General features: G+C 37.8%; 9 protein-coding genes across 20 annotated transcripts; 3 read left to right on the top strand and 6 right to left on the bottom strand.

The window, feature by feature from the left end:
* Positions 1 to 384: 384 nt before the first annotated feature.
* Positions 385 to 24923, bottom strand: rgl3a (ral guanine nucleotide dissociation stimulator-like 3a). 3 transcript variants are annotated; one of them, XM_084425469.1, is made up of 19 exons: positions 24879 to 24923; positions 24152 to 24281; positions 23801 to 24007; positions 18658 to 18947; positions 17331 to 17375; positions 16420 to 16589; positions 16181 to 16335; positions 15852 to 16100; positions 14460 to 14563; positions 14257 to 14341; positions 13040 to 13117; positions 11934 to 12020; positions 11789 to 11821; positions 11557 to 11678; positions 11295 to 11390; positions 10556 to 10685; positions 3767 to 4039; positions 3466 to 3580; positions 385 to 1838 (listed from the first exon to the last, which is right to left on the bottom strand). In XM_084425469.1, the coding sequence occupies exons 3-19, from the start codon at positions 23969 to 23971 to the stop codon at positions 1690 to 1692; spliced, it is 2352 nt and encodes a 783-aa protein (XP_084281595.1). In that variant the 5' UTR covers positions 23972 to 24007; positions 24152 to 24281; positions 24879 to 24923; the 3' UTR covers positions 385 to 1689. The 3 variants fall into 3 exon arrangements, with proteins under 3 accessions (XP_084281595.1, XP_084281596.1, XP_084281597.1); XM_084425470.1 differs by lacking the exon at positions 24879 to 24923 and having other exon boundaries at positions 14460 to 14506; positions 24152 to 24261; XM_084425471.1 differs by lacking the exons at positions 23801 to 24007; positions 24152 to 24281; positions 24879 to 24923 and adding an exon at positions 21606 to 22072.
* Positions 24924 to 28104: 3181 nt separating this feature from the next.
* On the bottom strand, positions 28105 to 36693 carry odad3 (outer dynein arm docking complex subunit 3). Of its 2 annotated transcripts, none has more exons than XM_084427097.1 (13): positions 36529 to 36693; positions 36188 to 36300; positions 36002 to 36079; positions 35683 to 35883; positions 35085 to 35186; positions 33892 to 34017; positions 33359 to 33481; positions 31884 to 32027; positions 31609 to 31769; positions 31307 to 31463; positions 30045 to 30194; positions 29779 to 29863; positions 28105 to 28364 (listed from the first exon to the last, which is right to left on the bottom strand). In XM_084427097.1, the coding sequence occupies exons 1-13, from the start codon at positions 36611 to 36613 to the stop codon at positions 28234 to 28236; spliced, it is 1656 nt and encodes a 551-aa protein (XP_084283223.1). In that variant the 5' UTR covers positions 36614 to 36693; the 3' UTR covers positions 28105 to 28233. The 2 variants fall into 2 exon arrangements, with proteins under 2 accessions (XP_084283223.1, XP_084283224.1); XM_084427098.1 differs by having other exon boundaries at positions 28138 to 28364; positions 31307 to 31460; positions 36529 to 36670.
* A 6333-nt stretch (positions 36694 to 43026) lies between these two features.
* slc44a2 (solute carrier family 44 member 2 (CTL2 blood group)) lies at positions 43027 to 63828 on the bottom strand. Of its 3 annotated transcripts, none has more exons than XM_084426679.1 (22): positions 63608 to 63828; positions 55119 to 55167; positions 54890 to 54963; positions 54666 to 54750; positions 53088 to 53172; positions 52883 to 52996; positions 51956 to 52016; positions 51686 to 51812; positions 51428 to 51511; positions 51177 to 51289; positions 50655 to 50786; positions 49912 to 50011; positions 49596 to 49688; positions 49336 to 49420; positions 48450 to 48712; positions 48243 to 48337; positions 47012 to 47115; positions 46814 to 46887; positions 46643 to 46713; positions 46431 to 46519; positions 46244 to 46328; positions 43027 to 43655 (listed from the first exon to the last, which is right to left on the bottom strand). In XM_084426679.1, exons 1-22 carry the CDS (start codon positions 63642 to 63644, stop codon positions 43546 to 43548), a joined length of 2130 nt encoding a protein of 709 aa, XP_084282805.1. In that variant the 5' UTR covers positions 63645 to 63828; the 3' UTR covers positions 43027 to 43545. The 3 variants fall into 3 exon arrangements, with proteins under 3 accessions (XP_084282805.1, XP_084282806.1, XP_084282804.1); XM_084426680.1 differs by lacking the exon at positions 63608 to 63828 and adding an exon at positions 60243 to 60385; XM_084426678.1 differs by lacking the exon at positions 43027 to 43655 and adding an exon at positions 43776 to 45164 and having other exon boundaries at positions 63608 to 63788.
* A 1737-nt stretch (positions 63829 to 65565) lies between these two features.
* gcdha (glutaryl-CoA dehydrogenase a) lies at positions 65566 to 72355 on the top strand. The gene is made up of 12 exons (XM_084426871.1): positions 65566 to 65707; positions 66124 to 66242; positions 66564 to 66599; positions 66696 to 66836; positions 67581 to 67643; positions 67797 to 67967; positions 68261 to 68390; positions 69587 to 69803; positions 69962 to 70065; positions 70469 to 70594; positions 70738 to 70898; positions 71715 to 72355. The coding sequence occupies exons 2-12, from the start codon at positions 66137 to 66139 to the stop codon at positions 71786 to 71788; spliced, it is 1329 nt and encodes a 442-aa protein (XP_084282997.1). The 5' UTR covers positions 65566 to 65707; positions 66124 to 66136; the 3' UTR covers positions 71789 to 72355.
* Positions 72356 to 73309: 954 nt separating this feature from the next.
* On the top strand, positions 73310 to 76944 carry LOC311301428 (uncharacterized protein). Its single transcript, XM_084426536.1, has 2 exons — positions 73310 to 73796; positions 74769 to 76944. The coding sequence occupies exons 1-2, from the start codon at positions 73568 to 73570 to the stop codon at positions 75083 to 75085; spliced, it is 546 nt and encodes a 181-aa protein (XP_084282662.1). The 5' UTR covers positions 73310 to 73567; the 3' UTR covers positions 75086 to 76944.
* A 1341-nt stretch (positions 76945 to 78285) lies between these two features.
* acp5a (acid phosphatase 5a, tartrate resistant) lies at positions 78286 to 81662 on the bottom strand. 2 transcript variants are annotated; one of them, XM_084424996.1, is made up of 6 exons: positions 81541 to 81662; positions 80075 to 80165; positions 79759 to 79958; positions 79437 to 79561; positions 78920 to 79265; positions 78286 to 78841 (listed from the first exon to the last, which is right to left on the bottom strand). In XM_084424996.1, exons 2-6 carry the CDS (start codon positions 80163 to 80165, stop codon positions 78587 to 78589), a joined length of 1017 nt encoding a protein of 338 aa, XP_084281122.1. In that variant the 5' UTR covers positions 81541 to 81662; the 3' UTR covers positions 78286 to 78586. The 2 variants fall into 2 exon arrangements, with proteins under 2 accessions (XP_084281122.1, XP_084281121.1); XM_084424995.1 differs by lacking the exon at positions 81541 to 81662 and adding an exon at positions 80263 to 80323.
* A 1222-nt stretch (positions 81663 to 82884) lies between these two features.
* Positions 82885 to 93887, bottom strand: ilf3a (interleukin enhancer binding factor 3a). 4 transcript variants are annotated; one of them, XM_084425305.1, is made up of 19 exons: positions 93834 to 93887; positions 93233 to 93404; positions 92791 to 92908; positions 92422 to 92621; positions 91538 to 91706; positions 90643 to 90790; positions 89685 to 89776; positions 89243 to 89338; positions 89007 to 89118; positions 88831 to 88928; positions 88072 to 88171; positions 87581 to 87661; positions 87268 to 87455; positions 86589 to 86723; positions 86367 to 86492; positions 84574 to 84717; positions 84380 to 84476; positions 83697 to 84032; positions 82885 to 83621 (listed from the first exon to the last, which is right to left on the bottom strand). In XM_084425305.1, exons 2-19 carry the CDS (start codon positions 93391 to 93393, stop codon positions 83482 to 83484), a joined length of 2541 nt encoding a protein of 846 aa, XP_084281431.1. In that variant the 5' UTR covers positions 93394 to 93404; positions 93834 to 93887; the 3' UTR covers positions 82885 to 83481. The 4 variants fall into 4 exon arrangements, with proteins under 4 accessions (XP_084281431.1, XP_084281433.1, XP_084281430.1 ...); XM_084425307.1 differs by having other exon boundaries at positions 91538 to 91703; positions 93720 to 93887; XM_084425304.1 differs by having other exon boundaries at positions 91538 to 91703; positions 93834 to 93882.
* A 247-nt stretch (positions 93888 to 94134) lies between these two features.
* ptger1a (prostaglandin E receptor 1a (subtype EP1)) lies at positions 94135 to 100246 on the bottom strand. Its single transcript, XM_084424963.1, has 4 exons — positions 100121 to 100246; positions 99793 to 99858; positions 96906 to 97810; positions 94135 to 95603 (listed from the first exon to the last, which is right to left on the bottom strand). The coding sequence occupies exons 3-4, from the start codon at positions 97758 to 97760 to the stop codon at positions 95334 to 95336; spliced, it is 1125 nt and encodes a 374-aa protein (XP_084281089.1). The 5' UTR covers positions 97761 to 97810; positions 99793 to 99858; positions 100121 to 100246; the 3' UTR covers positions 94135 to 95333.
* A 25663-nt stretch (positions 100247 to 125909) lies between these two features.
* On the top strand, positions 125910 to 135346 carry LOC311301068 (coiled-coil domain-containing protein 14-like). 3 transcript variants are annotated; one of them, XM_084425917.1, is made up of 12 exons: positions 125910 to 126192; positions 126299 to 126354; positions 126460 to 126529; positions 126620 to 126692; positions 126774 to 126920; positions 127481 to 127699; positions 128485 to 129018; positions 129888 to 130026; positions 131290 to 131372; positions 131562 to 131738; positions 132738 to 132870; positions 134327 to 135346. In XM_084425917.1, exons 1-12 carry the CDS (start codon positions 126163 to 126165, stop codon positions 135231 to 135233), a joined length of 2568 nt encoding a protein of 855 aa, XP_084282043.1. In that variant the 5' UTR covers positions 125910 to 126162; the 3' UTR covers positions 135234 to 135346. The 3 variants fall into 3 exon arrangements, with proteins under 3 accessions (XP_084282043.1, XP_084282045.1, XP_084282044.1); XM_084425918.1 differs by having other exon boundaries at positions 125936 to 126192; positions 126783 to 126920; XM_084425919.1 differs by lacking the exon at positions 129888 to 130026 and having other exon boundaries at positions 131507 to 131738.
* Positions 135347 to 143807: the final 8461 nt, after the last annotated feature.

Consider the following 143807-nt stretch of genomic DNA (forward strand, 5'->3'; position numbering starts at 1 on the left):
GACTGTCACGACAGGTTTATATTTTTATAATTCGATTAATAATTAATATATTTCCATTCAGAATTTCAAGTTTCTTTAGTCAGAGAATTCTTAAAAAGTTAAATTTCACATTTAAACAGTGTAAAGATAGAATTAGATATAAGCCTGTTAGTTGTAAGATAGTTATAAGACCTAAATTCTATTTGAAATTCTATTTAAAAAATAAAACATGATATAAAAGATATTGACTGGAACTTATGGATTTTTAATTTATTTATCAATTTTGTAACTCCAATGACCATTAATAGAAGCAAAACAGAATAATTTTTTAAACAATCAAAAATGAAAGTATTATTTTAAATAATAAAATACTAAATGCATAACAATAACAAAACACACAACACTAAGTGCCCAAATTAATGTTTTAATTACACATAGACAAAGACAGACACATATTTCAGTTAGGAATTGTGGCTTTCTGTGCAAACAGCAAATGTGTGCTTTTAATGCTGATTCAGACCCTCTTCCATTTGGCAAAACAACACTTATAGTTTTCCAAGAGACACAACAGCTGCACCACTATTTAGCAGCGAACTATTCCACACAGACCAAGCACTTACTTTTCACAGCAACTAACTTACTTTTAACTTTCACAAAACACACACAAAGTCAATGAGATTCATCTAGTGCACCCAGTGCTCTTCAGTTCTCCAAAATGCATTTGCTCAGAAAGTCACGAGATATCCAATATGGACGAGTAACTTCATTTGACACTACTATAAAAACAACTTTAAAAAAAGAAAGAAAAAAGAAATGTTTTTCTAAAAGTGACAATGCATCCTTCATTAGGATAAAGATTAGGCACAAATGCCACAAATCAACAAACATCTTCTATTATTACAAGTCTGAAATAAAGTTAAAAATAAAGTTTTAGAAGAGAAACAGCTGATGGGTTTGAGATTATTGCACATCAAAAACATAAAAATTAAAAACAAGTGCAGAAAGGAAACAAAAAGAACAAACAAAAATAGATTAACGTGCACATATAAAAGTTAAAATTAAACACTCTAAAACTGAAATGCATTAAAACATTTAAATATTGCAATTAAAATAATGTGATCTTTATTAAAATTATATTAAAATATATTATCTTAACATTGTCACTTAGGAAATGACTATGTATCACTTTATGCATCTTTCTATTCAGTTTTAACCTACCACTGAATATTAGCTACATAAAAGCTTGTCTTTATAGGTCATATTTAAAACAAATGTGTTCATCCACCTACATATAGATGTTCCTCAGTAAAACTGAGATATCACCTGTGTGACCTCCCATTTCAAAGCAAAAATCTTTGAATAAACTGGCAGTAGATGTGGCTTTTTATTGCAACTTCCCTGGGTCGGATCATCTGATCTTTCTTCCTCCAGTTTTAACGGGTCAGAAATGTTGTAGCAGCAGTAGAATTTGTTATCAGTCAATGACACATTATTGAGTGAGATGCTATCATAACTTGAGACTCCAGAGTGCTTCAGGACATCAGTCTGTTTTACAATTCATCCGAGCTTTATTCAGCAGTTGTCCACATCAGCTCTTTGTTTGCTATTTTGTGAGCGTTTGTTCTATGCAGTAGTCCATGTGGTTATAGTCTCTGTTCACCGTTCACATTTTCATGTATTACACCACCATGTTGTGTGTTGTCATTCACGTTACTTGCGTCCCTTCGGTACAGCTCCAGGACTCCAGGATGAACCAGGCACTCTGCTGACATTTTTGTAAAGCTGACGAATCACAAAGTCATAGTTGGCAGTGGTGCACATGGCATAGAACACGTTGGCTTTGTCTGGGATCAGCAACTCTAATATAAAAAAAAAAAAAAACATATATATAAAACATTGATTTATTGAGTGCTAAATAACAATAAAATTGCTAACATTTAAACAAAAATTAAAGGGATAGTTCACCCAAAAATGTATATTCTCTCATTAATTACTCACCCTCATGTCATTCCAAACCCGTAAGACTTTTTCATTCAATATTTTTGATGAAATCTGAGAGATTTCTCTCCCTCCATTGACAGCTATGCAACTATCACTTTGACGCTTCAAAAGGTTCATAAAGAGATCGTAAAACTAATCCATATGAATCGAGCAGTTTAGCCAAAAGTTTCTGAAGAGACTTGATCACTTTATATGATGAAAAGATTGAATTTAGGCTTTTATTCACATTTAAACATCGTAGGGCTGTAATCTCCCAGTCGATTACAGTAGTTATTATAATACATATGACAAAAACAATTGTCTAAATTATGTTGCATATTCCTCAAAAGTTCTTGTGATGATATCACTTGTTGACAACATAGGTACTATTTTCGGAAATCATAGGCTATGATATTGCGCAGGTGCACGTGATGCAACGCTGTCAGAGCCGACAGACTCGTGTGTCAGACTCATTTCAGTGCAAAATAATTAAGTCAAAACCGATTTAATATACTGCAAATAGCCTACTAGTTTTTTATGTTTATTTATAATTCATTTAGGCGGACAACAAGCCTAACTAGTTTTTTATGTTTATTTATAATTCATTTAGGCGGACAACAAGCCTACCAAGTACTGCGCACAGTGCGCAGCTAATTCCTTTAACGTTTTTTTTTGTCTATTTTTTGTCTATTTTGTCCAAAAATTCCTGGACTTCAGTCGACCAAGATTTTCTTGGGTTGATTACAGCCCTAAAACATTGATCAGCAAACAAACAGAAGCTCAACTGAACCTGCTTGACGCACGACAACAAAGCTCTTGCAGAAGCTCAAATGTGCTGCGTAACATGAGAATGAACCTCATTGGTTCTCGCTGAAGCTCAAGCGTGCTGCGTAACATGAGAATGAACCTCATTGGTTCTCGCTGAAGCTCAAACGTGCTGCGTAACATGAGTATGAACCTCATTGGTTCTCGCTGAAGCTCAAACGTGCTGCGTAACATGAGTATGAACCTCATTGGTTCTCGCTGAAGCTCAAACGTGCTGCGTAACACGAGAATGAACCTCATTGGTTCTCGCACATCAAACGAACATGCTTGAGCTTCCGTTTACCACAACTGATGTGTGAGCTGATGAATGTTTATATGAGAATAAAAGCCTAAATTCAATCTGTTCATCATATAAAGTGATCGAGTCTCTTCAGAAAATTTGGACTAAACCGCTCAATTCATATGAATTAGTTTTACGATCTCTTCACTAACTTTTTGAAGCGTTAAAGTGGTAGTTGCGTAGCTGGCAATCAAGGGACAGAAAGCTCTAAGATTTCATTAAAAAGATTTGGACATTTGTGTTTTAGTGAGTAATTAATGACAGAATTTTACTTTTTGGGTGAACTAACCCTTTAAAATAAAAGCTAATTCAAAATATGAATAGATACTATAATGATATATAAATAATACTAAAACACATGAGTCTTCTTTCAAGGTCATACATAGAATCAAGCAGCTCACCTTTGTCATTAGAAAGCACTTGTGTGAGACTAAAATCCTGGCAGTTCATCTCCTCCAAGTTGTGTTTCTCCAGAGCTCTCTGAATCACCTGAGCTGTCTTGTCCTGACTGGTTATCTAAAGATAAAGAGATGATACAGTTTCAAGACTTTAAAATCACCGGCCCTGACAAATGAGTAAAAAGACCATTAACAGACATCTTGCCTACCAGACTGCTAAAAAGAACTGTAAAATAAAAAAAGACCAAAAGAACACAGCAGAAATCTAGGACCCATGAGCCACCAACTGTTAAAGTCAACTTACCAAAATACTTTTATAAATGTTTCCGCTGTTGCCAAATTCCACGCTGACTCTGATAATGCAAGTATCGTCAACTTGCTTGTTGTACATTGGATGAAGGGCAGCGTGCAGCTGGAGAGAAGGAGAGGATGACGAGGATGATGAAGATGCTGCAGATGAAGAAGGGGAGGGGCTGTCAGACAGATCTGCCTGTAGGGATCTTCGAAAGGAGGTGGGCGGAGTCAGAGAGGTGGTGGGTGTGTCTACTGAGATGTCCTGACAGGATACAGACTGTGACTGTGAATGAAGGGATGGAGAAAGACTATTTACCCCAACACATCTAATTATCAATAAGAACAGGTCTGTTAAGACCACAGCACAGGGTTTTCGGATAGTAACAGTTCACCACAAAATGAAAATGATCCCATAATTTACTAACCCTCAAGCCATCCTAGGTGTATATGACCTAGGGTTGGGTATTGTTTGGGTTTTTCCGATACCGGTGCCTAAACGGTGCCTGAACCGACACTTTAAAAAAAGAGCTTCAAAACGAAGATTTTTTTTTTTTTTTTATATTGAAAAAAATTCTTAAAATTGAATATATTAAAATGTTAAAGTATATATAAATATAAGTAGTCTAAATACAAAACAACAAAATTACATCATAAATTCACAATAAAACCTAAGCCATCTAACCCAACTACAATAATTTAACACTAAAAAAACACTACAGTACTAATAACAGCAAAGTCTGTATTCTTGGTATGCTACAAACCAGCTTTAAATTTCCCTGAATTTGCCTTCCCTGGCAAAATACGACACCTCTCCTGACTTACTGCATGTCCTGCAAAAGGTGAGGGTTATTTTAGAACGCATCACCTTAAATGCCGTGACGCGAAACCCCTCGTGGAAGAGGAATGAGCTCTTATCAGGATTAACTGAATGCTGGATTTCAAAAGTATGTGAAGTTCGCGGCTCTATTGTTGCAGTAAACTTGCACAACATTCTATTATGATTAATTCATTAGATGTATACGCCGGTCTGATATTTGTATTCTTAAATACATAAAGTGAATGTGGTTTGTCATTTAAGAATCCTTTATAATGATCATTCATGTTAGTTGATCTATAACACACACTGGGCGCCATGTTAGTGGGCTATAAGAACCGCAGTTCAGAGAATTGTATCTGTCAACACGTCAATTCATCCACTTCTCCCAAAATACTTTAAAGTGGCTGGTGAAGTGTGAGAAGAAGAGAGTAAACCTACTTAAGTGTATCTAAACACGTCATCAATTTATAATTAAAAGGGTTGTTATTGCCGCTTCCATAGCCATCAGTGTGTATTTTACAAACTATAAATGTTGTTTTGATAATAATTATGTGTATTTGAATGTCTGAAACCTAAAATAATATCCACAGGAGTAAATCACGCACATCTTATTTTCACTACGGGTGCTGGACCACCAGTACAATCCATGCAGTAGTAAGCAACAGATCCGCACACCGAATAAGCTCCCATTCAAAAAACTTTTATTAGTGACGTTTCGGGCCTCACATGGCCCTTCCTCAGACTAACAGGAACCTAAATAATAAACCTTATGTGGTTGAAAACCCAGAATAGTTGTGATAGGCTATATAACAGCGCTTAGCGCGTCTGTCTCTGCAGCGCCAGCCAACGTGCGAACGCAGATTTGAATTTAGAAGTTGATGATCACGCGATCTGAATGTCCTAATCACACCGGTGTGAGCGATCGTACGCGTCAAAGGGTTAACTAGCGATCACACGTGGTGATGATGCTTGCGTCCGTTTCGGAGAACCAGAGTGCAAATATTTCAACCGACAGCTGAGGCATTTAAGTGGCACGAAATCTGCGTTTTGATTCGGTCCGGTTACATGGGTACCGGTATTCAGTGCCATTATAAAAGCTTGGAAGAGACAGGATATTATTTAATAGAACTCTGATTGTGTTCGGCTGAAAGAAGGAAGTCATATCCACCTAGGATGGATAGAGGGTGAGTAAATTATGAGATATTTTAAATTTTTTTAAACTATCCCTTTAAAGCTGTCAATGGAGGGTCAGAAAGCTCTCAGATTTAACTCTTCGGAGTCTTGGGCTATTTTGGCCGTTTTTGAGTACTTTTTATTTTTTTTATTTTGCGACATAAACAAATGTTTACCATACCAATGTTTGGTATTGTTTTTTTCAGCACAACATCACCTATATGAACAGACAATTATTTTTTCACTTTTATGTGGACCCAAAATCACACAAAAAACACAAAATCCGAATAGAAAAATTATAGTTTTTTTACTACAAAAAACACAAACATGCTCAATGAAGCATTTTAAAAGGTTTAAAATGTAAACACAAGTTGTAAATGTCAACATATACAGGTAAAATTCAGATATAATCAAGCTATATACAAAAAAAATATGATTTACAAAAAAAAAGCGAGTGTAGCCATAGGCTTTTTTTTCTCTTTTTAGCTTTGCCACTTTTTAAAAGTTTATGCACACAATTATTCAGAGAGCTATATTTAAGGCCTTGCATTCCCAGAGTATGAGGGTTCCCACTTAGTGCAAATACAACATAAAAAAGGTAAAATTGAGATAAAATCTAACTATATACAGCAAAAAGCAGGTGTGGCAATAGGCGTTTTTTTCTTTTCTTTTTTGCTTAGAAACTCTACAAAACACTTCATGTACAATTACACAGGCAGCTACATTACAGGGCTTTCCTTCCTTGAGTAAGAGGGGTTCCTAAAAAGTGCAAATATACTATACAAAAGGTAAAATGAACACAAAATCAAACTATATATACAACTATTTACAACGAATATCAGGTGAGTTTTTTTGCCACTCCTCAAAACAGTTTCTGTCAACAATGAGACCAAAGACATTCGCTTCATTTTCCTTCCACAAAAAACTACCTAAACTACCTAAACTATCTACACTACTCCTAAACTACTCTCAAAATCTATTCAAACTTTTCCAAAAACTAGCAATAATATCTCTCTCTCTCTCTTTCTATATATATATGTCTCTCTGTCTACTCCGTCAATCTCCTGACTCCCGCGGGCGCCTTTCAATTTCACTTCTTTGCTCAGTTGGCTCCTCCTCCACTCCCTAAAATGTGCAGCCTGAAGATCTGAGTCAGCAGATTCACACATTTTTCTCCGTTTTGTTTTATGACAAAAACCGACGAAGTTATGAGAATAAATGCCCTGTCACATCCCATCTTGCGTTCCTTTACGAACGCGTCAATATTTAAAAAAAAAATGTATATAAAGTTTAAATTATCATATCTCCGTTTTTACTTGGTCTATCAACACAAAACAAAAAGTAAAATAGAGTTTCAAGCCAGCACTTTCGACAGAAGTGGACAGCAGCGCTCAACGTGACTTTGTTTTTATGCTTCGACGTCTTAAACTGGTCATGTGATTTGATCACGCCGGCGTGATCGGCGACTCGGAAGAGTTAATAAAAAATATCTTCATTTGTGTTTCGAAGATGAACAATAATCTTACGGGTTTGTAAAGACATGAGGGTGAGTAAATGATGACAGAATTTTCATTTTTGGGTGAACTATCCCTTTAAGTGGCACAAGTGACAATATGAGGTGCATCAGAAAGCTTAATCATTCAGATAAATCTGACTTTTTATCTGGGTGTTTAGCAACACAGATTGCAAGTGATAAATATTTCAGTAATTTATGTAAAACGTCACAGGCTGGCTGTGTTATTATCTAATACACTGTGTTCTGTCACCTTCACTACAGCCCTTTGTTGATATTGCAAACATGAACTATATGACTGCAAGGTTAAGGTGAAACAAATCAGTCACAAACACCTTAATGGATTTTCTAACCCAAAGGCTACAGTATAAACAAATGGTCAAATAGGTTTTGCGTTTATATTAGGCCTGTCAGATTCAGGACTATTGATTTAGTTGAATTAATTATAAATAAATAATGCAATAAAAAAAGAAAACACGTAATTATATCCCCTGACCCACACACACCGAAAGACACTGAAAACACAACAAGATGTCATGCAACAGCTAAAGACATCCGTCTGACGCATGTGTACATCAGTGTTATTTTAGTTTTATTAATATAATATTGTAGATCTTATTTTATATCAGCTTTTCATTTTTATATTTTCATTTTTCTTTTGGCAATCCTGTTTTGTATGGAAGCTTGTATCTGCCACAGTATAAAAAAAATAAAAAAAGGTAATTGCGAAGTTTATAACTCACAATTTGGACTTATTTTCCGCTTCATTATTAGTTTTATTAATTTTATTACTTCAACTTAAAGCTACAGTGTGTAGGATTTTCTCCCATCTAGCGGTGAAATTGTATATGACTACCAACTGAATATTACTTTCTAGCCCCTCCCATTCCGAGGGCGTTTTAACTCCTACGGTGGCCGTATTATTATTTCAAATCTGCCAGCAGTCGCGAGTAATCTCCCCCTCGCATTCGTCACGATGCCACTGAGAGTAAAGACACGAAAAGCAAAGCTTGAATTTCCAAGTATGTCCCTCTTTGGCTAATGTATTTTCAAGATGGAGGCACAACATGGTTTCCGCCATTCGAGCGACTCACTTATTCTAAATGGCAGATTCTACGCTTACGAGAATACTTGATTAGTTGGTGGAAGTAATTCCACATTAATGAGCACATATCATTTTGAAAGAAGTGTTTTTTTTGCTACGAATGAACTTAAAAAAAATTACACAGTGTAGCTTTAAATTATTTTGTTCTTTTATATTTTCTTTTACATTTTACATTTAATTTACATAGTTTTTCGTCAAATATTTATATTTTATTTTAGCTTCATTTCAATGACCCAAACCAATTTTTTATAGTTTTAGTTAACTCTGGCGTATAAACACGTACACAAAAATAGTCATCTACAAAAGCATCAATATACAGCCACATTTATGGAGCGAAATATGTGCCATAATTTAACAAACAAATCCAGCATTTTGCAAACAAACTCAATCTACTTTGCAAAGGAAAACTAGACTCGCAAACAAACTCAATCTACTTCGCAAAGGAAAACTCGACTCGCAAACAAAATCGATCCGCTTTGCAAAGGAAATCATCGCAAACATACAGAAAGCAATGTGCAAGCACAAAGGTCACAAATGCGTGCAGGCAGATTTTCTCACAAATGCGTGCAGGCAGATTTTCTCACAAATGCGTCCTGGCAGATTTTCTCACAAATGCGTCCAGGCAGATTTTCTCACAAATGCAGTTGAGCAACTTCCTCCTCTAAAACAGTAGATGGCGCTAAACTATAGGCTAATTTAGTGCTAGTCTCCCAGGAGAAGCACTGATTTGAAACTTGCCTTTGCCTACAGCTGAGGAAAATGACCGGTGAACGGGTGTGTTTCTGTCTTATTTGATCTATAATTAACCTTTTTGAGGTTTTCTCTTGCCAAACGTTTATTGCATATCTAGACAGAAATCCACATTAGCACCATAAATTAGTGATTATGTCTACACTTGAACGAATCTATTTCTTTCGTTCTCCATAAATGAATGAGAACATTTCATTTAATTGAGCGGCGGGTTTCATTTGTGTGTCCAAAATAATAATTTGGGCACTGCATAGGCTACGTCACAGGCAAGATAAGAAACAATTGTATATTTTTTTTTTTTTTTTTTTTTTTTTGCATTAATTATTTTATTACATTAATTGTTAAGCTGACTGAATTCCAACTAGGCTAAATAAATAAATAAGTGGGAGCCTCCTTTCAATTAAATTAAATGTTCTCATTAATTTATGGAGAACGAAAGAAATAGATTCATTCAAGTGTAGACATAATCACTAATTTAGTAATTTCGCATGAGTCCGATGCAGAAAAAAATGACAAAAAGCAACAAGATGGCAGAGCTTTCAGCTTATAGATTCCCCGATCCTAGAGTGAAGTGCTACTAAGTGCTAATGTGGATTTCTGTCTAGATATGCAATAAACGTTTGGCAAGAGAAAACCTCAAAAAGGTTAATTATAGATCAAATAAGACAGAAACACACCCGTTCACCGGTCATTTTCCTCAGCTGTAGGCAAAGGCAAGTTTCAAATCAGTGCTTCTCCTGGGAGACTAGCACTAAATTAGCCTATAGTTTAGCGCCATCTACTGTTTTAGAAGAGGAAGTTGCTCAACTGCATTTGTGAGAAAATCTGCCTGGACGCATTTGTGAGAAAATCTGCCAGGACACATTTGTGAGAAAATCTGCCTGGACGCATTTGTGAGAAAATCTGCCTGGACGCATTTGTGAGAAAATCTGCCAGGACACATTTGTGAGAAAATCTGCCTGCACGCATTTGTGAGAAAATCTGCCTGGACGCATTTGTGACCTTTGTGCTTGCACATTGGTTTCTTTTTGTTTGCGAGTCGAGATTTCCTTTGCAAAGCGGATCGAGTTTGTTTGCGAGTCGAGTTTTCCTTTGCGAAGTAGATTGAGTTTGTTTGCGAGTCGAGTTTTCCTTTGCGAAGAAGATTGAGTTTGTTTGCAAAATGCTGGATTTGTTTGTTAAATTATGGCACATAATTCGCTCCATACACATTTGGTCAATTCAGTGCTTTTATCAGCCACAATAACGTAATTTCTCAGCAAATATATGCCATTGTGTGCTACTGATTAATTCAAAATATCATAATTATTTTGATGAAACCTTTTTAATCGATCGAAAGCCTAAGCTTATATTAAAGGAATAAAATATTGTAGCAACCATAGTACGAAACGTCCGTGGATCTAGTCGGCAGGTTTTTTTTATGCTGAGTTGTTACCCGTACTTTGTATCCAAGAGGTGAGAGGTTGGGGCTGCTGAGATCATCCATCTCTGAGCCACTGGAGCCAGAGGATGATACACTGATCTGATCAGCAAGGGTTTTCTTTGAGAAGTTCTCACTGCCAGACAGCAATCTGCAGTGAGCAGAAGAGAAACACATCACGGAAAAACAAGCAAGTTAGCAAAATGTCTTATTACTTTGAGTCTGAGTCTAAAGGCTCCTATATACTTCATGCGAAATCGAAGAACGAACTGGTGTGATATTTCTTCTGTTTACAGTACAAATTGAAGTTATAATTCCAATTGAAAGTGACACTTGACATTGTTTTTTTTATTTTTAATGCTGTAAAGCTGCTTGCTTTAAAGCAATCTACTGTATAAAATGCTATACAAATAAACGTGAGATGACTGAATGGAGTGCAATATTGCAGAGCTGGTGCAAACATATCCACATCCTTATGATCAGATGCTTTCTTAACTGCCGTTTTCTCACTGCTGTCATTTTCGTAACGTTTATTTTGTTATTTAGAACAGCACATATTTATATATTCATCTTAATTGTTGCAGTCAACAGTGTGGGTGGCATCGGGATGTTCGCTTACAGTATCTTGCTGCAAAGGTACTTCAAACTTCCTTTTACCCCTGGGCGAAAAACTAAAAAAAAACTTTGCCGTGAGTATATTGGAGCCTTGAGTCAATAAAATGTAAACCTGTGCTTTGAAACTATGAATAACAACACTCACGAGGTCAGTTTCTTGGAGATGAGTCGGTGGCTCCAGTGGTTGGGAGAGCCTGGACAGGGGTCAACTGGTGGCTCCAGCTCTCTTGACAACTCATAACTGATGAGAAAGAAAGATTGACTGTTAGTATCTAAATATCTGAGATGCTTAGATGAAGTACCACTGCCTTGAATTCAAAGTCATTTCTTTTAATCCAAACCAACATTCTTAGCAAGGAAATGATCACACTGAGAATGATCATCAGAATGTGCAAGAGACGTCTCACCTCTTCTGGTCAGTAAGGGGCATGCTGCTGTTGATCCAGGAAATGATACGAGGATGTGATTGTAGAGTGTACTGAGCACATGATGCCTGCAGCTGCCGGATCTGAGACAGAATCTCAAACTCCTGAATACAGAAAGGAATGGAGACAGAGAAAGCCATGCGTTAACACTAGCTCTGGACCAAAACCTAGTGAGCTAAAACACTAAAACAATATTTAAGACAATTGTGCTTACTTTTCTACGCTTCTCAAAGTTGATGAGACCTCCCTGTGAGCACAAAGAAGAGAGTTATCTTTTAAACAAAAAAACTTCAGAGTGGGAACTGAAATTGAAAACACTATGTCTGTGACATACATTAAGGTCAAAAAACAATTCTCACCTGTACATTATCACTTAGTGCTGTGTCCAACATGGTGAGAACTGTCAGATAAGTACCCAGGTACGGCACCTCACCATTGGAGGGGTTCTGACAGAAAAACAAAGTTGTCAGACAAAAATACACTATTGTTCAAAAGATCAAAAGGGGTTGGTAAGATTTTTAAATATTTTTGAATATAGTCTCTTATGCTCACCAAGGCTGCATTTATTTGATCAAAAACAGTACAGTAATACTGTGAAATATTATTACAATTTAAAATAACTTTTCTATTTTAATATTTAATTCCTGTGATGACAAGCTGACTTTTCAGCATCATTACTGCAGTCTTCAGCGTCACATGATCCTTCAGAAATCATTCTAATAAGCTGATTTTGTGCAAGAAACATTTCTTCAAACATTGTATGTTGTAAACCGTTGTGGTAATCAGTGCAAATTAATACTTTTGTGGAAACGTGATACCGTTTTTTCCCCCAGAATTCTGTAAGGAAGAAAACATTTACTTGAAATACAATTTTTGTAACAATTTAAAAGTCTTTTACTGTCACTTTTGGTCAATTTAATGCATCCTTGCTGAATAAAAGTATTAACTTCTTAAAAAAAAGAAAATCTTACTGACCCCACACTTTTGAACGGTATACTATAATTAAACATGAATCCACAGACAGGTTTCAATTAAAATGTCCTCTTTTAAGCACACACATCTTTTCCCAACAGCTAAAATTGATTTACACCAAGAATAAATATCTTAGTTAGGGGAACACACTGTTGATGAACCTTTACTAATGATAAATCTTACTCCGTCATACTGTGTCGGCTGGCATTATGGTAATACCCTTTTGAGTGTTTTAATTAATGAGCTGGCAGATTCACGTTTAGACCATAGACTGTAAAAAATAGGTTTAGACACATTTTCGTTTTGGAGATGAAATTACTTGAGTCAAATTAGCTGGTGCAGATGCATACATCCCAAACAGTAGTAGTTGTTTCCCAGAAACAACAGCTTAATAATATTTTAAAAACAAGTTGTGCCAGTGACCTTAAATGAGACAAATGCACAACATTCAGCATGGCCCTGTTATTATAAAAGCGACTCTAGTGAATCTTACCGTGTGCTTAGATGTAGGACTAAGTCTGGGAGACTTCGGTGCAGAGTGAGTGTCTACCTCTGCTGACTGGTTTTCTTCCTAAATCACAAATAAATAGATAAGAGGACATTTGGCATACTGAAATGCAAACAGCCTGAAACTCTGATTTAAATAAGCATAACCGAACATAAGATGCACTGAAACAACTGGCCTGGAGAAACACTTACGTAAATCACTTTAGAAGGCATTCAAAGCCAATATCCCACACCCGAAGAAATGCCACAATTCAAGATGAAGTACAATTACAGAACATGATAAAGATTAAGGTTATAGGGAAGTGGGATAGACTACTACGAGCCACCATAGTTAACAACAATGAATGTTTTGCATACATTGAACACTAAACACTGCAGAACATTGTGGGATGTTTTGCCTCCTTAATGGTGTCTTTGCCAACAGAATGATTCTGCATTTTTTTTTTTTTACCTCATCTTCCTCCAGCCCCTATTGATTTACTCTTTGCATGCGAGCTAGAGTGAAAGGGGCTGTGGAAAATATTAAATGTTGCTAGGTAGCATCTTTTAAGATAGTGAAAAGGGCATAAAAACAGCCATGGGATGAGATCACCTCATAATCTTATCAGAGATTCAACAGTGCTATCAGCTCCTACACATAATGTTAAATCATTAGAGGCACCTGTTTGCACAATGTAGTCCAAAGTGTTAGATTTTGATGGAAGTTTAAGGTCAGTAAGTTTTTTTGGACAGATATTAATATTTTTATTCACTAAGGACATAGTAAATGAATCAAAAGTGGCAGTAAACACATTAATAATTTTATACAAGATTTCTATATCAAATAAATGCTGTTCTTTTGAACTTTCTATTAATCACAACAAAAACAAATCATGGTTTCCACAAAAATATTAAGCAGGACAACCATTTTCAACAATGATAATAGTGAGAAATGTTTCTTGAGCACCAAATCAGCATATTAGAATGATTTCTGAGGGGATAATGTGACATTGTGGTCTGGAGTAATGATGCTGAAAATTCAGCTTTGCTTCACAGGAATAAATTACATTATAAAATAGCAAAATTAGCATAAATATCTATATTTTTTAAACATAAAAAAAAAAATCATACTGACCCCAAATGTTTTAATGGAAGTGTGCGTCAAACTTTTTAGAAGATTAGGGTAGACAACAGATTTAAAACAGGCAAACCTGTGAAACTTACCTCTACAAGGATCTCTCGATTGATCAGCACACAGTTCTCGTCGGGAAAGGTGTCGCACAGCTGATCAAAGGCAGTCATACTGTCCCTGAAATTGCACATTTTATGGATTTACATTTACTACTATGTATTATGCAAACTGTGTGCTTAACATTTTACTGCAGGTTTAATGGCTGTTTCAGGATGTCAGGATCAGAAAGCACTACCTGCTGATTGTCGCCCAGGTTTTCTTTAGCCGGTAGACAGCATTAGACTGAAGAGCAGATAAGATGGCTCTTAGAGAGGAGAAGTTTTTCAATTGACGGCACTCCTGTCATACAAATAATAATAAATAGAACAAATCATCTTAAAAAAAAAGAAATATTAACTTCACAAATTCACACTGGATCAAATATGCACCAACACAAAGTGATGAAATTATCTTTAAATATCTTTAAATAAATGTCAACAGTTTAATTATTCTTGCTCAGCAAGATTCTCTTCAAACTGTAGCTCTGTCACGACAGTAACTTTAGCAGAGTGTTCAATTCAATTCACATTTATTTGTATTACTGTGTCCAAGTAATGTATTTCATAAATGCACATATACAAATCACCCAGTTAGCTAACATCGTATACATTTTAAGTGTATGAGTGTCTCCTCCTAATGCCTATTATAGCGCTCCTTGTGGCACTGCTGAGAACTGCAAAAAAAAAATCATAATGATTTGTGCTCTGACACATTTCAGAATGCAATCATGCATTTAAATTTGCATTCACATACTTGACTATTCATAGTTTTCACATGACGTCACACTCTTACAGGAACACACACCTGGAGGCCAAAAGAAGGCTTTCCTCCATTGCCAGCCAGTTATTTTTACCAGGTTTTTACCAAGTACTAATATAGTGAGACAGTGATATTTAAAAACAAACAAATTCAATATGAACCTTATTAATTATGCATACTATGTACAGGCAAGCAGATGAACCCAGAATATAAACGCAACACACAGTTTCCCCTTAAAGCGTTTTTACATTAAGACGCTTAACCATTCAGTGCGTTGCGTTCTGGGCTCATCTGCATATAGGATGCATCATCAATAAGGTGTATACGGAATTTGATCTTATAATATCATAGTTTTAGCACATTAAGGCAATTTAAGGCCTGGTGTCACAGAGAGGGCTTAGATTAAGCCAGGATTAGTCCTAAATTCAATTAGGACATTTAAGTAGCTTTTATAAACATGCCTTAGAAAAAAAACATTACTGATGTGTATTCTTGAGGCAAAACAATGGCACTGACATATTTTAAGATATGCCACTGCAAGTTGTTTTCAGTTAAAACAGCTCGAAAATGCATTTTAGCCTAGGCTTAGGTTTAAGCCTAGTCTGTGAAAACAGGGGTAAGTGTTTTTCACGTTGAGCGTTTTACAATGTCCCCAAAACTTGCATTTGTTCACATGTTTTTGTTTTTCTTCTTTTGAAAGGTGATCTTAATATTCGTGGCATGAACCAAATGAGAAATTTGCAGGCCTGTTCTGCAGTTCTATGGATGTTTTGCTCTACAGATCTAAAGATGAAAACTATGAATAGTATGTTTCGAGCCTTATACACACCTGAGCCACAGAGATCCACTTCTCAATAATCTTTGCCCTGTGTGTAGGGCTGCTACGAGGGCAGGATGGGGAGCCGGGAGGGGAGGTGTCAGAAGGCCACAGCAGAGAGGTGATAACGCAGTTAGTGACGGCATTAAACTGGGCAATGGTGGCACGGACCGTGGGCGCTAGATTCCGGTTCTCTTTCTTGTCCCTTTGAGACCAAATGCAGCCAAGGCAGTGAAACGGAACCACTTTGACAAAGAGTTCCTGAGAAAGAAATGGAAACGGATGAATAAAAGTAGGCCAAAAATAAAAACTAGCCTCAGTGTGCAAAACTTGACACCTACAGCATCTAATAGCGTGAGCTGCTCAGCTATGTCTTGAGCGGGGAAGGCCAGTACGTCCCCCATCTCTTCTATGTCTCGTCTGTCCATGGCGTCTTTAGTTTCTGGACTCTCTACGTCAGCAGCACTGGCTTCTACTGATGTACCCATGTGCTTGTCTGTTGATCCATAAGAAGTTATTTAGCACAGATTTTTGGGGTGTATGTGCATAAAAGCTAAATTAGCCATATTTCAAGGCTTGCCTTCAGTCTGAAATTTTCTGAGAAGAGCATCGGCTTGATTAACCAAACGTCTGAAACAAAGGCGATGACGCATATGAACACAGAGCAGCCGGAGAGCCTGTTGATCCGGAGAGTCCCGAAGGTCCTCGTGATATTCGTCTAACCACAGCCGGATCAGACAGGGCAGAGAACTGCATACACACGCTTTGTTAGCACCTTATTGTTTCATACTAATTATTGAAGCTTATGGATTTAGGAATAACCCAGATGAAAAAACAGTTTCAAAACTTTAATTCAAGTATAATGGTTGCAACCCGTTTCAATTTAAAGGCAATTATAAAACAATATTACAAGTCTCTCTGAAATGCTTGATTCTGGTCAGTCTTGGTATTCTGAGGTCAGTTATTCCCCGATAATTACTGTAAAAATGCTGTATAATGATCGCTCATACGGGTAGCTCATTGAGGCCGGCTCTTTTTTCATGTTTCTCGTATCACACCACGGACACGTTCTCTCTGGTTTCATTCCAAAGATTTTAAAACGGTTTCTTCTCAAATCAATATTATGTGGCAAGTAGTCATGTAACAAGCGTCATAATTTACATTCACCCGGTTGTTATCACAAAATAAACTCATCTGGGAAGATCACAGTGTTGAGGTTTACATCAGGGGTGTTCAAACTCAGTCCTGGAGGGCCACTGTCCTGCAGAGTTTAGCTCCAACTTGCCTCAACACACCTGCCTGGATGTTTCTAGTATGTCAAGTAAGACCTTGATTAGCTGGTTCAGGTGTGTTTAACTGGGGTTGGAGCTGAATTCTGCAGGACAGTGGCCCTCCATGAATAGGACTGAACACCACTGCCTATTTGACCACAGAATATAACAAACTGATCAGAATCAAGACTACCAAGAAGTTTCTGAAGATTCACCTTACCTCCTGACACAGACACTGTTGTCCAGATTGGTGACCATGTCCTCTCTACAGAGACAAATAAATAAGTCCAAAGTTTATATTCAAAACATTCCAAAAACCCTTTAGGATTATGAACATTGCAACAATTTCTGTTCATGTTTTTAACACAAATGTGTCACAAGTGCTCTTTCAAGGCCTATTGCCTTTATTTATGCTTCAACAGAAAACAAAGAACACTCAATGTTCAACAGAACAGCCTCTGACGCCTCTGACTAGTCAAGTGAAACCTGTTCTACAATGTGAGGTGTTCTCCTCCATTCCATTGCATCACTGATATGTATGGTGTGACTATCATACTGCCACAGTCATCATGTGTCTCATGGGAAACACTTAGCCTCACAATGAATTTAGAAATTTGGGCTTCCCCCTTCATTTGACTGTTCACGGTCACTGAGCCCTACGTATGCCGAGTAAATATCATATTTAAATACATGAGGGATAGCCGTGTCAGTCAATGACTTGATGTCGTTGAAAAGGTACCTTGAGAGGAAGCAGGCAGGTTCAGTATTAATTAGTTAATATGTCTAAAAAGTATGTTTTAGACAAAACCAAGCAATTATTATATTATAATGCTTATTTCTTAGTAGAAATAGAATCAAGTTATTATGATTGAAATTATTATTATATAATTACGATGAAATTATTACATTTTAGAGAGCCCCTAAGGAAACAGAAAATGCAAAATAATTTGCATTTGCCAGCAAAATGGACGCCTTTCCGAGATAAACTTTATGTTCACTAGCAAATGCGTTGAAATAGTTTTTCTTCCCACCTTATATTAGAATGCAAAGTTCCTCAGACGAACGCAAAAGCATTGAAATGAGGGTTCATAATGTCAATTTGGGTAGACTATACTTTTTTTGTTTTGTTTTTATTACACCAAAAGTTCAAAAGTTTGTGGTCAGATGGTTGTGAAAGAAGTCTTTTATGCCCACCAATGCTGCATTTATTTGATCAAAAATACAGTAAAAACAGTAATATTGTGAAATTTTGCAGTGTCACATGATCCTTCAGAAATCATTCAAATATGTTGATTTGCCGCTCATGAAACATTTCTGATTAACGTTGTAACCAGTCGTGCTGCTTAATATTTTCGTGGCATTTTTTCAGAATACTCCGATGAACAAAGAGTTGTACAAATCCTTTGTAACTATATAAACGTCTTCACTGTCACTTTTTATCAATTGAATGAATCTTTGCTGAATAAAAGTACTAACGTATTGACACTAATTAATGTTGGCTTAATGTCCCTGAACACTAAAGTTTTTAATTGAGCGTTTATGCTCACCTTTGAAACAGGAGTTCTATGAGAGTATTTGTGCAGGTAAAGGCTCTGTAGGTGGAGAGGAAGATTTGCGTGTAATCTGGGTCAGGGCACTCTGGGTTCACCAATTCTGTGACAAGACGCTCCAGAGTGGCCACTTTAAGCCTGCGGACCTTCAGTGTGCGGTACTGCATGAAGCCAAAGGCAGAATCGTTCTCAGCGGCATCAGCTGGGGGTTGGATGGGTTCTCGGTGAAGAGTGACCCCGTAGACAGCCCCGTCTTCCACCTCCTCTCCCCACTCCTGCACTGGGTCCTGGAAAACAGATCATCAGGCTAAACATGTTGAATTTGCAGCGGACTAATGGAAAAATATGCACACATTGAACCTACTGTCAAACTTGATATGATACCCATTGCATTGCTATTTAACAAAGACAGTGCCATCATAAAATTATATTTTGCGGTCCTGAAGAAACTGCAGCATGTCATGAGATTTTAGAAGAAGAAAACAAAAGGCAGAACTGTAGTGGGCTTGTCTCGGTTTCTGCAGTAAAATGCACTGAAATGTAGGCCTTCAACTGAAATCCCCCCCCCCCAAAAAAACCCAATGCCTGCAAAGCACTGACCTAACATTTCATGTGTCCAGGAGGAAATATACAAAACAGTTCTATGGAAAACACAGGCAAATTGTTATCCAAATTACAAGTCAGGAGGAGTGACTACACATTATCTTCTCTGGCTTGAGAAGACAATACATTGCATTTATGTTCTTCTCAGCAGATGCTTTCTCAACAAAATCGTATAAAACAGTGTTCAGAAGCAAATCCACCAAACATTTTTTACAGTATTAACAGTAACACCACTGTTGAACGATGTCCACACAAGAAGCCATTTTCATTTTTTAAGGAAAGAGGAGAAATCATTGTGGAAAACCATAACTAGTACCAAAAATCCTCCTTGGAGGTAAAATGAAACCACGATTATTTGCATAGCAAATACCATCCCTGAATGAAAACCAGCTGTGGGCGAATAAAAAACAAAACATGGGGTTTAAACAAAGACAGACTGTGTGACACACCGGAGTAATTAAGTCCAGTGTTTTCTCTTTCAGAACAAGAAGGGTTGTTGTTGGGCTGATTGTTGACTGGTTCAGATGTGACCAGCATTAGATGAACTCATAACAACTGACCTGAGAACATATTAGCATAATGGTGTCATCGGTCACTGATTCTTGAGACACGGGACGGACCACAATTTACATGACATTAGATTGAAAATAAAAAAAGGAATAAGAAACATTTACTCATTGAAATCAATAACAGATTGTACTAAAATATTCTTAAAACAAAGTCTATTATTAAAATAATGACATTAGCTATAAAACCACATATAACTCAATACATTAATTTAATTGTAAACAAAATAATACACTATCTTTCAGAAGTGTGAGTTCAGTAAAGAAATGTATATTTTTTTATTTTCAAAAGTCACAGTAAAGACATTTATGTTACAGAAGTTTTCTATTTAAAAAAAATGCTGTTCTTTTGTGAAAAAACGTATCACAGTTTACAGAAAAACATTAAGCAGTGCAGCTGTTTTCAACATTAATAATAAATAGAAATGTTTCTTGAGCATCAAATCAGCATATTAGAATGATTTCTGAAATATCATGTGACACTGAAGACTGGAGTAATGATGCTGAAAATTCAGCTTTAACATCCCAAGAATAAATTACATTTTAAAATATATTAAAATAGAAAACAGTTAGGCTATTTATTAATCATATTTCACCATATTACAGTTTTTACTGTATTTTTTATTTGAAAAATTACTGATCCCAAACTTTTGAACGTAATACATATGACCTTTAAGAAAAAGACATTTCTATTTGTAAAATAAACACTTCTATGACCTGACAAAAGGAAGTGAAATAAATAAAGGATCATAAATATACACCTTTTGTGTCTTTTTTCATACATTAGTTCAATAAGGAGACATAAGATATTGTTGCCTAGTTTCTTTAAGTATTTAAAAAATATATAAAAATTATTATATTTAGATAATTTCCCTCATTTAAGTGGGTCTTATAGCAACATCAGAAAAAATATATTCTGTATTTAATAGCCTGATATGTCTGACATGGAAAAATATGTAAGCTGTCACAAGCCAGGTGGTGAACATGTTGAACAGAATTATCCTAAATTATTCTGATGTACATAAAAAAATATATATAGATTTTTCACTTCTGTTGACTGTTTTGTTCTACATTGCTCTGTGGCAATACCTCTATGAATCTCAGAATATACATAATATGCAAACCACACATTTGGAAAAGGTTGTGCTTCCAAGTAACCCAATGACAATCTATTCCTCTAACACATCAATTGCTGTGAAAATCACAAGCGCATTCTTCCCAGAAACTGCAGTCATGCAAAACAGAGAGCTTTCCAAGCCAAAGCCCGTGTCTCCTTTAAAACTGTGCCATGGAACAAAACACAGGGAATGATGGGAGAGGGAAAACTGAAACTGTGAAACAGAACACACTGTACACATCTTCAGTCTACAGTTGGGTCTGACTGAGAACAAACACCAAATCTGTTCTATTATTGTGAGACTCCCGAGGCGCCACACCCTCCCCTGAGCTCTCATTACATGTCAACGGCTGATTAATCGCTTTCCTAAAGCCAACATCGCACCTAATTGTAAAACCACTTAGTTTTGGTCAGTGACAAGAGAAAGAAGTGAGATGTCCAGAGAGAAAGAACGGGAAATACTGCATTTTCTACAGCATTAAAGTGAAGTGAAAAACACGGTTGATTCATTCACGCTGAACTTCGCGCGACACACTGTCCAACAACAACACGCGTTTCCCAGTTTGATGATGAAAGTTAGTCATTCTAGTTTCTTAAAATCACATTCAACAGACTTAATGTCCTCTATAAAATAGCGTAACTGAAAAAAAGTGACTTACCATTGTGCACTTCCATTTCCCCATGTTCTCTGCTCTCTGTTCTTCAGCCGTATGATCAAGCAGTGTAAGCGTTCCCACTTTCCATTAGCGCAGCAAAAAACTTTGGTAAGTATATTCCTTAGTCAGCTGGCGTTAAAGTTGACTGTCATGTTATCTAGAGAGCTGCTGGGAATGGATAACTTTGCCAGGTTCGGTTTAATCAAAAACTCCAGTGAAGATTAAGTCAACTTTCTGTACATTTCATACCTGTCTGTCGGCTACTACCTTGATTATCAATTATAAATATGCTTTAACTGAAGTCTGTGACCTAAGAAAATTATTATCATTATTATTATGTCAGAGTTTTTTTTTAGCTGTCTAAATAGCACACAGCACACCTGTAAAGCGCTTTAAAAGTGCAGTGGGTTGATCCCTCTACGTAGATGAATGCGTCTATACGGTAGTGCTTACGTTACATGAAGATCAGCGAATCATACCATGGTGAAGGCTTGACTTATGAATATTAATTAGGTTGCATGTCCAATCGCGTCAGTTTACCAAGCAAATTTGCATAGATGAGATTCTAGGGATTTATACTAAATGTATTCAAAGTTAAGTAGCAACATCTATTTTATAATACATTAATTCAAACATACAATTCCTTATTTATATTTTTCCCTTTGTAATTTAAAGAGCGGCCCAAAAGTTTTTAATAAATTTTACATCATGTGTCATTCATTGTTTATGTATAGGTTCAACTTCAATTTCAAATCCCAAAGTTGTGCTGATCAAATGGCAAATACTGCATCCCGTTTTATCCAGGAATACTGCAAATGACTCACTATGCAGATCCTTAGATGAATAATGGTGAACATCTTATGAGATACACTTTCACAAACCACAAACACACAATATCTCAATGAATGAGACAAAGAGCAAATTGTTGGTTTCTGGGTACAGAGAGTTCATTAATGTCTTTCTGTTCTCTCTGACGTAGATCTGTGAATGTGCAGTGTCCTACAGAAAGCCCACCCCATATACAATGCAACAATGGGTGACACACACTATACTGAACTCTTATTGACAGACCACAATCATGCTAAAAGTATTTATGCATATCCACTAACAATACCACTCATTAAGAAGACAGAAGTCACATGCTGATGTGTGCTGATTCACACACTCCAACAAACAGATCATTACTTCATTTTAAATAAAAAAATAAAAATTGAAATATTTTGTTTTACCATCCAATTCCATGGTGCAAAACAGTCTGAACACCAGGTTAAATAGCTAACAAACACGAAAAAAGCTTACATGCCAGCAATGCTGCAAATACTTTTCATTTCTGACATGCTTAGTAACATTCTGGTCGGGTAGTAACTTTTAGTTATCAATTTGGTGATGGATTGTCAACTGCTGGTATTTTCAAGTAAACTGTACTGAAAGACACTTTGTTAGGACAGCATGTGCTAAGGATGAAAGTGCAAACGCCAGTTTAATTTTAACCTATGATCCATGTTGTTTACTACAGTGGACTGATCATGTAAATTATTTCTAACCATTCAGGGTTGAGATGCTACACCTAAACCACCGTTGACCCTTACCCATAATTCTGACTGCTCTCATTATTTAAATGTGTACACCTACATTTAAAAGCTTGGCATTGGGAAGTTTTTTCCTCGAGTCTCTTATGCTCACCAAGTCTGCATTTATTTAATCAAAATAAGTTACATTGTGAAATATTATTACAATTTAAAATACATGTTTTCTATTTTAATATATTATAAAATGTAATTTATTCCTTTGAATACAAAGATTAATCTTCAGCATCATTACCCCAAGTCTTTACTCTTCAGTGTCACATGATCCTTATAAAGGTCATTACTGTCACATTTGATCAACTGCATTCTCGCATAATAAAGGCATTCATTTCTTTAAAAAAAAGATTTACTGACCCCAAAGTTTTGAACATTCAACAAAAGTGAAGCTGACAACAATTTTTCATATCGACAAATATTTATCAAAGGGTTAGAAGGGATGGATATACAGTTGACTGCTTTACGGTTGTTCTGTCCTATAGCTCATTTCCAGCCAGCTTTGGATATTTATTCAGTAGCAGTTTCTCTGTTTAGGATGATGCCTCTTTGGATAAAAGCATGCACTAAATGATTAAAAGTAAATGCAATTGCCAATGGATCACCATCAGCACTGACCTCACAGTGTTCCTCAAGGTCAAGAAGATGGAAGCTCTTGAGCCAAACACCGGGCTCCTCATCCATCTGCACATCCACATGATGCCCAGTCTGGCACAGCAGATGCCTCATTCGTCCCAGTCGTGCCCGCAGACCCTTCTCTCCCCCAGACACCACCAGAGACGACCTCATCCTTCTCCAGTATCACACGCCAACTTCCTCCAAGAGCTGCAGACACACGTCAGGCATATTATCCAACTTTGACATGCATTCGGTAGTATATGGAGCTTCTATTTGCTGGACTGTGGAACGATCATGGAATAAATCGTTATTTAAAAGTTTATTAAACACAGGATGGAAGTTGCTCCTTACCCAACGTCTGTTCGTAGTAGATCAGCTCTTAAAAATCCATGTTTGAACTCTGATAAAACCAGGAGATGGGATGCCGTGACCTTCCAGAAAGATCCATGAACTGACGCAGAGACCTGAACACTGATGTCTGCTACACAAGTGACTATGAACTGAGGAGGTTATCTAAACTCTAGTAGGCCTAACCCAGCAATTCTCATCCATCCATCTCTGATTCTCTCAATGCTGACTAACATGAACACACTCGCACAATAATCTAATTGTCTGCACAGACTAATGGGCTGTCAGCTTGGTTTGTTCCACTCAGTGCATCCTTTTCACTGACACAATCTCTCCTTTTTCTGACATTCTTTTGTTGTACATATTAATTTGCAGTAACAGTAGGCCTACAGTTCAGTGTTCTTGTGTGTATTCTAACTGTGAAGTAAATAAACTATTGAAAGTGCACAATGTGAAGCATATAAAATGTAAAATAAAGACACCAACAAAGGGAGAAGTAAAAGATGGGTGATAACTCCAAAAGAAAAGAAAAAAGTGACCACATGTGCTGTGCTGTGCTCTGCTCTACTATCACAACACAGAATTTAGGTTGTTTCTATTAAACCTTTAAGATTTTCGAGCTGTTCTGAACGACACTTAATTATGATTTACATAAAATTGTCTTATGACTCAAATATTTACCCGAAGAAGAAACCGTGCATACCATTAAAAAGCGTTTAAATTCAAATACCTGCAGATTTCACCGTGTAAACAAAGAAGCAGGCCTCCTTTTTCCGATTTACAAGCCATACCACCTCCTCTTTTAACCTATTTTTGAACAGCAATTTTGTGTCCAATAAGCAATTTTGCAATTGTTGTCTTTATATTTAGCGTTGAAACAAGAAATATTTGACGCTCACTAGGAGTATCGTGCACGGTTACGCGTGGACCTGAAACGCGCGCGGTTGCCAGACTGCGGTAATTATGAGATAGTACAATTCAATTCAATTCACATTAATTTGTATAGCGCTTTTCACAATACATATCGTTTTAAAGCAGCTTTGAAATAGCAGAGAAAATGTCATAGTTGCTCATAAGGGTAGGCCTATATGATTCAGACTAAAACTAGGCTACTGAATGACAGCCATGTGGTGCCTCTGGGTCATTGACTTTTATTTACATGTGTTATGATTCATGTAAATCTTTGTTGGAATGACTCTAAATAAAGTAGTTTTGGATATCTATGAGATATGTCCGCATACGAAAAAAAAAAAACCCTAATCAATTCATACATCTGCATTTGGCACTATAATGTTCTGAAATGTTGGCAATCAACCTCAGCAGATTATTGTATGATTTGTGTGAATTTGCTATTTTCTATAGCAACAAACATTAAAGGAATGATTATAAATTAACAGTAGCCAAACATTTATACAGGAAAAAAGCTGGCTACAAGTCAACATACGGTTATCTCGCAACACTTTGTCCTAAGCCCTAAACGGACTGGACTAGTTAACATGGAGAGGTGGGGCAAAGTAATTATTACCCGACCCGAGCTTCTCAGTGATTTTAGTTCCGTCCGAATGTGCCATCTCAGTAATCATTACGGACAATGTAAAGATTACAGCGACTTTTACCTAATGTAAGTGTCCTGTATTTGCGGAATGTGACATTTAACAGGAAAATGCTATGTTTAAATACATGACACACACATTTCTCTGGAGTCTTATGTGAAGACTCTTATCATCAAAACATATGCAGAATATCTGAATTACAAATGACTACATTACAATAACAGGCTGTGATTGCACCTCAACATTTCATATTTTATATTGTTTACATAACCCTATTTTCTTAGGAGAGATAGAACAGAAAACTAATTGTCTGACAGTCAAATTAGAATTAAACCAGCAGTGATTTCATTTGTGGTGTTAAACTCTAATTTACAACTATGAATAAATGCTGATAATTAACCGAAATAGAGGCACAATGGGGATGATAAAACCATGACATGCACAGAAAAGAACCCTGGATTATAACTTTATTATCTCTTAAGAGCATGCTTCAGCTCTGAGGCCTAATGTAATGCACACACACACCCTCTTATACCTTGGTGTACTTAAGCCGGTCACACTATTTTCTGCTTCAGTGCCTCCAGTGTTATATAACAAGGTCAGGAAAGGACTTTACAGTAATATAGACAGGGAACCTGACCTGTACATGGAAATGTTGCAGGAATTTCATTGATTCACTGTATTACCTTAAAAATGTCTGTGATCATGTTTTGTTATGAAACAATTCTCAAAAGAGGAAACAATATTATGCCAACAAAGAATCCTCTGAATATCTCTGTTATTAAGACATCCACGATTTGAGCATTAAGAGTAAGTACAATGCGGATGTCAAATCATTGATAAAATCCAGGTATTTTCTAAAGAGTGTAAATGCCTCTAGAGAAACCAAGCTCTTCATTTTCTTGCGGGTTTATATATTTTTTAAATTGTTGATTAATTTTACACTATACACTACTAAAAACTTTGGGGTCAGTAAGATTTCTTAAACGTTTTTGAAAGACTCGTATGCTCACCAAGGCTGCTGCATTTATTTAATAAAAAAATACAATAAAACCCAATAAAACATCATTGTGAAATATTACTACAATAAAAATAATTTTCTTTTTGAATATATTTTAAAATGTAATTTATTCCTATGATCAAAGCTGAATTTTCAGCATCATTAGATTCTTCAGGAATCATTCTAATATGCTGATTTAGTGCTGAAGAAGCATTTCGTATTATTATTATTATCAATGGTAAAAACAGTTGTGCTGCTATTTTTTTTGTGGAAGCAGTGATCTTTTTTTTAAGAACAGCATTCTTTTGTAACATTATAAACGTCACTGACAGTGTGTGTATGTATGCAGTAAATTCTAGCAACAATCAAGGAACCCACAGGACATTTGTCAAATTCTGTGCTGAGATTGTATCTCTGCTTTATCTTCAACACAGGCGTCACGTGTGTCGTGTGAGAACTGAGATCACCAGGGGCCAGTTGTTCAAAGGTAAGCTGATCGGATTTTGGTTATCGGATTGGATCAGATCTTGAAAATGGGTTGTTCAAAAAAGAAAGAAGGAATCTGAAATCAGATTAGATCACGGAATCCAATCCTAGTTTTAATCTGGATCAAACCTTCAGTTTGTGTTGTTCAAAACTTGTCAGTAGGATTTGGATAACTTTGATCCAAAAAAAAACAGGATTATCCTGATCCCAACAGGGGGTAGGATTTCAAGGTGGATTCCAGCAAGAAAATGTAGTAAAACTTTAAAATTGGTCAAAAATACAACATTTGTATCATGTAATATACACACTCATATTTTTATTTTACTTTTGATTAGCTTTACTGTTAAAGTAATACATTAGGCCTTTCGGTAGCCCACTGTAAAGTAAAAAAGAGATTTTGGCACCATTAAATAATCCCCAAACAGCTGTAAAAATCAAACAAAAACATTACTGTATATTTAATCACTGTTTCTAAACTACATTGGCACAATCATAAGAGATGAACCAGTCAAAAGATCTTTGCAAGCGAACACAACGTTTTTTTGGTGAACGCTATACAAAACTTTTCTGAGAGAACGCAAAAGCATTGAAATATAAAAAAATTTTCCCTATCTCATATTTTTTACATGACCATGTCCCTTTGGGGGTTCCGTAGAGCACCAGTAATCCAGATTTGGTAATCGGAAAAAGATCAGGGTGATCCAATCCAATTTTGCTTTGAAAAACTGGCACAAAAGTAAGATGGATTACCTGATCCTGGATAGCAAAACATGGGATTTCCAAATCCAGATCATTCTGATCCAGATTAAACTTTTTGAACAACTGGCCCCAGGTGTCACGTTAGAGTCTTCTGACATGCAAGCAATCATGCACAAACAACACGCAGCTAATACATTTACAGTATTAAAATCAAACTACATCAACTGAGTAATTCATTTATTTTCCAAAGCATTAATGTGCAGACATACAGAAGGGAGATAAAGCTACAGCTGATCATGTTTTAAACTCTGTCAAATGTTGATGAACACTCTAGTGTCTGGATCAGATCAGAGTTTGCCCTTCCTCTTTTTAATGCGAGTCTTTCTCTTGGTGTTTGTGTCAATGATTGACTGCGACTGTTGCTTCAGGGTGACACGGGTGATGATATCACCCTCATCGTCGCCACTGTCGTCCTCATCTGTTGACAGAAAAGACATGCAGGTGTGTGTCAGCTCTGTCTGCTAAACGTTATTGTTCCCTGTACATATGGATCAACAGCATTCATAGTTCCCATGTACCAGTAGGCCAGTCTCTCAGTCAGACACACAATCACACGTAAATGTGATCTGGCCTTTGAGACATTAACAAATCCACCACCACTCTGTACAACAGAAGGGTGAGCTTTAACTTCCACACAGTGTACAGATTGAGGAATGGAACTAAATCAGAAGAGCACAGGTGAACATCTTGATAAGAGGGAGCTTTTGAACTGTGTACATCAAAATACACATGACCGTTCCTGGTCAAGAGCTTTCCAAGTTCACAAACCAGTGATCACTGGTGCAAAATGGAAATTAGAGTGCCCAAGATAAAGAAGTATAATGGGAATAAAGTTATTATACAGTATGTAATCTTTGTATCCATGTTGATTTCATATGGCTTTTATGTTCAACAAGAAGTTTAAATTTAACAAATGTCATGTGGTGTAACCATCAAGTAAAAAGTAATAGCATATTTTCTTTATACCTTGATGAATGATAAAATATATTTTTCAAGCTCAAAATAATTTGGGAAAATATCAAGTAGGATTTTTTATATTTTTTTACCATATAAATACCCTGAAATGTGTGACTTCACACCCCAAAAAGCTTAATTCAGATATAGGATACATGTATGGAAGCCCATTCCCGCCATAAAGAAATAATTATGAGGTCAATTATGGCATAAACAATTTAAATGATCAGGAAAAGTCATAAATATATATAAAAATTATATATATATATATATATATATATATATATACGTATATATAAAGTTGAAATTGTGAGATAAAAAGTTAATTCTAGCATAAAATATTTAAATGAATCAAGAAATGTCATAAGTATTACAAAACATTGAAATTATGAGATAAAAAGTCAATTATAGCATAAAAAATTTGATTACAGGAAAAGTCAAATATTACAAAAAGTTGAAATTCTGAGATAAAAAGTCAATTATGGCATAAAAAAATTAATTATCAGGAAAAGTCAATTATGACAAAAGTCAAAATTCTGAGATAAAGAGTCAATTATGGCAAAAAAAATTAATTATCAGGAAAAGTCATAAATATTACAAAAAGTCAAAATGATGACATAAAAGGTCAATTATGGCATAAAAATTGTAAATGATCAAGAGAAGTCACAATCACAAAAAGTTTAAATTAAAATATAAAAAGTCAATTATAACATAAAAAGATGAAATTAAAACAAAAAGTTATAGAAAAAATATCATAATTGTGACAAAACATTTAGACTTTTTAATCTCATAATTATGACTTGGTATTTCACCAAAGCATGATTTTTCTCTTATGTGGCAGAAATGAGATTCCATGGTGATATGAGCTAGTGTCTCACCATCAACAGAGTCCTGTTTCTGGGCCTCGTGCAACTGAATGCGCGTGTTGTGCTGGGGTAGTTTTCCTGCTATCCTGGCAGGGAACTGCAAAGGGGCATGAAATAAACAACATATTAGTAATATTAGTAAGCGTTATTTTACAACTTCCAAAAAAGTAAACTATGACATATATTCCTAAAGTAAACAAAACAGTCAATGTTTCCCTAGTTACACATTTTCAACGAGCCAAAATACAATAACAGCAACTTGACTAATTGTTCCTCACCTCCTCTTCCTCCATCTCCTTCAGGATGGTTGCCAGATCTTTGCCCTGCAGTTCCTCCTTCAGAAGCATCAGTTTCTGCTCAGCCTCAGACATCAGCTGCAGTGTTTGTTCTTCTGAGTCTGGAGGCAGCTGTGCTGTCGGACCCTTCATCTGCCAGAGACCAAGAGAAATACTCAGATATTTCTAATCTCTGCTCAGCTACATACATTTCATGCATTCATTGTCTGAATGTAAAAACGTTTCCTTAATCACTAACTACAGAGAAAACATCCCTGGACACTTTTTAATGAATTTTTTTCAGGGTTTAGATTAAAGGATTAGTTCACCTCAAAATGAAAATTTCCTGATAATTTACTCACCCCAATGCCATCCAAGATGTTCATGTCTTTCTTTTTTCAGTGGAAAAGAAATTACGTTTTTTGAGAAAAACATTTCAGGATTTTTCTACACACAATGGACTTCAATGGCAACCATAATGTTGAAGTTCATATCAATGCCGTTTAAAAGGGCTCTGAAGTGCTTCAAAGGGCTCTGCACGATCCCAGTCGAGAAATAAGGGTCTTATCTAGCGAAATGATTGAGATGGTCCTCACTGCAGAACATGAAATCCAGGGGGAGGAGTCGGATCCAGATCCAACTCCTCCTACCTTACATGTACCTAAACCTACCCATCTCCACCCCTTAATCCCTAAACCCACCTCTAAACCTACCAATCTCCACCCCTTATATCTGGATCCAACTCCAAATTTTTTTTTGAAAATGACTGATCGTTTCGCTAGATAAGACCCCATTCCTCAGCTGGGATCGTGCAGAGCCCTTTGAAGCACTTCAGAGCCCTTAGAAACTGCATTGATTTGAACTTCAACATTCTGGTTGCCATTGAAGTCCATTGTGTAGAGAAAAATCCAGAAATGTTTTCCTCAAAAAAACTTCATTTATTGTCCACTGAAGAAAGAAAGACATGGACATCTTGGATGGCACTGGGGTGAGTAAATTATCAGGAAATTTTCCTTTTGAAGTGAACTAATCCTTTAAGCCAGGATTAGGCCCAAGTTCAATCAGGACATTTAAGTAGCTTTTATAAACATGCCATAGAAAAATATATATTTCTGTTGTGCATCTTGAGACAAAACAATGTCATATTTTAAGATATTAAAAGAGTTCAGTTAAAACAGCTCAAATATGCATTTTAGTCTGGGACTCGGCTTAAGCCTTGTCAGTGAAACCAGGGGGTTTATGTATTTGACAAGATTCATTAGTACCAGTGGTATGTGCTGTAGTTTGTCACTGAGCTGCTTCACTCCTGCTTTGACAGTGTTTAGCGTATGTCTGACTCTGTCCAGACGATCTTTAACTGCATCACGGCGCAGCTGCTCCTGCTGCAGCTGACGCTCACAATCCTGCAGCATCTGCTGGCTGCTAAACAACCAAACACATGCACAGAAGAGAATTAGAGAGCTGACAGAGGACAATAATGTTATGTTATTACTCAGTCACAATAACAGAGCATGTGAAGTGATATCATAGCACTATTATTCATACTGCCTACAATGTCTGCTCTCACCTTGAGAGTTCAGTTTCTCGTGAGTATTTCATATCCTGAAGCTGAGTTTGCAGTGTATTCCTCTCTTCCTTCAGTTGAAGCAGCATTCTCTCATTTTCTGCCTTCATCTTCTCCAAATGTTCCTGTGTTTCTCCCTGAGAGATAAACCTGTCCACTATTTCCTGTTACAAGAGAAATACGGAATAAACATTGCTTAACACAAGAACAGAATTAACATTGCTTAACAAGGAGTAGTCTATAGACACTGAAGACAACTGAATGTAGTCTGTCCTCACCCGTGAGTCTGTGACTCCAGTGGCCTCTTTGATTTGCTGGAAAGCTTCCTCAAAAGTAGAGATGGCTTCCACTTCTTCTACTGCGTTGGCACTGCGCTGGGCCTCGCTGCTCAGCTCATCGGGGTGCATGGCCGCCCACTGGGGCTAGACGTAACAGACGGAAGGGGAATGGAGGGGAGATGGCTGAATAAACTCGACAAAATCATTCTGAGATACCTAGTTTTGGCCAAGCGGAGAAGGCTTAGTGAAAAGAACGGTCTAAAATAAATGTTGAGAAAGATACACCACCGGTCAAAAGTTCAGTATACTTAAATGTTTTTGAAAGATGCCTCTTATTCTCACCAAGGCTGCCTTTATTTGATAAAAAATACAGTAAAAACCGGAATATTGTGTTAAATTATTATATTTTTTAAACTGACTGTTTTCTATTAGAATATATTTTAAAATGTAATTTATTCGGGTAAAGCTGAATTTCCAGCATCATCACTTCAGTGTCACATGATCCTTCAGAAATCATTCTAATGTGCTGATTTGATGCTCAGTTATTATCAATTATTAATGGTGCTCAATTATTAATAACGATTTTTATCAGTAATGGAAAATATTAATATTTTTGTAGAAACTGAGTGTCTTTATGGTCATTTCTAATCAATTTAATGCATCCTTGCTTAATAAAAGTATTAATTTCTCCTTCCCCCCCCCCCCCCCCCCAAACCTTTGAACGGTAGTGTATCACAGTTCACACAAAACTATTAAAGGGATACTTCACCGATTAGCATTAAGCTTACTTATACTGGTAGTATTTTTGAATGACCGTGCTTCCCTCCCTCATTGTCTTTCATCCACATGAGCCAAAAATACATTTTCTGGCTTTTCTCAGTCTAGAAGTCACCAACTTCTAAAATAATTTCACATTTCTACTACATAAATGACCCACTTTAAATACACATTCATCTTTCCAGTGGTGAAATATCCCTTTAAGCAGCAAAAACTATTTTTCAACATTGATAATAATAAGAAAAGTTACTTGAGCACCAAATCCATATTAGAATGATTTCTGAAGAATCATGTGACATTGAAGACTGTATATGATGCTAAAAATATGGCTTTGTATCACAGGCATAAATTATATATTAAAATAGAAAACAGTTCTTTTAAATTGTCATATTTCACAATATTACTGTATTTCTCAAAAAAAAAAAAAGCTTTGGTGAGCATAAGAGACTTTACAAAATCATAATTATTCCAAGCTTTTGACCGGTAGTGTATATGCTCATAAACAGTTGAATTGTCTATTTTATTATTATTTGTGTGTTGTGAGCTTTGCAGCATGCTAACACCAAGCTCTATTAACATCAATTGCGAGTCCAGTCTCCTGTGCACTTCACATGAGAAGTGCTATTAGTATGACACACATATTTTTATGCTTATTAGAGTATTGCATTGTTAGCTGATGTGTGATGGAAGATGCGTACTCTTCTCTTCATCCTCTCTGCCTGAGCAATCCTCTCCTCCGCCTGCTTCTTGTAGCGGGAGAGGATTTTCTCTCGCTCTCTGCGCTCTCTGTACACCTGCTCCTCCTGAAGCTGCAGCTCAGCCTGGACACACACACACACACACACACATCTTAATGAAACGAGGCATTTATAGAGCGCTTTATTAGGTACTACTGTAAACCCAAAGCACTCTACAATCAGATCAGGGGGTCTCCCCTCAACCACCACCGGTGTGCAGCATCCACTGTCAGAACAATGGTACCAGTACGCTCACCAGAGGCTCTGGAGAGGAGAGAGAGTGATAAAGCCAATTGAAAGCATGATGATTCTTATTAGTAGGCCATGACTGATAAAGGCCAACGGAGGGAATTTGGGCAGGACACCGGAGTTACACCCCTACTCTTTACGAGAAGCATTACTTGCACAACCTTCACCGTGGCACACTTACACATATGCTTGCTTTGTTATCTCATTTGATTTTTTTTATCATTTATTAAATGTTTTGTCTTTACCTTGGCTGCATCCTTTGACAAGTGAGCGTCACTGTTCATGACCTGCAGTTCTTTGAGCACTTGTGTCTGCCGGTGGATCTCTGCCTCCATCCTGTCCAGCTGGGGCTGAAATGTAAGACTGTCTTCCTGAAGAAACAAATAAGAGGATAATCATAAATGTTTATTTACCATGCAGTTCAAAAGATTGGGGGTCGCTAAGAGATTTAATCTTAAAGGGATAGTTCACCCAAAAATGAAAATTCTGTCATCATTTACTCATAAGACCCATAAGACTTTCGTTCATCTTCGGAACACAAATGAAGATATATTTCTGTCCCTCCATTGACAGCCTCTGCAACTACCACTTTCAAGCCCCAGAAAGGGAGTAAAGACATCATTAAAGTAATCCATGTGTCTCCAGTGGTTTATCCTCAACTTAATGAAGCGACACGAGTGCTTTGTTTGCGCAAAAAAAAACCACAATTTACCACTTTATTTACAAAATATTCATCTCCATTGCGCGTTCACGAGAGCACCATGGCGCATGCGTGTTGTGTTGACGCAAAAGCAGACGTTGTTGCATGAACGCATGCTGGAGATTAATATTTTGTAAATAAGGTGGTAAATTATGTTTGTTTTTGCGCAAACAAAGCACTCTTTAATATTTTTAATAGATTACTTTAATGATGTCTTTACTACCTCTCTGGGGCTTGAAAGTGGTAGTTGCGTAGCTGTCAATGGAGGGAAAGAAAGCTCTCAGATTTCATAAAAAAGATCTTCATTTGTGTTCCGAAGATGAAGAGTAATTAATGACAGAATTTGCATTTTTGGTTGAACTAACCCTTTAATGAAAGAAGTCTCTTATGCTCACCTGTACAATTTAAAAGAACTGTTTTCTATTTTAATCTATTTTATAATGTAATTTTTTCCTGTGATCAAAGCTGAATTTTCAGCAGCCATTACTGTTCAGTGTCACATGATCCTTCCGAAATGATTCTAATATGCTGATTTTGGTGCTCAAGAAACCTTTCTTATTATTATAAGAATAAGAATATCTTTTGAATGGTAGTGTATGTGGGTTTATTGGATTGCTTAAATTTTCCCCATCACGTATATGGGGTATCATGCTTTATAATACACATCTGTGTGGGTTTATGCTTGTGTGCTGTGTCAGTCTGTACATGAATCCAGTTCATCTGTTCTTTCTCAGATACCTGTAGGTGGTCCTTCAGTTTGAGGTATCCTCGCATTATGTGCTCTGCTTCATGATGTTTCAGCTGCGCTTTCTCCAATCGGTTTTCCAGAATGCGCAATTTCTATACAACAAGCACACAAGTTCATTCATTTTCTTGCTTGAACTAACATAATAAATTGTGCTCATCAATACAGGGTGGGTATATCAACACTCTGCTTACCACTAATCTTGACAGAGAGGAAGACGAAAGACTTGAGAGAAGGAAGAAGAGAATTTACATAGGAAGAATGACCACTTAGGGAAACTTATTGGCAGAGTTCCCTTCTTTACTCTAATTCTCATTATGGTATGCAAAAAAATCTTATTTTCGCGAATTGTTTAGATTGTATAATAATAATAATAGTAATAATAAAACATTGTGGGCATGGTTTTGGACAGGATAATTTTATTTTTTAAATTAGCCTACAGAAAGGAGAAATTGGGACAAAAATGATTGGAATGGAAAAAAGGCTTCATTTTCTAACTGCTTTTTTTCCATTGGAAACCTGGACGATTCTTAAATTGTAAGATTCACCAGTGTTCATCAAAAACGCACAGGGAAAAAAGGCAGTTTCTACCTTTTCCTCCTCCTCTAGTTTCTGGTTGTCAGGCAGAGGGCTTCTGCTCTGTGGCTTCGGCTTCATGCTCTGTGGCTTCATGTTCTGGTACAGGAGCTTCAAGTCCTCAAAACGCTGCCTCTGTGTCTGAGTGGTGTGTTTCATAGCATTCAGCTTCTTCATTTTATCACACACCTCCTTCTCCAGCACCGTCCGAGCTGACTGCACAACAAAAATTTCTGTCAACCACAAATTATATGCAGGTGATTCTGTAACCACGGGCAATTTAACTGGAGATTACAAGTGAAAGAAGTGAAAAAATGTTTTTTAAATAACCCACCTTAACAGACATGTTCCTGAATGATGCTTTCTCAATCCCACGGCCATGAAAAACATCCTTGATTGCTTGTTCATCTCCCTGGACAACCATGACCAATATATGCATCAAATACACCTATAACGTTACTTAAATTATATGGTTATGTTTTAACATTACATATGTGTGTGCGTGTTCATAATGTCTGACCTCAGCCAGTTTCTTGTGCAGGTTTTTATTCTCATGTCTTAGCTGAAAGATGGTTTCTCTGTTCTTCTTGATGGCAGACTGAGAGCTTTCGAAATACGCGCTTCTGTCTCCCTCTAGTGGACAGAGAGAGAAAGACATTCAGCGGCCATGCGGAATTGGGTGTAAATGTCATGCAATATTAACTTTCCTTGAGAAGAATACATGATTAATTAGAACAATAATAAGAAAACAATTGAAATACTTATTACTCCACTACTTTAGCAATATTACAGAAGTAGTAATTAATTAATAGTTTTAAGTTAACGTTAACTGTTTTAGCGAAATCTGTAATAAAAACTTACCCAGAAGTTGAATTTTTCTTTGGAGCTCCGAAATTTGATTATGGATAGGGTGCTTGATGCCCCCTGAGACAGACGTGCCAGGCATTTTTATGAATATTTATTATTTTGAGGTTTAAATTTGGACTTCTGTCTCTACCGCCGTGTTGGCCTCCTCGTTTTGTGTCTGAAACTCGATGCTTAGCAACTGAACCACAGTGTAGCTCAGTGGTTCTCAACCTTTTTTTGGACCAGCGCCCCCTATCCAATATCCAGGTCCCTGACCGCCCCCCCACCCCCCACCCCCCAACTAATGAGCGAGCAGGAACGAGTGAGTTAACACATGAAATAAGTACAAAATTGCCATTTATTAATACAATTGAACTATAGGCCTACTCCACAGTCCACACCACAGTGATGAATCCAAAAAACAAGCTATAAACTGCATTGGCATAGCAATACCAGTGTTTCTCACAGGGATTTTGGTAAATCTGTGGTGGGTGGACCTCAAATTTTTTGTGCATTTTAATGTTAAATTCATCAATCTGGTGCACTTTGAGAGTTCAAAATTAAAAGCTCCAACCCATATTCAGTGTGCAAATTAAACAAAGAAAAGTTCAAACCTCTTTTAGTTGTATCTGTCTACATTACCCCAGCTAACAGGGAACGTTCCCAGAACATTGGCTAACGTTCTCTGAAAATTCTCTCAAAGTTATGAAAAAACTTTCTTGCAGTAACGTTCTTATACGTTAGAAATAACGTTAATACAACGTCTAAAAAACTGGACGCTTTGAACGTTCCTAGAACATTCAGAAATAACGTTTTTATAACTTAATGGGAACGTTATGGAAACGTTCTTATAACCTAAAATTGTTCGCTGAGACACTACTACATAATAATAGTTATAATAATAATCCCATGACAATAGCAAAAGCCTATATTGTAAAACAAATGCACTGAAAAATAAAGGACGGTCATTAAAGCGTTAATGTTTGCACTTAGGTTAACCATTTAGGAGAGTATTGCAAGAAGCTGCTTACATAAGGCAAGGCAAGGCAAGGCAAGGCAAGTTTATTTATATAGCACATTTCATACACAATGGCAATTCAAAGTGCTTTACATAGAAGAAATTAAAATAATAAAAAGAAATAAGAATAGTTAAAACAGTTTAGAAGAATACAAAATAAAATACAGTACAAACAGTCGGACGAACATTGGCACAGTGCTCATTCAGTAAATGCATAGTTAAACAGATGTGTTTTGAGTCTGGATTTGAATGTGACTACAGTAGGAGCACATCTGATCTCCTCTGGAAGCTGGTTCCAGCTGCGGCTGGCATAATAGCTAAAAGCGGACTCGCCATGCTTAGAGTGAACCCTTGGTATTTCTAGCTGATATGATCCTAATGATCTGAGTGATCTGTTGGGTTTATATTCAGTGAGCATATCTGCAATGTATTGAGGTCCTAGGCCATTGAATGATTTATATACCAGTAATAATACTTTAAAATCAATCCTAAATTTAACTGGGAGCCAGTGTAAAGACCTGAGGACTGGTGTGATATGTTCATATTTTCTGGTTCTGCTCAGAATCCTGGCGGCAGCGTTCTGTATGAGCTGCAACTGTCTTATGGTCTTTTTGGGAAGGCCAGTGAGGAGTCCATTACAATAATCCACCCTGCTGGTGATGAAAGCATGAACAAGTTTCTCTAAGTCTTGTCTGGAAACAAAGCATCTTATTCTTGCTATATTTTTCAGATGATAGTATGCTGATTTAGTTATTGCTTTGACATGACTACTGAAACTAAGGTCTGACTCTAGTGTCACACCAAGATTCCTGACTTGATGTTTAGTTGTTTGACCCCTAGAGTGAAGGTATGCGTTCACCTTGAGAACTTCATCTTTGTTTCCAAACGCAATGACTTCAGTTTTGTCTTTGTTTAACTGAAGAAAGTTTTGACACATCCAACTGTTAACTTCATCAATGCATTGGCACAGGGAGTCAATGGGGCTGTAATCGTTAGGCGATAGGGCTAAGTAGAGCTGTGTGTCGTCTGCATAGCTGTGGTAAGCAATTTGGTTCTTTCTCATTATTTGGCTCATTGGGAGCATATACAGGTTGAACAGGAGTGGTGCAAGAATTGAGCCTTGAGGGACTCCGCATGTCATGGATGTCCACTCAGACTTATGGTCTCCTATACTCACATAATAACCTCTCCCATCTAAGTATGACCTGAACCATTTTAGGACTATCCCAGAAAGCCCCACCCAGTTTTCCAGTCTGTCCAGAAGTATGTTATGATCGACAGTGTCAAATGCAGCACTGAGGTCGAGTAGTACCAGCACTGATAATTTGCCTGAGTCAGTATTTAAGCGAATATCGTTTATTATCTTTATGAGCGCTGTCTCTGTGCTGTGGTGCGGACGGAAACCAGATTGAAAATTGTCAAAGTATCCATTCGAGCATAAGAATTTGTTCAGCTGATTGAAGACAACTTTTTCAATGATCTTACCTATGAAAGGAAGATTTGAGATCGGTCTATAGTTGCTTAATATGGTCTTATCCAGATTGCTCTTTTTCAGGAGGGGCTTGACAACTGCAGTTTTCAGGGAGTTTGGAAAACTCCCAGAGAGAAGTGAAGCATTTACCACTTCTAGAAGATCTGCTTCTAAACTGTTTAACACACTTTTGAAAAACGATGTGGGAAGTGTGTCAAGAGCGCAGGTTGATGTTTTAAGGTGCTGTACGGTTTCTTCCAAAATTTTGCCATCAATTTCTTTGAAATCAGACATAGTAACTACTTTCTCAGGTGGTTTGATCTGTCTGACCCCAGCGTAACTCAAGGATGTGCTGATCACCTTTCTGATATTATTGATTTTCTCAGAGAAGAAAGAAGCAAACTCACTGCACTTGCTGTCTGAGAGCATTTCACTGGGAATCTGGCTTGGGGGGTTTGTCAGTCTCTCTACAGTAGCAAAAAGAGTGCGTGTGTTGTTTAAATTGCTGTTTATAATATTTGAGAAGAAAGTCTGTCTAGCTTTGCCTAGTTCCATATTGAAAGCATGAAGGCTGTCTTTGTAGATGTTATAATGGACTACAAGTTTTGTCTTCCGCCACATGCGCTCTACTTTTCTGCATTGTCTTTTCATATTTTGCACTGCTGTTGAGTTTCTCCAAGGTGCTTTTTGTCTGCCACTCTTCTTCCTGACTTTAACAGGAGCAATATCATCAATTACACCTTTAACTTTTGAGTTAAAAGAATCAAGGAGAAAATCAACAGAGTCTGCAGATATGCTTGGTGTTAAGGATATAGCCTTCATAAATAGGACACTAGTGTTCTCATTTAAGCATCTCTTCTTGACAGACACAGATCTCGCTTCAGTGGCAGGAGAGATCAATATATCAAAGAAAATACAGAAATGATCAGACAGTGCTACATCCTTAATAACAATCGATGAAATGTTTAGACCCTTACTGATAAGTAAATCTAAAGTGTGTCCACGATTGTGTGTGGGTCCATGTACATGCTGAGTCAGATCAAAAGTTTTTAAAACAGTTTTGATTTCTTTTGCCATATTGTTTTCTCCATTATCTATATGGATGTTAAAATCTCCAGCAATGGCAAAACAGTCAAACTCTGATGTAATTGTTGATAACAGTTCTGTAAGGTCCTCAGCAAAGGCTGGAGAGTATTTTGGAGGCCTGTAAATAATGAAAAGTAAAATGCGTGGAGCACCTTTTAACACAATACCCAGATATTCGAAAGACAAGTAATTCCCAAATGATATTTGCTTACATTGATAGATATCTTTAAAAAGAGCAGCTAGACCCCCACCTCTCTTAACAGCTCTGCAGACACTCATAAAAGTAAAGTTAGGAGGGGCTGCTTCATTGAGGATTGTTGCACTGTAGCTGTCTTCTAGCCAGGTTTCATTTAGAAGCATAAAATCCAGGTTGTTTGTGGTTATTAAGTCGTTGACTAGAAGTGATTTATTTTTAAGTGAGCGAATGTTTAAAAGAGCTAACTTAACAGACTTACTTTTCCCCACAGCAATATTAGTTTGACGTGTAATAGGCACCAGATTAGTTGGGTTTGCTGTACGGCTATTGAAGGCCTTAGACTTTCTATCATGTAATAGAACAGCAATAGAGAAAGATACAGGCACACTGGGTTCCCGCTTGTTTTGTAAACATTTGAGAAAGTTACTGTTATCAGAGCGGGCACCCGACACATATCACTGAGAGCTGGTATCAGTTGTTTTTGGTTCACCTCGAGCAGAAGGAGGAGGGTGTGGGCCCTGGCGTTGTGGCAGAGGCCGAAGAGCTCTCACAGGAGGAGGGGGAGGGCGAGGGCGAGCTGGGCCCGCAGGCTTTGGTGGTAGGGGTGCCTGTCTTTTTTTAGTTGGTATCTGGGGGCTTGCAGCAAAAGAGTGGGATAGTCTGGTTCCAGCATGCACCAGTTCTTCCATTTTCTGTGAGAAGCAGAGTAGTGGCGTTGCAGGGGAGAGGGAGAAAGTGTCTGGTGAAAGGGGCTGTTGCTCTGGTGTTATAGGAGGCTGTAATATGCTGTCCTGGCTTCCCTGGCTGTTTTCCAGGAAGTCGTCCTTGGGTGCTGAATCTTCAAGCAGTTCTGATATGGCTGTCTGTGGTGAGCTCTGTGGGCAGGGCTCAGCTGAGATTGTGTCCGTGAGCAGAGGTTGTTGTGGCGGAGTGGTGTTATCATGTCCATTTTGCTGCTGAAGTGAAGTCCCGTGGTCATTCATACTGTGTCCAGGTGTGTGTGTGCCATTCAGATTGAGTGGATTGGCACAAACCGCAGAAGGATGATTTAGGGAGAAGTAGATATTGTCCTTTAACACTCTTGAACCAAGTTTGTTTGGGTGATGGCCGTCCCGATGAAACAGTTGTCGTTGACTCCAGAAAAGATTGAAATTGTCAATGAAGTTCACTGCTTTTATATTGCAGGTTTTTTGCAGCCATGTATTAAGCCCAAGCAACCGTGAAAACCTGTTTGTTCCTCTTGCTGGTAGTGGTCCACTGATGAATGTTTGAACTTTCAGTCTTTTAAGTGTTTCAAAAAGTTCATTGAAATCCTTCTTAAGGAGTTCTGACTGCTCTTTATGAATATCATTCTTCCCCACATGTATGATGAGTCGATTTGCAGTCTTATGTTTCATCAGAATGTTCTGAAGTTCCCTGTTTATATCAGAAGTTGTTGCTTGTGGAAGGCAGCATAAACCGTACTTTCGAAAAATAAATAAATACAATCATGATTTTTCATGAACAATTATGTTAGAATTGTAGGCCTAAAATACCTTGGTATCAGCTTGTTTTCATCAATGGTATAATTACTACAATTACAATTTATTTGGTTTGTCGTGATTAATTTGTGTTCATAATCAGTAAAAAAAATCAAAAAAAAATCTTCTAACAAGAATAAACACATAAGACCTATTAAATTGTTCATGTATTATTAATTATTTGTATATCTTGAAACTACTATGTGATGGCGGAATGAATACGTTACCAAAATGTGATTGCAGAATGTATTTAAATTATCCATCAAATTGTCATTTTCTCCTTACTGTCTTGCGAGTTAACAATAATGCCTGGCCAGTTGGTGAACAAAGAAAACATTTTGGCATTAGGGATTGGAATTAGTTAATGCCTAAATATACCTATAAATAGAATTTAGTTTAATTAATTTTAAAATTCGTCGCCGTGAATGGGAACATGATTTATTGAAAATTTCTGAAAAAATGTTAGTGTAATAATATAAGTGAAATAATGAGATCCAGGGGGAGGAGTTGGATCCAGATCCAACTCCTCCCACCTTACATATACCTAAACCTACCTCACTGCAGTACACGAGATCCAGGGGGCGGAGTTGGATCCAGATATAAGGGGTGGAGATTGGTAGGTTTAGGGGTGGGTTTAGGAATCAGGGGGTGGAGATGGGTAGGTCCCCCCCATCCTCCCCCTGGATGTCATGTTCTGCAGTGAGGACCATCTCCAAAACTCCGCGAATCACAACAAGCGTGGGTGAGAACCATAGACTGTAAAAAAATAGGTGAGAACACTAATTTAAGTAGCCTACACACACCCGAACTTGACTGCACATCATATTTTTGACATTATTGATGCTGCTTTCAATCGTAATGCAATAGAAATGAACACAAAAAACCTGCCTAGTGCCTTGAGCGCTGCTGATGTATTCTTTCACGCGCACCATAGAAGCGCGTGCACACACATGACATCACACTCTGCGCATGTTTTACAACATAATTTAACAACATATACATAGTACTAACACCTTTAAACACTAAATGCTTAAAATGAATAAATGTAAATGAACAAAAATTTGCATTATATATTTAAACTCGTGAACGCCCCCCTTTCAAAAATTCTTGCTTCCAACGCCCCCCGTTGTTCTCTGAACGCCCCCGTTGAGAACCACTAGCTGGACGTTGGCTCATTAATATTAATACGTACCTTTACGCTCGAGAAAGTGGAGACTACGTGCATGAGCTAATTAATATTTATTAATTTCTCAACCAGATCACATCACATAATTATTCAATATTTACACTCCGAAACAAACAAGAACAAACTGAAAAATGGCTACGTCACATGTACGCATTGAAAAACACTGCAGAAAACTTTTTATTGTAATAAAACGAGTGGTTTCCATTATATTAAAAATAATAATAAACGTTGTCAGATAGCTATAGCCAATGGTTGTAACGAAATATCACAATTTTAAACACAAAAAGTTATTCAGTAACACATATTCAAAAAGTTACAGTTGTTAATAGTCTAATAAAGCATAATACTGTATATACAAATGACAACAAAAAATACACAATTATCTGTAATTAGCAAAAACAAAATGAATAGATTTGTAACACTTTTGGCTGTAATGACATGGCATCATTTACTGGTTGAGCCATGAGTTGAGCCATGAAATCAGTGCAATTATGGCAGGTCTCTTTCTTTTTCTCTCCCTACAAAATTCTTTCAGTCAATCTTTTTGTCTTTGTCCTAGTCCACTGTTTTCAGCCCCTCATTGGACTTCTTGAGGATGGTCAGCAGTCTCTCTGGCATGAAATATGGCCTGTCCACTGTGCCATCATTGCGTTCAAGATCCTCCACTGTTGGAACAATTTAGGTTGAGACAAACAATAGCATGATCTTAACATGAAACATTTGCCAAATAGTATAAACGCTAACAATAGAAGCATCACCTTGAGAGCAAAGAAAGGCTTGAGATCTCAACAAAGAGAGTTCAGTTTATTAAAGCACTGGGAGATCACATTAACAACATGCAAAGATTGAGAATAGTGAAGCACAGAGGTAGAAAAAGAGGCAATAGAGCGGCAAACAGCGACAAATATCAGGCATTGAAAAGGTTGCAATCTGTCGATACAATAACCAGAGCAGACCAAAATATAGGGCAATACACTTTTTTTTCCTTTGATTGTTTTGTTTTTAAGTTCACTTACTTTCGGTGCTTTTTTCATGTACTGTTACACTGCACCATGAAATGACCACATTAGGCATATCATTTTCACATTTTTCAGATACATTTCCACAAATTCTTACAAAATGACGTTTTGGTCTTGGCTGGTATGACTGTAAACAGATGTGTGTTTTTTTTTTTGTAGTTGTTGCTGTAAACATAGCGATACTGCAAAATCTTTTTGCATTCTTCAAAATGATTAAGACATTGATAAGTAACAATAATTAGGCACAAGTCGAGCACCTACATTACACTTTTACATGTCCTTACATTAAAATGTTCTACATAAATCACAAACACAGTCACATTCTACAAGTGCTATGTAGGCATATCTAATGGGGTTTAGGTCCACGTAAACAATTGTCATCCGTTCAATCAGCTCATACTTTGAGTAAAAGACTATTTCTGTCCTATATGTGTCATGCCGTCCATTATGACCAGAGATTATTAATTAAGAGACAGTTCTCAAAATCGATTGATTGAGTAAACATTATGACTCGAATGAAGGAGGTACTTTCCTTTGTATACTAATGGCTTGCTAAAGCCACCAAAGTGCACTAGTTCCCAAATTAGTAGGCTTCTCCGAAACTCCACCTTCAATGAGCCTCCTTGCACAACTACTCCTGAGGGGTGAGCGGGGTCTCGCTCTCTTGAGGTCCGTTTTCTTGAGGCTTCGGTTCCTCTGGTTCTTGTTCTTGCAGGTTCTCGGCCTGTGGTGGTTCTGCTTGAGGTTGGGCCACCTGCTCCTCCTTGTCGTCACCGTCCACCTCTTGGGGTCCATTTTGCTGTGGGGTCACTTGTGGAGGTTCAGGCTCTTGTGGTGTAACCTGCTCTTCGGGTTTCTCCTCGGCGGCTACGGGTGCCTCGGGAGGATGTGTTTCTTGGGGAGGCTCTTCAATGTGCGTCTCTTGATTTAGTGGCGTCTCTTCTTCTTGCTCCTGCTTGAGAAGTACCTGCTCTTTGAGCTGCACCTCTCCATTCTCCTGCAACGGGACTTCCTCTTCGGCTTGCACGTGTATGACTGGTATCTCGGCATGGTCTGTCTCCTCTGCGCTTTTTTCTATAGACAAAATCTGGTGCAGCTCAGGGGACATGAAAAACGGCTTGTCCGAAGAACCGTCATTTCGCTCCAGGTCTTCGCCTTGAGTTTGTGTTTGTATGTGATGGTGATTTTTTTTAAATGTTAGTGTTTCGAGAGTGCACGTAGCAGAAAGGAGCAGAAGGACACATGATTGGACAAAATCATGTGGAAGAGAGAAAAACAGAGAGAAAGAAAGGAAATGGTTAGACATAAAGCAAGCCGAAAGCCCCTGTAAGCATTTGTGATATGCAGATATGTCAACAGTGGGTCCCGGAAGTAAAAGTCCCAGTCATTTTCTCCATACAGAAAGATAAACCGTGAGCTCTGAGGTTGTAAAGCAAGGATATGTGCTTCTGTAGAAGCCATAAATGTCATGAATCATGAATAAGAATTACAAAAGTGATTGCCCACTCCTATAAAGCATTGTGAATGACAACATTGGGTCTCTCTACACTCTCAAAAAAACGGTATACTGTACTTTCTGAATCACTTGCAACTTTTAAAATGCTTCATGGGATGCATTGTCCATTCCCTCATAAATAAATTTTTAGAAACAGAAGTCTTTTATGCCCTATTTTGGTGTATATCCGAGTGAGAAAGCTTCTCGAACAAGAAAAAAACGTCAGGACTTGATTTTGTCCATCGAGATTTGATTGGATGGTTGTTGTTTGCTACTGGTCGATCTCGCGTGAGTGACAGGTTGTCCCGCCCTCACGCCAGTAAAAACGTCATCAGAGAAGAGAAGAGATGTCGTTACAAGAGGGAGGGGGAGTTGTTTTGATTAAAGATCACGAGGGCATGTGAAATAAAATAAATTCTAAAAATGCTATAAATCTATAAAAGTGATTATAGAGAAAATGAATGGGATTCTGGTGGGCGGTCACTGTTGCTCTCAATTGCACTGTAGGAAAGAACAACAGTTAAAAGAAAGGAAAGAGAGCAGTTTGAGTGCTGCTAATGCATTTAGCTGTTGATAACAATGAAAGTTCAACATCTGCGAAACTTATTTCTCAACACTCAATTAAAATCCAACACAACAGCTGCTATTTATCAGAACCGAACGCAGCCAAAACATTGACAACTTGTTAGATTTGTTCATTGCGTATTATCTCGTGAAATAAATAACACTTCACACTTACAGAAACACAGGAAGAGTGTGTCCACACACATGGCATAAACGCTAAAAAAGCCATGAGCGATCAGATACGAGCCAAACACCACAGTCTGTAAATGAAGGGAGATGTGATTAAAACGCAGTCTGGAAATATTACATTTTGGTATTGCAAATGGACAATCTGGTATTGCTTTCAACTCAAGATCACTTACCAGTATAGGCACCCAGTAATAATTAAGGGATGGAGCAACATCCTGCGCTACCTTAAACTTGCCCGTGAAAAAGAAGAAGGAACAAATTCCTGAGAAGAGGAGAAACAGCATTCTGTGTTACACTGGTGAATCGGAATATGAGAAGTAAGTTCCAACCAAATAATCTCTGAATTCACGTGACATCTGTGTCAGTCTGTGAGCAAATCACTCACCCACAATTCCAACGATAAGGAGTTTGCCCAAAAATAAGAGGAAGTCTGTCACTTTGTCAAGAACTACCACACTAAAAAACAAGTCAAGTAAAGAGATTCAAATCTGGACTGTTTCATCTGTTTATTCACACAAAACCTCGACTAAAAGATTTAGATTTAAATAACACTCACCGGACAATGTTCCTCATCAGGAGGAAGAATGCATCCTTGGCAGATGTACAGAAATTTTTACCATATATCGCCACCTGAAAAGACAATATGCCTCAATATAACTTTGGTTTCAGCAATTGTGTTTGAGCAATATAACAGTAAACGTGCCCTACTGATGCTCCCTAGCCAGAAACAATGCACAAAAGAGAGAAAGTGTACCATGATATAGGCATTTCTGTTCAGGAACTTGATGAATTTCTCCAGACACCAAAAGCAGCACTTTAGGCAACTGAGCAGGAATTTTGCACACTTATTCTGGGCACCTGAAGGAAGTAAATCACACAGTCAAGACTCAAACGCATATAACAGACAGAATACAATGGATAAAGTATTCTATAGTACTCCATAATCACTTCCCACACTTATTTATTTGATACAGATGTATTGCAGACTTTTTTTTTGCCTGTCAGTCAGCATATTATATTTGCCAAAAGATGGGTAGAATCAAGTTCAAAAGACATTTCAACAAAGAGGCAGGACACATCTGAGCTGATCTGATATGTGATTCATGTTTCTTTGTTTTTGATATTTTTTCTAATGGATTTAGCTTGAAGCATTTTAAAGAAATAGTTCACCCAAAAATGAAAATGTGTCAGCCTTTATTTGCTCTCATGTCCAAACCTGTACGACTGACTGACTTTACATAAAACACAAAATTAGATTTTCCATGTTGCTCTTTTTCAAACAACAAAACCATAAATTGACCAGTGGTTGGCAAGTGTAATGTGTGTGCTCTGTTTTGGTTTAGTTTCATTGTGTTTTGCCCTGCCATTGTAAGTTGACCTAGTCTCCTAGTGTGTGCCAGTTTGTGCCATTATGCCTGCTACAGACATTACAAATTACGCCGTACGATCTAATAAACTTGGGTACGACATGTATGTAGACTGTACGATGATGACACCTATTGAATCGTAGGCTATGACGCAAGTTAGAATAGAAGAATAAAACGTCATCAGCATTTGCTAGTGGTACACAAACTGAGCAAGATGAATCGCACTTTGGCAATTGTATTTATGTGCACTGAAAGAAAATATGGATGAATCGCATGGCAAGGGAAATGAGGTCATGTTGCGTTTATCAATATGCCGTTTCATGTTGCATTTTTATTGCATTTTACAAGTCAGTGGTTGTAGGTTGTAGCAGCAAAAATGCTTTCATTCTGTAATCTTTAAAACATCTCCTTTTTGAACAAAGGAAGAAAATAAAATTGGTTGCGATTAACATGAGGGCAAGTAAAAGATGACAATGTAAATTTGAAATATTTAAATTGTTGGGGGGCGGGGCAGTATTGCTCATAATGCAAACATTGTGATAAAAGTGAAGGGATCTGAATAGTTTCTGAAGGCACATCCTCTGAAGCAGAATAATGAAAACACTGAAGCAGTGATACCTTTCAACTTCTGATCCATATACTCCAATATGACCCTGATGACCTGAACGATGGCAAGAATGAGGGAACCAAATGCCAGAGAACCAGTGTGATACCTGGAGAATGAGTGAGCAATATAGAGCATACAAAAATTCTATGTATTACATGAAAAAAGTTGTTTGCTAAATTTGTGAAAATCAATTGAAAACTATTCCTCAAGCCACACACCTGAGGGCCCGTCCCAAAGAGTTGAAGACAGGGAAAGCTGGTATGTCGTCAGGCTTTTTGAATGCCCAGTAATAGGAGGCGAATGCCCCTGCCAGTGTGACCTGGCCCAATGCTGTCACGAAGTTGACACACCAGAAGAAAAGGAATAAATTATAGAACTGGAGTAGAATCAGGTACTTGTGGTATACCGTCTCTCCTCCATAAAACGCAAACAGACACTCAGCATCAGGACATTCGGTGGTGATATTTGAGATGTTAAAAGTCTGTGGAGAAATCAAATCAATGCAACTTTATTAAATGTTTGCATTTTATCAGGTTTTGCTCTGCAAAATATGCTAAAACAAATAAGACATACACAGTAAAAACAGTAATATTGTGAAATATTATTACAATTGAAAAGAGCTGTTTTCCATTTGAATATATTTAAAAATGTAATTTATTCCTGTGATGCAAAGCTGAATTTTCAGCATCATTACTCCAGCCTTCAATGTCACATGATCCTTCAGAAATCATTCTAATATGATGATTTGGTGCTCAAGAAACATTTCTTTATTATTATCAATGCTGAAAATGATTGTGCTCTGTGCTGTTTAACATTTTGTTGTGGAAACCACAATAAAAAAAAATTCTTTGATGAATGGAAAGTATTTGAAATATTTTGTAGCATTATAAATGTCTTTACAGACACTTTGGATCAATTTAATTCATACTTAATAAAACTATTGAAATTTATTTCAAGCTAAAAAAATCAGACGCTGTAATACTTAATTTATATCAGTGACAAAGAGGCATTGATTGACATCAATGCAATAAAATTGTCAATAAATAGCCAACATGACTGCTTTTATGTAAAGACCCGGCAAAATAAAAATAATAATGCACTAACCTCAGGGTTGCAGGTGTCTCTGGAATAAGGACATTCGGTTGTATTGAAAACCTTGTATATTGGCTCATTGGAAGTGGACAAAAACCTAAATAACAGTTAAGGAGAAACTACTTCTTTCTAAAATTCACTTTTTTCCCAACGTTTATTACTAAAGTGTTTGGGGTAATGATGATGTTTAAAAAAAACAGTGCACATTTTACATTAGTGATGCCTTTGTCTATTTGTTATGATGTGTCATTGCATTATTTTCTTCAGGATACACGGCGGTGATGGCCCAGTATGCGATGACCAACGTCAGTAGGGCAAAAGTCAGCAGCGGGTAGAACAATGATGACATCACATGACCGATGGCCCTGAAAAATAGATGAGATTATTAGAACTTCCTGTCTAACACTCCCAGTTAACCTAATTATTATTTCATGACTTTAAGCCTCAGCTAATCCATCATACTGCAAATAACGCTGCTGTTTAACTACTAATGCTATTAAAGTACCCAAAGAAAGCAATAATATGGAATATGAGACCAAACAACGCCAGCAACACATAGTTTGCTCTTCAGTAAGAAGGTAGACTGACTTGCTGGCCTCTTTGATGAGAGCAATAGCAATGAGGATCCTCTTCCTGAGGAAGATGAGGAGGAGGATGATGACCACTTCCACAATACACAGGATAATTACTGTGTGGTGACAAAGAAGGACAGGACACAGTAGAATGAGAATGAAAATTAAATGTGACAAAGAAACCAGGAACATGTTTATCATTTAAGTGCCACAATCGCAGCAGTTTAATGTTACTTATTTTTATTTATTTATTTAATGAACATGTAAATATACAGTACGTTTACTTATACTACTGTTCAAAACTTTGGGGTCAGTAAGATTTTTTAATAAGACTATTTTAGCAAGGATGCATGAAAGTGATCAAAAGTGACAGTAAAGCCATTTATGTTACAAAAGACTTCTATTCAAAATAAATGCTGTTCTTTTGAACTTTCTATTCATCAAAGAATCCTGAAAAATATTTAACTGTTTTCAAAATTGATAAAAAAAAATGTTTCTTGAGCATCAAATCAGCATATTAGAATGATTTCTGAAGGATCATGTGACACTGAAGACTGGAGTAATGATGCTGAAAATGCAGCTTTGCATCAAAGGAATAAATTACATTAAAACAGGTATTTTAAATTGTAATAATATTTCATAATATTTTACTGCATTTTTCCCCAAAAAACTTTAAAATCCTACCAACCCCAAACTTTTTAATGGTAGTGTATTGATTTTTGCTTTGCACATTACTGACATAATGATGTAAAAACTCACTGAAGGCAAGCCAGGTCTGCCGAATCTGCAAGTACACAGAGAAGTCCGTCTGTAGACCCAGATCCTTGATAGTGACATCAGAACCAGCCTCTCCTTTCAGACTGGCGTACTGCATGTAACAATGGAAAACACCTGCGGAGAGCCAGGAGAGAAAAAAAAAGCATAAATACTCTGAATACAATATTTTTTATGTAATTCAGTAAAATATGACTTTGCTACAATAATGAAAATCATCAAAGATGATAATGAGATTTGCAAAAAAATTTAATTTCCAGGTGCATTACGATAGTAGGAATTTAGGGGGAAATTGTGCTTAATCTCACACAGCAAGAAAATCTTAATGATCCTAAAACAGGCTTCAACTTCTTTATGCAAAATATATATTTGTATGTATTTATTTTCTATTGATTTTGTGTTAAAATTAAACACAGCTAAAGTATTTGGTAACTATAGGATAAACATGCTCGGGGCACGTAATGTTATTTGAGAGCTCTAGACAAGACAACACAACAGCCCTCTTACCGTATCCAATAACAATGATGACCATGATGATCATAACCCAGATCATGATTCCAGCCAGACAACGCAAGAGGAGAATAAAGATCAGACTGACCAGCATGGCAATCACCAAACCACTGAAAAGGACCGCATAAAGATTTAATCAATGCATCTAGAAATCACTGGGGCTCACCAACACTAAATCTGACTGCCATAACCAAACACTGGCTATTTTTTAGGCTGATGCAGATGAACATAGAATATAATGTGCTTACAGAAGGATCCAGTGCCAGGACTGAGTATAGTCCTCAAAGATCCTCATGGCTACTGCCCGGGCCTCAACCACTACATTAGATTTCCTGCAAAAAATAAACATATTATGTATGGTAATAATAATCAAAATGATTTAATGTTCAATATGATTCACATTATAATATTTAAATATTATTAAAATATTTGAAATAATATGAACCTACACAATAAAATAATTGACAAATGCATAATAACACAAACAAATGCATAATATCACTAACTTTGAGGCTTCAAGGAGATCTGTTGCATTTATATTTTGTCCTTTATCATCCTCGTACGTAGTTTTGTTGCCAACCACAACTATACCACCTTTCAAGGTCTCTAGAGCGGGCAAGCATCTCCGTGTGACTGAAACACAGGGTGACGGTCATAATTGTAAGGCAATTTACTGATAATGCGAAGATCAGTTGTTAAGTGTAAACAACATAACTTAAATCAGGGTAGCTTAACTACTTTATGTGATTTAACAAGCATGTTTTGAAAAGGCTTACAGTTCTTGCTAGGTGTGAGTATTGAAGGGCACAAGCCATCCATCAGGATTTCAGGAGCTTTCTAGAAAAGAGAACGACATTTTTACTACACTTAAAAATAAAAGGTCCAAAAGGATGTTTTTGCAGTGATGTTTAGCACCATTTTGGGTTCCCTAAAGAACTTGGGGTTACTGGACTAAAACAACTTATTATCCATTCATAATCTGGTTAAAATGTGAGTATCAAATATGATACATCAGGATTTTGAGGAACGTTTATTTGTACATATTTCAATAATCACTGTACTGCCTTGCATTTTATGTTTTGCCCTCACAATAAAAAATATGAGCTTTGATCATAAAACTAAGGCATATAATGCCTTATCTTACTAAGGCATATAATTGGGAAATATAGAGTGACAACTGGTATTTATATACAGTATATGCATTTTATGTATGTAGTCTGCTCTACTGGTATAAAGAACTGATTTACATTACAAGATATTAAGAATTTCATCTTACGTTTTGGCCATGTAAATATCAGCGACTGCTTCAAATTGTATAATTTTGCTCAGTTTGGGCCTCAAAAAACAAAAGTGTTTTTTGTTTGAGCTCTATATTCTCACTATATCATAGTATATGAGTCATAAAAGCCTGATGTAGCAAATATGATACGCATAAACACATAATCACTTCTTTTTTTTAGAAATTTAAAAATATTTTGTCAACAGGTTCAATAAACTGTTGCACTAAAAATAATTATAATTTCATGTATTTAATTTAACCAGTGTATACATATTAGGGTTGCTAACCTAAACCCTAAACCACTGTACTAAAATTGGGGGCAGTATGAACAAAATGTTATCTATCATAATTGTATTTTTCATGATATATTGTTTCTTGCTGGGAATTCAAGACAAAAAAAATGTCCTTTCCATACAGAACTTACCTTGTTCATGTCTACTCCATCCTTGCAGAATTGCTTGTAGTATTCCTTATCATTGGCATTTTTCAAAGCCTTCACTAAAGTCATGAATTTATCTGGACATCTCTCCACACAGATCTGTCAAATGAACAAAAACGTTGTAATATGTGACAAACACTATAGATACAGATGGTACTGCAAAAATAAGTTTATTGAAACAGTGCCAAACCTGAGTGGTAGGACACTGAAACTCCAGCAGGACAAGAGGACTGGCACACTTCAGGATGTTGAAGTAGAACAGCAGGGGCTTTTTCCTGATTATTCAGACAGATTAAGATAAGAATAAAATAAACGTGCATTTCTGAGATAAAAATCATTCTAAATGTAAGAGTCCACACCACTACTATAACGATAACGTTGGAATCACTTACACAACAAGTTTTTTTTCCAGTTGAGGAACCATAAAAAACATTGACAGCAAATCACAATCCATCATGCTTTAAAGGTGCTCTAAGTGATGCGACGCGTTTTTTAGGCCAAAACATTTTTTGTCACACATCTCCTCACTATCCGCTAGCTGCCTGTCCCCTGAACACACTGTAAAAAAAAACGCGGTCTCTCTAGACACCACAGGCTCCACAAACGGCAACAAAAACAAACTGGGCTCACCCGCACCACGAAACATAATAAACAGTGTTTCAGCCAATAACCGACAAGAAGTATAATTGGAGGGTGGGGTTTGGAGGGTTAGTGCGCGTGCACGTGAAGGGGGTGTGGAGGAGAGAGAACAGAGAAGCATGAAGAGGGAAGTTTGAATTATGGCCGACACACGACCAAAGAGACAACGTTCCGATGAACAGAGGGACAAGGATAAGGAACGCGTGAAGTCCCGAATTTACATCGGAAAAACCTTCGAAAGGTGGCGAGAACTCCGCCGGCAGAAGGGCTTCCAATCCGACATAGTTGCTCTGTATTTGCAGAACTGACGTTCATGTTCGCCAAACCAACACAGGGATGTAATTAGCTAGAACTATGCAGTCAGCGTTAACTTTGGTGAATACAACATGTATGTTTCTAGCAGCGATCAATCTCTATTGTAAATGATCAAGCAAATTCACAGTAGGGCGACAATTTGTGTGAACGATTGTTTTCATCCACTGTTTGACGTGTTTGAAAGACCATTTATAGGCTATTGACAACTTTGACTAAATTTGTTTACGCCGCCAACCGTTGTTAATGCTCACTCGACACTGGGAAACGCGAAGCTAACGTTATCTTGCTATTATTGCGTCCTTGTATGGGAGCTATAGTTATAACCTCAGGTGGTGAAACGATTTTAAGATAATGTTTCTCTTTTTCTGCCTTCTGTTCTGCAATATATAAAAGCATTTATCTAACTTGGCGACATTACACATTGAATGAAGTATCAGTAAAACTTAACTTTGTTTGTAGTGACTATTTTGACTTTCCTTTATGTCGGAAGGGAGGGGAGGGGAGGAGGGAGGAGACGGGATGAGGAGGAGGGAGGGTCGAGCTAGCTTCCGTTTTGTTTGACAACAATTCGAATGTCAACAAGAAGTAACGTCTCCCGGGATCGCTTAGAGCACCTTTAAGAGCTCGAGCATTTAAAGGGGCGGATGACAAAACTGCAGAGCACGCTTAGAATAAACAGAACTATATAGTCCGCTGGTGTGGACGCTATTATAGTTATCTTTATGGCTTTAAAAGCCTCAGAATTGTCTTTTGAGGAGGCCAACACAACATGAAACATGTCTAGGTATGTTTTCAAAGAGACAGCTTTACTCACTCAAGTGGGGTGCCGACCTGCCCACAAAACTGGCCCTTACTGTCTGTGGGGTAAATCACCTTCCGAGGGTCACCTTGAGACCATGCTATAACAAAACACAGCACTGTCAGTGTGGTAAGACAAATAATTTGTACTCAGAAATGGACAAGGTTTAATACTTTCCGCCCATCTACACATAGTGACATTGTAAATAGAAATGTGAAAATGAATAAGCTGAATCTTACCCAGAATGCCAACTGCAAAGTAGCCCAGCAAGGCCAAGATGAACAGTATGCAACAGATAATGTCTGTGCAGCCCCTGTTCACCAAGAAAAGTAAACACATTCACTGCTACAGCACTAATCTTGCCACTAAGGTAATTAGATTACATAAATCTCATAAAAATAAATAAATACAAATAAACAAATGGTTTCTAAACATTAGATTAAATTTGGCTTATAAAGGTTGTCTCACCTGTTATAAATCGGGCCTTTAAATGTGGGGTCAAATTTCCTTGCCTCACCTGTGAAGACATTGAAATTGTGTATTTATCCCAAAAGAAATTTCATTTCTGGGCATGTCCATGGATATATATATATATATATGAGCACATATTAATGCCTTATTCTGAATGATCATATTCTACATCCCTTACCCTACCCAATCCCTAAATTTAACAACTACATTTTCTAACTATTAATAAGCAGAAATTAGGAGTTTGTTGAGGTAAAAGTCGTAGTTAATAGTCAGTTAATAGTGAGAATTGGACCCTAAACTAAAGTGTGACCAAAAACTCGAAACTCTTATTGGAGTCCTGAAGAAAGAAAAGAAACTCATACATGTAAATGTAAATGATAAGAAAAAAAATTTAGGGGGGGGGGGGGGGGGGGGGGTAAACTATCCATTTAAGTAGACAATACATGTGTTACTGCATATGTATTCTCTGTAGTGATATTGTAAAGCAGTCCTGCCCACAGATAATAGCCCAAATATATTTGTAGCCACCTTATTTTTAACATAAGTGCGGGCATGACGATTTGTCATTGCTTTCAGTTATTTTAAGCTGAATAAAACAGCTTGTGACTTGCTGCTTCATATTGCAAACTGGTATTTCTTACCACATTATTTTATTGTATTGCCGTAATTACAAACACATTGGTTTGTAGCGCAAATAGTCTGTTCTTAGTCTTAGTTGCCTGTAGCAGCTAATATAGCCTAATATAATATAGCCTATTCTTAGTTATTTGTAGCAGCTGATAAATAGGAAGTCTCGCACATTGACAGAAAATAGCTCACTTTGCCGTTGCAAAATAAGGTTTATAAAAAGAACTGCAATCTCTACCAACACATTTCTACCGTCCTAGTAGTATATATCGTCTTACCACCCAGGCCTAGTGTGTCCAAGGATTTTCTCTCTCTGCCTCCTTTCACTTAAAGTGTTAGTTAGTACATCCAAAAATTACCCTTAAAATTATGTCATTAATTACTCACCCTCATGTCGTTCCAAACCCGTAAGATCCCCGTACACAAATAAAGATATTTTTTATGAAATCTGAGAGCTTTCTGTCCCTCCATTGACAGCAACGTCATTGCAACTTTCAAGGCCCAGAAAGGTAGTAAAAACATTGTAAAATAGTCCATGTAACTACAGTGGTTCAACCTTAATATTATGAAGCGATGAGAAAACTTTTTGTGAGCAAAACCCCCTCAAAATAAAGACATTAATCAACAATCTCTTCTCTTCCACGTCATTCCCTTACGCTGTTGACGTAGTGTTAAAAGTGGGTTCTGGGTTCTACGTCAGAACGTAGGCTCACTATTGGCCGACGCTGGTCATGTGTGTGTGATGACCCAGGAGCTAGCCAATAATGTACCGACACCACTGCCCCTAACACCATTTTTCGCCCATAACACGACTGCCCCTAATACCATTTGTAAAGTTCTCCCTGTTAGCAGAGCGGATCAGCCCTATACGCACACTATGCAAGTTGCGTAGGGCCCCGCAAATTACTCAACGCCTCGCCTACATCGTGTCAAAGCGCTTCAATCAAAGTTTGCAATATCGATGAGAAAATTAAGTTGAACTATCCTTCTGGTCACGAAAAGAGAGAAAAAAAACACAGCGAGAGTGAACTGCCTTAGACTTGAGGCAGACTTGTGTTCTCTCCTCTCCAAGTTTGATGTCAGCAAAGAACAGTAAAGTTAAGTTGATGTGCATCTATCTCTAGTCTGTCTGTCGTGCATATTTTGGTCTTTCTGTGTCTTGCTTACAACACTAACCACTTCCAGGGCTGTGCTCTGTGACTTTGTGCCTAAAATAACCGCGTCGCGTGTTAACATGAGTTAATATGCGAGTGCACGAAATGAAATGCGCACTTTCCAGCAAAACATCTGTGGGGGACCAGTAAAATATGGGCGTGATGGCACTTCTCATTATAGACGCACATACTTTTAAAACAAGACAACACTGTAAAAAGTGAACAGTTGGATCAACTTAAAAGAAATTAAGTTTTCTCAACTTAAATTATCACGTTTTATCGTGGAAAACGTGATAATTTAAGTTGAGAAAACTTAATTTCTTTAGGTGCTACCAATTGAAGTAATTTTTTTAAGTTGATCCAACTGTTCACTTTTTACAGTGAATGATTATCTAGTCTCCAAGTCAGTTTAGTTACAATTCTGCAATAAAGCAAGATGGAAAGCAATGTATTGACATTGACTATTGATTTATAGGCTATATTGCATTTAAAATGTTTATTGGCTGGACATACTGGTCAATATGGATGCACATCCCTCAGTAAATAATATATAATAATATTATCATTTAAAACACAGTGACATGCTATGACAAGCTATTTTAGCTTTTATTCATTCACAGGATGCATTTTTGATATCAACAATTAAATTTGTACTATTTAAAATGTGGACTCTAGATATTAAGAATGTACTTTTTCTAGAAACCATGTCTATTTCTGATATCAGGAATTACATTTTCATTGTGACTGTGTGGCAACGGCAAATGGTTTACATGGCTAATTTAACAGAATTTTGCTTAGGGCCCCAGGGAGGTCAGGATCGGCTCTGCCTGTTAGTGAGTGACAAATTCTAATGGATCACTTCCACTGATCAATGAAAGGTTAACTCAGTTCAAAAAATATTCTTTCCTATCGTCTAAGGCGAAACACTGCGGATACGGCTGGTTCCGTTCAGTAACTAATAAACTGGGTAAAAGTGTATGTTTCTTTAACCAGCAACTTTGTAACTGGTACGTTTCAAAGTATTTACATCTGTCACATCACTCTGACATGTCCTTCATCCCACATGAGACGAGCATTAGCAAGAATGCTGAATTATCAGGCATATTTAGATGATGCCGTGGAGTATTTGTTTAATCGTCTGAATATTTGGCATGTATTTGTGATGTCTTCAGTCATGTAAGCAATGCCTCACTTTCACTAAACTCAGCCAAGTGTGAATTGGCAAAGCTACAGAGTCTATTTAGGGAAGAGAGTTGGTCGGATGGAAGTGCATCCTGTAGTAGCTAAAGTGATTATTTATTTTTTGGATTTTTTTAAGGAGTTTAATTATTTGCTCATATGTGGTCCCAGAAGTATTTGATTTAAATGTCCCTAAAATGTTTGAATACTTAAAAATGTATTAATGTTACTGTATTGAACAGATCAACAAGGGACAAACAAATAAAAGCACAAAAAATATTGCTGGTGCTTTTTAAATGATTCTAGAAATGCCTAAACACCTTTTGTCTCTTAAACAGTATATAACCGTATAGCAAATATCTTTTTGTGAAAGTTTTTGATTGAAAGGAATTTTTGTTACATAATGCAGAGACATTTGTACATTTAGTGCATAAATGTATGTGTTCAAGCACACTACCATTTAAAATAAGTTTTTAAAGAATTTTCAGCATCATTACTCCAGTCTTCAGTGTCACATGATCCTTCAGAAATCATTCTATTACGATTAGCTGCTCAAGAAAAAAAATGTATGTCGAAGTTAATGCTACATGCTCTGACGTGTAGCGCAGTTGCGATTTGAGCAACACAAGTTTGAATCATGACTTGTGTGGTAATTTCCTGATCTCATCCCCTTCTCTTTCCCACTTCGCTTCCTGTCTGCTCTCCACTGCGCTTTTTTATGAAAAATAAAAAATCTCAAAAAAACAAAACAATGATGTTTCTTATTTTTTATCCTTGATGAAACCAGTTGTGCTGCTTATATTTTTGTGGATACCATGATGCTTTTTTTCAGGATTCTTTGATATATATATAAAAAGTTCAAAAGAACAACATTTATTTGAACCAGAATCTTTTGTAACATTATAAATAAGTCGTTACTGTAACTTTTGATTGATTTAATGAGTCCTTGCTAAATAAAAGTATTTCTTTCAACAACAACAGCAACAAAGAAAATCTTACTTTTGAACAGTATTTTTGTGGCCACGCTGTACATTCTTGTGTATGTTTGAGTTTCCTTAGTTTCAAGGGCTATCCTTAGTATTAACTCTTTGTTAATAACTGATGATTTTATGTTATTGGTCATTTGGCTGGGTACATTTTTGCCGTCGCCCTTAACCCCCATGAGGCTACATACACTAGCAACCAATGTAGGCCTTGTCTCGTAATAAGTGTTTGTTTTATGTGTGTGTGTGTGTGTGTGTGCACTATTGACAGTTTATTTTATTGAGGTGCCACCCATTTAGAGCAATCATCAGTGACCCAGACGCACTTAGCTATCCACAAACAGCTCCCTAATGACCCAAGCTTTCCGAACAGCTACAATCACACTGACCCACATCTCTCAATGAAGCTCTTCTCATGCTGCGAATCTGCCACATACTGCTTTAAGTGTATTATTCACACTATTCATATATGTAATAATGACAGCAAGTGGTTGAATGTGTGCAGCAGTCCAAATTCAAAATATTGGAGCAAGTGGTTTCCCTCGCCCTCTTCTCCTCACGCGGGTTGCCATATTGAGGACACGCGACAACAAAAGGAACTGTCAATGGAATGCGACGAGTGTTACACTGTAAGTTGATCAGATAATGTATACATTTTCTCTGGTCATTAAACTTTTTAGATGGATGCCAGCGAGGCTTTTTAAGTCGGGTAGAATTAAGATGTTTTTGATGACCCAGTTCGTTTGCTGGCTTCCGTGGCTGCAATTCATCTGGCATTCCGTGTTTTACATCAACTGGCAACCCGTGGTGTCAAAATAGGGTAAAATGGCAGTGGGTAGAATCACACAGACCAAAACAAAAACAGACATTCTAAATGCACATTTCAAAGTAGAACTGGCTATAGCATTATTTTTCAGAGAAACAATACTTAGCATGTTCCCTAAATCTCTGTAAACATTTTTTATGCTTGTACAGTCAAAACAATTACACACAGCACCTTTAAACAGTTCTCTTTAGACCAAATTAATCTCTAGTAGTAATATAGAGACTGATCGATATTTGTTTGGTGATTCAGAGACATCATAAATTCACAAGAGTATGTATGTGAAGCATATATTAAGCACATCTTCTCAATGTTCTGAAAACGCATTACTGAAAGAAAATGTTAAAAGCCAAACCTTGTTTTCCATAATGTGAACCCTTTCCCATCAGATTGCCTTTTCAGTATTTTTAGCTTTAACGTTTGTTATTGTCAGACAGTAGGCACACCACTTCCTAGCTCTTGAAACAGGAAACTAGTTTTGCATCCTCAGTAATACGTCTTGACTGTTTTACTGGCAAACGCACTTCCTTGACCGTAAATGTGTAGCATGTTTACAAAAAAAAAAAGTTAAAACCAGAATTTGTAGAACTTGGATTCAGTTTGAAAGAATTGAAGGAAATGCATTCATATTTAAGAAGAACAATAAAAACAACTTAAAAAAAAAGTTAAAAAAAAAGTTTTACTAACACAATTTTCTCTCTAACTGTAGTATGACTACAGAGAAGTTGAGAAAGTTAGAGAAAATTGTGTAAGTAGAACGTTTTTTAACTTTTTTTTTAAGTAAAATGGTCAAATGGTGTTGTTTTTATTGTTCTTCTTAAATATGAATGCATTTCCTTCAATTCTTTCAAACTGAATCCAAGATCTACAAATCAAGGTTCTATCTGGGCGACTGTGACGTACAGAAGATTTATGGTGGCACATTTGTTTGCTTATTTCAATGTCATTTCGACAATTGTTGTTTACGTGAATGTGTGCATGTGTTCAGTCCAAGAAAATCCAGGTTACCAAGTGGCTGATCAATACAGAAACATCAGGCACAATGCACAACTTACTACCATATAAACCTTTCCATGCAAGTTAAAAAAGTTAAAGTTAAAAAAGCAAGCTAAAAGCACCCTCAAATTACAAATCACCTGATCAGATTGAGATTTTAAGATGGAGCTATTTTCATAAAGGCAATCTGTAGTGCGCAGCTGTTGTTTATGTGGAAAGGCATGTTTTTGCGTTATCAATCTCTCTCTTCCACAGATTGTACATTCTTTTCCAGCTTGATCTGATCAGACATATGGCCAGAAGGCAACCTACAGCTTGATTCTAATCACACACTTTGGCCCCTGTTTCAAACTGACCTTTTCCACCCTCAAAGTCACGTGATCTCCAAACACAATAAGGGGAACGGATATTTGAGATGCCTCTGTAGTTATAAAGGCATTGCTGCGATGTTCTGAGATTGCTAGGCAACTGGAGAGAAACGCATCATTGTCATTCTTGAACAAACCTTATAAGTTACAGACTTACAGGCATCATCAGGAAGCACTTCTTATAGACTTAGTCAGAGACTGACTATAAAGAGTCGTCTGGTGTTCATGCGGTTAAAAGACCATGATGCAAACCAGACAGATGACGACAAGTCTTTTGAGTGTGTGAGTCTACATCACTCCAACCAGACTAAAAATCACGTTACAACTTGTTCTCAAAAGCAGAACTTGAAAACTCTTCAACTAAAGTTCAGGAATGAGAAGGCTCCAGAAAGTCTCTGGAAATCTAAAATAAAAAAATAATGGTTCCAACAAGCAGGTTTCACAGCACTGCCACAGAAGAACCTTAGAACCCAGAAGAAATAGCCAATGTTTTCTTAGTGTTAGGAACAATGTAATAATCTAAAGAACCTTGTTTTACAATGGAAAGGTTCCATGGGTTTGAAAGGTTCTTTGAGGAACCGTAGATGCCAATAAAGAACCTTTATTTTAGGAAGTCTAGTTTAGGCATGTTGTACTGTTTCATCAGGCTTTCTCTCTTTTAAAAGTGTCTCTTTAAGAAGATGTAATTAAGGAGTATTATTATCCTTAACCATTTTCTTAAGAGAAAAGTTGAGAGTCAGACCACACATTAGTAGCAGAATATATAAACCTCCTGAACCAGGTTCAGCTCATCTTCTGACCCATGATAATAAAGTCCACACCTTCAGTGTCATTAAGCTAGAATCATCTTGGGTTGAACAGCACACACTGAAGCTAAGAACTGTTTCAGATATTACACATTGTAACGGTTGGTGGAAATTAACAAGTACTTTAGATGTCAGAATGAAAAATAGGACAGTAATTTGTTATTTTACCCACTTTTTTTGACATCTAGAACTATGGTGCTTATGGGACAGCAAAAAACGCATAAACAGTTACGAAAATAGCGAAGTAAAGACTGTTAAAATAGTCCATGCGACTACAGTGGTTCAAACTCAATTGAGAGGTTCAATCACCACATTGGTCACTACCTTTCTGGGACTTGAAAGTGGTGGTTATGTTGCGGACTAGGGTCAGAAAGCTCTCAGATTTCATCCAAAATATATTCATTTGTGTTCCCAAGATGAACGAAGGTCTTGTGGGTTTGGAACGACATGAGGGTGATTAAATAATGACAGAAATTTCATTTCTGGGTGAACTAACCCTTTAAAGTAGGTTATATTTACCCCTAATCACCGAAGTTCAAGCCCTCATCTCTAGTTATTATAGTTAACTAAAACTTAAACCATTAAAAAAAATGTTGCTTGAAAAAAATATTTAAAAAAACTAGTTGCCAAAGTAATATTTCTGTACTAAAACTGATATAAAAATTATATAGACATATAGTATATAAAAAAATGAAAATGACAAAAACTAATTTATATATATATTAATATCTTATAAATTAATATGGAAAAAATATAAATATAAACTAATTTACTAATTAAACTATAGTATCTGAAATGGGATCAGCCTCCAACCTTTTTATAATCAATACTACCTGTTGTTTCTATAAAAGAAATAGTCTGGTTTTATAGAAACCACATTTAGTTCCCATGGTAAAGGAAAACCATCGATGGTTGTACATGTGGTTACTATGGTCTTACTATAAATATCACAGTTAAAGCAAGAATTATGGTTAAAAAATAGTATTTGTATTTGTTTTAGAGTAAAATATTTGCTTTTTCTAAATTTGAACAAATGTTACATTTAGTTGGCAAACACACACACACACACACACACACACTCGTTTTTACAAACCTCGGTGTATTTTCATTATGGCTTATTTTAGCCACTGAAAATGTTTCCACAAACATTTAATCGGCAACATTCATGAAATGAATATTTATAATGTGTGTGTGGTAACGTTAGTAATGCAATGCTAGAGGCAATTCTTACTAGGGCGCATAAAGCAACGATATGATGAACGCAGTAATTATTGACCTGAGAGTAATTGCACCAGCCATGTGTTTCAACACACGCCTATTGTTTTCTTGCTCACATCCGTACAATTGTGTCCTATATCGCACTATTTTAATAAAGTGCTTCATGATTTACCAGTCGAGCAGTGAGAAAGTCTGCATTAAGCTATAACGTTACTAGTATTCTTCATCAAAATGCCTGAGACCCACGCCCCATGTATTAGTCATTGTTTCCGTCAGAGGACCATTCCTACCACATTCTGAAGGAGGCACCCTAAAATATCAAAACATCTTACCATATTTGGACTCTGGATTTTTCTCCTCTGGCTCCATTGCAAATAAATGATGCGGACTTGTGGCAGTCACTTAAATCTGAAAAGGAATTGTATCGCCGTTGCCTAATCTTGAGAGGAATTGTCCATCAGTAATTCCGCTGCTCTACAGTAGAGGTGTGTATGGCAGACGGGAGCACAACACATTCTAACAGTACACGCATGACGAGGGGTTCGTTTTTTCCAAGGCGAGTGTGTGAGGGCTGAATCCACCAATGAGAGGAGAGGAAAAAATGACAGACAGTCGTGTTAGCCAATGAAACACAAACGCTCCTTCACTGAAAATCTGGCACTTCAAGAAATCACACTTTTAGTTACCTTTAATTGTAAAATACAAAAGAAACAGACAAATTGGTCATATAATACTCAGTAGTCATAACTTTTAAAAACATTAACTAACTTTAAATCTCTTAAATTCTGAGTCTCTGTATGATAGCCTAACGCAACATTGTTTCTAAATTCTAACAAAGCCTTGTTTTTTTTTTTGCGAGAAAAAACTGCTAATTCATGCAGTTCCCCGGAAAACCAGGACGGTTCCTAGAAATACTAATTAAATGAACGTTTTAACAATACTTACCAAATCTGATACTCTCTGATTGTCATGAATAATGTAAATAACAGAATCATGTTTCACACCACAGGTGACAAAGTTCTACAAGCCACCCACACCCTTTACTAAACTGGTTTACTTTTAACTGCCAGTTAAAATTGTATAGACAAAAAATAAAGATTATAAAAATAATCAGTGAGTGTAAAAGGGCAACCATGGCAAAAGAAGCAGGTGACTACATATACGCTGTATTTGTAATTACATAAGTAATTAATTTGAGACAGAATCTCCAGATAAATTTCCATCATCCTGCTATTTTCCTGTTTATCACTGTGAAGCTATAAATGCGCTATAGAAATAAAAGTGACTTGACTTCATATAAGGCTGATGAAAAATATTGGCTATTTTTATTTAACTGTTCGATATGTCCCACATTGTCTTCCTGTTAAATTACGTCAACACATTGAATAATGCTGCGCGTTTCAAGGCAGTGGGACTTTAAAATAATGTCATTCACGATCATTTTACCAACCGAAAATCATAAACATTTGCCAGGGGCCTACAGTTCTACAACCCTGACTTTGTATTATTATACTAATAAAAAAATAAAAAAAAAATTAATTAATTAAAAAAAAGAACAAAAAGAGCTACTGTGAAAGTGTTTTTTCTAACAGAGCAATATTTTTATTAACATGTTTTATTTGTTTATTTTTACTATGGCACTGTGCTTTACTTCTGTATAGCCTGCAATTTATCAGTTATTTAATTGTACAATACATTACCCTTGGTTCATAAACACTTAATAAAAAAGTTTCAAAAGTAAGATTATTTTATACAATTTCAGCCTGAACCAATACACAACGTCACACGCAGACAAAAACATTGGATTGTATCTTCCTTTTTGTTACATAAACCTATTTTCATTCTGTGAAGTAAATTAAAACAAAAATGACCTTTCCCTGCAAATATGGTCAAATTGTACGTCTATAATTATGAAAATATTCATAACGGGAATATTTCCGACGACTCCGGCCTTGCAGTCATGTTGTGTAACAGAGCAATGCACTTTAAAAATTCCTCTCCACGCAGACGCCTCTTCTAATCATCCAATCAGAGGGCGAGGTGCTGCAAACGCCTTCGACATGTCACAAGAGTTTGGACGTTTTCATCAGCCATTTTGTGTGTGGCATGAGCGAACAAATTTACTTTAAAATTAAAATTTAAAATGTCATTATTCGTTATTTTCCATATTCTGATCATATAATCATTGATGTATGTAATTATGTAGTGTAAAATGATTATTGACGTTATTGTGGGGTGAACACAATCAAAGACATTATGCTACATAACGCAGAGTCCCTACGGCAGAGTCAACGGCATTATGAAACACACCCACACAAAAGATGGAGGGTGCGTTCTTCCAATGTGTGCATGTGACACGTTCCTCCAATCGTTGAATATAAATAGTGTTACCGACAGTAGACAGGGAAATCATCTGATCAAAGGCTGTGAAGGTAGGATTTGTAAATATATATTTTTTGTTTGACTGCACGACGAATGGAAACAACAGCTAAATGTTGTAAATCTGAAATATAAGCAAGATAGAAGATTTTGAAATCTGTACATGTGTCTAATATGAGTTGCCGTTGTGTAACAATGCATAGACTAGACACTTATGCAATGGAAAAAAAAACTTTCTAAAAGATACATAATAACTGATACAGTAACCCCTCACGATTTTACAGTCTTTATGAAATAAAAACAAAAGCTAAAAACATGTATTTAGTACTTTGTGTAAAAATGTATGGAACGTAAAACCAACATACAGCTATAATTACCACTGGAAGTATTAAAAATGACAGCGAAGTAAACTTGTGTAAACACTGCTATAATGTTTCTGTAACACTAACAAGTATTGTTACATTTTCAGGTCTGAATTCACCATGGCATTAAGAACAGTTTTATCACGCCTGCTGTTGAACTCACAGCGATGTTCTCTGATCTCTGTGTCAAGGGCCCAGGGCACTTCAGCACCTGCTGCTGCACACGGTTAGATCACTACTTCACCATAACTCAACCATAACTCGGAATGATCATATCAGTTGTGAGAAAAGTAGACAAAACAGGAAACTTTTTATAGCAAATAATAACCAGTGGCATCATCTAGCCCCACGACAATGTGTAAATGCATTGCGGGATCATCAATACATTTAAAAAAATATATATCTCTGTAAACTAAACTTATTTTACATTCCTTAGGCTAAAAAATGTATCTAATGACATAAAGTTGGAGAATATACGTGTCATGATGTTAAAGCTTAGCATCTGCTTGATTGTGCTAATAATACCCATATATCCTTTATTTTTCAGAGACAGAGGAGCAAGTGAAAATAACAGCAAAAAGACGTAAATATATTTTGTTTCATATTTTCGAATTTGTATTGTTTGAATTTGACATCATGTACTGTATTTGAGCTGAAAAAAAAGCTTTTTGATTTATAGCTAAGGTGCATTTTAACTGGCGAGATGCTTTGGATCTGGAGGGGCAGCTCACAGAAGAGGAGATCATGATCCGAGACAGTTTCCGCACATACTGCGAGGAGAAGCTCATGCCCCGCATCCTCATGGCCAACAGGAATGAGAGTAAGTGGAAGAGCTAGTCACATCTGATGGATCAGATCAGCAGTCGACAGCCTTCATGCATAATTAAAGGGATAGTTCACCCAAGAATTAAAGTTCTGTCATCAATGACATGTCCTCATTTCGTTCCAAACCAATAAGACTTCCGTTCATCTTCGGAACATAAATGAAGAGCTTTTTTAATGAAATCTGAAAGATTTCTGTCCTTCCATCAAAAGTTTATACACCAATAACTCTGATGTGATCTGTTATATGATTAACAGATTTAATTCAGGCTATTACTCGCATATAAACATTGATCAGTGAATGTACATTAAGCACTCACATTTGGTAAAAGCATGCTTGCTTAAAGCACAATAACTAACAAGGTTTGTTCTTATGCATCAAGCAAGTTCATTTGAGCTTCCGTTTATCATATTGACTGCTCTATGTGTGTTCACTGATCAATGTGTATATGTGAATAAAAGCCTAAATGAAGTCTGTTCATCATATAAAGTGATTGTGTCTATTCAGAAGACTTGGACTGAACTGCTTGATTCATATGAGAATTCAGATTTCATTAAAAAGCTCTTTATTAGTGTTTTGATGATGAACGAAAGTTTGGAACAGCATGAGAGTGAATAAATGATGACTTTTTCACCCAACAATTTAAATTTTTGGGTGAATTATCCCTTTTATTCTTACCACAGAAACTTTTATTTTATTTAAAATGCCAAAAATTCAAATCTGTGGCTGTGATTTCTTCAGATTTCCATCGGGAGATTGTAAACGAGATGGGAGAACTTGGTGTCCTTGGGCCTACGATTCAAGGTAAAACCAGGTGTTGAAACCACAAACCACAGTCTTTATTAACTCAAGAGCTTGTGTGTACAGCTTACATGTGACCCTCATTTTGTTGTCCATGAAAAATCAAAATCAGAAATGCGTGTATAATGTACAGTGTCTGATGTTTTTGTGTTGAAGGATATGGCTGTGCGGGCACTAGTTACGTGGCCTACGGTCTGATCGCCCGAGAGGTGGAGAGAGTGGACAGTGGGTACCGTTCGGTTATGAGTGTCCAGTCCTCGCTGGTCATGCACCCTATCAATGCATATGGAACAGAAGCACAGAAGCAGAAATACCTGCCTAAACTAGGTTAGTCAACTGCTTAAACTGCGTGTCGATGCATTGATCTGCTATAAAATGATTTACATAGTTCAACGTTCCCGTGGTCATGAAAAACCAGTAATATCAGTCATTTTAAAAATAATAATTTAATTTCACTGACTCGTAAAAAAGTGTAAAGTAATTTTTTACATCCTAATTATTTAGTGGTAAACAGTGACTGGATAAATCACAATTTATCAGTTGCCCCGTGTAATAGTGTCTAATTTGATTAAAAACGTCATTTATGTAATATTTTGTTTTGTGCCTTTCATTCTTCCCAGCACTTGGAGAGATGCTGGGCTGTTTTGGACTTACAGAACCAAACCATGGGAGTGACCCTAGTGGCATGGAGACCAAAGCCAGATACAACCCCTCCAGCAGGACCTATACCATCAGCGGGGCAAAAACATGGTAAATGCCACTGAATAGTTCAGTTTAGTCAGGACTCAGGAGTCTTGCCTTGGACATTTGGACTACTAGTTAAGATCACAAAAATTTTGCTTGCTAAAATGTTTTAAAATTCTGCAATGTCTAGATTTTCAGAGGATGAATTTTGAATTTGAATGCTTTCGAATGTATCACGCTATAATAAAACATTCATTTAGTAAACTTGATCGATAGAGTCGTCAACAGCGTGGAGTTGCACAACGCGTCAGTATTTTATGTAAGGGTCATTTCATTGCACGGTTTCTTATGTAAGAGATCTCATATGAAGGCTGTGTACCAATGTCCAGATTTAGATTTTGTAACTTCACCCTCTACTGGGTATTTGTCCCTTGCTGGTTTAAGAGGATACTGAAATCTGCTGACCATCTGTTTACTTAATAAGTCTGTATATTGTGTGAATCTGGCTTGAAGTCAGAGATGTTTCTGTCTGAGCAGATTACATTTGCAGGTTACATTTAATCATTTAGCTGATGCTTTAATCTAAAGCCACAGTAGTACCGCAATGTGAGTTTCAAGTATAAACTAGTGTTATTATCAAATATTACAATGAAACTTTAATTAAAACATTTTTGTTATCTCTAAAATAAGCATAAAAAAAGGAAATTAAATTACATTTTTCTAAAATAAAATCATATTGTCATTATCACGTGATCTACCAGCGTCAGTTTTGTCACTTCACTGCCATTCACAAATCATCTCCCGTGGCCTCATGGGATAGTAAAGTGTCACACTTCATAATCTCGCCGGAAGTACTTGCTCATCCGGGTACTTCTTGCCTATTCTTTTATGAGTACTGTGAGTACTACTTTTGTCACATACTGTTTTTGGTGTACTATATAGTAGGGAAGTGTGCGTTTTCAGATGCAGCCAAGGCAGAATATCCTTCTCCATTGATTTTGTTTTGGTTCTTGTTCAAAGCGCTACTTTTCCTCTTCTATACATCCGAGCAAATGTCCTGTAAATGACACGACTCAGTGCTGCCCTCTGACAGCTGGTAGAGTATTGTACTGTATTGTACTGCGCATGCGTCAAACTCGTCCATCCAGAGAACTGAATTCAAAACTATAACAACTCCACATTGCACCACATGCATTTTAAACACACAGCACAGGTGAATGATAATAAGCCTTCACACCAACCCCTTTTTTTTCTCTGAGCAGGATCACTAACTCCCCGTACGCTGATATCTGTGTGGTCTGGGCAAAATGTGAGGATGGCAAAGTGAGAGGGTTTATCCTAGAGAGAGGAATGCAGGGATTGAGCACCCCTAAGATAGAGGGCAAGTTCTCCCTCAGGGCCTCAGCCACTGGGATGATCCTAATGGACGAGGTTGAAGTCCCAGAGGAAAACCTGCTGCCTCATGTGTCTGGCCTCGCTGTGAGTATGTTTGTTACTATTATTAATAGTGCATACTAAGCTTCACTAGTAGTCCTGATCATACTTCTGATCAAACCTCCAACCCTAAGTATAAAGACGACATATTCCCTGGCAACCACACAGATACATGGTTCAGTTATATATGCTGTTTTCTGCAGGGTCCCTTTGGCTGCCTGAATAATGCTCGTTATGGCATTGCATGGGGCGCTCTGGGTGCTGCGGAATTTTGTTTCCATGCTGCCCGCCAGTACACCTTGGACAGGTGAGTGGATTAGCATAAGGTTATCAAATTAACATTTATAGTCACAACTTTCAAAATATTAAAAGTGCAATGGAGGAAATGCCTTAAAATTGTATTTCCATATGAAGAATTTGTAGAACTATATATGTTGTGCAAAATTTCAACTGACTTGTTGCATACACTGTATGAAGAGTAGTATCAATGTTGAAAACAGTTGCTTAATATTTTTGTGGAAACTTTTAAGTTTAAAGAACAGAATTTATTTTAAATTGAACTATTTCGTAACATTATAAATGTCTTTACTGACACTTTTGATCAATTTAATGAATCCTTTCTGAATTAAAACATTAATTTCTTTAATTACAAAACAAATCTTACCAAACTTTTGAAACACAAGTGTATTCGAATGATTTTCCCACTGTAGAATCCAGTTCGGAGTCCCACTGGCCAGAAACCAACTCATACAGAAGAAGATGGCAGACATGCTGACTGAGATTACGATCGGACTGCAGTCCTGTTTACAGCTGGGTAGACTCATTGACCAAAAGAAGTGAGTCTCTGTCTTTATAAGTGGTTTAATGTATAACAGGTTATGTAAAACATTTCAAGGAGTGCAGAGCTAGTCAGAATACACCTCGGCTGTCTAAAAGAATCCTGTAGCTCACCGAATCTTCTCGCACATTTCTCCAAAAGGCAGTCGCCAGAGATGATCTCCATGCTGAAACGTAACTCCTGCGGTAAGGCCCTGGACATCGCAAGGCAGGCCAGAGACATGTTGGGAGGAAACGGCATAGCAGACGAATACCATATCATACGCCACGTCATGAACCTAGAGGCCGTCAACACATACGAAGGTGCAAGGAGAAGAAAAATAGTTTTGGTTTAATTTTAAAGTGCCCCAATAATGCTATTTTAAAGATTCCTCATTTTGTGGAGGTCTCCTACAATAGGTTTACATGCATCCAAGGTCAAACAACACTTTAATTTTCTCATAATATACATTGCAGCATCACCCCTTTTCTCACAGTGTCTGAAACGGTTCAATCAAGCATCCAGTCTCTCTAACCCCTTCCTTTCCGAGAGCCTACTCTGCTCTGATTAGTCAGATGGCCCAGTCTATTGTAATTGGTCTACTACTTACAGCGTATGTCGGAAAGAAATACCCATTATCATCTAAATTTCATCTCTGGAGGATTTCTCAGCACTTGCACACAAACAGAAACAATGAGAACAGAAACTAGAGTCAGAGTGCAACACAACCCTTCCTCAGCTACACCTACAGTGTTTGAGGGTCAAAGTAGATGTTGTTCGCGGGCAGCCAGTGAAGACCATATGCTGGCATTATGCAAATTTAATACAAACCTACATAGTTACGAACAGGAATAAAACTGGGAATTACTGACGAATCATTTCAGGCTGTTCAGAATCAGTTCGTTCTTTTGGGGAACAAAAACTCCATTTATCGTGCAATTTGATCTTTTGCAGACTTTTTACATTCACAAACAGCTATTTTACACACTGCATGAAAGGTAATCTCTGAGAAAGCATAATAGGGGCACTTTAAATGAAAGCTATATATTTGGCCAGCAGAGGTCAGAATAGGCTTAAAGCAAAGATAATGAATGACTGTGAGAGGGTGTATTAATAACACAATATTTTGCTTTTCACAGGCACTCATGACATCCATGCTCTGATCTTGGGCAGAGCCATCACTGGACTCCAGTCTTTTACCGTTGGGAAATAAACCCATATTTCTCTCTTAACATGGGTATAATGGACTTTTGCATGTGTCTCTGCAATAAGGGAAACTCTTTATCAACATCCATCCATAAGTGCTTCTATATGCGCTTAAATCTTTTGCTTAGTAAATGGGTCCAAACTCACATCTGCTCTCTCTGTGGTCACATGCATGTCTGCAAAGGTAAATATATCTTTTCTAGGGTACTGGTTTGACATACATTAATATGTCATGTTACAAAGACTGTTGCATTGTGAAACGGTTCATGATCTTGTCATAAAATGAATTATTGAAAACCATTTCTCAACATTATTCATTTGATCTAAATGAGAACTAAACGATAAGAGATAATTAATAGCAGTTTCAAAATACTACTTTTAAGTGCTTGCACTTTAGAGATCCAGTGTGACCCGCTGATCATTGTCAATGACTCTTATTAATTTTGTTGTATTTATTAAATAAAGTGAACATCACAGGGATTCTATGCATTCATTCTGAATAAAATCTCATTTGTTTTATGAGTGTTTTATATTCATCTGTGGATACATAATGTTAATAAACAGTTGAACATCATAGTTTTTGTATTTATGTCCATTTTAATAATAGGTAAGTTTCCGCCCAGAGTATCAGCCAAAAAAGTTCGATTTCCTCAATTATACAGCTAAATATACTTAACTATTAAATAGCTAATAATTGTACATTAGGCTATATAGTATATACCAGATCATTTGGAAAAATAAAAGTATATTTACTAGAAAACTATATTTATTACCCAGACTCTCAGCCAAAAAAGCTAATTTCCTCAATAACACCATTTAATGACTAATAATTCTACATTCGTCTACTGTAGTATTTACCAGATCACTTGAAAAAAACTAAGTAGAAAACTATTTATTACCCAGACAATTCCTCAATAACACTTTAATAACTAATAATTCTAAATCAGGCTCATTAGAAAACATAAAAGTATATCAACTACCCAGACAAAAAGCTACATTTCCTCAACACTTTTAAATAATGAAATATTAGGTTATAGTATTTCCCAGATCATTACAAAATAAGAAAATGATATTTACCAGATCATTATAAAAGTAGAAATTTGTTAATAATTAGTAGCCTAATGAGTGAGAATGTTTCTAATCTTCTATGTATCTGTGTCTAATGCTGCCTACACGTGCTATAGGAATTATCCTAAATACTTGTTTCCTATTAAAAAAATGGACGAACGCCCTCTCAAGTCAAAATTTGAATGCGATGAGCTCGTAATCACGACTTCAGAAGAGGGAAGTAGGACATTTCCGATAGCACATAAAGGCAATTACAGTATAACATCTATCTAGAGCAGAGCACGATTTCTGGTTGACCTTGACTGACCCGTGCGCGCGCCTTGATGAGACTTAAGTGATGACGCGTCAAATCCACCAATCGTCTCGCTGTCCGAGAAAAGATCATGACCTGTCGATGGTGTGAGATCTTCAAAACTCCCAACACTTACATCACAGTCCATCTGCCCATCTAATCAGAAAAACTACTTAGGAGAATAGCTGGTTTGAAATCGCGTTCTTGAAAGAGTGCACCGCTTTGTTTTACGGCATTAAACTTTAGCAGTAGCCTAACTAATAATTTATTATTTTATTATTTCATTATGCGCCGCGTCTACTCACCGACAGATAGTTTCCCGTAGCCTAACTTAAACTGTCTGGAGGACAAGCAAGACACATTTTGGAAGTGGAATATATATTATTATTTTTCTTCTTTTGGTGAAATTACAAGCCGTGTTCGACCATGAACCATGTGAATATGAGCAAGTTCAACGCCTCCATCTACGGGGATCACGGGTCTCCGTATGGGGCATTTGAGTCTCCGCTGTATAAGACCTACAAACCTCCAGCCCGAGATCTCATCCAGATCCCCAAAGCCTTCCTCTACCTGATGATGGCCGCGGTGGTGGTGGTCGCTGTCGCTTATGCCATTGTGGGACATTTAATTAAAGACCTCGTTTTTGACATCTTAGGTAAATCTTGCTTTGATTAGCTTGCTGTTAAAAGTGGTCGACAAGTTATAGCAGATTTTGCTTAAGTAATGTGGTTGTCCAGTAGTCATGGTGATAAAGTAGGCTAGGCTATAAAAATATTATAATTGTTTAATTATTATAATTGTTATTATTTATTTCAAAAGATTACACAAATTATACAATAAATATAGTTCAAAATTCAGCTAAACTGTAATGATTGAAATGATTAAGTTAGTTCTGAGGAAATGCTTTGCATTGTTTGTTTGCAGATACAATTTGATTTTAGTCATTTGATATTGATGTAGTTATTATTTTAAGTGTGCTATTATATCATCTAGCCCAGACCTGATATATCTCCATCGCATCCAATAAGCATATGCTGAAAAGGGTGATTTTTTTTTTGTGATGCAATTTCCTACTTTCATTTAAGCATACTGTCTAAAACATGACTGTTTAGTTTGTGTTCATGTGTATAGTTTATACATATAGAGAAACACAGACCTCAGATTGCATAACGTCTTCAGTTAGAACATTGTCAGGTTGTATTTAAAAAAAGAATAATCCCATAGATAGGTAGATAAATAAATAGATAATGCTTAATATGGCTAATAAATAGTATATTGCTATAAAATTAAGCTTAATTTAGGACCATTGACATCTTTGCATTGTAATTTTATTTTCATGATACTTGGACACCTTCCCCACAGCTCTCATTGTCATCATGTAAAAAGAATAAATAAATAGATGTAATGTATTTATACATAACATTTCTACATAATTTTTCCATTGTAATTCAAAAAAATCTGTATTACATCAATGAGAAAAACATCTTGACACATTACAGTAATGCGAATTTGAGAAAAATGTGCTCTAAAATAGCTAGGCTTCACTTTCTTATTTATTTTTCTGTTGACATTTTTCTTGAGATTCACACACATATATCCCTGCTGTGTATTTTCCGTGTGTTTTCAGAGTGGGCTTTGGGTCCAGATGAGGAGATCTTAAAGGCCAGCAGTGAGGCAGGTGATGATGGTTCAACGCACATGCCACCAGTCCTCACACACTCCCACCCTAACGCCTTCCACGTTTGGGATCAGGATGATGTGGTCATCCCCCTCTCTCTGGACCACAGTCCCCAGGCCAGCCCTCTTCTGGCTGCCATCCCATTTATCCCTCACTTCTTTCCCTCTCCTCACAGTGTGCTCAACAGCCCCGCGCTGCCCCAAACTCATTCAGGAGAAAACAGAAGCCCCACCAAGACCCCACATGAGGCCTACGTCTATCCTTGACCCGAAATTCGAGGACATAGCTCCACTCTCTTACATGTATCATTCCACGAGAGAAGAGATGGGACTGATAAAGTTTGAACTACAGAACAATGGCTCACTCTAGATTGCAGTCTAAGACCAATTCAGTCTTAAAATAATAGTTCACCAAGAAATAAGAATTTTAGGACAACCATTTTCCATAAAACAAAAGATTTTCCTTTTTGGATGAAGGTAACACTTTATTTTGATGGTCCACTTTAGACATTCTACTAACTATAAGTAACTTTGCAACTACATGTCAACTTATTCTACTAATCCTAACCCTAACATAACATCTACTAATACTCTAAAGACAGCTGGTTGACATGTAGTTGCAATTTAATGAGAGTTACTTATAGTAGAATGTCTAAAGTGGACCACTGAAATAAGCTTTAAATCCCTTTCTTTAATTAGATGAACTGAAAAGTTTTGTTTTTCTGTTCAACACCCAATGAGGGTGTTGTTGGTATTTACCACTGTACCCCATGCTTTTCAATTTGACTGCAAAAGCCGGGCGTTGTCCTGTGGAGCATGTGAGGATGAGTAGCCTGTTCTTAAAATAAGTGCTGTTGACCCTAAACGACCTCAATAAGCGGACAGCCATGCCAGTCCAAGCCGCATTACCTGCCCGGTAAAATAAGGACAGGGTGAAGACACTGCACGATCACGTCTGTAGGATTGTGCCAATTCAGGAGCAGCCTTCATCCTGAAGCCAAAATATATCCTCAGAACATGTTTGAACTGTTGGATCATTCAGTTCAACTCAGGATAACCAGCATTCTGCAGTTTATGGATTTGCACAGAAGGCCTATTTGGAAACAAGTAATACTAAAACTGTGGCCAGTGAAACTGGATTGGATTCGGAATCCAACATCTTATTTTCAAGGTGCACTAAGCAAAGGCTCTGTTTACACCTGGTATTAAGATGCGTTTTGGTCAACTGGATCACAAGCAGACGAGGGAGACACATTCCCTTTTACACCTGGTGTTTTAATCCGTCTCTTTCGTCCACTTTCAACCACTTCTGTCCTGATTTCTTCGAGGGGAGGGTCTATGGGCGGGTAGATGTTTCAGATCATTCGATCCAATGGACAAAATAAGCTCACGCAATTTACATATGAATGCGACCGGAGACGATGGAAAAATATACAGAGAGCATCAGCTTTTGTTTCTGCTCTGACGCTCAGGAATGGTGGGAGAACATTGTGCTTGGTACATTTTTCTTCTTCAAACCAAACTTGGGTCCACGTTTAAATCCCGTCTGGCTACAGCGCTTCCCATGTTTACACATTAGGTCAACAGGCTGAGAGTAGACTGTCTTTTGTGGCTGTTTGTATATATATATATATATATATATATATATATGCACTCTTTTCCATGTATGTGTCGCTCCTATTTCATGCCATGCTAAGCTTTGGCACCATTCGAGGATCAGCTTAACTGACTAGCTGGTCAAGAGCAAGAGTTAAAGTGTTAAGTAAGGATGCTATCAGATTACACTCCCCTTTTTTGCCCTGTGAGTTAAACCTGAGCGGGAAACAGTGACAGATTTAGCAAATCACACCCTCTCACATTTTATACATTTCTATATATAGAATTTTTTTTTTTTTAAATGTTGTCTATGTCATGGTTTTCTCTCTTGTAGAATTCAAGTTATTTTATACATATTTACGAACGTTTTCTGTATAAACACTCTGTACTTGTTAATCTTTGGACTTAAATGACATTTGAGTGCTGGTGACCGCACCGGTTCACTTGTTTAGATAACTGTCGCCGACTGTTATTATCAAACTGCATTTATCAAACTTGCTGTGATGTTGAATATGCTCATATACTTGATCTCATTCAAAATATAATATATTTTATTTTCCTGTTGTTAATCAATTTAAATTTAAGGATTCAAGCAAATGATCTCTACAAAACCTTTTCTTTGTAGTGAAAGAATATAGGGACCAAATGTAACATGGGTTGGGGATAATTATAAAGCAATATGATGGTTAAGGACAATTAAACCTATTAGTTACCGGTAGTAGTTCATACTTTGTCACAGGCAGGAAATCGCCCTGTAGAGAAGGTAGAGAAGGCTTAGAATTACACTAATACTAAAGAGCCACTTAAAACTGCAAATTGACCTGTTCACCCTCCACAGAGTTCAGACCCTCATTAGCCAAATGGTAGTTTAGCGCAACAAAGAACAAAAAGCTATAAATAATTTTGAAGAACTGCTCAAAAAGTAATTTATGGAAAATAGGCATCATGAATGTTTAGTTTCACATAAATGTCTTTTTTTTTTTTGGCCTGGATATTGGTTGTAGGAGCAAAAACATCTTAAAATGGCTTCCTTTCAAACCCCTTGCAAGGCTTTACATAATGCTAAAAGCTAAATTAAAAGGGGCCGCACATTGTGAAGGACTTTGCCCACTGTTAAATCAGGGTTTTGGGAATAAAGATTTGACCAGATTGAATTGAGGACAGTCACAGCATGTGCAGAAAGAATTAGGGCTGGCGTCCTGACTGCCAAGGATATTATGTGAAGGCTGGGATTCATCGGATTAAATCATGAAGCTTAAAATCACACCATTCTTTTTTTAAAAGCACCATTCCCCTAAACAAATTATAATACATGATAGAGCCAAACTGTAGGTATCTTTGCAAAAAGTCCTAGATTTACACACATGATTTCTAATTATGTTGTGAAGATCAGCACCCTTCACGGAACAAAAACAAACCTCAAGATATGGCCAGAAGTTTGAATATTAGAAGCGAAGAAAAAAAAAAAAAAAACCTCTTGAGGGTTATAATAGATTAGTCTGGCTTAAAGATGAAAGCAAAGCATGTGCTAGTTTAGATGAAGGAAGAGGGATTTTTCACAGATTATCTGTAGTCACTTTCAATCAGCTATGATTGTCAGGTTCACACTCCAGCAAGTATTGGATTCTGATCTGTTCCAAAGAGATGCAAGTAAAACATGGCTAGTAGGTGCCCAACTTTGTGGGAGAACAGGATCAGGTTTTATACAAAGCCATTTACCATAAGTTTGCATTGAAGGGCCAACAAAATAAATATTGCAAAAAGTCAGAACAACCAAACAACTGCAACTCAAGACAGGCCACTGCATTAGTTGGCCAGTTTAAAAAAACAAAAAAACACTTGTTTAATTGTTTCACAAACACCATCAACTGTTTGGAATTAGGATAGTTATTTATTAGGTTAAGTTAAACACCATTTAACAAATACACTATGGCAGGCATTAGTTCAAATTAATCTGAGAAGCAGACTTAAGGGACCAAAAATAGTAGTTTAAAGGAATTTTAATAATCACTTTAAAACACTTACAGGTCTTCAACAAATTTAAAACTTATAAATACTTGATTCAATAGTGCACTTTGAATCTTCAACACTTCACTAATTTATAGCATTATGCTAAAAGACCTGGGTCAATATCCCAAAGTCACATTAAAACCGTTTTAAGAAATTGCAAACTTAATCGTCCTCTCTGGAAATATCGTCACGCCTTTTAAGAACAGCCCTGTAAAGAGAGGTTCCTCTAGCCTGGATAAAAGTAACAGTCAGCTGTTTCTTGTTGACTTCCACATGGGCAAAGCCACCTAAGGTGCCAGCGTCACCATTGAAGAACTTGAGGTAGCCTTGAGGAACCTTGTTGCGGTGCCGCACGTCAGGATCCATGAAGTTACCAGCTCCACTAACCACATAACCGATACCAGACTCCTTGATGTACTGAAATGGCAAAGTGGAAGTGAAGTCAAATATCTTGAAACAAACTAAACCTGATCAAAAGGGTTCTAGTATACCTACTTGGAGATTGTGATCATGGCCACACAGGTAAGCAGTGGCCTTGTACTTCTTAAGCAGTGGTCTCAGTCTCTTTAGCAGACAGTCGGTTGGCCCATGCTCTGATATGGACCACACTGGATAATGGCCAGCCACCAGCAGATAGTCAGCCTTCGACTTTGCCAAGCGTTCCTGAAGCCACAGCAGTTGTCTATTGGCCTGAACACCACTTCGGGGAGCTCGGGGCTGCTGGTCAAGGAAGTCGTCAGAGTTGCCACACAACAACACCGTGTCCAACATGATGATGGTCAAAGTGCGGTCTGTTTGAGGAATGCGGAAGTTCATTTCATAGTAGTAGTATGGGAATTTCCTGTGAGACAGAATGAGTGTTAAAACAGCCTATTTGGACAAGAACAGGGTGTCTGCAAAGTCAACACTAAGCACAGCTGTATTAACAGTAGAATAGCACAGCAAATTGGCTTAGGAGCCAGGAAACCAAACTCAATTAGACATGGAGGCCTAGATACGTTGGCTCACATACCATCTCTTTGACTTTTGGCTGTACTCAATCTGAGCAAGGACGTTTCCTGCATGGTCATGATTGCCAGCAATGACGTACCATGGAATATTAAGAGAATCCTGAGTGTAGACATCTTCAAACGTGACCTACAAAGAGCATAATGGGACTGTGGCCTACATTAGAGTACACGCATTTGCACTTTCTAATCCCAGCACACAACTATAAATGGCCACAGCAATAATTAAACCACTTGTGAGAAATTCAACAGTAGACATGCTTCAACTCTAAAGATGCACAAAAAACAAAAACCCATTTATAAAACTCAAAACTCCCGAAGCCAAACCTGGAATCTAGGGTCGTTAACGTCACTGACACCCTTATAGTAGAAGTTGTCACCAAGCGCTAAAATGAAGTCTGCGCCCATCTGGGAAGCAGTTTTGGCCATCATGCGGGCAGTGGCCCTCTCTATGGGGGTAACATAGGGAGGATATGGCAGTCCACCCCAGTCCCCCAAAACTAGGAATCTGATGGATGACTTGTTACCTGATTGAGGCAATAAACAGGTAGGTATGTAAACACTTGAAGTTACAAATATCCATAACCCTTAATACCAAGGTTTGGGACAAAACACACTTTAAGAATTTAACACAGATACTCACTTCCTTTACCTTCCAGGTCAATAAATGAGGAGTTGTAGCAGAGGACCCCAGGGAGAGCAGTTAAAAACACCAGCATTAGTGGTGACGCCATCTGTATGGAAAGACAGAAACAACACCATATAAAGTTTACTAATCAATTCCCACACACAAACTGAAACACAAAACTCAAGTTGAAAGAAACCACCTACACCAGCAGCTTTTGCTCTTTGAGAGTCCTCTCTCCACACCTCATTACCATTCTACAGCATTACCTCTATATTTATATCATTCTGATCGTCAAAAAGCCATGCCTTGATTTCAATTACAGCTGTTTTCTTTTACCCTGATGATCAACTTGACCAATGGGATCGCGGAAACGCTGAAGCTGAATTTTAAATAGCATAAAACACTCTTAAATTAAAGGTATCTGTGTTAGAAATATTTTATTTAATGGTCTCAGAAGTGGTAAAAAGGGTATTTTCAACATGAAATGTACAGAAAAATGCAGACTACGGATGATCAGGTCAAAGACCATGTAGACTTACCCAAAAAGTGCTTAACACAGTAGAACTAACAGTCATTTGATAAGCTTTGATCATTTCAAACCAATCACCAGAATGAATCACAGTGAAGAAGACTTGAGTGACATTGATTTTTTACTCAACTGTTTCTATCCAGGAGACTCACTTGGTTGTTGTGACCAGTGATCTCCCGGCAGTGTATAACACTTCATTTCTGCAAAGAGCAACTTGGGAGTCGTGTCAGATACATACTGCGCTGCTGAGGAATAGAAGTACTAAAGATTCTAAGCTCAAAAGACAACAAAAGAAACAGCTCAAGTGTGATTGAGGTAGTGATAGTAGCTTCTTGACAGGACTTATACTTCAGGGAAGTATTGGATTGTATTGTAATTCAGGTAATTCAGGGAATTACCTTGAGATACTGTAGTATATTATATTATTATATTTACAAATGGAAGTTGTTTGAATTGTCAGTGGTGAAGAAGTCAGATTTAGTAGATTGTATTCATAATGAGAATACAACCTACTAAATTACAACCTACTAAATTTCCATGACATACCAAAATCGGGTTTTCGCAGCATGGAACAACCATTTTGAGTTCCACAAAGAACCTTTAGTTAAGACAACAGTTCTTAAAATAAAAAATATTTTTCTTAGTGTGAAGAACGTTTGAAATCTAATCTTAAGAACCCTTTTCCACTATAAAGAACCATTCTGAATACACAGACATGTCATGCAAACATGTACATATATACAACTTCCCAATGATGTGAAATGCGAAATACCGTTTTAGTTTAATTATCATTTAAATGGTATAATTCAAACAGAAAAAGGGGAACTGTATCCTAAAAGTCACCTGACTAAACTATAACTGAGAAATAGACAATAGACCTGTGGTTATTAAAACACTATGGCTATATAAACTTTGACATTATGATTATCCAGAGTAGATAAATAAGACTCACAATGTGTGGCTTAGTCCTTGAAGTATCCTTGTGTGAGTGATCCCTCCACTGGATGCTCTGTTTCCCCTCATCCACTATATATCAGCTCCCATATAAGGATGGGTGTGTGTATGCATGTGACTTAACCATGCAGGAAAAGCATGTTCCTACTGATTCAATGACCACAGACTCATGTGACAAATACATTTGTTTCAAACACGCCAAGATTAATGTTTCCATTTTGGTATTACTTCCGTTCTGTTTTTCAGTTCCGTCCCCATTCAGATGTCAACCATAGACCATAAATGCTGTTTAAATCATATCAAGTTATTTACATAATAAAACCCATGAAATGTTTTGTGACTTTTAGTTCCCATCAGCTTTGAGGCTATATTTGACAAAATGTAGAGCATCAGGCACAGACGTTTGGTGACACAGTCAGCGTTCCAGTTCATCCCAGAGGTGTTCAGGTTTTGTGCAGGCCAGTCAAGTTACTTCACACCAGTCATATGGATTTGTTTTGTGCACAGGATCATTGTTATGCTGGAATAGAAAAAGAGCCCTCCCCAAAGTGTTGTCACAAAGTTGAAAGCACAGAATTCTCTAGAATGTTATTGTATGGCATAGGATTAATAACTGTCCTCATAAAAATGACTGGAAGAGCCTATCTGTTAACATCTTAAATCTGTTGAGGGATAAGAGGTGTTCACATACTATTCAGTCAGTAGGCTAGAGAGTAACATTTTTATATTTCAATTTAAAATTCATAAAACAACTAACTTTATATTTTCATCCGAGGCACACTTCAATAATTAACCATGTAAAGCCTAACATGATTTTTCTTTTTTTAAAGCAAGTGTTCATTGACCCTTGGGACAAAAAAAAGAAAAAAATGTTTCCATATGTTTTTGATTGAGTATAAATCAGGCTTTTAAGGCTGCTAAGTGCTTTAGTACGGTACAGGAAAATATATAGCTCATACTTTAGGCCCAAACTGAGCAAAAATATGCAATTTTTGATATGCAGCTAAAAAGTAAAATGATGGGGATAGAAACATAAAATGCAATGCAATACAATGATTGAGAGATGTAAATAAAGTTTGCAAAAGCCTGATGCATCACATTTGATACATTTTAACACAATTTAAAAACAAAATGATGTATGGATAATCAAATTGCTTCAGTCCAGTAAGAGTTCATCTTGAATTGTTACGAACAATATAAAAGTTGTTCTTATGCTTAATCACTAAAGGTTTCACAGCACAGGTATACCACGACCCAAAGGGTGGTCTTTATATTTGGTAAAGTATACAAGAGTAGGTATGAACATGTTTCAAAACTTTTGTCAAATGAATCAAGAAAGCAATTAAAAATAGAAAAAAAGGTTTATTTCTGCACAGGTCAAATATATGACTTACAACATCCACCTCAGAGAACAACATTTCCTGCACTTGCCTATTTAACAGTGAATAGCTACATTCTACATAAAAGACGATACCAAGATTAAACCGAGTAACGCAAATCAAACCTCTTAAAACTCCAAACAAGGAACAGCTTGAGTGGTTTCAGGGAAGTAAACAACAAAGTCTGTTCATTCTACTGTCCACATTCAGTCCAAAAAGAAAAAAGGCAAAATAAGAGGATGACTATAAATATACCTTTGGGGAAAAACAGAATTATGTGACTCTTAATTCCCATTTGAGTCACACCAACCATTCAGGCACAGACAGAACTTCCACCATCCTGATGCATTATTTCCTGAAACTAGTGGTGAATCAAAACCATGCTAATTCAGTTACCGAGGTGCAGTTCAAACGGCAAAAGTAACACAAACAGTATAAAATCTCAAAAGGTTCACAGAGTCAATGTTTCAACTTAGTAGGCTATAGAATTACAGAAATGACTTATCAGTTGTTTGAAAAAGCATCTGTACATCCTCAAGCTGGGAGAGCACACGGATCATTTATCTGTATGTGTAGTCTGTGGTACTGGCTCCACTGCTGTAGCCGCCCAGGTTGGGGTAGGCGCTCTGGGTGAAGCTATAGCTCTGATTTGTTGTTCCAGGTGGCCCGAATGTTGCTGTACCTGGTGGTCCACTGTATGCTATTAAGAAGAAATCAAGAGTTTCAGATAGTTCGGTCTTAAATTATTACACAGCATGTCAGCACTGAAACTCACCTGCATAATTGAAATCAGGTGTTCCTCCCATACCCATGCCAGCCCCTTGATATCCATAGCCGTAGTCTGGTCCAACAAGAGGAGCTTGTTGATTTGTTGTTTTGCTCTGGTTTTGATTCTGATTCTGGATCTGACCCTGGCCCTGATTGAGGGGTTTTTTGAATTGTGAATAGGATTGGGAGTACTGATTATAATAGCCAGTCATTGGTGGAGGGACAGCCTGGTAGGTGGACGCGCTGATGGCAGCGGTTGCAGACGGGTCCTCCTGGGGAATCATAGGCGTGCTGGAGTTGGTAACAGACACGGCTGGGGTCAGTCCAGCAGTAGTGGTGGAGCCTGAAGAGACAAATGGATAGAGTTGTTCAGTAGACATCCACATTAGAGGAACAGGCAATATGCCTATACTGACAAAACATATATTAAGGGTCTGTGTAGATTAGACAGTAAGCAAACAATCAGTTCTTGTAATCAACGTTTTAAATGCAGGAGAAATGGCCAGGAATAGAGAACTGAGAGACTTTGACAAGGGTCAAATTGTTATGGCAAGACGACTAGGTCAGAGCTGCCAGAAGCCTTCAGGGATCTTGTAGAGACCATGCCTCGGCGGGTAGACGTTTTTTTATTTTTTATTTAAGAAACTAACAAGCAAGAGGAGACTGAAGCATTTCATGATGTTAGCGTACCAGCAAAATTGCCAGTGTTGAATCCTCTGCCTCTACCTCTGCCTCTTCCTCTACCTCGATTTCCTGCATTGTAAGGTACTCCAGCCATACCATAGCCCTAAAAAAAAAATATATATATATTTTTTTTTTTAACAAAAGGACAAAATAATATGAGACAAAAGGCTAAAAGAAGCTCCATGAAAACATGTCTTTACCATAGGAGGGAATCTCTTTTTCTTGAGTGGGTCTGCAGGAGAACCTTCTGGAAAGAGCTGTTCTAAAGCCGCAAGTGCTGCGTTGGCTTTAGCTAATTTCTTATTTGATCCAGAACCCTGGAATTTCTGCCCATCAACCTCCACCTAAAAGAGGGAAAAACACATGCACATAAAATATGCATAACTGCAAGTTTTGTTTAAAGCGAGAACAGCCGGAAACCATGTCAAAGGAGTAGATTTTAGCAGCAAGACTGTCCTCATGCTTATTCACGGAAATCATCATGAGAAACGGGATTAACATGAGCATCGGAAGGAACTTTTTTTTTATATATAAATAAGAATATATTGCAGAATGATTGCACAGTTGCTCACACTCTGAACTGGGGGCTAAATGCCAGGAATATAAAGATATAGAGAGGATATAGGTTTTGTAGCTGCAGTGCATTGTTTTCCACGAGTGAATGCAAACATAAATGTATAATATTTTATACAAGTATTTTAAATTAAAGTTATGGCCTACCAAAAAAAAAATTATGATATGCCTCGTAATCACTTACAATGCATCTCCAGCTTCATATGGTAAATAAAAATAAGAGGTGTTCTTGCAATACTGAGTCACTGTATTAAGTGATTTATAAAAAGAGCTGTCGAGTTTAGTAGGAAATCTCAGGCTTCTGTCATTCATCATTATGTATTTACGTCATATTAAAGAAAACAAGTTCTTGCTACACACAATTTCAGTGTATGTTTAAGAATATAGGATTTTAAAAAAAGACGCTTGAAACATGGAAATTATTGAAACAATTTATTCACATAACATATACTGTTGAGTTGCTCAAGTTGTCTTTGACTGACTGGGTTCCTAGAGAAAAGGGAAAAAAGCTCCGTTTTAACAACGAATTATTGGACATATGACGAGCGATTTGTGTCGATCTAACATTGATGAATTACTGCTAATATATGTTTTGATATTTTCTTTAGTGTTTATATATTTGTTTTCTGTTGCAGATAATTGAAAGTACATATGTTGCCTGCTTTTTAATTTGAGCAGCAGGGAACAAAAACTGTAAAAAAAAGAAATCCCCAATATATTTAGCATTCTAATGTCATTTTACTGTCTGAATTCTTTTCTTGTATTTTTTGTTTGTTTTGTTGTTGTTGTAATTTTAGGTTGCATAAACTCCATCTGAGATTTAAAACTTGGGACTCTTATAGCCTCTATTCTCCCCCATTAATGGTATGCAGGGCATATACAACTAAATTTAACATTCATTATTTTGATTTTATAATAATTAATGGATTCATCTAAAATTCCCCCCCTTTCCACTTTTTATTCATTTTATACATAATTTATTCCCGTGATGACAAAGCTGAATTTTCAGCATCATTACTCCAGGGTTTAGTGTCACATGATCCTTCTCAAATCAAATATGCTGATTTGATGCTCAAGAAAATTCTATATCAATGTTGAAAACAGTTTTACTGCTTAGTATTATTGTGGAAATAGTGATTGAGATATACATATTCTTTTTTCTTTCCTTTTTTCAGAATTCTTTGATGAATAGAACATTCAAAAGAACAGCATTTATTTGAAATAGAAATCTTTTGCAAGGACTGTCACTTTTGATCAATTTAATGCTTCCTTTTCTTTCTCTTTCAAAAAACCCTTTCTGACAGCAAAGTGTATAATACACTCCAAACAAAGCACAGACCCCTTTTGCTGTAACCATGCACTGTACCACCCAATATGTCTTTTCAACCCATCATCACTAGCTTTATTCAACATGTCTAACCTCAATGGTGAAGGTCTTGTCATTGAAGCGTCCCTTGACAGAGACAAGTTCATATTTCAGACTTCGCCGCTTCTCGTTGAGCTCCATGACAGGATTCTTGCCATGTTTGGTGAGGATGGGTCCACCCTGCAAGATGAAGTGGAACCAATCATGCCAAACCAAACTCCCAGAGTGTACAAACACATCAAACCCCAAAGCTGTTTAAGGTCTTAGGACGCTAACCTCAGTGCCGTCATCAGACCCTGAAGGAGTGGTTTCATCGGAACCAGTGGCTGCAGGTGCGGCAACTGACTGGCTCTTATTTTCATCAGCAGGTTTAGTTTCAGACGGCAAGGGCACACCTAATGCCAGCAGCACCTGTGTGTTGTGAACATGGCATAGACAACAACTGTAATTTACAGTTCATTTATCATACTTATATTACATCTTGTAAAAAGGCGCATAATAAATCCCTTTTAATATAAGTCTCGGGTGACCCCAGAATGTGTGTGTGAAGTTTCAGCTCTAAATACCCCACAGATCATTTATCACACCATGTTGTAAATGCCCATTTGAGTGGGAGGAAAAACATGCTGTTTTCGTGCATGTATCTTTAAATGCAAATGAGCTGCTGCTCCCTGCCCTGCTTTCCAGAAGAAGGCGGAGCCTTTACAGCTCGTGCCTCAGATACTTTGCAAAACACTAATAAAAAATCTGTTTGATTTTAATTATCACCCTATCGCAGTCACGCTCACGTGACATTGCAGTTCTTCATCATCATGAAAGTTTGTTATCTGCATGCGTTTTAAACGCTTATCAGTCTGAACTTCTGATATATGGTTTTCTAAACGCACACATCCGAAGCACGTGCACAGAAATCTGGCTGTCAGACAGCACGTCCCATGAGTATCAGCAGACTCACTTTCTGGGCGACATGAAGCTTGGCGCTGCGTTTGGAAGGGCCTGTAGCCTCATACGTTATCCCATCCACCTCCACAGCCATTGTGAATTGAGGTTCATGTTCAGGCCCAGTCTGTGATGCCAATCTGTAGAGGGTCCCAGGCCGGAGCTGGTTCAACTTCATTAGGGCATTTGCTGGTTCGCTCTTTTCTGCCAGGAGCAAGCACAGGTATATAGGTCTTATTTCAATGAAAGATGAGACGTGCTATAATTTTCTACCATTAAATATAAAATTAGTGCAGGGTAACAGAAGAGGATGCAAAAAAGATGCATACCTTTTCTTGGAAATTTCGATTTTATTTCAAGATCCCCAGCATCATAAACTTCCCTTGGTCTCTTTGCTGGGAAATCACCCACTGCAATTTAATTTAATGGAAGGAAGCATTAAATAGGATAACGGACATATGGAAAACAGTCATAGGAGTTCATAATACCATTTAGAAAATGCAAAGGTCTCTCTCCAGTGCACCCAAAACATTGACCCATCTTTGTTTTCCGTTATTCAAAATAAAATGGCATCATTCACTAATTAACATTTTATGTTTCAATGTCTATTCAGTGTTCAGCAACTTGTCCCACCTTAGAAAATGACAATGTGAACTACGCCTGTAGTTTTCATGCAAGTAGTTCAAGCAGTCCTAATAGGGTTTTTCTACATATAGAAGCTGTAGAACATATACACAGCTTTTTAACTCAAAGAGAGGAAAACAAGTAAAACTGTTTTTGAACAGTCTGTTTAGGACACCAGAAAAAGTTGCTTTGGTACCTCTGTTGTGTTCGCTGAGCATTCTAGAGGCTTTGGAATTGAGGCGGTCCATTCCAAGAACTTTGTAAAGCTGCCCAAAAGCTGACAGCCTTAAGGCAAACTAGGGGTGGGAGGAAAGCAACAAGTTAAATGTGAAAAAGTCAAATGTGTTTTCTCAAATGTTAGAAATATTGTAAATGTAGCAGCTTTATTAACCATCTTAAGAGGCCACTTTAGAAGCCGCCATGGAATAAAAATAAAATACAAAAAAATACAAAAAGGCAATTACGACTTCCAAAAAGTCAAAATTATAAGATGTTAACTTGCAATTGTGAGAATAAAAAGATAAGTCACAATTATTATATATTTTTTCCCATCAAAAAAAAAGAGTGATGTTTACATGAACAGTTCATATATTAACCAGTGTTAACAAGAGCTTGATCTGATTTAAAAATTACATCAACAAATCTCACTAGGTTGGACGCCATTGTTCTGCTTATTTGAAAATATTTGGGAGCTGCAGCAGAGGTGAAGATTTTCAGTGAATAATCTAAAATTACATTTTTCTTTTTTGTCATTTTTCTTTTTTGGAGCTTGACAGACATGGTCACAATGAATAGTTACTGTATAGAATTTAGTGTTCTACAATAAAATAAAATAAAACACTATAGGTTTGGAATGACATTGGGCCAAATAAATAATGACTATTTTCATTTGTAAAGTTTATAGACTAGTACACTGTAAAATAAAGTCAAGCTATAGTATAGGATTGCAAGTCACCTGGGCACTCTGGGTAATGTCTTCTCGCTCTTGCAGTGTAAGATGAGCGCCGGCATCAGTGCTGTCTCGCTCACAGGGATCAGAAATGCCTGGACCATCTGAAGAGAAGGGTCATGCTCAGTATGACTCAAAACACACCAAAATATGCTTAGACAATGCTTTGTTTCAGTCTTTACCCTCCATTAGTATCCCTGACGCAAGACACTCTAGAACTCTCCGGAACGCCTCTCCAGGTCCCAGCAGCCTCTCGCTGGTTGAAATGGACTTCTGACACAGCAGCTCAAGAATCTGCAGACAGACATATGAATAAAGAGACATACTCAAAAATGTGACCAGTATATACATTTATAAAAACACTCATCAACTTCTAACTGCAAAGTTATATAGTTTTTGTTGTTTGAGATTGACTCACCCAGCCTTTGAGCGGGGCCCACGTTGAAACACGGGAACACAAGTCCCGCAAGATCCGAATCACGATGACACACGACTCAACCCCGGACACTTTAGCCTGTTAACCCAACAAAGAGCAAACCTGTTAACACTTTATTATGGCTCTTGAAAGAACTTCTAGATACTTTTTAGAGGACGTTTTGTATTAAGCAGATCAATCTGGCCAAATTATAGTTTCTGACCAAGAACGAACAAATTGCAACCTGGGTAAGATACATCTGACATTTAAACGGACACAGGTTATACGCAACTCAGTTTAAAGCATTTATGGACGTTTCAATATTCAAACAGCCTTTAAAAGTATTTCTCAGAGAAGCTCAATGTGCAAATATGTATTTTCCCCAGGTCAAAGGTCAGATTAAGTTACAAGTCGACTTTTAGACAAATAAAGACGGGATGCAAACCTGGAACCACTTGGCCTGGCGGAGAGACGCCAGAGAAGCCAGGCATTTCTGCCTGTCCAGAGCGTCCTGCGGAGAGCTTTCCGCGCACGGTTCTAGTGACGAATGGAGTAAGAAGACAAGGTACAGTTTGACCAAGGGGGGGTTCTGTCATCTGGCCAGGGGGAAGACGCAGTGTCCCAGTACCCACAGGCAAGAGGAAGAGGGGGAACTGTTCAGGTAGTAATCTAACACAAAGCCTAGTATGCACCCCTGTCAGTTTTAACACTGGTTTAATGACCATCTTTATATTACTCTACTTCATTAGACATTTCACCCTCTTCTTCTGTAAGCCTACTGCGTCCCCCCTTCCGAGACAGAGAGTTTCCAGTTGGTCAAAAGTCCAGCGCCCCTAAAATTGACAAACTAGAAGGCTTGGTTGAGAAAGTCAATTTGCAACCACAGGCAACAAAAGCAATACTTTAATTTAAATGAATTCAGATGTGAACCGGGTAAATACTGCAGCAAAATACATGTGAAACCTGTTCTAGACAAACAGATTACACCTTATTAAGCACAAGTAACAGTTGTTACATAAAATTAAGTTAGCCGCAATTATCTAAAATTATCTAAAAACAAAGGCACTGTAGCATATATATAAAAAAAAAAAAATCAATCAACAAGCACCTCTTAAACTATGAGCCTACAGACTAATTTTTGCTGCAATGCAAACCCTTCGTAACGCTTTAGAGGTGACGTTCGGAAGTTTCAATGTTCAACAGTAAAATGCTGAACAGTAACGAAGACAATACTTGTAAATTTAAAATGCTGAAAGCATCCAGTGTTTGGCTCAGAAAGAATCACCACATATCCAGCCTCCAACAATTAAGTGTAGCAGGACTGTCCTGCAGGACCTTTATTTTCACTCTTCTGATGGTACTGAAGGTCTTTTGGGTCCTAAAATGAAAGTGTGAGATCATACCTCCAGATGCCTCTTTTTCAACCTGCTCCCTGACCATAGGCGAGGTCAGATGGATGCTCAGTTTCAGCATGGGCTCGTTTGTGCTAGTAACAATAATAGCAGCTTCTTGGATAGATGGAGTGATGACGTATTTCTCCTCAGTAACATCCTTTCGAAGAAAGTGAGAGGACAAAGTGCATGTCAGCTTACTTTTTCATTAATATTGGCTTATAACAACCCGCCTCGCATGGAATCACACACCTGAACAGTTCTATACATACACTATTCAAAAGTTTGTCGTTGGTAGACTCTTATGCTCACTAAGGCAGCAATTATTTGATGCAATAAAAATATTTGTACAATTTAAAGTAACTTTTCCATTTTAATATATTTTAAAATGTAATTCATTTTGATGGCAAAGCAGAATTGTGACCTGCCTTTACACCAGTCTTCAGTGTCATAATATGAAAAACATTCTTATTACTTTCTTGTCGTTATTTTTTAGCATTCTTTGATGAATAGAAAGTTAAAAACAGCATTTATTTGAAAATAAAAAAATAAAAAAAAATTATTAATGTATTTTCTGTCACTTTTGGTTAAATTAATGCATCTTTGCTGAATAAAAGTGTTAATTCTTACTGACAACAAACTTTTGAATGGTAGTGTATACATTGCCCCTTGCATGTTTATTGAAAACATTATCCAATTTTATAATGCCTTCAAATATCAATACAAGTGTAGTGTTGTTAGCTCTTTTTAACTTGTTCCTACATTTGAATACATTCTGCAGAAAGATGCCATTTGTTCCTCTTAATGGGTCTACTGAAACACAAGCAGAGCTATTTGCAGACATTCATTGTACTGATAATGAATGCTTATATAATGATAGCACTGAATAATAAAGAGTGAGAAAAACCTTTATGAATTCCGAGAGTTTTCCCGAGATCAGCCTGAGCAGAGAACTGGTGGGCATATCCCTGGAGAGCAGCACCAACTCTAACTCCAAGTTATCTTTCAGCAGGAGTCCTTTAGCCACCAGGCCCACTCTCAAAACACCACGCAGTTTACTTTGAGGTGAATCACTGCTGGGAAAACAGCATGGACTGCAAGCATGAGTCTATACTTCTAACAAAAACTGTAATATAAAGTATCTTGCAATAGCTTAAAAGAGATAACTCAACCCCAAGTGAAAATTCTCTCTTTTACTCACCCTCAAACCATCCCCAATGTATATGACGTTATTTCTTCAGATAAACACAAATTAAGATTTCTAGGAAAATAATCCATCTCTGTGAGTCCATATAATGCCCTAGAATGACTGCCATTCATTTGATGCCTTAAAAACAACAACACAGCGATTGTTTTCTGAAGTGAAACAACAGGTGTGTGTGTGTGTACCAAAAATACAACTGTTTTTAACTATAAATCAATGCTTTCGGTTAACGGTCATATGAGCGTTCACAAGAGGGACGTTGTGAAGGGTGACATAAGTGCGTCGTAAAGCTTGTGCGGAAGCACATAGGATGTGAGGCCACCACTTCAATTTAAAAAAGAAATAGTATTTTTCTTACACACACCTATTGTTTCGCTTGAGAAGACATTGATTCATCTACTGAGGTTGTAGGCATTACCGTCACAATCGCCACAAAAGCGAAAGACATTGAATGTCATTATATGGACTCACAGAATGAGAGAATTTTCATTTCTGGATGAACTATATCTTTTAAACATAATAAGAAATGCAATTTTTGAAAGTCTAAATGCACTAGGGCAGATTACTTCTATGACCAATACCCATACCTTTCAGTATCAGCGGCACTACTCTCTTTTTCATTTAACCAATCAGAGACGGACTTCAGGGCACACTCCATATGAGACACCATGCTCTGCACTGCATCCAGCTGCTCTGCTGACGGGTACACCGTTGTGTGCTTGGCCTTTATATAACGGTCCTCGTTCACAAACGTTCGCTGAGGCGGTGGCCTCATTGGTGGAAGCGGCTGAGTAACACAAGTGTTGAATTAATGACACTGGAGCAGTTGCACTTCATTTATTCATATGTTTCTCATTAATTTATGCAAACAAAGTACTAGTCTTATAAAGAGTTCTAATAAATATTCTGTAAACAATGAATTTGCATTGTAAATTTAATATATTGGTGTGACATACCTCCCCTGAGTGCACGTTCTCCTCTTCCCACTTCCTGTACTCAACGATGTAATCATTGTACTGCCTGAGGTCTTCTTCATAACACAAGCAGTCATACCAATAACGCAACTCTTCATACCTGCAACAGACCTTGAATTTAGTTTCATTGCATCTTTATGGTTATTCAATCAGCTCAGCGTGTCAAGAAACCACTCGGAGGATTTAGAGAGTGTTCTCATCTTTTTTTCCACCAGGATTTTTCCAGATATTTGTGAATGCTATACAAAACTTTAAAGAAAAGTAATATAAACACACACAAAAAATATCCATGATTTTAATATTTAGATTTATAAAAAAAAAAAAAAAAAAAAAAAAATCTAAATTATAAAATTCCTTTGTGCTAATAGGTTTTCCATGGACATTCCAAGCCTGTTTGGCTGTAAGAATAGACTAGGTGTTTTACCGGTCGTAGTCCTGCGGGTGCAGGCGGTAACCCTCCTGCATGAGATTATCCCAGTATAACAGCTCCTCATAGGCCTGGTGCTCGTCCCAGGAGGGTGGTGGATGAGGTGGAAGAGGTCCTTCCCTCCGCCTCGGAAAATGTCCCATTTGAGCCATATCCATCAAATAATGATCTGCACACAAGTCGCACAATGTTGACAAGCAGACAAACCCATAATAACGCGCGCGTTAATAAGCCAGTGAATATAAATGCTTCTCTCTTTGGTGTTCTAAAAAGGTTTAACGTTCTTGGCGGAGTTCTTATTAAAACTACAACTTCGTAATACTACTAAGGACAATAATAAAACATGTAACGTTATTCAATATAAAACATCTATAGTATCGCGTCATAACAAAACATTCGTTATCGGAGAAGCATGCATTGCTAGCACGCGCACGAACGAGTCATTTGGTTAAACGCACGACGTGAAACAACCATTCATATTTACCTGCACAGCTGCTAGTGTTAATAAAAACTCGAAGGCGTCTTTAAGATCACGTAGACTTTAATATTGCTTGCCCGTGTGTTTCTCTACAAATCTAAACAGATTTGTTTTACTCACCATTCGCTGTTTATTCAATGGAAGCGAAAATGCTCAACTTCCGGGCTACGCTCTGACCCCCGCAGCGCATGCGCAGTCAACATTTTCCACGCCTAGAGGAAGTTTGTGGAACTGCATTCAGAGATGTTTTTATTTGAATAATATTAATGCGTCTTTGCTGCCTTTACGCCAAAATTTGTTTTTAACAGTATGAATGTAAAATATGCCCTCGGCAGATATAATTACAACAACGGCTATTAGCTATTACTATTAGCCAGTGCTTTTTGAGGCATTTTCGTGGTTTTCTTTTCTTTTTTACTTTGCCTAGCCTATGATTTCAACCATAGGCCTGGTTTCACAGACATGGCTTAGCTTAGACTAAGTCAGGAGTAGGGCTTAGTAAAATGTGGATATTTAATCAGCTTTTAGAAATGTGCCTTAGAAAAATAAATAAATTCTGGTATGCATCTTGAGACAAAACAATGGCACTGACATATAAAATATGTTACTGCAAGTTGCTTTCAGTGAAGACAGCTCAAACATGCATTTTAGTCTGGCCAGGAGACTAGGCTTAAGTTAAACCAGGCAATAGTTGAATAAGTTTGCTGAAAAGCCTATTTTAAACTATTTAATGCCAAGTCTGTGATCACTTACAGTACTGGGTATTATAATTCTGGCTTTTTGAATATTCTGTTTCTTTGTATTAATTTGTATTACGTTTGAGCCTGCAGATTTGTTTAGTGTGCTCCATGCTGCAAATTAGTTATGAAGTAAAAACATTTTTTTTTTTATAAAAACTTGTTTCATATTAGCAACAGAAATGGAATTCACACACAGTAATTTGTTTTGTTTTAGTATAATGCTTTTCAATGTAAAAATACAACACGCCTCCAGAAAATTGGAGGGATAACACAAGAAATAAATTATACTATAATATAAACCACAAATATTCACATGAGCATTTTTGCACAGAGACATATATGCAAGATAAACATAAGGGAAACTCAGCCTCAGAAATATGAGTTTACCTCACAGTTAATATATTATTGATGATCATGCTATATACAATCTATGATGGGTTAACATTAGGTGAACATTTCTTTTCAGTAAAACAAATACTTTAATATCTTTTTAGTGCCCTTTTCACTGTCATGTCATGTTTCATGCCCAGGACAGTCATCATGGAGAACAACTGGTGACAAATGAAAACACTGTCCCATTCCTTAAGCTACAAAACTGGCTGAATTAATGCTTCAGTTACTAACTGAAGGACCAAAACAGCAAATAATTACTGTTCCATGTTATACTGGCATGAATGTTTCCAGCCAAATCCTTATTATTAGCGCTCTATAGGGAGTAAAAGGAATGTTCATCTCATGCTTTATTTATCTTTGTGCAAATTTGCTTAAATACATTCTTAACATGCGCACCACATGCTGAAATAAAAGGGGACCACTGAGATCCTCAATGGTATTTGACCAAGTAGGCCTCGTGTTTTTTTTTACTGATGTACACTCAGACTCAGACTCTACTGACAGGATTCTTCTCTGAGCTGGGGAAGGAATGGATCTCCCAGCAGCGAAAAGTGCTTTCCTTAAAGTCTGCTTGACGTTTGGTGATGAGGTAAATCTTTTGGAGGATGGAACGGCGAAGAAGAATGTAAACCCATGGGTCCAGTATCTGGTTCCAGGAAGCTATTCGCACGCCCATTATCATCAGGGTCTTATAGGTGGCAAGGTCATCTCCAATAGAGCCCTCATACGAATGTTTCACTGTAATTAGGCCAACAATCTAGAGTTAAGAGTCAAAGACAAAACACCATTAGGATTAGGATTTCACAAAATATTAGGAAATAATTCAACGCCTTCTCTCGTCTTGTGACAATTTGCAGACTTGCGTTCATGTGTTTTGAAGGAGGTGTGGCTTTGGAGACGCTCTGAAGGGAGGGTGGGATCTCATGCTTTCAAAGCTAGCTTGCTATTGCTAGCCTCTCCAAAATTGCCTACCCTGAGACTTGTGCATGTTTTAATATTTAGACCACTTCTATTATTGATTGCTAAGTATGTGAAGAGAGTTTTAACAAGCATAACAAAAAGTGTTTAAGACTTTAAGGTCCAAGTAATTTATAATCAGTTTAAAATATTAGGTGTGTCCCAGTTCGCGTACTTATACGATTCTACGCCATTTTTTGGTATATATATAGTAGTATGTTTTATACTGACAATTCAAAAAGAAAAAAGTGCACTTAAAATACCCGGTTGATGCACTTAATTATGCAAAAATTAAGTGGGGAATGTTGGACACTTCATGCACTCAACACTCTCAGAAAAAAAGGTACAAAAGCTGTCACTGTGGCGGTACCTTTTCAAAAGGTACACTTTTGTACCTAAAGAGTGCATATTAGTCCCTCAAAGGTACATATTGGTACCAAAAGTGTACATATTAGTACCTAAATGGTACATATTAGTACCCTTTTGAAGGGTACTGTCCCAGTGACAGCTTTTGTACCTTTTTTTCTGAGAGTGAACTCAAGATAAACTTTAAAATCAGAAATAAAGTCACATTGTAAGAAATAAAGCCACAATAACAATTGCACATTAGGTGAACTTGTTTAGTTTTTTTAGGCACCATTACTTCTCAAATGAGTTTCCTCAAATCATTTGAGTAGTCTAATCTCATTACAATGTACTGCAAGATATAAAAGTCACACAGTGTGAAATATAATTGTATAAAATTGTAATTGCCTTTTTTGGTTTGGTTTTTACTATGATGCATAAATGAGCTTCGATGCATTTGCTCAAATTTTTCATTTCTAAATTCTATTTCTAAAATAATTCTACCTTAAAGCAAGGGTTCTCAACTCTGCTCATAGATCCTGACTCAACTTTCCCGTAGAGTTTTGCTCCAACCCTGATCAAACACACCTGAACAAGCTAATCAAGGTTTTCAGGATTATTAGAAAGTTACAGATGAGTTTGATCAAGATTGGAGCTAAACTCTGCAGGAAAGTGAATCTCGAGGGACAGAGTTGAAAACCCCTGCCTTAAAGTGTGTGCTTTGTGCAGTTGAATTATTGCCATTGCTCACACTTACCAGAAGGGGGCTCCAACAGATACAAGATGTGAACATTATGCCCACAAGTTGTACCACCATCTCTATATCATGGGATTTAGCTAATCGACGGTTACAGGGTTTCCTTCGTATCCTCGCTAACACCAGAGTCAGTCCACTTATGGTGTTACAGACCAAAGCAATAGCAAGGGATGTCAACCCCAGTCCTGAGAACAACAAAACAAAAGCTACGTCTGCCTTCTCGGTATCCTCCAGCACTTCAATGAAACACCAGGTTCCAGGGTACTGGTAGGTGTATGAACCCAGCTGAAAGCAGGGCAGAAGGGCAACGCAAAGAGCTGCTAACCAGATGACAGAAAGAGAGAGTTTAGTCCTTGCAGTCGTAACCAGTGAAGCATGGAGCAGCGGCTTTGTCACACCCAAACACCTCTCAGCTGCCATGGCACAACCAAGAAAGAGCGGACACAGTCCGAAAAACACCATGCTGCCCCCTAGAAACTGGCATAATGGGTCCGCCCTGTTGTATTCTTCAGAGGGGACACCTCCAGAAAGATACATCCTCATGACTATTGAACCAGGTATGACATGTCCCACAAAGTCTGTGGCCACCAGAGAGCCGGCGAACAGGAGAAATGCTTTGGATCGTCGACGTAGACGGGAATATGCGTTTGCCAGGATGAGTAAAGCCACAATGTTAGACAGGATCCCCAGGGTCATTGACAACATCGCAGCTATGGGGCCGCTCAGGATCGGTCTCTCCGAGGTGACATTCTCGGGAGGATTGACAAGTGATGGAGAGGTCGCCTGTCCTTCCCATTGACTGTGATTGGAAAATGGATTGAGTGGCGCAGCGCCTGATGAATTGCTGTGATGCATGGCTAACTCAGTGGAGCGTTTAGCTGCGGGGCTCCCATCTTCATGTAGAGCTGTTGGAAGAGTGGAGAAATATCTTAGAACAGATCATTTGAAAGATTGCAGTGTGTTAACTTTAAGGCCATACAGCTAACAGGGAACATTCTCAGAACGTTCTGGCAAAGTTCTCTCAAAGTTTTGAACAAACGTTATTCCAGTAACATTAATAGAACGTTCATTCAAAGTTGTGGTCTTTAACAATGTTCTCGAAACATTACAAAAACATTATAGTTTTAGTTGGATGTTCGAGTAATATTTTAGGCTACTTGTTTCAGAATGTTAGGAGGACATTGAAAAGTAACAATTCCATAATGTTTGCAAAATGATAATGGAATGCTCTCAACGTTCGTAGAACCAAGTTTTTTTTTTTAACTGGACATTTTAAATGTTTAGAGAACATTCAGAAATAACGTTTCATAAATATATATGATTATTTTTAAATAACCTAATGGGGATATTAGCAAATATTTTTTGTTAGCTTTAAGCATAGCATATTTTTGCAATTTTTAAGAGTGGGTGTTGCCATTTGTAACTTAAATATGTGAGGCTTCCGTTATCATCGACTTCCAAATATTTTTGCTGTACAAAAACAGTCTGATTAATATTGCAAACTGGCGTTTGTTTGTAATTATTTTAATTTAAGGTGGATATGCTGATATGCCAGTTCACTTATCGAATATATGCATTTAAAATGTAAAATCTCTCTCTTTCTACCTTACTACTTACTGTATACTTATACACTCTATGCTGCTCAAATAGGCCCACTAAACACAACAGTAAGCATTATCACGTGACCTCATCGTTTAGTAATCATCTTTGAAATAAACACTGCAATTATGCATTTTTTATCCAGTTTTGTGTAAAATGTTTTGTAACGCCACATACATTTTTTCCTCTGTTTACAGATCAGCCACATACAGTGAATATTATACATAATATAATGCAGCAACAGTACAAAAATGTTTGTAATTTCTTTTTAAAAAGACTGCAAAATGCTACATTAAAAAAAACCTGTTAACTGGTTAGCTGTAAGTTACATTATCACATACAGAGAAAAACTGTAAACGACTGTAAAATATTTTATACGTAATTTTACTGCAAAACACTGTCAAATGTTGTTATTTTGTAAGTCAGAACTATATGAATCACCATATAATATACAGTGAAAACCAGTAAAAGAACCAAGAAGTCCCTGCATGACACATTACATGATTATGTTCTATTTTAGTTTAGTTTCTTCTTATTTTTGTTATCAGAAGGCTAAAACATGTTTCGTGTTTTACATTTTCAGCTTCATAGACAGGCCACTTACAATGAACTCTGATTCATCATGTAGCTTTCTATACATTATTATTATGGTTGTTTTCAGTATATTAGGGTAAACACCATTTTAGGGTAAAACGCTGATTTTGATGGTTTAAGTAGACTAAGATTCAAGTCATATCACTTGATGATAGGCCTATATAAACATTTGTAAGTTTTAAACAATATGCCATTCTGTAAAATCTAAAAAAAATTGTCACAGTATATTTCTGGCAACCACAGCTTTTTTTCTTTTTCACCATAAGTTTAAAAATCAGGGATAGCCCTTGAATATGCCCCAACCAAACGTCAATATGCCATACTTTAATATTGTCATAAAAAAATAAAAAATAAAATAAAAAATAGAAGAATTTAAGCTAAAGCTAAAGTAGGGGAGACATATTCAGGGCCACACCAAATGCTTACAGCTGAGAGAAACAAACAGACATGCACTGACAGAGCCTCAAATCGTTTAAAACATTCCTGAAGGTTCATTCGCCTGCCTTTGACCTCTCAATGTTATTCTTTCGTCCTGGAATCAACAACTCTCTTGAAGACTGCAACAGTGAGTCATATTTAGTTGACTGTGGATGCATTAAAAATCCAGAAAAGATAAAAATAAGTTGCATGTTGCAACAAGTTCACATGACACAGCATCTTTGTACAACTCAGTGAAGACCAATGCAATGCTTACCGTTATTTAAGAATATCCATTGGGATTAAAATGTCAGAAACCATGAAGATTGACTAATTTTGTATTCTGTTTTGTAAACAAAAGAAATATTTCATTTAATATACAAAGTGGATTTAACTAATAATAATAAAAATGTAAATTACTATAAAAAAAAAAAAGAAGATGTTTAACAAGATTACAAAGTTAGCCTATATGAGTAACCGGTGAACGTAGAAGAAAAATGGTGCATCGTCATATCCATTATATTCCATACGAGCGCCTGGTCATCTTTACTTCAATAGCAGAAAAAAGTAAAGCAGTATGTTCACATAGGTTACAAAATAGTTACCAATAAGAGGATAATACGTAGTTTTTTTCTTCAGACTGATAGATTCATATAGTTTCGCGGCGGTAGCCTACATTCCTCCATCAGCCGCTCGCGCTCGGATCAGTCGTTTCAGTACAGTGTGTTTCTGAAGGAAACATGCCGGTGACTTCAGCCTAAACCCCTCCCTGATGAAGCTCTCTGCACTTAGGTGAGTGTGAATCACTCTTACCGCTTGAGGTGCATGTTTTTGAGAGAAATGCTGCTGTTATTATTATTTGCCTAATATGGGTTAAAGAGAAAATCTTAGCAAGTCATAGCCTATATTACAAACTACTTGAGTAATTTCAGACGTTGGCTTATCATGATAGTTATTTATACATGAAATAATAATTCAAAAATTATTAGCCTATTAATAATGATAAGGGTTTTTCTCTCGTAGGGCTAACCTTGAACATATCAAATGTTTCACTAAACCCGATTATTTTTTTATTTTTGTAGATTGAAGACAGGTGTCTGTGTTTGCTTAATTTTTTCAACCTGGCAAACTAGAGTGGCTCCACTTGTGGTTTGGATTTTGACTTACAGCTAAATTTTTATATGATGAAATTAAAGAAGGCAAGAGAAAACATGATGTTGAAGTGCCATGGGTGGATTAAAGCAATGATTTGCTTTCAAAGACCGAATAGCTAGCTAATGTTTGGACTTTAATATGCATTGAAGCAATATGATTTAATTACCTTTCATTTTACAAAATAAACGTGTAAACACCACCATCACAGTAAATCAACACAGAAATCTGAGCAAGACTATAATGTGTAATATGGTATAATATTATATTAATGCATAATGTAGTAAAATATGTAGACCTACTGTACATATTTGGACTGATCGGTTCTCAGAACAAGGTGGGACAAGTTGTTGCCCGCTTTAAATGTAAAATATCCATGTTACCTTTTACATTTTGGACATGTTATGAATTGGTTTGGGCCTCATAATCATTTTACTATGCAAATTTAGCTGAAAAGCCCATAAAAGGCTGTTTAATTTTTTTCTTATTTAGTAATGAGGCGGAAAAAATGTTGCTGTCAAAGTCTGTTCCATGATCTATATCTTTTTTTTGGTGGAAAAAGGTATGTGTCTATACAAAAAAATCACAGGAGTGTGACAACTAGCCCCAGTCTTCCCTATATGCCTTTGAATTGATGCAAATTTGCAAGACTGAGTGTATGAAGTCATTTGGGTGTTATCTGCCCCAGATAAGAAAATACATTAATTATTTAAATTAAAATGGAGGTTTCAAGTATTATTTTTAACCTTCTGTGGTTGGTGCTTTTCGTTAATAAAGATGACAGTAGCACAAAAAAAGAAGTTTACAGCAAAGAGCTTGGAGTTGATTGATTCATACAACATAAAATAGGGTCATATCAGCCACATCAATGAGCTCAAGTTGAAGTTTTGAACCACCCAAGTCTCTCATTATGTCATTAGACAGGGATTTTGCTTGTGAGAAGCTCATTATAAGACTACTGACACGGAACGTTAAAATGGACAGTTTAAGAGCGTAATTTCGTTCTTTTCATTTTAAAGACGCACTCTCAGAAAAAAAGGTACAAAAGCTGTCCTTTTCAAAAGGTACACCTTTGTACCTAAAGAGTCCATATAAGTCCCTCAAAGGTACATATTGGTACCAAACGTGTACATATTAGTACCTGAATGGTACATATTAGAACCCTTTTGAAGGGTACTGTCCCAGTGACAGCTTTTGTACCTTTTTTTCTGAGAGTGATGTGGTGTTCAGAAATGTCAACCAGGAGTACTTATAGCACTATCTATTCTCCCATTCACTTAATAATCTTGTGAATGTAGCCATTTATATTCTGTTTGCTTTCACTCTCCAAGGCCAAGTCTGAAAGCTCTGACAGCGACCAAAGCTTTATTTGTTTATTTAAAAAAACCACACATGCTGCTTCCGCTCTTCCCATGTCAAACTGCGGATAACTGAACCTGCAAATTGAGAGCGGAATATATTTTGAAAAGGGCACCAAAGAGTCAATCAAGATCTGCAAGACAAAAACGCATTAATGTTGGAAATCAAGGATGTGCTCAAAGATGCCAAGTGTGTGCAGGTCTTAAATATAGGCATATTCCTTTGAATTTTTGAATATAAAGGAATAGTTGAGAAACAGATGTTTAAAAAATTATAGGAAGAGTTCAAAATTAAAATGTATTATTTACTCACCCTCACGTCATTTTGTGGAACACAAAGCACAGCATGTCCAAACGGCTCTTTTTCCATACGATTAAAAGTAAATGTTGACAGAACTTTCATTTTTGGGTTAGCTATTCATTTAATATTAATTACTATTCATTAAGTTTGAGTTCTACTAGTAGTGCTGTGTTTATAGGGTTAGACATCTTGGAATAAAAATGTATTATTTTTATTATGGGCAGCTTGCTGAGGATGAATAATCTTTAATAAAGTTTGACTCTAATGAAGTTAGACTGTGGAATGAGGGTGTAGGCCAAATGGTAAGATAATTTCTTTAATAAACATAACAAAATTGCAGCCTGAAATGAAAATATTTAGCAAAACTTCGAGAGCAGGTTTGGTTTAGATCCCCAGAGCACTCAAAGGGCACAAGTCAGGAAAAGACAGTGGCTCCCAATTTTCCGTAGAGGTGGAACATTGTTCACTACTTGCCAGACATTACAAATCAACCCAGATGCATATTTTTTTCCCCCTGGCACAAGAAGTAAAAACAGGTATTTATCCTGGAATGCACATGGACATGCTGATCCAGAAGTGGATCTCTGTGGATTGGAATGTGGTCTGTGTTGACCAGCATGCAGTTGGTTTCATGTAGTCTGCATTGTGATAATAGGCTCATTTTGTTTTGCTACATTCTGCGTTTGAGTTTTTGCTGATTGCTCATTTGTTTTCTCTAGATCGAGGAATTTTGGATAAGATCCCATTGGAGCTGAAACAAGACACAAGGAATGAGCTGTGGGTAGAACTACTGCAGACACAGACAGGTTTGACGTTATACATCTGTTTTTGTTCCCTCATTTAAATAAAGCGATCAATGGTCTCAGTAATATGATTTCTAAAAGGGCAGAGTCTTCCACTGATTTGTCTCTGTGACATTCACAGTAAGGAAAACAACTAAAGCTATTTCCTTAACCAATTAGCAAAGCAGTTACAGATGAGCGCAAACCAAATGTCTTCTCTAGGAGGCAGATGTGGAAGAAACCAAAGTGCCAGATTGATTCTTGGAGTCCTGCAATCATTTTAAGATTGACAACTCCAACTATTTAATGATGGCACACGTAGATGTTTTTTTTTTTAAACTTCAAAGTTGCAAATCAGCATGATTATGCCATCACTTCAGAAATTTCTTGTCCCTTGGAAAGGTTAACAAAACAAAAGGAATATATAATTGCTCTAAATTTCTGAATTGGAAAGACGTATGCGTTTCTGTCAAGATAATTCTTAAAACATTACAAAACCAAAGCCTGAGTCGCATAAAATAACTAATAATATTGTGTAAATAGGTCAGGAAGTATTCTTTATCCTCTGACTGTTTGGCCACAGGCTGAATCTTTGGTTTGAAAGCAAGAGACATGCAAAACCAACCATTTGATCTGCAGCCCAAAATTCCACCCAGCCATGAATCTTTCACAAATCAAATGTGGTTCACCACATTCACATTAAAATGTCAAGGCTTTGAAAACACTCCCCCCTTCTATCGCCTGGCCCACCAAACAGAATGCCAATGTGATGTGGGGTGGACGGGTCAAGAAGTATGAGAGAAACCACCGGTTCCCATGGCCTACAAGGCTGATCAGAAAGACTTGGACAACACTTCCAGTTTTCCTAAAATAAAATGCTTTTTCTGATACTACCTTTCATGTAGTGTGTAGCATAGCTGTTTGTGACTGCAAAAGGTCTGCAAAGTTGTAAAGTTCAAAGTGCACGACTAATAACGTTTTTGTCTCCTAAAAGAAAGAACCGATTCTGAACTGCCCAAACGAGTCGTCAGCAATTCAGGTCTTACTTCCTGTTACAAACCTATGTAATGATGATGTTACAAATCTGCATAATGCATGGTTTTCATTGGCTGTCCACGAACAACGTCTACTTTAACCCGCCCTCAAACGCAGTTGTATCTGAGGCCTGGTAGAGTTTGATTCTTGTCAATATATCAAGACGACGCTGCTATTCCACTTTGCATGCACTTCCAAAGGATGAGGACTACGATAAAGCCGACATTGTTACTGTTCGGATAACTGTGTATCAAGTGCTGAGGAAGCCTCTGGAGCTGAAATTCAGATAATGGCTGTTAACGCACTGCAAGCGGTAGATCAATCACAATAGAGTGGGCCGTCTGACCAATCAGAGCAGAGTAGGCTCATTGAAAGGAGGGGTTTAGAGAGACTGAATCTTATATGAACCGTTTTCAGACTCTTTGAGAAAGTAGGTGACGTGCAGTGTATATTATGAGAAAATTTGTGTTTTTGACCTTTGAAGCATGTAAACGTATTATAGGAGACCTTCAAAACAAAATCAGGAACCTTTAAAATACTGTGTGTTCACACTGCTGCCGGCGAGAGCGGCAAAATTCGCTCTCGCCGCCCTGCCAACGACGCCGTACAAAGATTCGTGGACGCTCTGATGCTCTGACGTAGATCGAATGCTTGGTCTTTTTTTAAACTTTATTTAAAGGCGGCGCAAAGCAAACAAGCATGTTGATCGTTATTTGCGTAGACTGACCAAGTATAAGTTAACCTCATGGAATCTTTTAAATGTAAAATTAAGAAATTGATCGATGGAAAGAACTTAACAATTATAGTGACATGTTTGCTAACGAAATAAACCAATTAAAAACCGTTTGTGTGGTGTGGCTTTTGTGGTCATGGTTAAGTGCTAATCTAATTTGCATTCCCGCTGAAAAACGTTCTAGCGCGAAAATGTTGCCTATATTGCGCGCCTTCTTATCAAATTCACATGATCAACCTCTCCTCTATTTTGCTTGGGAACTACTGTGGTCAGAATCAAAGTTTACTTGACTGCGTTCTTGAATCCTCTCAAGTGGAGGACTTCTACACTCCGATTGGTTGCTGGTGTGAACGCACAGATAGCATAATAGGGGCACTTTAAAATATTATCTGAAAAAACTTCCATTGTATTATGTAAATAAAAGTAAATTCAATTTCAAAAATTTCAATTCAAATTTATTATAGCGCTTTTCATACTAAAAATACCTCCAAAACCATTTTAGATTTTTTTTTCTTGTTTGAGAAGGGTTTCACTCGGATATACAAGACTATCGCAACTTCCATTTCATGCCGACTTTAATAACAGAGCTAAATGATCAACAGAGCTATAATGTTGAAAGTAACTAGGCAGCACAAGTAGCATTATTAGAAACTGTTAAAACAAATTTTACTTTTCACTTTTCATCAGGATTAGAACAAGATTAATGCTTTGATGGTGCCGGTGGGCTCAAAAGTTGTCATGAATCTTATATATCTATATATATTTATATTTAGAGTATGCACACATGATAATAACAGTAATGTAGCATTTGCTGCTAAAAAGCATCTGTCTCATATCTTCATGTAATTAAAGACTAGTATGCAGCGAAAGCACTTTCTTCAATTCACCGTAAGCCACTAAAAAAACATCATGTTCAGAACAGAACAGAGCATTTTCTTCTGATATATATATATATACACTGCAGCTGTCACGATAATTAGTTGGTTAGAGATTGCGGACAAAGAATGGAGACAGACAGTAACATGATTCATATTATGAAAAGGGAAAAATAACCCTGTGACCCATTCAGTAGATGTGCGAACACAGACACGCACCAGAAGATGACCATTTATAAACTTTTTTAATCTAGCACTCATCTGAACATCAGGCTCTGGAAATGAATTTCAAACATTGTTCATAAAAAAAAAAAGGTGTCATGACGCATCAGGACATGGTCGGCATGGTTTTTCTCTGTCTCTTACCAGCCTCAGGGCACCGGGGGTCAATAGGGACAAAAACCTGCGTATGAAGGTCTTGCTTAAGGCCACATGAGACAAGCGAATGGCAAATCCATTGAAATCAAATTAGGCTTTAAGCATACTCTTAATTTGCTTACAAAATACTATGAGCAAAGCAGTGCAATTTAGACTGTAAAGGCCTAGGGTACATGCATCTCATAATTCAATTTTTAGCTATAACAAGACTGTTTTGCCATGCACACTTACTTGATAATATTACTGATTCAGTATTGGCTCCATTACCAGATGGTATAGACTCAAATCAATTAATGGACTTTTCTCACATTATGTTCTGTCACTTCCGCTGATTTATTGTATGCAGTTGACCCTTAATGGCTTAGTTAGCAATACTGAAGCTAGCTATTTTTCATTCCATGCTGGCATGTGTTTTATGCGCTTGTGAGTTCTTCAAAATGGCTCTTACAAGAAAACCTACTTGCTTAAGAAAGTATAGAGGATTATTATGGAAAAGCTCTTTTACCACAGTCTTTTGATCTGAATATCATTTTCTAAATGTGAAAAATGATTAATTGCAGTGATAAAATGCTAGCTGAGCAACTATGATAGTGTAAGAGTAAAATGTTTCTACAGTATGTGATAAATAACTGGCAATAATAATTCTCGGTCCATTCCACACTGGTAATAACAACTCTTGGTCCATTAGATTTGCTGTAATTTGTAAGACTGTCATGGGCTGAAAATTGAACATATGGTTGGTGGGTGGCGAGAGGACAATAATTACATTGGGAACGATGTGTAAGAAGATTCATATACTGGGGAGCATCCATGGAGTCAACGTGAATCAGACAAATGACCTCAATACAGGCATGTTTCAGCTTTGATTATAGAATGGACACTGTATTGAAGACCGAACCCAAATGAACTCGCTCTCTCTAAAGCCGTCTAATTAACTAATGATGGTTTATAAATGCTTTTATGTGAGGAAATAGATTCTGTATCTAAAGACAACAACCTTGCAGGGTTTCTTAGTCACAGAACTAGCCTGTTTTTATAGCCAAACATGGTCAAACTCTTGACCTATAATTTCAGAGACATAATCGAAATCACTTCCCGTAGTCTGGAGGTTAAGATCATGGCTAAATATTGAGTTAACCCTGGTGTATAAAAACAAGCCACTGTTGGATATCAGATGTTAAATAAAACCAAAGTTCGTTGGAGTTGTAGAAACTTGATGGCATGTCTGATTAAAACACGGGACAAATACCAGTCGTTTGGTCTCTCTTATTTTAGGTTCAAGATGCTTAAGTCTTGAGTAATTCACATAACATGAAGTTCATGGATTCACATGAAGCAGATTCACAAGATGTAAATGGACAGGCGTTAACTCAAACTCATATAATTCATCAATAAACATATCAACAACATATATATACTCAATCCAAATAATGATTAAATATCCAATCCAAACAATTCATAAACAAATTCAAACAATACAATTGGCAAAACAGACTTACTCAACACATCCCTAAGGAAATGACTCAAAGGACATGCTTGAGTGTTCATTCAAACACCCACACGTCACCAATACAAAAGAAACAAAGGAAAGAAGTGAGGTCTACTTATAGACCTTGACCAGGGGTGGTTGGGTAATGTAGTGCACTAGATTTGGTAGTGTAGTCTGCTTGGAATAGTGGGATATAGTGTCATTTTGTTTTATCTGGACCAAAAATAAATGTGATACTAAATAAATAAAACATTTCTGAACAAACTTCAGCTTTACTAAAGCAATATCACATGAGCAAGAGTGTGTTATGGTTGCTTATTAGCATGCTTGTGATTACCCGTGTTAACAAGAGGCAGCACATTTGTGTGATTTTACTTTTATACACAGTTCAATAAACAAGAAGTTAATGTAACTTAAATTTTTAGGCACAATATTGGCTGTTACTTTGTCTGTTTGTCTTTTCCACACAAAGCCTGAACAGACAGCAGTGGTGTTGCAACATTTTCATGGCCATTCGTAACTATTTTACATTTTAGATTATTCATAAAAAATAAGTATGATCTGCTATACCATGATGAAACCCCTTTGTACGAATTCAGACGAAATTGCCATCTGGTAAACAGTCACGTTTTCTCATGAGATCGGGTTGGGTTTCCTCTCTGAACAGATCGGCGTTTTGATCGATTCGTTTGAATGAATGATTCAGTGATCACATGTAATGATGTCACCTGCAGAAAGAGACAATGAAAAATCCCCACCATTAAGACAAAGACTAACAGTGTGTCTGAAAGAAAAACCGACAAGCGGAGAGATACATTGAAAAAGCCCAGTGCTTTTGGACTGTCAATGTTGTTTGACAAATCAGATTTAAGGACCAGTGTATAATTTTAAATCTATAAAAAAAAAAAAAATGTATAAGGTATAATTTGTACAGATAATACTCCACTTTCTTTTGAAAATATTAGGAAATTAGCCTTTAAGAACAAATATAGTAGTATCTTAGCCTATATTTGATTAAACAGCATGTTTTTAAAGGTAATTTGTGAAATGTATACCTTGACTGCAATGTTTTCTACATTATAAAGTGCAATAAAATATCTCATTTACATTTATCTGATGCTTTTACTGTGGCTTGTGCTTGAAATGCCTGAAACACAGATATAATATTGTGCTGGGAATATGGGATAGATGAGACATAGTCTTTAACCTCTTCCCTGCATGAGAGCAGAAAACATCTGGAAGATAATGTTTTGTGGAAGTGTGTTTATCAATGGTCATTCCGTGGAAAGTTTCATCCCCCCGTCATTCCGTGGAAAGCAAATTTCCTCCCCCTGTGGTATTATATAAATAAATGAAACTATAATTGTTCTGAACCCTCTCTATAGCAGGGTCTTCAGAGGGGCCTGTGACCCTAGGTGGTCTGTAGCGGTACAGTAGGGGGTCAGCCAATTATTGTATGATCTCAAACTAACTTTAACTGCATTACACAAAAATACTATAAGTTGTGTAAAATTTTGTATTGACCCTGTCATATTTATCCAAAGCAACTTACAAATGAGGACAAACAGATTTAGTAGATTTCCTGCTTTTATGGTCCTTGTTCTTCCACAGCTGCAGAGGCTGGTGTATCAGATTACAGCTGTAGAGAACCCAGACTGTAAATGAACTGGTTTTAGTAATTTGGGAAATCTACTCCCTAGCCATCACAGGACCTCTAGTGTTACCAGTTAATATTGTCAGCTTTCAGGATATGGATATGTGTTTCCCCTAATGGACTCAAGATAAATGAAAAGTCTGACTGCATATAATCTATTATCTAAGACTTTTGGGTAAACTAAAAAAAAAAAGAGGTTGCGGTGAGGCAATGGAAGTGCATGTGGCCAAATTTGCGCACACACACACACACACACACACACACACACACACACACACACACACACACACACACACACACACACACACACACACACACACACACACACACACACACACACACACACACACACACACACACACACACACATTTACATTTATTAATTTAGCAGATGCACTTACAAATGAGAACAATAGAAGCAGTTAAACTAACAATAGGACAACAATATGCAAGTACTATTTAAAGATGATAGATATAGAATAGAAAATAAAGTGTTAGTATTAATGGATCAAGTGTTGTTTCTTGAAAATGGACACGGACACGGAGTTGGGCAGGTCATTCCACCAGGAAAAGGTCCAAGAAAGAGATTTAGTGCCTCTTTGAGATGGCACCACAAGACGGCGTTCACTTGCAGAGCGCAAGTTTCTGGATGGCACATAAGAGTTTAAGTAAAAGGGAGCAGAGCCAGTGGTTGTTCTGTAGGCAAAAGTCAGTGACTTGAATTTGATGCTAGCAGCAACTGGCAACCAGTGCAATTTAGTGAGAAGAGGAGTGATGGGTGCTCGCTTCAGCTCATTAAAGACCACTCTAGCTGCAGAATTTTAGATCAGTTGCAGAGGTTTGATACTGCAAGTTGGAAGACCTGCCAGGAGAGCATTACAGTAGTCCAGTCTGGATATAACAAGTGCTTGGACAAGGAGTTGTGTAGCATGCTCTGATAAGGGCCTGATCCTCCTGATCTGCAGGACCGGGCAGTTCTAGAAATGTGGTCTGTAAAGTTCAACTGATCATCAATCACAGCTCCAAGGTTCCTGGCTGACCTTGATGGAGTTATGGATGACGAGCCTATAGCTGATATAGCTGAGATGCGAGCACCTACCGTCGGATCATCAGGCTGGAATGAGAGGTAGAGTTGTGTGTCATCAGTGTAGCAGTGATAGGAAAAGCCTATCACACACACACACACACACACACACACACACACACACACACACACACACACACACACACACACACACACACACACACACACACACACACACATGAACACACACACACACACACACACTGTTAAATCTTCTTTTAAAGCATATACTGTAAGAATCGGTGAAACACCTGTGAAAAATCAATACAGACATTTAAAAAAATATTCTTAACTTGCTCTGAACCCATATCCTTTAATGATTCTCTCCAGTGCTTTTGATGTCCTAGAGAGCTTTATTTATTTAATGAAGCTCAAGTCTTTTACTGCTCAGGCAATAATAAATGTCTCCGCTGACTTTTTAATTGACTTTATATGTGAGAATTCAAGCTGTGAGGTGTAGTGTCCAAAGGCTGCCATGGCCTGGGTTGTTTTTCTTCCTGCTTGACCTGGATGAATTCCTGCTTTAATCTGTTTTTTTTTTTCAAAAGCAGGGTCCATATTACATATCCATAAAGGCAGCTGCCGCTTAATTCCTCTATATCTCATTCTGCCAAGTTTAACACATAAGTTTTCCTTTGAACTGCACTCTCAACAGTCTGGATCTGAAAAAGACTAGAAGATTAAATCCAGAAGATTGAAATATTTTGTGTGAGCTACTCACAAACCCTTTATTTCTGACAAAGGAATCAATGTAAAATGAAAGTTTAATACATTTTACATCCCACGCAACACCTTAACCATCATTCTCATTCTGATTTATATCAGTAAATGCAACAGATATTTTGTCTTTTGATGATATGTTAGAAATACTCCCTCACAGGGTCCAAAATGATGTGACCATATTGGAAATCAGTGATTTAAAATCTAATTTAAACCTTTAAAAGAAAGGTTATAAAAGAAAATCATAGTCCACTATTTCTAGGTTAATGATCAAATGAGAAAATGCATAGCATTAATCATGTGAACTGAAAAGGTCAGATTTTAAAGATTTTTAAATTGAATTGCACAAATATTGATTGTTTTTAGACAAGTTTCTCAAACACTCCCCTCCATCTTCTATTGGCCAGTAAACAGATGACCCCGCCCCACGATCACACCATTGGTCAAGCCAGTGTTACTGTGTTTGCTGGTTGGATTGCAGAATTCAGGGGAATATATTAGATATGGTACAATGTGTTAAACGGAAAAAAGAATAGGCCTATTAGACACTTTGATAACTGAAAGCATAAAATAAACATACTATAATATAACAAAAACACAAGTTTGAGCATTTGAAGAGCTTTGTGAATGACAAGTGGCCAAATCTTTGGTGTAGATTCTGTTGGATAAGAACTGGGAGAACATATTTTAAAATAAATGTACACATTTCTCAAATTTAAGATTCAATAGATAATATACTGAGAACAGATCAAATAAATGCATGTGCCAATAAAATCGGAAGGATTACACGCTTTTGCATCTGGAAAAGGTTGATGTTGTGACCAAAACACCATTAGTTAATGTCTCTGGCAAACACAATGTATTTCTCAATGGATTTGATCTTTCCGGAGGCTCTGTGCGCTTTGAAGACTCCTGAGAAATGAAAAGTATGTCCAGAGCTATTAATCATGAGTGGACATACATCTCCAATGTGAGATGTTGAATAAAAAGTGCAGATGATGAAAAATTGTCTCATAAGTCATTTACAATAAGCACTCACTGGTGTTCTTTGTTGGATTTGCAGTTACGGTCAGTCTGTTCTCCTTGAATAAAACACAAATGGTTTGTCTCTTCTGGGATTGAGGTCTATTGAAATTACAATAAATGTGCAGAAAATTGTGGCTTTGGATCTGGCTTTGGTGTAAGAATAATGTTTGTAATTTGTTTTACAATTACATGATTAGAAATGTTATATAAACAATCTAACAAAACAAATTTAATATGAAAAATAGCTTATTTTAAACATCAAATATCTGGCTATTTTTTAATGCATACAATATATTTTTCATAATGCATGGTTTAATTTTTATAAATTGATTTATAAAGAGTCTATTTAATTTTGATGTTTATAGCTAGAAGATTACAAATAAATGAATACAATACAAAAAATAAAACATTCAATATAATATAACATTGTCACATACTGCTGAGCCAAAACATTATGACCAGTCACAGGTGAAGTGAATATCATTGATCATCTCCTAACAAGGCCACATATTAAGGTCTGGGTAGATTGGACAGTAAGCAAACAATCAGTTCTTGTAATCAATATGTTGGATGCATGAGAAATGGGCAGGAATAAAGATCTGAGAGACTCTGACAGGGTCAAATTGTTATGGCAAGGCGACTAGGTCAGATTCTGAACAACAAAGGCTATCTATCCCGTTTGGTCCGAGCCAACAGAAGGTCTACTGTTCCACAAGTCATTTAAAATGTTACATACATTGCATTGCACTCTGTTGTGTAGCTTCAGACCAATCAGAGAGCCTATGACCCCTGTCTACTGTTGAAAGCAGCTACAATGGGCACACAAGTGTTAGAACTGGACCTTGGAGCAGTGGAAGAAGGTCGTCTGGTCCGATGAGTCTCGTTTTCTTTTACAGTGCAAAAGTGTGACCCTCTGGGCAATGTTCCGCTGGAAAACCCTGGGTCCGGCCATTCATATAGACTTAAATTTGACATGTGCCACCTACCTAAACATTGTTACAGAGCAGGTCCACCCCTTTTAAAAATGTTCAGGAGGCTAACCTTCTTTCACAGAGTATTTGATTAAAAAACAAAATTAAGATGAGTTTCAGAACTCTGTAGCCCACTACATTTGATTTGCCGAAAGAAAAAGAGCACTTTAAAAACTGCTGGGTTGCTTCAACCCAACTTTGGGTCAAATATGGAAAAACCCAGCCGTTGGGTTAGATTATCACATTACATTTTTAACCCAACGTTTGGGTTTGTCCATATTTGACCCAAAGTTGGGTTAAAACCACCCAGCATATTTTAGAGTGAGTCAGTGTGAGAATCAGTCAGTGAGAAAAAAAAAAAAGAACTGGAGAAAGAGAGAAGGTTAGGCAATGTGAGAAACACAACAAAACAAGTCTCCAGACCCTCGTCTCTGGACTGTTTTGTCTTTCAACGGTGTCTAGAGAATCATGATTCATTACACAAACACTCATGGATTCCATTTGTTCATCACAACAACGAAAAAAGCTATTTGATTTTTTTTTTTTTTGCTGGTAAATAAACTCAAAAGACCAACTAAGATGCACCTGCAATTCAAATGCACTTCCCCAAGTCCCTTTAAATGTAAGTGCAAGGGAATGTAAATACACACTAAAGAACCAGCCAATGAATGATTCAGACACTGGGGATAGATAAAGATACATATTTGTAGGGCTGAGCAAATATGGGCAGAACTTCACTGCCTAGTTCTTCAAAAAGCCTTTTAAACATGTGAATTAAACGTGGCACAATGGCCTTCATAATCACAGTATGCTAATGCCTATCTAGTGCAGGAATTTCACCAATATGCTGATTGAGGACTGTTGGGACACTCCAGGCACAGGATGGTTCTGTCGGGAGAGACAGAGTCATTTGCACCTCAATGACACGTCCGTACCATTTGCTTCACAGGACATATGCTTTCAACTATACTGTTTATTTACTAGTGTGTTCTAATATGTAACTATGCCATGTTTGGTCTCATCTGACAGCCTATAAACTGAAACTGAAATGAATGGTGGTGAACTTAATAGAGATATTTAAGTATCCTAATGTACAATTTGGTACTATTGATTAAACATGCATTGAGGAGAATGTTAATGTTCTTCTCCCCCTCTTGATCTCCACCCATTTGCCTCATCTTTTGGTTTCCTGTCAGTTGGGTTTGGTGTTGGTATTCCACTCATGTTTAACAATGCTTTGCTCAGGGTATAAGAAGGAAAAGTAACTGTTGAGGAGAAAGGCTTTAACCCTGCCACTCCCGCACACCGGTGCGTAACCTCATACTACAAGAAAGGCTTTTAGGGCCTCTTCTGCACGACAGTGCTTTATTTGTTACAACTAAGTTTTCAATATAGTATGTTGTTCCATTCTACTGTCTGTATATTTAAACATGTAACTTAATAAATAACTTTGCCTGCTTTAAAGGCTTTGAGAATCTTTCCTTTTATCACTGATTATGTTGAAAGCTAAAGTGATTATAACTTTCGTTATCTAAACGTTCAGGTTAAATCCTACATTTTCCTATCAGTTCTAAGGAAGACTCTTACCTTTAAAGGGATACTCCACTTTTTTCGGAAATAAGCTCATTTTACAACTCCCCCAGAGTTAAACAGTTGAGTTTTACCGTTTTAGAATCCATTCAGCCGAACTCCGGGTCTGACGGTACCACTTTTAGCATAGCTTAGCACAGATCATTGATTCTGATGAGTCCAGTAGCATTTCTTTCAAAATGACCAAAGAGTTTCAATATTTTTCCTATTTAAAACTTGACTCTTCTGTAGTTAAACCGTGTACTAAGATCGACGGAAAATGAAAAGTTGCGATTTTCTAAGCCTATATGGCTAGGAACTACTCTCATTCCAGCGTAATAATCAAGGAACTGTGCGGCCGTACCATGGGTGCAGCAGGCGTAATGATATGACGCAGCGCCTGAAAATAGTCCCCAGCTCGGTAACTTCTTCCAACGTGACCGGGACTAAGTTTGTCTAACCTATTAGACCTATTTTCAGGCGCTGCGTCATATCATTACGCCTGCTGCACTCATGGTACAGCCGCACAGTTCCTTGATTATTACGCCGGAATGAGAGTAGTTCCTAGTCATATAGGCTTAGAAAATCGCAACTTTTCATTTTCCGTCGATCTTAGTACACGGTTTAACTACAGAAGAGTCAAGTTTTAAATAGGAAAAATATTGAAACTCTTTGGTCATTTTGAAAGAAATGCTACTGGACTCATCAGAATCAATGATCTGTGCTAAGCTATGCTAAAAGTGGTACCGTCAGACCCGGAGTTCGGCTGAATGGATTCTAAAACGGTAAAACTCAACTGTTTAACTCTGGGGGAGATGTAAAATGAGCATATTTCCGAAAAAAGTGGAGTATCCCTTTAAAGAATAAGAGGTTAAAGAATAACAACAACTTTAATGGAGTAATGGAGTCAGATTAATTATATTGGAATCAGATAAATATTTGAATTATACACGTCATCCTTCAACTGCCTTTTGTTCCGATTATTGGTTCAAAGTAGCAGCGTAAGTTTCCAGCCTTACATATTTATCTATTTTAATATTTAAAAGATAAATAGCTGTTTGTCATTGAACATAATCATGCACTGAATGCCAAAGAGAATCAGATTTAGCTTTCTTGTGTGAATGAGTTTTAAAGTATTTTGAAGTAGCATAATAATTTAAACTGAGAAGTTATAGAATTGCCAAGCATGACAAGTTAAAGGGGTCATACTTTTGTCATTTTTCATACTCATACAGAGTTATAACAAAATGACTTCCATTTACACAAAAAATTAACACACAAAAATGGTAAAAGTTTAAGTTAAATTAAAATGTAAGTTTAATTGCTGCCCCAATTTTACCCTAATCTGCAATTGCAGTTATTCGCGGAATTATCAACTTTACGTGGGTTGTGCCTCGGCACGGCACAGCGCGGATGAATCCAATGTTTTGAGGAGAATGTGCGGCTGTCAGTCGCCGCGCCGGTGTGGAAACTGTCATTCGTAATCACAGATTCTACTTTTTGGACTAACATAAGAATTTTGACCGGAAAATATCATCTGAACAAGCAAGTAACATCCACTTTTGTTCTGACCAACTAAGGGAAAAAAAGCATTGCAGTAAATCACGCTGATTAAATCTAACGATCGCTTATCATATCACGTCAAACCGTGCAAATTATACTTTGTTCTCAAATTGTTAATGTTAACAACATCAGCATTGCGTGACTACATTTAATGCCCTTCCGATATTTATCCTTGTTTTCGCATGGGCCCGGAACTTTTTTTTCTGTAGCCACTCCGAAGTCCGAAGTCTTTTGCATTTTACAACGGGTGAATCTCCAGTTGTCACTGGTGATTGTCGTTTGAACCTTTCTGGATCCGCCATCAAATTGATAAGTTTAATTATATCAAGTGCTGTGAGAAAAGGTTATAAATCTCCTCCACCAACTCATAGCCTACTAACCGATACACCTTCTTTATGTGTACAGATGTGACGTAATGACGCAAACACATGCTCGAATTTCCCGCGGAAATCCACCAGTAACACTGGAATTAAAAACATAATTACAAGCTTACCGTTTTGAATTGAGCTAAGGCAAGCAGATAGTTTTGAACACTGGCTGGTTATGTACTTGCTTAAAATTTTATTTTGGTTAATTTTTAACCCAAAAAATTACGGACTGCAGCTTTAAGTAAAATCAAAGCTACAACCTACAGTGATGAGTTCATTGTACTTTTTGAACAGTTCGAACATATTGATGAAGAAAATTGAGCTGCAGCTTTAAAACTAAATAGAAATAGAGAGCAAAGATGACAGAAATCATTGTGACTGACAACCTAAATGGAAGGAAACAATAGCTTACAGGAGATCACTGGAGTATCACAAGGAGATTTCACAGGTAAGTAGAGCAGGTAAATTGTCTGTAATCTGTACTGGAGAGACCAGACTAAGGGGCCGTTTACACTGTTTTCAACTAAAAAAGGAAAACAATGTGTTTTGGCTGTTCATTCACACAACAGCGTTTTGGGGGCCTGCAAAGCGCAAATTTGTCGTGCTCATGCGGATTACGTGTTCAGTCTATAGGTGCTTAGTGTTTCTTTACAAATGTAACGGACGTTGGCCAGTAAGAGCTGTCCATGTAAACCTCATTCCCCTGGCCTCAAGAGGCGCGCTAGTGACTGATGCTAGCGGCTGCAGTCTTTAGCGTCCTTGTTATAGCGTGCCAGAGAAATCCCGCTCAGAGCGGGTCAAGTTTGGTGCCATGACCCGGATAGGAGTGAGGTTTAGGGGGTGAGTGTAATGGACGTAGGCCAGAAAGAGCTGTGTGTGTGTAAACTTCACTCCCCTCTCCTCAAGAGGCGCGCTAGCGGCTGCGTTCTTACCTTTTCGTGTTTCTTTAGAAATAAATAATGGAAAAATTGAGTCTTTAAACGCCTCAGATGTAAAGTTATTCGCTGTCAAAGTGACGTCAAAATGAATGGGAGTCAATGGAATGCTAACAGCAGGTGATGGTCTGCTAATCAATGGCGGCGCCCGGGGAAGCTTCAATTTTTTCCCCCTGTTTGAATCCTGCTCGGTTACACTAAGTGTCATCAGCTACTACTGGTCTGGCAGCATAACATAGCGTTTTTAGTCATTTTTGTGGATCCGTGTGAACGGGGATCGTTTTGACAACACTGTTGTCTGTACACAAAAGGAAAAACTTTTCCGTTTTTAGTACATCGTTGTCGTGTAAACGCACCAAAAGAGTGGCTCTGAGGTGTGTGCTTTTATACAGGGATGCTGTTTCTGACTATGATTGGACTGGTGAACAGATGGAGAGCGTACGTGACTTTTGTAACACACTTTAACTTGAACTGTAGCTACTACTACTAATCAGACTCTCTCTTTCTTTCTCATGCATAAATTGTTGAGACCCTCTGTCTGGATTTGTCATTGAATCTGTCTGCTTTAAAAATAGCCCATCTGTAAGTCAATGCGGTGGCTGGACCGTCAGAGAGGCCAAATATCAAACAAGGAATCATCTGGAAATGTATTCAGACAGTGTACTTGCTGTCCAGGATATTATTATTAATATTCAGCCTCATATTGTTACGTGTGCTCACATGAATTATGTGCTGAAACATTTTTTTCATTTAAAAAATGTGACAGAATGTTTTTGAAACTCAGATCATCTTTCGTGAAAGTGTGATGGTATATAGAACATGCCTCAGGACAAATTCAAAATAACTTTTTTAAGACTATAAGACTTTAATAAGGCTATTTTTAATTTATCTATAAAAACTAGGGTTTCACACAGATCATCACCTAAACAAATGTTACAAATATGAAATGTTTCAAATGATGTGCACTCACTGGTAAAACTTACTCACTTGATTTCACACACTGATGTTTACTTCTCGAAGTTCTCGCCTTTGTTTAGTTTTATTTTTCTCCTGCATCAATATTTAGCTAATCTGAATATTCTGAATACTGGCCTGAATATATTGATTACCTTTAGTAAATCATATGTCACACTGAATAAACATTGTTTATGCATCATCCTGGATCCATCAGTTCCCGCATCCAATGGAGATATTGAAGAACCATTGAAATTCACTGGGATTGCAGACTGCAGTGTCTAGTCTTTCAAATGTCAAGATCATTTTGTATTGGTGTAATATTTGTTAAATATAACTGAAGTGTGGCGAGAAGCAGGGCGGGGCCGAGAGCCGTGGGAACGGAGCGAAGCCAGTGGCACGAGTGCTAATGAGCGTCACCTGCGCACCACACTGGTCTCGAGTCCCACGGCAGTCGTCCGGGAGGGGCTTTTGTTTTGTTGTTTGTTTATTTTGGTGATTAAAATTATGTTGAATGTTTGCTGGTTCCCACCTCCTTTTCCCTGAACCTTAGTCTTTAACCAAATGTCCAAATACTTAGATCAGTGTTATTTTAATATCATTGATATACTATTATAGTTTTTTTTAATCATTTTGAATTAGATATTTTGTGTTTTCATTTTAATTTTAGTTAAGTTGGTAGTAATTTTGTTGTGTTTTTGTCAATTGTATTCGTTTTTTAAAATGTCTAGTTTAACGTTTTAGTTTTTATTTTATTTCATTTTAGTTATTTCAGTACCTCAATTTTGCCAGTGAGGACTCAACATGACATGAAGGCGAAATAGAATCTGGGAAAGTTTTCAGGAGAGGGCTCCCTCTGGCGGTTGGATGAATGGATACCATTCATTACATTGCTCTGGCAACTAGCTGAAATAAAATACGTTTTTTATTTATTTATATATTTTATATTATTTCAGTTAATGTTTATTAAGTAATTACATAAAAAATAAAATCTGGACTAGAGTATCAAAAAAAGTGTCCAAAAAAACAAAACCTGAAAAAAAATAATCAACATACAGTGCTAGTCAGCTGGTCAATTTAGCTAGCGTTGGCCTGTAAATAAGGACTGATAACACATCAGTGGATTTCACTACAGCCCATCATTAACACTGGTATGTAACTTCCTCTTCTTCCTTCCTCCCTTAATTTCGCCTTTCCTTCCACTCATCCTGTCATCTCATGGGATATGTTACCAACTATCATCTTGCATCTACTGTGCCTTTTTGTACTTTTCTCTAGTGAGCTGCATAATGAGAAGTGTAAAAAATGAACCAGCGCTTGTTGCTGAAATCTCCTGCAAAGTGACACAAATCTAATTGAATCTATGTATAACAGCCACATTATACATTTATTTTATTGAATTGATACAGTTTATGTTTTAATATTATTATAAACAATTTAATGATTATGATGATTATGATCAAATCAATCAGTCAATTCATGGACCAAATATTGCATCTTAATGAAATGTAATTAATAAACAATTAACTTCTGATACTGATGTTGAGATGCAAATCTTGTGAACCTGCAGTGAAAAACCCTCAGAGTAACCTTGATAAACATGCTCACCTGAAAATATCCTTGATAAACATGTTATCTTCAGTTACACGATGAGAGAAGAACAACTGAATATGTTCACAATATTCACAACCCATCAGTGATGAAAACAACACGATACATACGACATTTTAAGCAGAGCTATGCCATTCATTCAAGTTCAATATAATTAAAAAAGTAATTGTGTACACATCCCACCTTCTGGCAGTGCAGGACAAAAGGAACTAATGAAGTGAAAAAAATATGATGCAACACTGCTTTTTGCTCCCATATTTAATAAAAAAATGCAACGTTTCGACCCTGCTGGGTCTTCTTCAGGAAAATGCATTCAAGTTCAAACATCCTTTAGTTTGAGATCATCTTACCTGAGCTTTGCTTTAGATAGATGCAGTCGGGCCAGTCGTGTCATATGACAGTCGCAGAATCAATGTGTCATCAGTGGAGGAAACCTAAGATGCAGCCAGTGTTGCCAGATTGGGACGGTGATTTCCAGCCCAAAAGCTCACCAAAACCCGCCCACTACAAGAAAAAACCGCCCAAAATTTTACTGCCGCCAAAATAATATGATATAAATTCATTACCATGTCATTCAAGGTTGATAAGCACATTTTTTATCTCCTTAAAACAAAATAACAATGATAAAATAAAATAAAAAATAAAATTCCAGGAAAACAGATCAAAACAGGGCAATAATAAAGGAGAATTAGCCAATATGACTAAAATGTCCAGATGGACACTGTCAAAACGGCAATCAAGAAATGAACCGATTACTTTAACCCTCGGAAGTACACATTGCAGAACATAACGCAGAATTTAGCAGTCAAACTCATTCATCGTTGATTCAAACCTTTTTCAGCAGCTGTCAGGGTCGAGTATAGTGCAATCTGGACGGTGTAAAAGTTGCCGATGTCTCTGGTAAGGTTAGGTTAGTGTGCACATGGCCATGGACATATTTCACGTCCCTCATTTCATTTCAAGTCATTCAACTGTGCTCTCCTCAGAGTTATATTCACCATCTATCTCCCACCAGGTGTACGTTTTTAGAGTTGCTCACTATCTTACTCTTTACTGTGTAGATAAAACTTACTGTTTAGTAGGCTATAGCTAGCCTATCACTTTGGCATTAGCGATCACTTGAATATACAGCTACAGCTTATCGCGCTCAATCGCATCTGCCTGCTGATCACTGATTGGCTAAAAGTGCGTGCTCGTCGGTGATGTCAACACTAACGCCAGCTGACTCTGCATGGGCGCGCGTGTGTGTACAGTAATGTCATGATGACTGATTTTATGGACTACATGCACACTTTAGTTTAGTTTTTTAATCAATTAGACTTTAAAATGTAGATGTTTGAAAACCGCCGAACTGACCCCAAACCAGCCCAAATTTTGTCCACCCGCCCAAACCCTTTTTTACCCGCACAATCAAATTCAAAACCGCCCAATTGGGCGGGAACCCGCCCAATCTGGCAACACTGGATGCAGCGAGCAGCATGATGAAAAACATGGACTTTTCATCTCGTCCTTCTATTAAGTGATAGAAGCATTAGAATAGCATGAAAGATATTTTCTATTGTGAAGATCTAAATGATATAAATAATGCTAAGATTTTCTTATTGTAGTTCGCTTACTAATGTAATTTTTTCACTGTGGGTTTGAGTTGACTGCCAAAGCTGATATAATCATCATTGCAGTTTATTCTTTTATCATGACAAAAAAACAGAAAGAAATATAGGATGTGAAGCACATCCATTCAAATAAACGACGTGAATTATAGATGGGGATTATTTTTGTAGAACATTGCGAAGCAGCTCAAGATGGAATATAAAAAACTCCAAGTATCCTGCACATCTGCACTGAGAAACGGCTCCTCGGAGAGCTCCGATTGCAAAGCCACAAGTCGTGTAAGAAACTGTCCTCAGTTGCCAAACCTTGAAGTGTATAAATCATCTATCAAAGATTACAGGCCTTGTTTAAATTGAGAAGACGGCTTGGATGCTCTACTGTAACTCAATATTGTCATCTCACAGTTTTAACCAGACTCCCAGACTTTGTGTTTGGCTCAGCTCTGATACATGGTCTCTTGTACTTTGCAATGATAATGGACTTCAAAAAGGACAACCCCCTTAAAAAATGCTGCCGAAATACATTTATCCAATGTTTTAACCTTTGACTAGACAAGAATAAGAAAATTTTGTTTTAAATTGTTTTATTCAAATTGCAGATCGTAAATCAAGACCTACTTGAATGGGACATATTATTCCCTTTTTCAAAGTTTTGGGAACTCACCATTGGCAGGGCTCAATCCGAGGGGCGGGATAAACGGTTGTCTTATAGGATAGCGCTACAACCAGCCAGAGCGTTTTCCCACCAGCGGAGCTAGTTGATAGATTAAACTTTTGCCCTATCCAGTCGGCAAAACTCCGAACACATCTTCCTTTTTAATAATGACTTAAGTGCCGTTCTTTGTTCTTTTCTCAAAGAAAAGCTTAACTCCAAGTCCTCCAGAGTCGCAACCAAAGCTGAATCGAAAGACCGCTGTTCGCCAGCAGCAGCCATCGCGGAACTGTCGCAACTCTGCTGTCATCATGTTAAGCCCACCAACCGACTCTATACACGATGTGATTGGCCTGAGTAGAGTTTGGTTTTTCCAGCTCGAAAGCCAATGGAGAATTGCTAGACGACCCTGGCTGCAAAATACAATTTGCTGCCGCTAGGGTGCGTCTAGATTTCTAGGCTACTGAAATAGGTTTTCATGCTTGAATGTTTAAAAAACACATTATTTTTCACTTATTTTACACTGTTGCAGCACCTCTCTTCGCAGTCTGTCAGTAACGCTCTGTTTCGTTCCTGTCTCTATGAAGCCCCTCCTACCGAAAAGCGCAATGTGCTCTGATTGGCTGGTGGACCAGTTCAAGCTTGTTTCAGAAATGTCACGCCCCTTGCCATAGTCGTAGCTGTGTTTGAAATTACCCCCTATACCCTCATTCACTATTCCCTACATTACTCCACTAATATAGTCCACTTGAAGGAGTGAATGAAAATGAGAATTCAGACACTGAATGCGTCGGAAGGGCTGCCGCTTTTGCATAGTTTGGGTTTGCTCTAGTTCTGCCTCACGATGCCCCAAGAGCGTGCCGCCCATGCAGGCAGCCAAACCAGCACCGCAGGTCTCTCAGCCCTGCCCAGCAGCGGAAACCAGCCAGCGCCTCAGGCCAGCGAAACGCTTCCCGTTCCCCAAACACCAGGGCCCGCGGCCAAAGCTCACGCTGGACCCAGAGCCTAGGAAGTCGTCCTAGCCAGAAAAAGAAGGGGGCCATGTCTCGCCATGGCCAGACAACCCCTGAAGATCGTTCGAGTGCTTCTCACAGCTCCCTCTTCAGTTCAGGCGGCTGGAGATGTATTAACTGCAGAACACGGGCCCGTCTCTCTTCACGCACATCTGCAATCAAACGCTGTTTCTCCCAAACACCTGGGAGGTCGGGTCCCCGAGTATTGGCAGCCCGCCCCCAGACTTCATTCAACCCCTACCCACTCGGGCCGAGGCCTGGCAAGCTCTCCCCGGAGTGTCAGCTTGGGTAATGAATACTATAAAGCAAGGCTACTCGCTTCAGTTCGCTCGCAGACCCCCACGCTTTCACGCAATAGTCAACACATTGGTAAGAAGCAACGAGTGCTCCAGAGTCTTGCCTTGAGTTTGGGCCCAATGACTCAAGAGTCGACCAAGACATGGCTATGTACCCAAGGTGCTCTCAACTCCGTTCAGAGTTACTAACGTAACCTTGGTTCCCTGAGAGATAAGGGAACGAGTGTTGCGTTGCTGGCCGTGCTATTATGCTTATGTCAGGTGCTTTCACTTCAGTCCATTTAACCTGTCTCTATGGCGAAGAATGGGCTATTTATAGTCTGCAACCACGCCCATTCTGACGCGCTTCGGTGCGAGCGAGTGCGGAAGCGCTCTGATAGGATTGTGCGTCCTCGCAGCTTCGCTATAGGTTTGTGCAGTTGCCGCAGCACAGCCAATCAGCGAGCTTAGACAGCTTGCACTGAGCTCGCTGTGCGGCTGCACTGCGTTTTAAAAATAAAGTTTTCCCAATGTGTTTGCAACGCAATACTCGTTCCCTTATCTCTCAGGGAACCGAGGTTATGTTAGTAACCGAGTACGTTACTGATATAGAGAATAACTCCCTTTGGAGTGGACTTTGTGCTTTGTAACTTTGCAGATCTTTTTCATGTGCAAACAGCAACATTTCACATGCACAAGAAAGTTGAAAATGTAAGGTCAGGTCTATTTTATTCATGACTTTCAAAGTACACTGTAAAAAGTGGAAACTGCAATTGTTACAATGAACAAGTATTTCTACCTGATTTAATCCATAAAAAAAGTTTTGTTGGTATAAATTGCTAAATTTAAGTTGAAACAGTGATGTTAAATTATATTTTTGGCTTGAATAAAACCAGTTACCATTTTTTTCCACACAGCTCAACTACTCTATCTCCTTTGTTGGCCTCCATATTTCTCCATGAATACATCCATTTGAATGGTGTTGTTTGAATTGCCTGTAATCTGCAGAAATGCTCTGCTGAGGTCTCCAACAATATTTACAAGGGTCCGGTGCCTCACTACCTTAAGTTTTCCATTAAGATGTCCATTGATCTCTCTAGTCTACAGGAGAGGCTCATGCTGAACTAGAAAAACACTGCATTCTTTGGTGAGCAGCACCTGGGTCATTCTGATATAATTGTGCTGGATAATTTTTAGGATTTTTAAAAATAATTTCATTTGAAAAGGTTACTGCTGAACTTTCCAGAAATCACATTTTCCCACTTCAGCTCCAAAGTATCATTAACTATGATGTCAGAAAAATGAAACTGCAATTTTAATTAGTGAAATGTCACAGCATAATGGGACTGAACTGAAAGTGAAGGGACATGGACAAAAACTACAGACTAAACCTTATGCACCAGAGAAACAAATGCGCAGCCATCTTTATAATGTTGTGTTTGAAAATTAGCTGAAGTGGTTTATTGTAGAGTTAACGAAAGTTATCATGAGCATTGTAGGCTAATGTTTGAAGCCGATTTCATAATAAATGTCAGTATAAGATTTCAAAACGAGCGGTTCATTCATAAATCCGTAAGATCTTACTCTCTGTGGAAAATTAAATAAGTTACAAACCCGGAAGACAGAACAAAACAAGCGCAGCGCTGAAAAGGGGCTTTATTTTGGTAACTTGCCTAAAAATGTACTTTTTTTAAATATAGGCCTACACAAATATTACACACTATGCAAAAGTCTGTCAGATATATGACTATCAGTACTGTTACTTTATTAGTAGCAAGTCATGGGGATATGCATTACAAGAATTGACCATTTTCGTGAATGATTAATGTAATAATAGCATAAATGTAACGAAAAAGTGATTCTATCATTCATTTTAACCGTCACTCAAAGTGACCATTGTTTTTTGCATTTTATATAGGCCTATGGGGATTATCATTTTACAAAACCACGAAGTATCACCCTGCGTCCCAATGTGCATACTATCCACCCTATCTGCCCTAAATAGTATTGACAATTACTAATGTCACATACCATTTAGGATGGATAGTATGCACATTGGGACGCAGGCATTGTTCTTATAATTCTGCCTCTCCATCTCCATAGCAATACCTTTTGGCGTCTGAACTGAAGTCTTAATGGGCGTTAGCCAAGTCTGAGGAAACGATTGGCTAGTGTTCATACGACTGACATAGTCTGAGACCAATAGACGAAAGGTTTGTAATGATTTTACCGTAATTCACCAATCAAATCCAGAGATTAAAACGAACTGTTTTTCTATTGGACTACGGCACCCGGCTTCCGTTTTGAACGCAACGATTGCGTAGTGGTGATTGTAACAGAGGCAGTTTGTTTTGCTTTTCATCCATTAGCTTTTAGATTACTACAGTTTGATATGTATTTTGGTCTTTACGTTTTTGCCGTTAATTCGCGCAATAAATACAAGAAGCAATGGTAAACAATTATTAGACCTATACATATTTGCTGCATGTACTGTAGGTGAACGGTGATTTCTGAAGGTTTTATCGACTATACATCACGCATGGCAAGACAGGGAGTATCAAGACCAATGGTAGCGGTTATAAACGATTATAAATGTTTTAATTATTTTATATATATGATACTATGTAAGTTATTATGCTGTGGTTTGTTTAGCATTAAAGCCAATTGTCTTGCAGGTGGTCTCATCAGGCAGACTGACGGGCTCCGGACGGGGACAAATACAAAAAAAACGGTAACAAACCGGATAAAAGATATCCTAGATAAAAGATATAATAGAATTAATTTTAGATGCTATTTGTTTCACACATTTAACAAACATAAATGTTGTCTGGTTTAGTTTAGCTGGAAGATGTGTGCCTCCTCTTGAACCAGACTATTCTCTATATTCTACAGACTCTGAAGATCAGGTAAAGAAGCCACATACATGAGGTTGTGTATAAAGAATCAGTGATTTTTGAACTCACATGACATTCTTTAACATTGAAAATTGCTTCCAGGTGACAACAATACACAAGGGACTGGACCGATGTGCTGCTTTACTCAATGGAATACTACAAGCAGAACAAGCAGGTATTGTATTTACAAAATCAGACCTAATTTTCTGTGTTTAGCAATTAAGTAGTGATGAGATTAGTAATCTTCACACAACAGAATCAACAGAATCTAAGCCCAAACAACAGGGAACAAAGACCTGCACCTTCAAGTCCAAACCCAAGAATTTATCAAGAAAAATCGAGACTGACAAAAAAAAGCATGGGAAGAAGACAACCACGGCAATACATGTGAAAAAAAGGGCAGGTAATGTGCTCTAACATAGTGTTCATCATTTTTTTCATCTTAGACATACTTGTGGAATATGTTTTTTATGGAAGCTGGTTTCCACCATGGAATAAAAAAGGTAAATGGCACTTTATATCTCACAAATCTGAGAAAAAGAGAAATCTGAGACAAAAAAAACCCAAAAAAAACTCCCAATCCTGACTTTATATCTAAACTCACAATTACAAGGATAAAGTCAGAATTGCGAATGTACAGTATATCTCACCATTCTGACTTTTTCTCAGAATGGTAAGATATAAACTCACAATTGTGAGTTATAAAGTCTGAATCGTGAATTGCAAGAAAAAAAAGTCAGACTTGTGAGATAAAAAGACACAATTAGGCTACTTTTTTTTTCTTAACAAGCTTCCATTGTTTTTGAAATTACATTTTTGTCAATCTTTTCGTTTCATTTTCCTCCTTTATTGTAAAATCCTTATTGTATATGTGTGACTGCCACAGCAGGTGATTCTTTTTAACAACCATTTGCAGAAGCACAAACTACAGCTTCACAGCCTATTGTATTTTTCTTACTGTAGCTGCAGTGCAGAAGACGATTCCATCCTCCAGTTGTCTCCTGAGTTCAGCAGGGCAGCCGAGTTGTCGTGGTGATCAGAACCCTGGGGTCAAACGGGCGCAAGGATCACAGGATCAACCTTCAGCACTGACCCGTGTAACGCAAGCAGAACATGCCCAGCAAGTCTCAGATCCACTGGCCTCCTCTCAGCCTGCTGCTAGCTGTAATCTGCCGACTTCTGGTAAACAGACACGCTCACTAACACATTATATATTTAATTCTGTGGGTTCTGTAAAGGGCCTGCTCAAATGATGATCATTTATAAGAATGTCTTACTGTACTTCTGTCTTACTTAACTTTTTTACTCACCAGCTGCTGTGGCTAGTGGTTTTCCAAAGTTACTAGCCACTCAGCATTTTCACTGGCCACAGTTTTGACATCGATGCCATGGGGAAAAACTGCCATATAGATATTTTTAATATTATCTGTGGCTTAATAATAATATATATAATAATAATAATAATAATATTATAGTGGCTTTATGTGCGCTCACTTTGGGTGTGAGCACAAAATGAAGTAAAATACGCTCAATCCCACGTCGAAATTCAAGCCCTGTAACGCTAACAATATTCATCTGGAGCAAATGAAACGAGTGTGTGAGGGGAGGCGGGTTTGTGTGTCAACTCGCTGTCAAAGAGATGGGAGAGTGGGAAAGCGCAGCTGGTAAATTTTTCTTATCGGAAATCGTGCATCTATTCTGGGGAAAATGAGTATTGGAAGCGTTTCAGAATCAATATGGTTTGAAAAATCAATATTTTTGACAACGCTACATTGCACTTAGTTTATTATTTAAGATTCCTTTTTAAAAGACTTGAAAAATGTATTATATATAAAATTCAACCCGCCAGTATGGCTAGTAGTAGTGACTGCGTTACACGCCACTGCTGAAATCCACCCACATTTGGCGGGTGTAAATGTCAAGCCCTGCTGATATCATATCCAAATGGTTTCTCCCTTTGTTTGCAGGTCAGGTTCACACATCCACTGTATTTAACTGTCGGCTGACTACATCCACTCCTGCATTGAGCCCCGAGAGACCTGGATCAGCTCACAGTGAAGAAATGTCTGCCACTCCAAATCAGTATATGGCTTCTTTCTCAATGCCACCCGCAGTCCAGCGACAGTCTCCAGTTACTGTATCTCCTGTCCAAAATGGGTCCTGCACTCCAGTAGGGCATGGGCTACCTATAATCACCAGCCCTGTCTGCAGTGTTCCTCAGGTTAAATTGACATCATCCACTGGGTCCTTGATCTGCCAGACTCAGCCTGATCCAAATGGACCAGTACAGGAGATCTTCTCTGAGGAGAGTGCAGAGGATGAAGATGAAAAACATGGGATGGACAATACAGCTGTCAGAGACATCAGCTGTCAGACCAGCTATGAGAAATTAACAGTTCTGAGTCACAAAGTCAAACCCACCAGTCCAGAGAAAACCGCACAGAAAGTGGTGACTGTTAAATATCTGCTGGGAGAGCTGAAGACTTTAGTTGCTAATCAGGGTGAGAATATTTGATTTATTTTCAAATTTATTTTTTGAATCTTTGACTTTCCATCCATCTTAAGTACTTGGATTTAACAAATCTCAAAAACCTCAAAGTCAGCATGAAACTTTGCAAAAGTCTTTTCTACCCTGTTGTGACGTAGAGGCCTCTCAAACAAGAAAAAATGTAGGGCGGGACTGGATTTTGTCCATGTGGAATTGATTGGATGGTTGTGATTTGCTATGGCTGTGATGATGTCATGTGAGTAACAGGTTGTCCCGTCCTCGCTCCAATAAATACATCATCAGAGAAGAGAAGAGATGTTACTGCAATTGGGAGAAGTTATTTTAATTAAAGATTATTAGGGCACATGAATTAAAAACAAACAAGGATGTGCATGGATAAACCAGTTATGATAAATACTGCAATATTCCATAAAAAATAAGAATTGTCGATTTTGATTTCATGGTGACTTTAAAGTGGTATTTAACCAGAAAATGAAAAGTCTTCATGTTGTTCCAAACCTGTATGACATTCTTTCTTCTGTGAAACTTGATTTAAAATATATTTTGCAGAATGTTTTTTCCATTCAATGAGGCCAAAATGGGGTTCAAAACTTCACTGACTTAAATTATATAGACGAGACATTTGTCAGCATATCTTTTTTTAAATTTGATATTTTTCTCTATGTTGTTGTCAGGGTGTTATTACAGGGCTGTCTTCCAAACATCTGGAAGTTATCGTTTATAAAAGTTGATATCCTGTTTCAAACTTGAGATGGTTAACTAATTCACTTTCTTTAACAATCAAAAATTGGACATTTAAGCAGATTTTTCCCCTCTGGGTGTTATTTTCAAGTTTTATGACACGTTTTCTCTTCTGTGCAGACAGTGAAGCTGTGCGCCTGATCTCTGAGGTGGAGCAGAGTATCTCACTACTTCCTGTCATGGTGGGCAGCACCAACATCCAGGCTGAGATTGCGCTCGCTTTACAGCCACTCAGGAGTGAGAATGTACAGCTGCGAAGGTCAGCAACTCGAAGAGTGTTTACAGACATGCATGTCAGTGTGTTGCAAGGATGTGTGTGAATTTGTATTAAGGCTATTAAATGATTAAAGACTGTAATTGAATGAATTACATGATTAGCCAATTAATCAGATTAACCACATTATGTGTTGGGAAAAGCTCCCACATCAAGTTAAGTCAGTTACTTTATGACATTGTGGCAGACAAAGGCATTGAATAGATTTTGGGTGTTGATGTATTTTGTGGGCGGAGCCTACCTGGTGGCAGAAAGTAGTATAGTATATGAATAGTAGTTTGAATTTATTTACAACATGACGCCTTCTCCAGTTATTTGAATGGTTTGCCAGCAGAAGACATGTTGTCATACACTAATTAAGCGAACCCCTAGCAATGGGATAAGTTTTCCTGACCCGTACTCGCGGTCATATTTGGGTCAAGAAACCAACTAAATGACCAAAATTACAGTGGCTGGACATCTTCGTATTCCTTGTGGAAACAACCCAGCATCTAAAAACTCAAGGCATACAAATCTCTTTACGCATAATCGCATATAATTTTGTACTTTGGTCATGTCGAATGTATTATGGACCGAGGTACTGCCTAGTCAGTGGCAAAAACACAAAACGCAGCAATACAAGTCAAACAACAATATACTAATGGCGAACTGCACTTGCAATGTCTGGGTCAGGACAGTAGGCTACAACTCTTTTTATGATAAAACACTAGAATTACTACTTCTACACTACTATCTAGTCTATGTAAAATGTTATAGATTTAAGTTTATTTCATGCTGTAACTGTAGGGTGAATACATTATTCCCTCTATCAACTGTTTTTTAATTTATGTAAATCTATTGTTTACATCAAATGTATGCTTTATTTATCAGTCCACTCTGTCTAAATGGTTTGCACTAAATGTCTGCGTTTAGCTTCAAAGGGTGTCTTAAGACGATGGTATTGTATGAAAATGAAGACCATCTTTTTTCCAATCCGATTCTGACATCTAAAGGCACAAGACATTTTTTCCATTATTTTGTGGATTTCGCCTCATTTTCCTCCATTTGTTACCACTGTTTTTCTGCCACCATAATGCGCACACAACTGCAGTGACGTAATTGTGATGTTTACTACCAAATGGTCTATAGCATACACAAATATATTGTTTGTTTTATTTGCATGGCATTGGACATAAGCATTTTTTTTTCTTCAAATTAATCACACTTCAATTGATAACCCTAATTTGTGTTTATTTGCATGTCTCCCAGGCGTTTGCGAATACTCAATCAGCAGTTATTGGAGCGAGAGAGAGCAGAACGGCGAGCCAGACCGGAGGCCTGTGACATGGAGGGTGAGTGGAGCCATGCTGTCTTCTCTGTTCTGTCTGTAAAGGGCTTGACTTAAGAAGGAATACATCATATGGAAGAGTAAATGTGCAAATATGTAAATATATTTTTAGAATTTAGCCTTTTATTTTCTGTCTAGCCAAGTGGATGCATGAAAACAACTTTTGTGAACCATTGGCATGGTTCTGTTACAGTGGTTGCGTTGCAGTCTCTAAACTTCACTCTACAAACTCAGTTAAATGAGAGCCGTAGAGAGCTTGATGATCTGCAACAGGAGAACATGAGACTACGGAAAGCCATGGAGGACAAAGACAGTGACCTGAAGCAGCACAAAGAGTTGTGCGAGTTAGAGAACAGTCGGCTAAGGCTGGGTAAGAGTATTCTCTTATTGTGTTGTAGCTTTAAATCATGTTGCCATTTGGAAAGGAATATTTCATTCATTTAATTCGTTTTTGATAATTTTCTCAAAATACAGACACTCGATTTTTATACTCTCTTTTTCAGAGTACTTACATTTTAATTATGTATTGGTATATAAAGAGTTTAAACAAATTTGGAATGTTTTTTTTTTTTTTTGAAAAATCCTACCTACCCTGCCTCTAAGCAAAAAAAAATCTATTTTATTCTAGCATGCATTCATTTATTTTTTTTATCAACAAAAAGCTGAGGAAATCACATTTGTCAAAGACTACGTCCAGAAAGTTAATGCAAAGTTAATGCAAAGTAAAGTTAATGTTAATACTGTGAACTAACATGAACAACTAACATTAAAAAAAAGTTAATAAGTGCTGTAAAAAAACATATTGTTTGTTGTTTGTTCAAGTTAATGCATTAATGTCATTGGAATAATCTGATAACTAATGAAAGTGAAAAAAAGTTACGTGAAGGCCAAGTATGGTAACCCAGACTTGGAATTTGTCCTCTGCATTTAACCTATCCAAGTTAGTGCACAAACATTAGGAGCAGCGAGTAGTGAACACACACACATAGATAGATAGACAGACAGACAGACAGACAGACAGACAGACAGACAGAGACACACACACACACACACACACGGAGCATTGGGCAGCTATGTGCTGCTTGCTGAAAGGCACTGCAGTCGAGGGTATTGAGGGTGGAAGAGAGCGCTGTTCATTCACTCCCCCACCTACATTTTCCTGCCTGTATTGAGAATCAAATCTGACTCTCTAACGATTAGGCCATAATTTCCCAACATTTACAAATATTAATGTTTACAAATTTGACTTCATTGTAAGGTGTTATCATTGACTTTATAATCACTATATTTACTATATTACTGTTAAATTTACATTTCAAGCCCTTTTCTTTTTGCTGTTAGTGATTGTCATGCTATTTTACCCACGCAGAGATGAATGAAGCATTAGCTGAAATGCAGAGGTACCAGAGTAAACTCAATAAGGATGAGATTGAGAAGACTGTACTGTCTCTGAGTCTCCAGCAGAGTGAGGCAGAGATCAGCAGACTGCAGGAAGTCATCAGGTAATTTAACAAGTGGTTCTTATCTGATGAGTTGGGTACTGTATGTTCTGATAGAGTCACAGACAACAGTGAAATACGATGCTAAATGCAAACGATCATATAATTGTTAGTACTTAAAGGTGCCATAGGTGATTCTCTGCAGAAACATTTTTTTGTTATGCTGGTTGAAAGTCTCCTCATATCCTGATAGCAATCACTCAGTTAAGCGGTCTAAATGCATTTTTATTGATATGTAATCTAATCTGTGGAAGGTGTAGGACCATAAAATGTTTGTTCAATCGTTGCGTTCGGTCCGAACCGTCCTATAGCATGCGTTCCCTTTCGGTCAATGTGTGTTTGCATACCACTGCGCAGGCTGTTCACGCAGACATAATAATTCATCAGCACGTTCACGTACGCTGTGAAGACAGAGCGAGAATGGCAAGCAGCAACAACCTCACTTTCCTTCTGAACCGACAACAAGTGGCACTGGCAAAGGATCTACGATCTATATATCTTCTTTGGAGCCAAGCAGACTCTCATCGTGGGAACCCTGTCATGCAAGAAATATTATAACACAATGACAAGTTTGCTAGCTAAACAAACCGAAAACTTGCTGCATCTAATTCTGTTTTTAAGAATTTGTTTACGTTTGGTATTGTAGTGTTACTAACTCTACTAATAAAGTTCTCTCACCGGTGAATGACACATGATATTGGTATTGCAGTAACGTTGTCTCCGGTCTTCTAGGCTGTGCGCGTTCATGCTTTCAGGAAACGTGGCTTTGGACGGCGATTTGCAGGGAGGGTGGGATGTACGCTTTCACTGCTATCAGGCTAAAGTTAGCATTTTCCCAGATGTCCTACAGCACCTTTAAGATAGTCAAATAAATATCCTCATCAGCTTTTAAAAATAGGAGAAAACTCATCTGTTTTATTGTTGACTTCAAAGGCTGTGCATCCAGTTAATCAAACTCTATTTTGATGCACATTCATTAGTTAACCCAAAACTGAAAATTCTGTCATTTCCTCAACCTCATGTTCCTGTTACTCACCAACCTGTATGAATTTCTTTTTTCTGCTAATCACAAAAGAGGATATTTTAAAGAATGTTGGTTACCAGACAATTGACGGTAGCCATTGCCTTCCATAGTGTTTTTTCCTACTTTGTAAGTCAACAGCTACTGTCAACTGTTTGATGACGACAGAATATACATTTTTGGGTGAACTATCCATTAAGCCATGTTAGACATGCCAACATGGACAGGTTGTGTTGTGTGACAAGCCCTCATCTTTTTGAGTGTGGGACAAGCCATTTTGATACCATTATGTTGCCTCTTGATGTTCACTCATGAATCACTCATCTTCTAAACTATAAAGAAATTATGTATTCAAATGAAATCTTGAGAATCTAGCATGTAACTGAAGATGTATGTGAGATGCCGGTCATTGTAACTTTTGTTTTTTCATGCACACAGAAATCTGGAGAGAAGTCAAACAACAGACACTAGCAAATATTCTCCTCAGCAGGACTTGTGCCAATCAAACTCTCAGCTTACTAAGAGTGTTCTGGAATTGCATGAAAATGCACAGAGGGAGTCCACTGTGTCAGATCAACTTTCAAACTCTGTAAAGACCTACCTTCAGACCCTGGAGGGCATCGGACAGGCCTCTCCTCTCCACCGAGTTCACTGTAAGTCCCAGACATTACAACCAGTCTCCCCTGGTCAGATTAATGGTGGAAAAGATAACTTTATGCCAACAGATGTTAAAGTCTGCTCACCAACGGATAGGGATATACACAAACAAACCCTGGAAACTATAGCTGAGAATATTCCTCAGTCAGACTCAGAAGAGCAGAAAAGAACAATGTTTGCTCCTTTAAAAGAGACTCCAGTAGTGCAACTTCCCTCAGGAGTTGCTCATAGTAAACCGCTAACTCAGTATAATGAGCTGAAAACAGCCAAGAATCAAAGAGAAGAAGTGGATGCGGATGTAGGGCTTAAAAAATATATGGGCCGTGCTTTTGAAAAGCTGGACATCTCAGATGGGCTCCACATTCAGGATGCAAAGAATGATGGCAGAGATTTCCTTTCAGAACATCAAGGTGTGTCCTTGCAGTTAAATCAGAAAAATAAGGGCCTGAATAATCAATCGGTGCAATCTCTGCGTGCCCGAAGGATGGGTGTTCAGTCAGCATACCCTTCAGTGATAGAGAACACCTTTTCCTCTTGTGATATTAAATCTTTAGCCTCTGATTGGAGCATAAACTCCTGGTCCACGTTTAACACACAGGATGAACAGAATTTTAGGGATGGGCTTGCAGCACTAGACGCCAGCATAGAAAGTCTGCAGAAGACCCTGAGAGTTGATCGAAACAAGTAATTTAGTATTTCTGAATGCTGAGTGTGTTGTTTTTAATTGGATTACATGTAATTAATGGATATCTTTACATGTCTCTTTATTTTTATTAAATTATTATGTGAAACAGCAGTGAATATTACATTTCTCGTTGTATTTTTTTCTTTGGTCTTAAGACTACATTTCCACTAGGGTTCCCTTCCATCTCTTATTATACAGAAACATCAGGTATTTAAGCAAACATATTAAATCTCTACAGGGCAGTTTGTCCTGTATTGTCTCATTATACATCCAAACGGCTGACATTAAACCTCTGGAACACCTAACACATAATTTAAATATCCTTAGGCAAGTTTTAAAAATGCCAGGCACTAATTTTAGGCCGCCAGACAGTAAGCTGACTGGAGGGCTCTGGAACTGAGGTGGTAAATAGGGGAAATTAAATTTATATTTAATTTGACATTTACATTACCCCCTTTTCACCATGTCTGATTTAGTGAACTGAAACAAACACACACACACACACACACACACTCAAAGTCAAATCAGGTTTGTCTACATCTGTGGAACGCTGGGGCCCTTGTTAGCAAGCATTGTTAGGGCAACCTCTAAGGGAAGGGGCACAGGATGACCAGGCTCGAGGAAAGATCATTTTTATGATTGTTACACAAGGTGCTTTCCCAAAAGAAGCATTAAGTCCAGTCTTGAACAATTTGTTGTCAATGGGAGTTTTAAAAAGCATTTGTAGTCTATGATTATTATTAATGTAAGATGTTTTAAATCGAAAAATGTGAAAAAACATGGACACAGGAGCCTACTTACAATTCTGATATATTCCGTGGTGTCCGTCTTCAAGGCAAATTTCAGTGCCACCTGACCAACAAAACAAAACTTTGCACACGTCAACTGTTACATTTTTTTACAGAGGTCATGTCATTATTCAACAACTCAAGTGCCCTTATGGTCTTATCATTTTCCCTAAATTGTGGACATAATATAAATTAAGAATGGACTGGAAAGGATACAATGGGACAAAACAATTGGCTAACTAGATACTGAGAGTAAAATATAAAAACTTAAGGCCATCCTTCAAGCGAATCCCTGCCGATTTCATAGCGGCTCAAAATGTCACCTACAAAAAATTAAATCATTGGAGTTGACAACATAAACAAATTTTTTTTTATAATTGTTAAACTTGGACTTAGCTGAATATGAAGATGAGGCTTTTGATGTACAGAGTTCCAGTAAACCACATTGGCATTCACATCACATGAGATTCACCTTCAGTACCCTGGTCCTCCACTTTTACTCTGTGACCTGAGCCGGGTCAGAGAAATAACGAAGTAACGATAGGGCGAGTCCATCATCCTCCTCTTTCTTGCCTGCCTCTCGATTCCCTCACCAACACCAACGGACTGAAAATGGTTCACCACCACATTAGTGCTGGATGATGGAGGTGCACTTTGATCGAAGTTGAACACCAAATCATTCTCAGCTTTTGCGCTGCAAGAGCAACTTCTTTTTCTCTTCTGTCCCATGATCACAATGTGCGCTTGCATTACACTATTGGATTTAGGATCAGCAGAGAAAGCAATGAGAGAATAGATTCACAAATCTGTCTTGCGTGCAACGTTTTATTTTATTTATTTATTATTTTTAACTTGTACATTTAGTGTTTACAGTGCTCACAGATGCTACCCAGACTTGTTTATCTGCATTAGTGCTATTGTGGCAAAGTGGAGGGGGGGGACGGCAAGCTCCAAAAAGAAGGAGACGCTCTATAATGGCAACAACGGTCGACTACGCCACCCCAAAATATTGAGGAATAACAGTCCTAAGGTTCTCATCAAAGAATGGGTGAGGAGACGTGGGTCATATATAGTAAAGTACAATTTTATTTATCAACATTGAATAATAAACATCACAGCAAGATTCAAATCAGCTATACAGTAATGTACACAAATCTGCATCACACACACAAACAAACAAACCTAGATCTGAATTGAGCTAGTTGACCAGCAGCGGAGGTACCTGGAGGTACAGGCTAGCTGCCAAATTAACAAAGCCCCAGTAACCCGATACACGCGCCCACACACACACGTAAGAATTGGATGCAAGAAAGCACGCAGCACTAGGTGTAACCACCACACACCATACAATAGCAGCTAGCCTCCCCTCTCCAGAAACCCCCAGCTCCTGCAAAGAAAGTAAACACAAAAATACAAATCAACAACTTGAAAAAACACAATATAGATATAACACTGCAAAAGGAAACAAAGAAAACAAAAACAAAAGAAAAAAATATGAATGGCTTTTCTCTTTAGAAAGAACAAATTAAATTTAAAGCACAGAATTCATTCAGACTTCCAGCAGTTATAAATTACAGTGCCCGGAGTGAATTATAAACCATAACAAAAATAATAAACAAAATACATGAACTCTATATGCAACAAAGTGCTGATGCACAATCATAAAGTTTAGCAGGTGGCAGCCGGCGGAGACAGACTAGCCAACAAGCCGCACCAAGAAGGATCGAAGCCCAGAAACACTGGTGGGCTTTGGCCACCGAGCCACCGCCTCAATCTTTCTTGGGTCAGTCGAAACGCCATCGGCTGATATTACATGGCCGAGATATGCCACCTCTGGGCGGAAAAATGAGCACTAATTTTGCCTTTAGGCCCTCACGCTTCAACCTACTCAGGACAACCTTCAAGCGCTCCAGATGCTGCGCCACTGAGGAAGAGAAAATGACAGTCATCAAGATACAATAATAGTGACTGGCACTGATGGTCACCAAACAACCGTTGCATCAAACATTGGAATGTACCAGGGGCATTACAGAGCCCGGAGGGCATCCGGTTCCACTCAAACAAGCCAAAATGTGTACAGAAAGCAGTTTTTGATTTATCCCTTTCACTAATAGGGACCTGATTGTACCCGCTGGCTAAGTCCATGGTGGAGAACCAGCGGGCCCCCGTCAGTGCATCCAAGGACTCCTCAATTCTAGGCAGAGGGAACGCATCCTTTCTGGTCTTGGAATTCAATTGACGGTAGTCCGCGCACATGCGTAGACCACCGTCCTTCTTCTTAACCAGGACTATCGGGGACGCATAAGGGCTGAAGCTTTCATGTATAACCTGCGCCACTAACAGTGTATTAATGTGGGCCTTCACTACCTCAACCTACAGTTGACCTCATGACAGTGCTGAAACGCCTGGGTTACAAAAGTAAGGGCCTGCAGTAGCGATGGCAACTCAAAAAGGGCAGGGCTATGCTGGCCAAAGAGCTCCTGGTAACAACGACTCAGAATATTCATTCCCAAAATACCTGGCACTTTAGTGCATAAGCCACCAGGAGGATCCCTGACAACAAGCACCCCACAATTTGACACTAACCTGCCACAGAGCTCGACATTCAACTCTACGCATCCAATATAAGGGATGTCCAGCCCGTTAGCAGCCCGCAACTGCAGCCACTGGCACGACCGAAGGCGATCCTGACCCCACGGCCCGAAATGCTGTACAAAGCAACTTTCGGTAATGGTGGAAACCATAGAGCCAGTATCCAACAAACAAGGCACCGGAACCCCACCAATAAGAACAACCAAGTGTGGACATGACGACATTAAACAAGACTCCGAACTAGTACTCAGAAGAATGAGGAGATTGACTACGAGCAGCAAAACCCTGTAATAACGCAAAACCCTTAGTAAGCTGATCCAGCTGTGCCTACTGGGATTCTAACATTTCTCTCAAATCACTTAATTCAGATTTTGGCAATGAACTAACAGTGCTCAACAACGGCCCCCACTGCAACCCATACTGGATATCTTTCTGTTTTGAATCATTATTTACTATCATTCCTTGTAAATACTGCTAAATATAACTTACTCAACATAACACATTAACCTGACATCGCTAGCTTCAATCTAAATCATTATTGCTGGCACAACACGCTAGTAATTCGCTAGCCTGTTAGCATGCCATCTGTGCGCTCTTTATTTATTTATTTTTCTTGCGCCTTTTACGAGTCCATGAAATAACTGGTAGGTTTATATATATTATATATATATATATATATATATATATATATATATATATATATATATATATATATATATATATATATATATATATATATATAATTAAATAGGTGAGTAGGATCAGTCAACAAACACGGTAAGTCATGTCATCTTCTCTTATTGTTACTTGCACCTCATGCAACATGTTTAGCATATCCTTCTCTGTCAGCTCAGGATTTACATGTGATAAATGCAGGGAGATAGTAAAGCTGACAGGGAAGATTTCAGAACTAGAGACACACATCGAAGCTTTAATCGAGGTTAATTGTAAGAGTGCAAGGGTTTTAGATACTTTTGGATGCGACTAGCTTAGTGAACTCTTTACATTGTTTGGTTCCGGCTGAAGTAGAGCCCGTGCAGCAGGGCAACTGGGTGACGGTGAGACGCTGTAGTCGTGGGACAAAACACCGCTCTTTCATTCCGATTACAACTTCAAATAGATTCTCCCCACTCAGTGAAACACCCACTGTGAATCCTGTTGAATGTTCCCTAGTTATTGGCGATTCTATTACACGGAACATGAAAATAGAGACACCAGCCACCATAGTCACATGTTTGCCGGGAGCCAGAGCGCCTGACATCAAAGCAAATTTAAAAGTGCTGGCTAATGCTAATCGTAAATTCTCTAAGATTATTATTCACGTCGGCACAAATGATGTTCGACTCCGCCAGTCGGAGATCACCAAAATTAATGTTAAAGAGGTGTGTGAACTCGCAAGTACGATGTCAGGCACTGTAATTTGCTCTGGCCCCCTTCCTGTTCGCAGGAGTGATGATATACTTAGTAGATTGTCCTCACTCAATGGCTGGTTGTCTAAGTGGTGTCTGCAAAATAATACAGAATTCATAGACAATTGGAAAAGTTTTTGGGGCAGACCTGACCTGTTGAAAAGAGACGGTATTCATCTCTCCTGGGATGGTGCTGCTCTTCTCTCTAGTAATATGGCACATAGTCTTAGAGCTCAAACATGACAATCTGGGGCTCAGGTCAGGAAGCAGACAGACTGGCTAAACCGACCGTCTGCTAGCTGTCTCACGTCACCAAGGTCAGATAAATCCCATCACATAGAGCCTCTTTCACCTAGATATCATCATATAGAGACTGTGTCTGTTCCCCGAATTAGGAAATACAAAAAACTTCCAAACCCATCTAAGGTTAAAAATTTAATTGATGTTCAACAAATAAAAAACAGATATAATACAAATGAGCAAATGATAAAGCTTGGGTTGCTGAATATTAGATCCCTTACTTCAAAAGCACTTATTGTTAATGATATGATTACAGACTATAATCTAGATGTGCTGTTTGACAGAAACCTGGCTAAAACCAAACGATTACATTACTTTAAATGAGACCACCCCGCAAGATTACTGTTATAAACAGTATGAACCTCGTCTGAAAGGCAAAGGGGGAGGTGTTGCTGTAATTTATAGTAATATTTTTAGAATTACTAAGAACTCTAGTTTCAAATATATGGCGGGCCGGAAGGTAAAAAAATAGGACTAATGATTTGTCCTGGGAAGTCACTATCCTATAGCCCCTAGCTACTCACTTTCCCACTGATATGCATAGCGGTGGATCTGTATACGTACTCTCCTCACACAGCGAGCGACTCACTTTCCTCAGCTGGCGACTCACTCTCCTCACACAGCGAGCGACTCACTTTCCTCACACAGCGAGCGACTCACTCTCAGTCTCCTCACACAGCGAGCGACTCACTTTCCTCACAGCGAGCGACTCACTTTCCTCAGCTGGCGACTCACTCTCCTCACACAGCGAGCGACTCACTCTCCTCACGCAGCGAGCGACTCACTCTCCTCACGCAGCGAGCGACTCATTCTCCTCACGCAGCGAGCGACTCACTTTCCTCACACAGCGAGCGACTCACTCTCAGTCTCCTCACACAGCGAGCGACTCACTTTCCTCAGCTGGCGACTCACTCTCCTCAAACACACTGCAAAAGACCCACTCTCAGTCTCCTCACACAGCGAGTGACTCACTTTCCTCAGCTGGCGACTCACTCTCCTCACGCAGCGAGCGACTCACTCTCAGTCTCCTCACAGCGAGCGACTCACTTTCCTCAGCTGGCGACTCACTCTCCTCACACAGCGAGCGACTCACTTTCCTCACACAGCGAGCGACTCACTCTCAGTCTCCTCACACAGCGAGCCACTCACTTTCCTCAGCTAGCGACTCACTCTCCTCACACAGCGAGCGACTCACTTTCCTCACAGCGAGCGACTCACTTTCCTCAGCTGGCGACTCACTATCCTTACGCAGCGAGCGACTCACTTTCCTCACACAGCGAGCGACTCACTCTCAGTCTCCTCACACAGCGAGCGACTCACTTTCCTCAGCTGGCGACTCACTCTCCTCACACACACAGCGAGCGACTCACTCTCAGTCTCCTCACACAGCGAGTGACTCACTTTCCTCAGCTGGCGACTCACTCTCCTCACACAGCGAGCGACTCATTTTCCTCAGCTGGCGACTCACTCTCCTCACACAGCGAGCGACTCATTCTCCTCACACAGCGAGCGACTCACTCTCAGTCTCCTCACACAGCGAGCGACTCACTTTCCTCAGCTGGCGACTCACTCTCCTCACGCAGCGAGCGACTCACTTTCCTCAGCTGGCGACTCACTCTCCTCACACAGCGAGCGACTCACTTTCCTCAGCGAGCGACTCATTCTCCTCACGCAGCAAGCTACTCAGTCATGTAGCCTACATTGGCCTAATATTATAATAAAATCTCTACCCTTTTCAAGGACTGTATTGGTGCAATAACTAACTACTTCAGTAAAGTGTTCAATTTTTGTGTTGTAAAAGTCATTTATTCTGAACCAATAATCGCTGAGGAAAGTGAGTCGCTCGCTGTGTGAGGAAAGTGAGTCGCTCGCTGCGTGAGGAAAGTGAGTCGCTTGCTGAGGAAAGTGAGTCGCTCGCTGTGTGAGGAGAGTGAGTCGCCAGCTGAGGAGAGTGAGTCGCTCGCTGCGTGAGGAAAGGGAGTCGCTCGCTGCGTGAGGAAAGTGAGTCGCTCGCTGAGGAAAGTGAGTCGCTCGCTGTGTGAGGAGAGTGAGTCGCCAGCTGAGGAAAGTGAGTCGCTGTGGAAAGTGAGTCGCTCGCTGTGTGAGGAGAGTGAGTCGCCAGCTGAGGAAAGTGACTCGCTCGCTAGCTTGTGCTAGCTACTGTATACAGGCCACCAGGGCACCATACAGACTTTAGCAAATCATTTGCTGACTTTCTATCAGAGTTAGTACTGGCTGCAGATAAAGTCCTAATTGTTGGTGATTTTAATATACATGTAGATAACGAAAAAGATGCATTGGGACTGACATTTAAAGACATTCTTAACTCTATTGGAGTTAGACAACATGTGTCAGGACCTACTCATTGTTGTAATCATACCCTAGATCTAATATTATCACACGGAATCAATGTTGATGCCGTTGAAATTCTGCAGCAGAGCGATGACATCTCAGATCATTATCTAGTCTTGTGTAAACTTCATTTAGCTTCATGTTACACCTATCACTTCTGCCACTAAAGATTGCTTTATTAATAAACTTCCTGATCAGTTTCATCATCTCAGCATCCCAGATAGCTTAGAAGACCTCGATATTGCGACAGAAACTTTTAACTCTCTCTTTTCCAGCACTTTAGACACAGTTGTTCCATTGCGCTTAAAGAAGATTAAAGAAAATAGTCCAACGCCGTGGTACAACGAGCACACTCGGGCCCTTAAGAGAGCAGACAGAAAAATGGAGCTCAACTGGAAGAAAACAAAACTAGAGGTATTTTGCATTTCATGGAAAGAGAGCTCGACTGCATACAGAGAGGCCTTAAACGCTGCTAGATCTGCTTATTTTTCAACCCTATTAGAAGAAAATAAACAAAACCCTAGGTATTTATTTGAAACAGTGGCTAAACTAACGAAAAATAAAGCCCAGAAGTTTCCAAGCAGCACAGCAGTAATGACTTTATGAACTTCTTCACTTATAAGATTGATAATATCAGGGAGAAAATTATAACTATGCAAGCGTATACTACAATATCGCATCAGGCAGTGCATTGTAGTGTCCCTAAGGAAAAATTGTATTCATTCATTGCTATAGAAGAGGAAGAATTCGTTAAACTCGTTAAATCATCTAAATCGACATGCATGTTAGACCCTATACCGACTAAGCTACTGAAAGAGAGGCTTCCAGAGGTCATAGATCCTCTTCTTACTATCATTAATTCATCTTTGTCATTAGGATACATTCCAAAAACTTTTAAGCTGGCTATGATTAAACCGCTTGTTAAAAAACCGCAACTCGATCGTACAGAATTAGTCAATTACAGGCCGATCTTGAATCTACCTTTTCTGTCAAAGATGCTAGAAAAGGCGGTATCCTCACAACTATGTTCCTTTTTAGAAAGAAATGATATCTGCGAGGATTTTCAGTCAGGATTTAGACCGTACCATAGTACCGAGACAGCTCTCATTAGAGTCACAAATGATTTGCTCTTATCA

This window comes from Rutilus rutilus, assembly GCF_951802725.1.
Source record: "Rutilus rutilus genome assembly, chromosome: 12".
In the NCBI taxonomy this organism is placed as follows: Eukaryota; Metazoa; Chordata; class Actinopteri; order Cypriniformes; family Leuciscidae; genus Rutilus; species Rutilus rutilus.

Coding starts and splice junctions, on each gene's coding strand:
- LOC311301068 (XM_084425917.1), top strand. CDS start 126,163: ATGGCAAGACAGGGAGTATCAAGACCAATG. Junction 126,530..126,619: donor CTACAGACTCTGAAGATCAG/GTAAAGAAGCCA, acceptor AATTGCTTCCAG/GTGACAACAATACACAAGGG. Junction 127,700..128,484: donor CTGTAATCTGCCGACTTCTG/GTAAACAGACAC, acceptor CTTTGTTTGCAG/GTCAGGTTCACACATCCACT.
- rgl3a (XM_084425469.1), bottom strand. CDS start 23,971: ATGAGGTCGTCTCTGGTGGTGTCTGGGGGAGAGAAGGGTCTGCGGGCA. Junction 11,679..11,788: donor ACTTTGAGAAGCGTAGAAAA/GTAAGCACAATT, acceptor TTCTGTATTCAG/GAGTTTGAGATTCTGTCTCA. Junction 3,581..3,766: donor ACATTTATAAAAGTATTTTG/GTAAGTTGACTT, acceptor CTTTATCTTTAG/ATAACCAGTCAGGACAAGAC.
- slc44a2 (XM_084426678.1), bottom strand. CDS start 63,644: ATGGAGCCAGAGGAGAAAAATCCAGAGTCCAAATATG. Junction 51,290..51,427: donor TCCTGGCACTGGATCCTTCT/GTAAGCACATTA, acceptor GGTCCTTTTCAG/TGGTTTGGTGATTGCCATGC. Junction 46,714..46,813: donor CTGATGAGGAACATTGTCCG/GTGAGTGTTATT, acceptor CTTGTTTTTTAG/TGTGGTAGTTCTTGACAAAG.
- acp5a (XM_084424996.1), bottom strand. CDS start 80,165: ATGGCGTCACCACTAATGCTGGTGTTTTTAACTGCTCTCCCTGGGGTC. Junction 79,959..80,074: donor TGACCTGGAAGGTAAAGGAA/GTGAGTATCTGT, acceptor TGCCTCAATCAG/GTAACAAGTCATCCATCAGA. Junction 78,842..78,919: donor GCCATGATCACAATCTCCAA/GTAGGTATACTA, acceptor TTGCCATTTCAG/TACATCAAGGAGTCTGGTAT.
- odad3 (XM_084427097.1), bottom strand. CDS start 36,613: ATGCCTGGCACGTCTGTCTCAGGGGGCATCAAGCACCCTATCCATAAT. Junction 35,187..35,682: donor AACTAGAGGAGGAGGAAAAG/GTAGAAACTGCC, acceptor CTTGTTGTATAG/AAATTGCGCATTCTGGAAAA. Junction 32,028..33,358: donor CAGAGAGGATGAAGAGAAGA/GTACGCATCTTC, acceptor TGTTACGTCTAG/CCCCAGTGGGCGGCCATGCA.
- LOC311301428 (XM_084426536.1), top strand. CDS start 73,568: ATGAACCATGTGAATATGAGCAAGTTCAACGCCTCCATCTACGGGGAT. Junction 73,797..74,768: donor CCTCGTTTTTGACATCTTAG/GTAAATCTTGCT, acceptor GTGTGTTTTCAG/AGTGGGCTTTGGGTCCAGAT.
- ilf3a (XM_084425305.1), bottom strand. CDS start 93,393: ATGGATATGGCTCAAATGGGACATTTTCCGAGGCGGAGGGAAGGACCT. Junction 86,493..86,588: donor GGTCTGATGACGGCACTGAG/GTTAGCGTCCTA, acceptor TTCATCTTGCAG/GGTGGACCCATCCTCACCAA. Junction 84,718..86,366: donor ACAAGACCTTCACCATTGAG/GTTAGACATGTT, acceptor TCCCTCTTTTAG/GTGGAGGTTGATGGGCAGAA.
- gcdha (XM_084426871.1), top strand. CDS start 66,137: ATGGCATTAAGAACAGTTTTATCACGCCTGCTGTTGAACTCACAGCGA. Junction 67,644..67,796: donor CCTTGGGCCTACGATTCAAG/GTAAAACCAGGT, acceptor TTTGTGTTGAAG/GATATGGCTGTGCGGGCACT. Junction 68,391..69,586: donor ATCAGCGGGGCAAAAACATG/GTAAATGCCACT, acceptor TTCTCTGAGCAG/GATCACTAACTCCCCGTACG.
- ptger1a (XM_084424963.1), bottom strand. CDS start 97,760: ATGCATCACAGCAATTCATCAGGCGCTGCGCCACTCAATCCATTTTCC. Junction 95,604..96,905: donor TCTGTTGGAGCCCCCTTCTG/GTAAGTGTGAGC, acceptor TCTTAACTCTAG/ATTGTTGGCCTAATTACAGT.